Below are 140,367 nucleotides of genomic sequence, written 5' to 3'. Positions count from 1 at the left end.
AGATTAGATAATTTGCCTTTTTTTTTGTTTGCTGCTGGTGGTTCAAGCTTAGGAAACACTTGTAGGAACAGTTATGAGAGGAAGGAACGGAGGCCCTCCCTTTGTTTTCCTCCCTGTTTTTATCGGATCAGATCTTGGCTCAAAGTTCAAGTTCAACTCTGTGGGTGTTTTAGCATGTAACGCTTTTGCCTTGGGCTCCCTGAATCACTGCCGCCTCTGCTTTTTTCTCCTTGGAATTCTAGAATGTTTGGAGCTGAGATGATGTGTGTTTTTTAAAATGATTTTTTTATATATAAATATATTAAAATAATATTTTTTAGATTTTTTATTTTCAATATTAACATATTAAAAATATTAAAAAAATATTAATTTGATATTTTAAAATAAAACGTACTCTTACAATTAATTAAAAAACAAAAATTACAGCAATTCCAAATACTCTTTCATCAACAACACAAAATATCCGATTCTAACTTTTGTTTTAGTTTCGTTTTTCTTTTTTAATAACCCTAAACCTTCTATATTTTTTCATTTTACTTTTATTTTTTCACAAATTATACTTTATATTTTAGATCAACTTAATTTTTTAATTTTGATATATATATATATATATATATATATATATATATATATATATATATATTACAAACACCCACAAATGAGTAAAACAAAAATGTTCTCTCTTGAATTATTTTTTTCAAGTACGATCAAAACCTACGTTGATGACAAATAAATTAGACTTATTGCATTTCACAAACATGGACAAGTACACGGTGGTGATTGCAAAGATCGAAGGGAACTTGGGATATTTGCTATCTCGCTTGATGAATTGATATTTATTTTTGTAGTTTGAGAGTGTTTTTGTAAAATGAATAAAAATTTTTATATATATTTTTAGATATTTTGATGTATTGATAGAAAAAGTAAATTTTTTTAAAAATATTATTTCAATATATTTTCAAATAAAAATTACTATTAAAAAAAAACAATTACAGAATCAAACTAAAGCTTATCAAGCATATTTATGTCTATCGTTTGTCAGGTCACCCAAAAATCCACATATATCCTCTCATCCATTTGTTCATCCCCAATTACCTCTCTCTCCTTCAAATCCCACGAAAAACCCATTTCATCACCCCCAAAAAGGTGCGAACTTCGGTGCCAAAGGCCCAAAAGGAGAAAAATCCTTCACATTCGAGAGGGGTAAATATGGAAACCAAATTGGGGCCAAGTTTTGAGAGGTGATTTGTGATGAACATGAGATTAATAATCATACATGCCAAGTGTTGCTTTTATTTATCTTCTTCAGTCTTATATGGTAATTAACTTTTCAATATACTATACAAGGTTTCTTGTACAATAATGTTTGAAATAGTTGTTCATAATATTTTTTTAATTTTTGATATTAGTATATTAAAATTATAAAAAAAAACACTGAAAATCATTATTTTTTAAAGCCAAAAATATTTTTTAAAAAAACTAAAAGCAAAAATAAAAGTTATATCAGACACCCATAGAAATGTATCCTGTTTTAAAATGTACAATTCTTTTTTGGGTTTTTATTTGATTCCTCTCTCTTTTCTTTTAGCTTTGAAGAAAGCAGATGTGAAATGAACAGGAGAGGTTTTTCTTGGACAGGAATTGTGGCTCAGTACGACGCTAATTAAAGAATTGTTTCATCTTTTTACCATTAATAAGGTTTTTAATATTTTAATAATAATTTTTTTAAAATTATTTTTTATTTAAAAAAATTATTTTTAATATTAACACATTAAAAATTAAAATGATTCAAAAATATTAAAAAAATAATTTTTAAAAAATTCAATTTTTTTTTTTATAAAAACAGGTTAAACTATAGCCGAAACCATCACTAAAAAACTGCTACTTTACAAGCAGGGTTAGGTTATTAGGTGGCTTGAGTTTTTTTTTTAATTTGATGGTAAAGTTTTAATATTTAATAAAATAACATTTTAGTTATGAATTAAAATATAATTGTAATCTTGTAAATAATCCAAACTTTTTTGTTGATTTTTTTATTAGAATGTAAAATGTTATTCAACTTTAAAAATTTTTGACTTGATGCTAATCGTAATTTCTGAAAAAATTAAGTAAAGTGAAAAAATAATTAAAAGTAATTTTTCTTTACATGGATTAATATTTGATCACCTTGTGCTTAACATCTTTTAATAGTGTTTTTCTCTAGTATCTTTGTCTACTTTAATATAAAAAGATTAAAAACTATTACCTTTATTTTGTTGGAGATCTTTGACCGTTTGATATTGTTATATTATGCTTCGATTATTGGCTTTTTATATAGTTCTTAAGTAGGCAATTTGGGACAAATATTAAATTAAAATATTATCATTACATGTCATATAAACCTGCCCTATTGTGAATTGTGTAAAAAATTTTAAAGGAATAAAAAAAATAAACATACTAATAAAAGAGAAAAAAAAAAGCACTAAAATTATCTACAAGCAGGTAACGTAAAAACATGAAAATTTTTTATTATTAATATATATATTTGGGTTAGTTTATATATATCTCGATTAATTCTACGAATTCTAAAATTAATAATTATATAAATTTTCAGTAACAGTGATAACTTGTGCTACTGGGAAAGGAGGGAGAAAAAGGTAGCTGTTTAGATTTTTTTTTTGAAAAAAAATTAATTAGTTTAGTAATTTATTAATAATTAAATAGGTTTAAAATCTAATGTAAATAATTATCTTGTCCAAATCTATTGGGTTTAAGAACCTGAGTTCTTTTATTCAGGACCGTAGAATGACCCACCCTTGATTATTATTGAATTATTATTACTTTGTATATATAAATAAAAACATGTTTAGTTAAAAATATAAAAACAAAAATATTAAATAAATATATTTTAAAAAAAAGTTTTGAAATAATTTTTTATGTTTTTAAAATAATTTTTTTTTCTCGTTATCATTGTCTGTTCTATTAGCTGAGAGACACTAAACACTAATTAACTAACGGAGGATGAGAATGACATCCGTGTTAACATTAACAAAAAAATATATATATAACGGAGGATGAGTTTTTACTGTACATTTTCTTATATAGCGGAATACTCCTCCTTCTTTTTTGCAATTAATGTTTTTATATATATAATTTAATATATAATTTATTTTTTATTGAGTTATCTCAGTATCATTATCTAGATTGTAACTTTGTTAAGTTAACATGGTTAATTAATTTTTTTTTTCAATTTCATCCTTTAATATTAGATTAATTGGAAATTAACTTTCATAATTTGTTTTGTTTGTTTTTTATTAGGTTATTCTTGCCTCAATACCCGAGAATAGTGCTTAACGAGTTAACTCGAGTTGACTTGCGGTATTTTTTGTGTCCTTATTTTATTTTATTTATTTTCAATTTCATTACTCAACATTGAGTCGGTTAAGAATTAAACTTCATAATATATTTTGATTTGCTTTATATTGGGATATCTTAGTTTCATGATTAGGTTTGTGGGTTTTGATATTTTAACCCCTATTAAATCGGATTGTTTTTTATTTTATTTTATTTTATTTTATTTCTAAGAGGTTATCTCAATTTCATGACCCGGGTCACGGGTCCTTAAATACTAGATTTGTTTTTTATTGGGTTGTCCTCATTTGATGACCCGAGTCGCGGGTTTGACAAGTTAACCCAATTGACTTGGTTTCTTTTATTTTTTTAGTTGATTTTTTTTTTCAATTTCATCTTTTAATATTGTGTTTGATTGAGAATTAGAATTTATGATTTATTTTGGTTTGATTTTTATTAGGTTATTATAGTCTCATGACTCAGAAATAATACTTCATAAGCTATCCAGAGTTGACGTGGCTTATTTGTTTTTATCATTTTTTTAATTGAAACTTTTACAAATTTTATCGTTCAATATAAAGTCTGACAAGGTCGATTGAGGATTGAGCTTCATAATTTATTTTGATTTATTTTTTATAGGGTTATCTTATTCTCATGACTAGAATCGTATATTTTGTAGATTAACCCGAATTAAATCAAGTCATTTTTTAATTTTCTTCACATGAGATTTAGCAAATTGACTTGGATTCATTTTTATGGTATTTTTTAAATTTTATCCTTCAAAATTAGACTGGTTAAAAAGTAGACTTTATAATTCGTTTTGATTTGCTTTCTATGGGACTATCTTGGTTTTATGACCTAAATCACAGGTTTAGTAAGTTAACTCAGGTTGCTTTTTTAGATTTTTTTTAAAATTTTATCCTTTAATATTAGGTTGATTAGGAATAAAGTTTCATAACTTATTTTGATTTGTTTTTAATGTGGCTATCACAGTCTCGTAACTTGGATCGTAAATTTAACATGTTAACTCAGGTTGATCCAAGTCAATCCACTATATTGTTATATTAATATTAAAAGAAATAATTTTGAATTTTTTCGAGTCAAATTATGTTTTTACGAGTCATTTTTGAATTCACAAAGTCAATTAAATCATATCGGATGAACCCATCCCGTACAAGTTTTTTTTCTACTAGAAAAAAATTTAAAAAAAAATTATATTAATTTTTTTTAACCCGACCGTATATTTCGTGTCAATAATGTAGTAACATGCTATAGCAGGATGCATTAAAGCCCTATTTCTTCTTTGACTAGTCATAAATAAGCCCAACGCTCTATTGCAACGTCTTCCAATTGAGCGTTCCAGATTAAAATTCTTAAATAAATAATTTTTAAAAGATTTGTTTCTGAAATATTATTTTAATTTCTTTTTTCTCTCTGAGCCACTCTCTCAATCTTCATCCTCAGTTGGCTTTGAATGAATACATGGTTTTTTTTTTTAATGGATAAATGATTATTTTACTAACCATATATTTTCATATACAAGATTTAATTTACTAACCATGTATTTTCATGCTTGCTTGCAAAGCTTTATTATTATTATTATTATGGATGTCCGGATCATTTTGTGTGCACCTCAATTAATCTTACGGGTCCTGAAGTTAATGATCATATAAGCTTCTAGTGACTATCATATTAGCAATCACATAGTTCAAACTTGAGACCACAAAAAAAAAATAAACTCCTTGATTTCAAACTCTTACTATTGAATTACCTATTAAATAGTTAAAAAACTCATGAAATTAGTCAAGACATGTATTTTCATGTCTTCTTACGAAGCATTTGAAGTTTGATCACTTGACCTAACTCCATGAGAATACTCAAACTTTTCATTAAAGCTTGCCACCAAATAGGAAGTGAAGCTTAACATGACAAGGATAGGGAATACTGGAGGGGAAAAAAAGAAAAAAACAAGAGGAAAATAAGAGGAAATACACAAAATAGTGAAATGCCATATCAATATTTTATTATTTTTTATTTAGTATTGTTAAATTAGTATATTGGGTATTGACGTGTCCTACTATCTCATCCTAAAAAAATATTCCCAAGAAAAAAACAGTGAAAATAGGGAAAAGAAAAAAAATAAAGTAAAAATTGCACTTCAAACCCAAGTTCTACCAAATCTTAATTATAGTTTAACATTGATTCTATTTATAATATTTATCATCAAAATTCCTTAATCACCTCCTAAAAAAATATCTTTCTATTAATGAGTTAAAATAGTGATAATAAATCCCACAATTATATGTAGTCTCAATTTTACCATTAAATAATAATTTATATCAATCTTACACTCAAACTTCCAGAAATTAAAGGTTTTCATCGCATTTTAATTTTTTTTCCATCCATATTATATTATTTCTTAGAAAACAAAATTAATTGCAGGGAACTTAAATTCAAAGATAAAATGAGCAAGGAGGAAAGTTGACTCGTGACAGACAATTAATATAAAATCAGTTATGGATATGGTGGATTCAAATGAGTGGAGGACAGCAGTCTATATAATTGACCGCAATTAAATTAAACCACGGAATATTAGATATAGACTTTGACTCAATTAAATTGAGTTGCGTAGTTATCTTTATATGTATAGGTGGTTCCCGCTCCCCCGCGGATTACACTGATTTTTTTTTAAAACTTATCGTTTAGTTATTTATCTAACTTTAATTTTTAATTAAATTACATAGAAATTTGTTTAAATTAAATTAATTATTTTTGTAGATTTAAATACAATTATGATTCACAGTAAATACAAGACTTAGCTTTAAAAAAAATAACCAAATGATATGTTTTTCAAAAAATTATTAAGACAATGATCAAGACTCGATTTCAGTAGTCCCAGACAACTCTTGTCATGGGCTCCATTAAATTTAATGATGCTCTTATTTTTTAAATTAGTATTTTTAATTATATTTGTAATTTATTTCTTAATCAATCTAATATTTAATGATAAAATTGAAAAAAAAATTAAAGGACTAACAACAAAAAAACATATCCTGTCAGTGGGTGAACTCGTCACACCTATGAACCGAGTAATCCGGGCTAACACGTCAAACCTATGAACCGAGTAATCCGGGCTAACATGTCAAACCTATGAATCGAGTTATTAACTTCAATGAGATTATAATTTGTTTCTGAAAAACTATTTTTATTTAACTATATGATAACAAAAATAGATAATTGTAAAATCAAACACTAATCTAATACTACAATGTTGGAAACAATAATGAAAAAAAAAACTAGCTGGAACTTTTCTATGAAAATATTTTTTTTAGAATATAAAAAAAAACAGACAAAAATAAAAATCAAGTTCAATAAATAAAAAAAAAAGAAAAAAAACACTTCAACAACCCTTTTTAAAAAATGCAAGGTTCGGTCACCTAAAATTTAAATGTACCATCTATGTTATTCGTGCATTACATTTTAGTCATTTGCAATTCAACTCTCAATCATGAAAAAAAAAATATGCAATTGAATTTTACTTTGAGCTCAATTGTGCAAAAAAATAAATTTAAAAATTAAATTGAAATTGTTTAAAAATTATACTATCATAACTCATAATAAAATATATAAAGGTGAACAGTGGCGTAGCTACAGTAAAAATATCACCCTACTGAGCTTTATAGATACATAATAATAATAATAATAATAATAATAATAATAGATAATTGACTGCCATCACAATAAACCATGAAAAATCAATGTAGTACTGACTTTTTTTTTCTTTTGATTATATTTCTCTTGACCATATAACATACGCATCTCATGGTATTGATCACATCTATCATTAATATTCACGTAAATGTGTTAATATATGCATGAAATTCTGTAAGATAAAAAAAAAATCTAATGTCTTATGATATGATTGTGGGAAATTGTCGAGGCCAAGCGTTAATTTCTTCACTCAGGACCAATTTGTTTTTTACCTAATTGTTTTTTTTAATAAATTGGTCAACACATCGTCTCCCTATCTGAGTAGAAAACATATTATTTCATTGGAATATTTTCCAGACACCTATGATGAAATTTAACTTTAAAAATCCAAAATTTAACTTATTTTTACTTTAAAAAACCACATAAACATTCTAGAAATCCTAACAAGCCATCTATTGATTTTTTTTAAGACAAACCTATTGAAATCAAGTGCGGATTAATTTTTTTTATGGTCAGTCGGATCCTTTTTTTTTAATATCTAAAGACTAAAAAAAAAAAATTGAGGATCAAAACATAAAAACCTAAAAAAATAAAGCTAGTTATTAAAAAAATAAAACTTAAGGAATCAAAATAATTTTACACGTCTTTTTAGTCGTGCAAATAAAAAAAAAGTGTTATATTTGTTATGTTAATTATGGTTCTTCTTCCGTATTTTTTTTAATAATAATCTAAAATTTTATTTTATAAAATCAATATTTCATTTAAAATCAAAATATTCTCAAACATCTCACCTATATGAGAGCATGCACACCAAAAGAAATTCAAAAATATAAAACCATGCAAACATAACTTCCGATAACAAATTACAAAAAAAAATAAAATTTCAATGATAAAAGTAGAAAGAAATGAAAACTTATATGAGAGTCTGCAAAAAAAAAAAAAACTATATCAACATAACTTCTTCCTGAGCTCCTGACCTCCAAACATGGGCTGCTGGGTACTTGGAATAAGGGTTTTCGAAGGATCTTGTGCAGCTCAGATTCTATGGAGGTTTTACGACTTGCTCGGGAGGATATATAATATTCAGTATTATCAGTTTGGAGATATTATCTTGGATATTAGGAGTTATTGAGTCGAGTGGGAGAGGTTATTCTTCAACATACCCTAAAAAAAAGCTAATTCCTGTTCAGATTATTAAGAATGAGTTTGTTTTTAAAGTAGTTTTTGTAATTATAATAAAAAAATAAATTTTTAAAAAATATGGTTATGTGTGGTTAGTTGGATTTACATACGTATTTGTTAAAAATTATGGTGGAGGTTTATGTGCAATAAAAAACACGTATAAAATATGTTGGTTGTGATTACTTTTCAAAAGTGATTTTTACCTGGAAATGCATTAAAATAATTTTTTTATTTTTAAAAAATTATTTTTGATACCAATGCATTAAAATGATTTGAAAATAAAAAAAATTAATTTAAAGTAAAGAAAAAAATTAAAAAATTTTTAAATTTTGAAAAAAATGCTTTTGAAAAAAAAACAAAATTTTACGAAATTCAATTGAAAAAATATATAAAAACCACTTCATAAAAACTACATTTCAAACTTAATTTTTTAATAAGTCTCACAGTATAAAACATAATTTAATATATTATCAAAAGTTCTACTATATTTTTTACACCGCAAATACAAAAACTAAAACTAAACAAACGGTAGTTAAATTTGATATTTCAGAGAATACCCTGCTGGAAATGTCCCATCTTCTTTTAGCTGATTCGATGTGCTTTGTTTGTCTATCGTAGGAGTTGCTAGTCTCTCTTTGATAGTTGAAGGACAAATATTGGACGTCATTCTCTCCTCATTGCTAGTTGCTTGCTAATTTTAGATGGATCAATATTCTCTCTTAATTATTTATTAAAACTAATAGAAAAAAGTTTTTTATTCCTTGAATATTTAAATTTTGATCAAACAGAATCCTCTTCAGATTGGTTTTAATGAGATAAAATCTTCTATATATTTACTGATAATATATTCGATAGAATCAATTAATGCTGACACTAAAAATATGATGCAACACTTGACTCATCAAATTAAAAAAAAAACCATAAAATTAACAGTTTATATTTTTTTTTAATGAGCCCCACAATTCATGATAACACTAAAGTTAAAATAAAAAATATTACAATAGTCTAAATGATGAATATTGTGAATATTATGTGGAAATAATACATGATAAATTCATATATAATACTAAATAAATTAATAAAACACTCCCTTGGTATGAGATTAAATACTTAATTTAATATGGGTGTCATAATTAATACATTCTTTACATTATCTTTATACAGATTTATTTACCTTAACTTACTAACATCTAAAAGCTCTAAATTAAAAAAAATATATGAAAGAAAAGCTTGTAGAAAATTTATTTGAGGGAATTAAAGGATGAAATATCATTTTTTAAAAATATATAACTTTATTTATATCTTCATTTGATTTTTAGCACAAGATTATTCAAAAACATTTTTCCTGAAGAAGATTTATTTTGTGTGATGCAAAGATTATTTTACGCTGGTAGTTATAGAGGGATAACGAGTTGACCTAGAGCAGTATAGATAAATAAGTAAGGATGATGATTTACCAATTAATAAAAAACTGTTCAATAAAAAAAATTTCAAGAAAGAAAAGAATTAGGTGCATTGGTTTTACATCAACCCCGGAATATTCATGTTTATGACAACAACCTCTGACCTGTTGTTACTTGCTTTCTGGAGAAGGCTACATTCAGGCATTGAAAATTCAACAACCGCTTAATAAATTCTCCATGTTTTCTTCAAATTCTTAGGAGTAGCTAGGTTCTTTGAATAGGACTCAAATGTGTTGATGATGGCATGATCTCAGATTGGCTTATGTGTGAATGTAGTTACACGTCATAACTTGTCAAAGGGACTGTTGATTTTCTTTGTATAAACTTAGACTAAGTCCGTTAAGAAAATTCCACCTCGTAGTCAGGACGAAAATTTTCCACTGGCGTTTAGACAATGAGATCGACGTGACTTGATGCGAGCTTGAAGTTATGACCAGGTGGAAATGTGTGTCCATGCTTTAAGGAAGGCTCAAGGTCTCTTTGATAAATCTAGGCCACTGAGAGAAATGGTGCGCGTTAAGATAGAATGGACAATGGAGAGAATGGAGGAGGTGCAAAGAAAGCTTCTAGATGCGGCTGTTGAAGGAAATGTAACTTCCTTGCTTATATTGCTTCAGGAAGATAAACTTTTTCTTGATAGATGTGCTGTTACATGTCCAGCAGAGACGCCTCTGCACATAGCTGCCATGCTTGGACACTTGGAATTCACGAGAGAAATTCTTTGTCGAAAGCCTGATTTGGTCAAAGAGCTAGACTTGCATGGATCATCTCCGCTTCATTTGGCTACAGCAAACGGTCACCTTGAAGTAGTAAGAGTATTGTTATTGGTGGACGCGGATCTATGCCTTGTTAAAGATCGAAATGGATGGAACCCTCTTCATGTTGCAGTGATCAAAGGCCGAATTGATGTCTTGAAAGAGCTGGTTCAAGCCAAACCTGATGCCATTCGAACCAGAGGTCAGCGAGGCGAAACCATCCTGCATCTCTGTGTCAAACACTACCAATTGGAGGCATTGAAATTCTTGGTAGGGATCACAATTGCTGACAATGAATTTGTAAATTCAGAGGATGATGATGGCTTCACTATCCTACACCTAGCAGTAGCTGATAGAGAAATTGAGGTATGAGAAAGAATAACTTTTCGAACTGCCGTAGCCTTTAGGCTCAAATGCTTTGACCTCTTATTTTCTCAGCACCTTGAATCATGACCCATTATAGTTTCACCTGCAATTAGCAATTAGTCATTTTGTTTAAGATTACTTGTCTTCCAGTCCTGTTCTGTTTGCCAAATTGGAAAGCACGGTGATCCGCAATCGGCATCATAGGCGAACAAAGGTTTTGTACCAGAAAACTGTTTGGCATTTTTTTTTAATTAAACCAGCTCTAATAACAGGAGCTTGATTAAGAAACAATGTAATCTTTCCCGATCCTCTTCTGGTGTGCTAAAACTTGTTTATCTGCTCCTTCTGACTTGGTAGCAAAATCAATTTTCAGCTCATAAATTATCTCATCTCCGAAAGTCCGATACAAGTAAACGCACTGAACGCAAATGGCTTCACAGCTTTGGACATTGTGTTAGCACCAGGCAGAAGAAACATCAAAGATATAGACATTCAAAACACTCTTAGAGAAGGTGGAGCTATAAGTTCCAAGGATATGCCATCAACAATGCACGGATTGGATGCCATCAGGCCCAATAACTCCACAACTCTAAATGAGAGGAATTGTTGGAGGAAGAAAAACTGGCTGGAAGAAAGGAGAAATGCATTAATGGTGGTTGCATCACTAATTGCAACCATGGCTTTCCAAGCTGCAATTAGTCCACCCAATGGTAATTGGCAAGAAGACCGACAACAACCACCATCACAATCACATGAAGCTGGTCGGTCCATAATGGCTGATAAAATGCCAGATGATTTTGCTTTTTTTGTGGGGTACAACACTACAAGTTTTCTAGCATCCATTAGTGTGATCATATTGTTGATTAGTGGGCTACCATTCAAATGGAGGATTTTCACGTGGATTTTGATGATTATCATGTGGATCGCAGTTGTAGCAACAATCTGGACATACTACATCTCTATATCTTGTTTGTCTAGCCGTCGGGGTGAAAGTACTACAGCCAAAGCTGGCGCCGGTGTTGTATTTTATGGAGTGATGGGCATTGTTCTTATAGGACATTCCATCCGTCTAATACGCAAAATTGTCACGTTTGCAAGAAGGTCAAGAGCAAGGAGATTTTCACGATCAACAACCATAACTCACGCCAACATTTAATTGTATATGCAGTTTTGTATCAGGGAATTAATCTATTATTTTTCTTGGCCAACATGGAGACTGAGTCATAGAAATATTTTCTTGATTCTGGCCTAAATATTAGTATGTAAGTAAGACCTAGATACTACTATCTGCTCCATATAAATTAGTTCTATGTATCAATGAAAAGATAAGCCCTTACACATATTTATAACATGGTATCAAAGCAGAGATACTAGATTCTACAAAAATCTCGCTGGTGACTTGAGTCTTCTGAAGGGGAGTGCACCTGTAGCTCACGCGCAATTTAAATAACCTGCAAAAACCTAAAGACACAACATCAATCCGTAGCCCACATTTTTCCATTTCACTTGGGTCTCTCTCCCTGTTGGTGTTATGGGCAAAATCGAGAGGGTGATAGTGATTGTTGTGGTAGGCTTAGAGAGATCGATGGTGAGAGGATGAGCTGGGTTTGGGCGGTTTTCGATGACGGGGATGAGAGGATCGCTTGGGTTTGTGGGGGTTTGATGGTGGCAGCGTGAAGGGGGCCCTGCCTACTGATTCCAACGGTGGTTCCTAAGGTTTTTGAGAGGGAGGTTCACACGGTGGTTGATGGTTGTAGAATGCATATGGTGGCTCAGGGCTGTGGGATTTGGAGACTGAGAGTCACTGTGGTGTTTGAACTGGGCTTTTAGTGGGTCTGCTAGATTTTGGGTTAATTGGGTCTGGTTTTTCTGGGTAGATCTGGCTAGGAATATGCTGCAATGAGTTGTTGCTTGGATTAAGGCCTGGAATTTATAGGTGTTTGCTGGGTTTTGGATGTTTGAAGGCAATTAAGGTTTGGCTGAATTTGTGTGAGAGAGATGGTAGTAGCTGTGTTTCTACTGGTATGAATTGATTTGGGACTAAATTGAATTAAATCAGTTTAATTAGACTTAATTGGTATGAATTGACTAGATTGAAACAAATAGGACCGAAATGAAGCTATATGAATAGATTTAACTGGTCCTCGAGATATTCTTCCTTTTCATTACAGTTCCTTGCTTTATTCAATTAAGGTTTTAAATCTTGAATTTTCTTTCAATTTAATCTATAAATCAAATCTTTTTAATTTAGTCTATTTAATTTAGTCATTGTTTTTAAATTCTTGCGATTTCAATTAAATTTATCCTGAATCCTTCTTTTCTTTTCAATTGCATCATTAATTGGATCAATTTAGATCTTTAGATTTAATTAGTTGTTACAAATTCATCATTGATTCTTAAAATTGTGTAATTATGATCAATCTAACTTTCAATTTTAAAACTTTCAATCTAACTTCAATTCCTTGGTCGTTTAACTTTTAACATGTAAAACTTTTAAACCATACCGAACAAAAAAAACCTGTAGGGGTGAGCAAAAAAATAATAAAAAAAGATTAAACCGAGAAAAAAATAACTGAAAAAATCGAATCGTGAAAAAAACCGATTAAAATTTTAAAATAAAACCAAAAAAATCGAATTGAACCGAACCCAAATCGAAAAAAAACCGTAAAAAAAATTGAGTCAAATCGGAAAAAACCGAGTCAAACTGTAAAAACCGAGCCAAATAAAAAAACCGAGCCAAACTAGTTTGAACCAGTTTTTGTCCTAAAAAACCGAACCGAACCGAAACCGGTTGGTTTAAACTAGTTTTGGTTTTTTTTTTTAAATTCGGTTTGGTTATTTTTTTTTGATAAAAACCAAACCGTATAAAAGTGGTAGTTTTTGCATGGAGAACACCAAATGTTTAATTATAACTTTTTTTTTAATATATAGTTTTTTATTATATCGATTTGGAATCCAAACAATTTGTATCTCTCGACTGGGTCCCTCTTTAAAACTTTTTAACTTAAAACATAAAATTAACTACAAAATGAAATCGTTTCTTGCTAAAAAGAAATATACAATTTGGATAGAATAATATATGATTAACAGACTAAATAAGAACTTCTGAGATTTTGAAGGACAAGATACAATTAGCATTTTTTATAGGAAGATTGTGTGCACATACAGCATCGGCGTGACTCACTCAAACAAAATTCGACGATCCCTTGGCGCCATTAACCTTCTTCCAAGCTTGACAATCTTGGGAATCAAGCGGACAGAGTGCCCCACGAGAAGAACGCTCAACAATCCAAGCATCACCACACTGAGTACAACCACGGTCACAATGTAAGTCCTACGCTGATGAAGGCTAGACAGACAGTATATGGAAATCAAGTAAGTAAATGTTGATTCAGTGATTGCAACCCACATGATTGCCGTCAGAATCCACATTGAAAACCTCCACCTAAATGGTAAGCCACTTATCAGTAGCAAGATCACACTGAGAGATGCTAGAAAAGCTATGGAGTTGTGCATCACAAATTTATTGTAAGCAGCTGGGAACTTATCAGCCATTATGGACCGGCCAGCTTCATGTTCATTTGATGTTGCCCCCTGTGAATCCTCTTGCCAAAGACCACCTGGTGGACTAATCCCAGCTTGGAAAGCCATGGTTGCGATGAGGGATGCCACTATCATTAACGCATTTCGCTTTTCTCCCAACCCATAGCTCTGTCTCCTTTGACACTTCCTTTTCAACCGCGAATGTAAGCTTCTAAAATGATCTTCTGATCGTAAGTTCATGGCCTCAACAGCTTCCAATCTGTGCATTGTTGAAGAGAGGTTTTTTGCACTCGAAGCCCCTACTTGATGCAGGGAATCCTGGACGTCTACATCTTTCCAATTTCTTCGACCCTGTGCTAAGGCAATGTCTAGCGCTGTGAAACCACTAGCATTTATCTCGTTTACCTCAATCTCGGTTTTCATGATCAGAAAACTTATGATCTGAAAATTTGTTTTTTCAAGTTATTATGGGCACCAAAAAACTTTCGATTAACATTTTCAATCGTGTCAGATACTCCTCTAATTAATCTTCCTTAATCTAGTTATATGCAAGTTCTTTGTGGAGTGTGAAACACCGAATTCTTCTTACTCCTGAGTCTAACAAGTTCTCGTTAATTTTTTAATTCAAAATCTACACTCTTCATGTCACGCTAAAGCCATAAAGGGATTGTAGTGTTTCGTAGTGGGGGAAATCTGTTCTCATACCTCAATTTCTTTATCGGCTACCGCCAAGTGCAGGACAGTTGAGCCATCCTCGTCCTTAGAATTTATAAATCCATAGTCTGTGATTGTCTCGACCAGGAGCTTCAGTGCCTCCAATTGGAAGTATTTGACACAGAGATGTAAGATGGTCTCACCTCGTGCAGTCGGATGAAGAACAGCTTCGGGTTTGTTTTGAACCAATTCTTTCAAGACATCAACTCGGCCTTTGATCACAGCAATATGAAGTGGGTTCCGGCCATCTCGATTCTGAGCAAAGCACATGTCAGGGTTGACCGACAGCAGTGCTCTCACCACTTCAAGGTGCCCATTTGCTGTTGCCAAGTGAAGTGGAGATGATCCAAGGAAATCGAGTTCTTTTGCGAATTCAGGTTTTCGACATAAGATTTTTCTTGTAAATTCCAAGTGTCCAAGCATGGCAGATATGTGCAGAGGTGTCTCTGTAAAACAATCTGTAGCACATCCATCAAGGACAAGCTTATCTTCTTCAAGCAATTTCAGCAAGGCAATTACATTCCCTTCCACCGCTGCTTCTTTAAGTCTTCTTTGCATCTCCTCCATAGTTCCCTCCAATCCTATCTTTATGAGTAGCATTTGCTTCAGTTCCCCCGATTTACGAGGATGATTAGTCTTACGACTATACTTCAATAACAGGAGAGCAAATTATTTCTTGTATGAACAGAAATTTCTACGAAGTCAAGACTCAAAACTTCAAAGCGTAATATTCAGCATAAAATATAAAATAAGTCTTAGACGACATGTTTGAATATATCAATAAAAAATGTGTATCAGAATTTGAAATCCCCATCTATTCTTGTTGACTACTAAACCAACCCAGGAAAGAGGTAGCTTGACTCCAACTTTATTAAGCGGATCTAGCTATAAAAATTCTTAAGAAGTATATTGAAATAGAAAATTTTTCAGGTATGTTATTAAGTCATTTACATAGTGTTTTGTTTTTTTTAGAATAATGATAGTATTTATTAATTTGTTAAATTTATAATTAAAATAAAATTCTTAATAAAAAAAAAATTAAAAGTCATCAATCTTTCACTAAGCCATATGAGAGGAATCACTTTCAAGGTTTTTCTTCTTCTCTTTTTCATTTTTTTTCTTACTTTGATTGTTGAATATGTTTTTTTTTTTTAATTTTATCATTCAATGTTGTGTTGATTGAAAATTAGGATTGATAATTTATCTCGATTTGATTTTTATCTAGTTATCGTGGTCTTGGAAAAACATTTCAGCAGCAAAAATCAATTTTTTTATTTGCAAAAAAATAAAAAATAAGAGGACCAAAATTGAGAAAAAAATAAAAAATAATAGTCCTTTTGTTTTTTTTAAATATTATCAACTTTGGTCCTTTTTTTGTCTTGCTTCCGATCATCTAATTTGTTTTATTGTCAAATTGTTTCTGTGATATTGTTTTTATTGAGATTTAAGATTTATAATTTGTTTTGATTATCTTAATCTAAAAAAAGTCTTGTAATTGGATTAAGGCTTGGTTTCACAATAAATCCAATTTTAGTAGTTGAGAAAAATATAAAATGAGCGGACCAAAACTGAAATGGAGAAATAATGGAAGGACTTTAAAAAATTGTTTCCGCCTCAATGCTTTGAGATTTTGTTAAAAAAACATTTGGTCCTTTTAGTTTGGAAATTAAATATTTTGATTTAAAATTTTATTTTTCTTGCATTTGAGTCTCTAATTTTGAGAGAGGTAAGAAAGAGTTGTCATAAAATAGTGAAGCAGAGAGAAAACTTATGAAAAACTACTTCTCCACAACAAAACTAGTTATTCTTAGTGTCAACATGTTTTATTTGATGACTAAAGTTCCATTTAGGTCATTTGTTTTCTTCATCTTGCCAAAAAAAAAAATAGATCGGGCTTGAGAATATTTTGATTCGAGTTGATTATTTTTAAAATGATTGAATGTTACTTAAAAATCATAAACGGGTTTATTGAGGTTCCTATTGTGTTTTTAGGTGTTTTCAATTGAAAAAATTGATGAAAATTGTTTTTTAGCCGTTGAAGTTGGGTGCCTAAATTTCCGAGCACCAATGATGGCTAGAATTTGAAACAACAAGCGACATGTCACCTACTGTACTTTTTTTTAAAGAACCGTCGAGGGGTGGGGGGTGAATGACATTAAAGAGAAAAAATTGAAAAAAAGGGTCAAGCATATTTTGTTATTTGCAAAAAATAAAAAATGAGAGGATCAAAACTGAAAAAAAATAAAAAATAGCAGTCCTTTTGTTTTTTTAAAAAAACAATATTGTCAACCCTGGTCCTTTTTTTTGTTTTTCTTTTGATAATCAAATTCTTTTTATTGTCGATTTGTTCCTTCAATGTTGTTTTCATTGGATTTAGTGTTTATAATTTTTTTTTATCTATTTTTTATATAATTATTTCAATCTAAAAAAAATATTTGTTATTGGATTGAGTCACGAAAAAGAAACTAATTTTATTATTTGAGAGAAATAAAAAATGAGGGAACAAAACTAAAACAAAGAGACAATGAAAGGCCTTATTAAAAACAAAAGTGTTTGCGCCTCATTGCATAGAAGCAGAAACCATCTAAATGAGACAATGCAAATAACTAGAGCTGTATTTGCAAAGTGACATGATAAAAAAAACAAAGAACAAAAATCACCATCAGGATACGACCACACCACCTTATTAGTCTTGCCCTTGCCCTAATATTTTTAAAGGGTAAATTGGGATATATTTTTACTTGTCATGCTTGTCTACATCAATTAAATATCATGATTCAGAACAACAGCATCAATTATTTTATAAATGGAACCAATCAAATTGTACCAAGAACAAAAGCTGTGAGAACCTAGCTAACAATTTAAACCTGAATGTCATGTAACATGTAACCTTAGAAAATAGAGTATTACTATTTGAGACAATATACCTATTGATTTTAAAAGAAAAGAAACAAGACTCTGGAAAGCAGCAAAGGTAGCAATGATGGGCCTCTCCTTTTAGATTCGAAGGAGGTCATCTAGGCTATGATTTGGGAAAGATTTAGTGTATTTTGGTGGGAATATCATGTTGATCCAAGATGTTTAGGTGGCGACAATGTATGGTATAAGATAATAAGTCGTTTGATTTTTCCTTTTTCCTTTTTTATTTGAACACATAGAAATAACGTTATTTCTTCATAATACACATAACTTTGCCCCAAAACACACTTTTCATTAAAGATAAAACTACTTTGTTTCTTCAACTTATGTTAATTAGGTTTTTTTACCTTTTTTTTTCAAGTCAATTTTGCTCCTTATTTTTCTTGTAATTTTGCAATCACATCCTCAATTGGTTCCAATCTTAGGGAAGCTTTTCAATTGTGTAACTGGCATTCCTCAACTGAGCCTTCATACTTCGACACATTTTACATCACGATCCTTAGTCTTAAAATTCTTTAATTTCATCTTTAATTAGCTCTTTAAACTTTTAATTCTTTTGATTTTACCCTGATTAAATCAAGTAGCTCCGGATAACTTCAACACCCATTCATTTTAGTCCTTTAATCTTTAACTCTTGTAGTATTGACCTAAATTGACTTCCAAACTTATATTTTTCTTCAATTAAGTTCTTAGGCTTAATGATTCTTCTAATTTTGGTTAAGTAAACTTCCAAACTTTATTTTTCTTTCATTTTAACCTTTGATTAAGCCAATTAATCCCTTTTAAAGTTCAATTGGGCTCTTGGCTTTTCTAATTTTTCCAATTTTACCCTATCTTTTATCTTTGTTCTTAATTAAGTCTTGATCTATCAAAATTGGACTGCAAAAATTTGCAATCATGTTCATGCTGGTCCTCAAACTTTTAATTTATTCAGTTTTAACCAATTTTCAATCCATCTTAAAAAATTTCTTTAGCAAGATCCCAAATTGTCCATCCACCTGATGTTCTAACCAACTATAAATTATATGTTTGTTTGATTGTGATCTGAAGTATTATTATCATTATTATTTTTTCTTTTCTTTTCCTTTTTTCTTCAAAGAAAAATATTTTCTACATGAAAAATATTAAGTTTTTGAAGAACTCAAAATTAGGTTATGATATTTTTTTTCTCTTAATATCACCACTGACAAAAAAAGTCCAGTATTGAAATAACTTGTCCATAGAGACACCAGGGGGTTGTGAAAAATAAGATTTGTGTTGTTAAGGATATTTTTGAAATATTGTTCTTGATATCAATTCTAAGAGAAGTTGTTGTGGCAAATCATATGGTCCAGTAATAATTATTTAAACCAAGTTTCCATGTAAGTTAGGAATTAATGTCTTAGAAGAAAAAGGATTTAGAATCCTTAGTAAACTAGTATTTAGTAGGGGTGAGCAAAAAAACCGATAAACCGATTAAACCGAGAAAACCAGAAAAAAATAACCGAAAAAATCGAACCGAAAAAAACCCGAATTAACCGATTAAAAAATCACAAAAAAATTCCGGTTCGGTTCGGTTTCGGTTTCTAAAGTCTGAAACTGATTGAACCGAACCGAACCGGTTCAATCAACCAGCATTTAAAAAAAAACAAGTATAAATACAAACATTTCCTAACCCTAGTCGCCCCCCCTCCCCCTTCTCTGTCTCTCACTTCACCCCCCCATTTTACCCTCTGCCTACTCGCCCCCCACCCTCTCCCTTCTCTGTCTCTCACTTTACCCTCTCCCCCCCCCCCCCCGCCCTCTCCCTTCTCTATCTCACTTTACCCTCTCCCCCCTACCCTCTCCCTTCTTTACATCTCTCTCACTTCACCCTCTGCTTTTGATTTTCCTCCCCTCCCTTATGGATTTGGTTTCTTTGGGTTTTAATTTTCTTGTTGAGTCTGTGTCACAAATAGAATTGGAATAGTAGATCCATTCCTTTTCTTTTGTTTTTCATATCCATGGATTTCTACAACCCCTCTGCCATTTGATTAATTACAATGAAATGGATGAACTTTTCCTTGAACAATCAACGCTATGTGCAGTTGAACGTTGTTGTGGTCAAGGTTGTAGGAGAAGCAGAGACGACCATTGGGTTTGAACCGGTTTGGAAAGGAAAAAAACCAAACCGAACCGAACCGAACCAAAATTAATCGGTTTGAACCGGTTTTCGGTTCGGTTCGGTTCGGTTCAAAAAATTAAAAAAAAAAGTTCGGTTTGGTTGTTTATTTTGATTTAAAACCGGACCGAACCGGAAATGCTCAGCCCTAGTATTTAGAGTCCTTATTGGATTAGGATAGTTTGAGTCTTATAATTTTTTTAAAAATATAAAGGGCCTTGTATGTAGAAAAATAAAGTGTGTATTAAGAGTTGAATATGAATCAATAAAGTTTGGGAGGTTCCAAATACTTATGTGTGTTTTGTTTCTAATAGGATCTGCCTTCTAATTTATTTTTACTTAATTTTTACAAATTCAAATCTATTTGTAATTCAAATCCATACCCTTAAAAAAAATCCAAACACAAGAATTGATTTCACTATATGAATTGAATTCAATTCATAAAGTTATAAACAACTTGTAAGTGTCTAGTTATGAAAGTTTAACTTTCTTGTGTGATAATGTCAATTTTTTATAAGAGTTTCTTCTGGTCTTATTTAAATTTAAAGATGGCTTTGTAAAAAAATTCATAGTAAGTGATTGGTGTGTGATTAAGTATTTTGAAATGAACATATCAATAAAGTAATGAGTCCCTTTTCAAATTCTTAATTAGCAAGTTCTAGCTAGATCATGTATTTTCATCCTTCTTAATCCTACCCTAAACCCAAAAACAGGAGAAAGAAAATAGAAGTAATAGTAGAAGACTAGATTTTTATGCTTGTACTATGTCGCAGGCCAAGTCAATTTTTTTTAATATAAAAAAATATATTTAGTTGATAATAACCTAAGTTAACTTAACCATCATGTGGTCTGATATATGAGATTGAGATACCCTTGTAGAAAAACAAATCACAAAGTTCAAGGTTCAATAGCCTAATGTTAAAGGATGAAATTAAAAACAACAATCAATTTTAAAAAAAGAAATGTCAAAGATAAAAAAAAAAACTCAAGTCAACCTAAGTTCACTCTATTAACCCGCCACCTCTGATATGAAATTAAGATATAAAAAAAAACGACCTAGAAAAAAGGATTGAAGTTAAACAGAAAAAAAAATTGAATAAAACCTAGGTTAACTTGACTGACCTAAGACCCGAGATAACCATATAAAAAGAAAAGCAGAAAAAATCAGAAAGCTCAAGGCTAGATAGCCTAATTTCAAAAGATGAAATTGAAAATAATACATTGAAAAAAGAAACTAAGTCAACTTAGGTTGATTTGACTACCCAGCGACTAGGGATAAACTTATAGAACAAAAAAATAAAAAAATAGAAAGTTCATGACCCAATAGTCTAATGTCAAAATAGATAATTAAAAAAAAAACATTAAAAAACCTTAGTCAACTCAGGTGATCTTTACTAACCTGCGACATATGATAACCCCAATAGAAGGAAAGTAGAAAAAACTAGAAATCTCAAGGCTCAATAATTTGATGTTAAAAGATAAAATTAAAAAAAAAACTAAAACATACCAAAGTTAAATCGAGCTAATTCTTAAAATCAATGACCCTGGTCATAAGACCTGGAAGACCCTGTAGAAGGAAAAAAAAACTTACGAACAAAACTCTCAATAAAAAAAAATAGTAATTAAAACAATAAGAATCAAATCTCATACAAAAACCAATGAAAAAAATAATGAGAGGTTAAATTGAAAAATAAATCAAATTAAGAAAATAAAAAAAGAACAATTAAAAAAATAAAAACTAAAATTAGATAAAAGAATTAAATGAAATAAAATATTGAGGGATAAAAGTGAAAAAAAAATCAAGAAAAGAATAGAAAAAAAAATCAAAAGAATAAAGATGATTTTTTTATATAAAAATAAAATAAAACCAAATGGTAAGGGATGAAATTTAAAAAAAATATCAATAAAAAAAAGAATTCAAAACAAATGAGGACTAATCAAAGAAATAAAAATCACAATAGAAAGAAAGATAAATATGAGGAAAACTCTGAATTTTGGTCGACCTTGCACGATTCCCAAGAAAATGAGAGAAAAGAGGGGAGGTGAGAGAAAAGAATCCCATCATTGTCGAGAATTTCACAACATGTGCCACACTATTAGCCTCGTTGTTACTAGATGTTTCGAAAGACATGATGGTTGGGTCTTTTTGACTGCTAGAAGTTACTGCAAGCACCGTCTAAAAAGCGCGGACGACATCCACTTGTTGGCGTGTGTTACAACTACCAATAATTTTTTTATTAATATTTTTATTTGTTAAAAAAATTATTTGCCCCTAATTGAGTATATTATAACAAAATAACCATGATGAAAATACCAAAATACCTATGGACTTCTTCTTTAAGTTTTTTATTTTATTTCAAGGACAATGAATTAATTTTGTTAAAAAAAAAACATAAAAACCTTACTTTTTTATTTATTTTTAACTGAAATTATGTTATTTAACTATATAAAAAAAGTTGATAGACAATTCCATCCCAATCAATTCATAATAATAAATGGATGATATTTAAAAGATTATTTTGCCTTGAAAAACAACTTTTTTTATTATAAAGAAAAAAAATTATTATTACACTATAGTAACCCATGGTAAGCTAAATCTAGTTCTATAGTAATACATGGGTTTTAAATTTAAAAAAAAATTAATTCTATGTTAAAAATTACGCAATGTGCAATAGAGCACACCGCCCTTGACGAATGGTATTGCGGAGTGCGACCCTTTTAATTTAATCAAAATTTCCTGGTCTTCTTGGATATTATTGTCGTTTTAACCTATCCTAAATAATCCTTGCTTTTTTTTTTTTTCCTCCCTCTCTCTCGCTCTTTTTTCTTGAGGAAGGAATCCTTGCTAAGGGAATGACTTGACTTTTCTTCCGTAGAGGAACAGAGAGAGAGTGGGACTTCAAATAGTAAGTCTTGGCAATTACTTTTCGGGCTCCTCGTAAAGACTGGGCACTATTGCTTCTTCTATGAACATTCTAGACCCAACTCGTATACCCAGCAGAAACCCCTGGAAAGTCCCTTCAGTTTCTACATCTCTCCAGAAACTCCCATTTCTCCACCACCAATATCCCTCTATAAATGACCACCCTCCCCTCGCCGAGTTAAAACACCAGCAAGAGAAGAAACACTAAAAAAATCACACAAGCGAAATCTCCAGCGAGAAGAGAAAGATGGATTTCAGAATCATGGGTCTTGACGCGCCACTCTTCAACACCCTCCAGCACATGATGGATGCAACTGATCATGAGGCAGACAAGTCCTTCAATGCGCCGACACGCACTTACGTACGTGATGCCAAGGCAATGGCATCAACACCAGCTGATGTGAAAGAGTATCCAAACTCTTATGCGTTCGTCATTGACATGCCGGGACTGAAATCAGGGGACATCAAGGTTCAAGTGGAGGATGACAATGTGCTGGTTATCAGTGGAGAGAGGAAGCGCGGAGAGGAGAAAGAAGGGGCCAAGTATGTAAGAATGGAAAGGAGGGTTGGTAAGTTTATGAGGAAGTTTGTGTTGCCTGAGAATGCTAACACTGACGCTATTTCTGCTGTTTGTCAAGATGGGGTTCTGACTGTTACTGTTGAGAAATTACCACCTCCTGAGCCTAAGAAGCCTAAGACTATCGAGGTCAAGATTGCTTGAAGAAGAATGCTTGATTACATATATAATGTGGCTTGTTCTGTGTGCTAAGGCGATGATGAATAACGAGGGTTTTGCTGGGTGCTTTGCTTGGGGGTGTGGGATAATTTTGGGTGTGTTTGCGTTTGAATGAGTTCATTATTAGTTTTCTCTTTAGGAAACTAGTGATTGTTTGTTCAAAACGTGGTATGAAATATATGAATGTAGTAGTGGCGTTATATATTACTTTTTCTTTCTACTTGGTTGCTTTACTCTAGTTCATATGTATTTTTAGGTTTCTGCCAATTTTCTTCCCCTGAACATCTTCATCTCTGATATTTTCGAGGTTTATTTGGAATTCTCGACGATCATTGCATGATAGAGCAACATTAATTAATCACCGCAGCCATATACCATTGACATAACAATTCACATTAATCCTACTAGCTTAGAAACGGAGCAGGCATACCTTGCGGTTCTTGAAACTCAATCCTAAAACTAATAAACTTGAAACCCTATTTGCTCGCCATATTGATTTGCCCGATAGTAGCAGGAGCCTGAAAGTCTATCGAGCAAGGGTAAATTTATCTGCAAAAGCTTTCGAACTTCTCATCAATCATGTAATGGGTTTCGTCAGTGTTTAAACTGAAAACAAAAGGCAATTATCTAAAAGGAAAGGACGATGAGCGAAACTATTTTAAAGTATGCCAATCAAATGGAGAGGTCTTTGAACTTCTTTCAGGTTTTTCTTGTCAGCGAGCTCTTGGTGTGCAACCATGGTTTAAAAATACCTCTGTAGAATACAGGCAGCGCCAGATTTTTCTTGTTCACATGGCAAAATCTTTTTAACCGGCCTTTACCATTTGAAAGAGATCCAGCAAGTTTCCGGCTTCCACTTCGTTCCTCTGAGTTCTTTTCAGAGCCCTTCTTGACGAAAAGGGCAATGAAGAAGCCTTCTTTGTCCTCAACTGGATCAGTTCGAAGCAGATGTTCGGCTGCAAGGGAAAAAACAGGAAATAGTTACAAAGGTTTGAACTTCATACTGCACAATTCATTCAGTAACACGCGATTGCATTCAATTGAGTCAAATCAGGAGTTTTACACAAAGCAATACAATAATGATTCACAGAAGCACTTACAGCCTTCAAAAACTGGGAGACCGCGGCGTTGCCATTGAGGAAAGGGAGTTGCAAGCTGGAAACCATTGGATGTGGCCAAAGGTAGGATTGAATTAACAACGTCTTCATTTTCAATTTGATTGATGGAGCATGTACTGTAGACAATTCTTTTAACGGCTGGAACTGCAACAGTTTTTGTTTCACACTATGCTAGTTAGAACGTTTTGAAGTGCACAACAGTAAACAACTAATAGCAGCCAATAATTTTCATATCCCACACTTTTTCGATACCCTTCAGCACTCTCTCATTTTGGCTGGTATATGGTTCTGGTGATATGAGCAATTTTAAGTTGCAGGAAGGATACCATGAAAATAACTGTAGAATTAGCGTGTTTGAATCAATTAAAAAGGAGAACATACAAGACAAAGCATGGGCCAGGGCCTTCTTCTGAAAAGCTGCAAGCTTGTTCAATCTCTCTGTGTCAACAACATCAGTGGTACGAGACGGGAGTAAATGGTCTAATCTTTGAGCAGCAGTCCCAGATCCAGAGCAAGAAGGGTCTAGAAGAATAGCAGAGACCTGTGGTAAAGTATTGCTCGTAAGTAAGAGCACATGATATGCCAAGTAGATGGATCCCTCATAGTAAGGCTACAATAAACAATATTTCCCTACCTATTAAAGTGAACCAAAATTAAAAAAACGAGGGCATTTTTTAAGGGTTAGCTGGCTAAATAATTTTTGGAAACAACTTGCTAATTACAAGGAAAAAGCAACTCGATGTTCATTAAAAAAGAGCAGAAATACTAGGTATCAGTCACCACAGTTGCAGAAGCGGTGGCATGTGGGGATGCTGCAGTTCAAGAAAGAGCTTAGCGAATTCCAATATATTATGTTTCAAGCTTAAATTATTCTTTCAATGTGATAAAAATTTGAGCACTGAAAAGCCAAACAGTGTGCAAACAGTTCGGCATCACGAATCTTAAATAACATCTTCCATTTATTTACCTTGGAAAATGGACCTTTTGGGTCAATGTTTAGAAAATCACCATGCAGAACTTCAATGTCTAGAAGCCAGTTAAGGCTAAATGGGATGTTAAGTAAGATGAAAACTAGGAAGCTAAGAATAAAAGCAATAATAAATTAAATAATTGACCACGAAAGAGAATTTAGTATGAACAAAACTGGGAGCCAAGTGAGAGAGAGATCTCATGCAAAAGGGAAAAAATCAGAAAACTGCAGACAGGATACTAGCAGCACCAGAGAGTCTGACAGTGTCTTCTAAACGTTTAGCCCTGTCCTTATTCAGCTCACAGGCAATAATTTTCCCTTTTCCTTTCATAAGGGCAGCAAGGTGAACGGTTTTGTTCCCTGGAGCTGAACATGCATCAAGAACCTTTACAGAAAATGAAACATTAACCACAGTGAGCATGAGGGAAACTACAGAAGAAATGCAATCGACTGGGGCCCCACTGCCAACATGAAGCAAAAAAATATATCCATGGTAAGGTAAAGGAATTGTTGTAAGGGATTTTTTAACATTATTTTGTACTTCATGCGTCATGTTTCAGAAAGAAAGAAGGCATATCAAAGTAAAAATTCTCAATTGTTATGGTTCAAGAATTAATAATTTTGATGAACATTATAAAATAGCCCAAAAAAAAGAGATTATACACCATACATTGAAAATAACTTGTCAGCAAATAATTAGTTGCTAAAAGGGTACTATGCTGAGCACCAAAATTTATTTCTTCAAGAAACAGGTTAAACACATGCTACCAAACTATTTTAAATTATCAAATCAAATGGGAATGGGTATACCCCAGGTTCTGGAGGGGAAAAGAGAAGGCACATCTAAAACTGACTAGTAAAAGATCTTAACAAGTTACCAATACAAGAAGCAGAGAAAGAATGTAGAAAGTAGCTAGCATTTACCAAAACTCACCTCCCATCCTGGTTTGGGATCAAGAACTGCTGCCACCATTGAACTTGCCTTTCCCTATGAAAATAGAGGATTCCATTATAAGTCATATAGAAAGACCTAAATAAGAATTTATCAGCAAACCTTAGTCAACAAATTTTTTATCAAGAAAAAAAAATGCTTCAGTGGGAACAATATGGGTCTCAAGAATCAAAGAAGACTCCTATATTGGTAAAAGATGCAGTGTGGTCTTATCTCTATGGTGTTTTATATCTGTATTTTAGTTGCATTAATTCTCAATTTCATGTTTCCATAATTCAGTATGTTGCTAATTTCCATACTTCAGTATGTTCTTATTTTCCTTAATTAAGTTGATTTTTTAGGAGTCAAGGGATGTATTAATAATTTCTTGTTCTTCTACAATAGGTGGGTCTTCCTTCTAGTATGTGTGTTTTGTTGGTTTTGATAAGTAATTTTCCTTTGTTTTTTCCTGGTCAAAGTCAGGATTCATGTTTGACTCTCAATTTTATGTCTCAGTATGCAGCCACTTTCCTTGCAAAGTGATTCAGAATCATTAGAATTTTCAACTGTGGATGGAAATCTAACACTGGGTATGAAGCAGATGGAAACTTAGGTGATACGCCTTCCAGAATTCGTAAATGCATATGGTAGAATGTTCCACATCTCTTAGATTCCAAAACAATTAAAAAAAATTCAGATTGGTTTCTAATTCCAAAAGAACAAGAAAGAACCACAATATAACTTCATGCATTTGATTTGCAGTACCAGGAAAACACCAATATTGGCTCCCAAATTTTGATTTTTGATTCTTGAATTGATTCCATATTTATTAATCACTCTGTCCATGAACATTTATTGGCCTTAAAAAATACACATAAAAGTTGCCTTTTCACTGCAAACCTTTTTGGTTAAATTAAACCCCTGCACCTTTCCAATCTCGTGCTTATTTAAAAGAACCCTATAGAAACTGGACTTGACATGTTTTCTGAGTGTAAATTTGAATATCAAAAGCTTTAGTTACAGCATCAATGTAAAATTCAAAAAACTTCTTACTTGCACAAAGATGCTTCCATTCAAGACCAGAGAGTGATTATGCAAATCAGTATGTGGTGGGAGCACCAACAAGTGAGGTATCATGTCGTCCTTCTGAACCTGTTTAACAAAAGAACAAAAAACATAAAAAAATTATTTCCAGTTCATGACATTCAACATTCCTTTCACGTGAAAGGATAACAGCTACTTTGCTCAAATATTTCAAACTCCCTCACTAAAGCTTCAGAGAAATCTCAGAAAGTACCTTGAATTGTTTTCCTAATTCATGCAAGGCAGAATCAACATCCAATTTCAAGGTATTTACGCGAACGTAACAGGGTTTTGTAATATCTGCACCATAATTAGCACCCAAATGTTCGCAAAATTGTGAGAAAGCAGACAACTAAACTTTAAAAAATTCAAAGAAGGTCAAGGTCAAGGAAAAACAAAATCCAAAATCTAACAATAATAGAGTCTCAACTTAGATCAATTATAGCAAAGGAATGTAGAACTTAAAACTAAACCTATCCTCAAGTAACCCTTCTCACTCTAACAGCTTTACCACGGAGCGCAACTAAAATTCAAAATTAACAAGAATATGTACCCGGAGGCTGATAAAGAGCAATAAAGTCATCAATGTTCTTCGCTTTTTTTCTCACTACAAGCTTAGCTAAAGCTGACTGCATAGCATCTTTTCGACATGCAAGGAACTTCTCCGCATCACCGCCAACCAATGAAATCTCCTACGAAAAATTAACACTCCACATCAAACCACCACCAAAAATATCAAATATCACTCCACGCATAACAGAATTGTATTTTTTTTTATTAAATTAGCATAAATTACCTTTCCAAATAAAACGTCATAAGCTATAATATAAATCAATTCCTCTTGTCTCTGCAATAACATAACAATAAACACAAATTTAATCCAAAAAAATAATCTTAATAAAATGAAAAAATGTAAAAATATTTTATTTTTCTTTACCTTCCACTTGCTGTTAAGTATATTCGCAATCTCCAAAACATCCTTGATTATTATTAGATCTGAAAATTAAAAAAAAAGAAGAACAAATTTAGCTTGAATTATAAACATTTCACTCTCTTCGGCACTGCTCGGTTAGCATTGGAAAAATACTATTATAAATTTGATAAAGCTGACTTACGTTTGAGAGTTTGGCAAACAAGAGCGAAAGTTGCTTTTTTGTTTCTAATGGAAGGGCTGTAGACAAGTGATTTAATGGAGGCAACGGCTTGGCGATTAGCGTCTCCTTGAAGAACCGTGTGTAAGACCTTGGCTGCTTCTCTTCTAGCGAAGTAAGCAGACCGTTCGGCGTTGTTCAGCCGTGGCTTTGCGGATTTATCGGTGGTTTGTTTTGGTTTCGGTTTGGGTTTGACGGAAGGCGCCTTGTCTCGAGCCATAGTGTGGTGGCTCTGAGTAACTGTGAGGGAGCGAAAGTGATGTCTTAATTGCGCTAAGTTAAAAGTGCAACTAGACGACGAGGCGTTCTTTTCTTTTGTAATCTCAATATTACCACCATAATTTTGGTCCGGTAATTAACCCTGGTTAAAACTCACCCGGGCTAATTTATTTATAAATTAAGAATAAAAATAAGAATCTTTCAATAAAAATTATATTCACCCACCATCCACCCCTCCAAACAATCAAATCTCCATAATTCATTCTTTCTTTGCTTTAAATATACATATTTGACATTCACTAAAGTAAATCACTGCAAATCCTTCTTTGTCTAGCCTCTCTTATGGAAGAAAGAAAGAAGCTAGCTCACAGGATTGGTGAAAGAAACTGGCTCGTTAACCTGCCGTCTCCCCTCGAAAACTTGCTCCCTCCCTGTCTTAGACTCTAGGAGACTGGGTTGGAGAGTTCGCTTGCCCACCGACTCAATCAATCGTAGGAAACTCTATATCTCTCATGTGGTTATCTGTAGCCTAATAATCTAACCATCTGTATGTTAAATCTTATGAGAAAAGTCTGAATCTTTACAGCCCTTTTAGTTTCTTGATCTTGATTTTGCTTCTGGGTGCTTACTATTTTTCTAAAAGACTCAATCTTTATAGTATTCTTAAATTTCTGATCTAGATTGAATCTTCACATTGTTTCTAGCTTTTTTACCTTGATTTTGCATCTAGATATAGATTCAATCATGGATTCTTGATTTTGATTCTGGGTACTTGTTATTTTTGGGTCTGAGGTTGACCTGGCGAGTCATCTGAGCTTGACCGGGTCAATTGTGACTCTGGTTTTTGCTTTGTAAGACTCGGTTAAAGTCCTGAGTCAACTGGATTCCAGTCAACCCGTCAGTCGAGCCGGTTTGGAGTTTTAAAACTATGCTCACCACTAAACAATTATTTTATATCTATTTTATCATTTTATTTTCTAAAAAATTCAATTAAGAACTTTCATTTTATTTTAAAGCTTTCTTTTTCATAATTTTATTCAATATCAAAATGAAATCATTTTATATTAAAATTAATACTTTTTGTTAAGCGATTCTAACAATAAATTCTTAATTCATAAATAAAAATGATTTAATAGTAAAATCAATATGAAAAATATTTTGAAAGTAAAATTAATGTTTTTACTTTCCTTCTTTTGCTTTTTTAACAAAATCATCATACATATTAACCATTGATTTATTTATTTATTTTGAACTTGATAGGTCAATTTGAGATTTAATTAATTTTAAATTAAAAAAACAAAAAAACACTCAAATAATCTAATTAAAATATTATTTTGACTGGTTGATCTAGATATTAACCATTGATTTTTTTAACTTATTTTTTTTAAAACAACATATTTTTTATCATTTTAAAAAAATAAAAATTGATTTTCATGATTTGTAACTTGGCCTTGTCTCCAGTCAAATTTTACAATTGTAGTACATATTTTCTATTTCTTTTAGTGTTTATATTTACCTTTCCAATTAAGCTTGAGTTTTCAAATATTTTTTAATTAATTATTTTTTTTTAGACTCGTTTTGATATATGTTAACAAGATAGTTATATTTCAAATCCATTTTTATTTTAAAAAATCTAATATTTTTAAACAATTAACAATTTTAAACAAAAACCAAAATCATCAACACCACACTCATCCCATTAGTTACTTTCTCTCCCATGCATCATCAAACACAACTCAGAATAGTTCGAAAATACCCTTTATTATATATATATATATAATCACAATCATCAAAACCCAATAAAAACATTATTTTCAACCAAACTCATAGCTAGTTATTTTTAACCAAAATTATTTTTATTGTTTTTACCTTTTTATCTTGTTAAGTATAGCTCTTTTATGATTTCAGTTGGATATTGAAGTGAAGGTCAACAATGTTAAAGCATTATGTTTGTAATTTATATTAATTTTTAATGTTTTTTAAATAAAAGTTTTTTTAATTTAAAATTTACACAAACTCATCATTATTTATACTTAATTTTATCAAATATAACATAAATAATAATATTTGAACTTGTGACCAGCTAATTAACAAAACTTTAGTACCATAACAAAAAGTCATTTGAATCTAAAAACTTAAGTTATTGATGATATTCTAAATAAAATTTATATTATTCTCTATCATAATAAAATATTATTTTTTAAAAGCTCAAAAACTTAAATAAAAAAAATTGAATAAAAAAAAAATAGAAATAAATTAAAAAGTTGATGCATATTTAGTGAACATGTTAATTTAATAACTCCGTCAATACATATTTTAGGTGAAATATAATTGAAGCACTTGACTAAATAAAACTTGAAAGTTTGCGCAACTTAAATAAAGAGAAAACAAATGCTTATATGAAAAAAAAAATAAAATTTAAGATACTAATAATTATTATGTTGATCTTCAAGTCTTGAATTCTTAATGAAGATATAATACATAAGAAAAAAAAAATTGTTGGAATGTAAATGCAAATCATACCTGTAGACTTATGGAAGCACACATTTTTATTTACGGACAAGAATACTCGGTTCCATTAGATATCCAGAAGTAATAAAATTTGAAAATAAGTCAAAGATAAACTGAAGTCAACCGGGATTATGATTTTTTATTTTGAGTTATAATCTAAAATTTATCTTTCATAAATAACCTGTAATAAAAGGAGTTCAAATCATTTTAAATTAGAAATATATTTGACTGACAAAAATGACCCAAAGTATTTTTTTAAAGATAAAAAATGTTATATAAGCTATAATTAATAAGTTAAAAGTTAAAAATTTCAAGTTTTAATTAAATAAAAAAATTAACTCAATTTTATAACAAGATTTTTATTTAAGTTCGAGGTTATTAATTATAACCAAATCGTCTTATAAAATCTTTTTTTTTAAATCAAAGTAAAAAAGACAACTTAAATTATTATTATTATTATTTAAACCATTCCAAACATAACCTAAATATACTTCAACCTGCTTCTTTAACACTTTTTTAACGTTGGTGCGGTCTAGCAAGTGGCTTCCTGGAAGAAAGGCGTTTTTGAAAGAATTGGCAGACCATGAAAAAGATAGACTTGGTGGCGTAAAGTTTTGGACTCATTTTAGTTCGGCTGCTTGCCAATGAAACTGGTCGGCGTGCTTGCTCTGTAGACACTATCGAAAGGGAAGACTCAAGATCGGATCGGTGGGCGGCACAGAAGAAAACAGCTCTAAGTAATTAAGCTGGAAGTTACTCATAAGCTTCCGAGTGAGTCAAAGAGTCTGATTTCCTCTCGATGCATTGAATTGAAGAAGATTAAACGTGGTTAAAATGGCGATGCCCTTCCTTCCACCGTCGAAAGACTCCAAATGTTCGCCTTGGTTGGCGAATGGGCTTGACTTTTTAACACGACCTTTTTTAAGTTTGAATTTTACGTTACACTGTGGCTAATTGGCTATAATCAGCAGGTAAGTGTAGGAATGCCTTTGAGAGATTCCCCCTACTTCTGTCTATAATCATGCAGCTCGGAGAGGTTGCGGTTGCGGTTGCGTTTGCTGTTCTGCACGGTTATGAATACAGACAATAAAAAATATTTATACTGTGTTTTCTACAAGACCCCGCGCAAAAAGCTGCCGTAGCCACTCCATGAAATGGTGTGGTATGGATTCGAAAGATGATAGTTGGATGCTCTTTGACAACTGTCTCCGTACAATTTATTACTTGTCTAGCCCATGCCTTTCGAGAGATCAAGACTACCATTTGACCTTTCAATATGAAAAAAAAAAAAAAAATTGCCCATGAAATGTGTTTTTCCCCCCGGAAATAACATAGAAAAATATTTCCGAATCCCTTTTCCCAAAAAAAAAAAAAAACCGGGAATATTCTTGGAATTTTGAAGATTTTACAATCCGGTCAAATTCAAGGTGTCACCATCGAAAGAACATAATTCAACACCAAAAAGCCTTATGTACTTTTTTTTTTTTACATCAAGTTATAAAATAAAATTACGTCAAAAGCTATTATATACGTATATTTTAAAAAAAAATTAAAAATAAAAACAATAATTATTTATTTATTTTTATTGTGTAGAGTTTAAAAATACTGTTGGAGTTGTTTTTTTAAATATTTTTACTCAGAAATGTATTAAAATAATATTTTTTTTTATTTTTTAAAAATTATTTTGATATCAGTACATTAAAATAATTTAAAAACATCAAAAATAAAATATTAATTTAAAATAAAAAATAAAAAAATTAAATTTTTTAAAAATATTTTTAAAATATAAAAACAAACATCACCTTAGCTAAATGTGAAACTTTGTTGACAAGGCTTTATGCATTCTTCGCTGACTGTCATCCATCTATGATTTTGAAAGCTTTAGCTCATCTCTCACAGGACAGGTGGCAAATTTGGGAGAAAATAAATGAGGCGGCAAACTTAGTACTCAACTAGTTACATGCCCCGCTCGATGCCGCGGGTCAATTATTTTTTGCATTTTAAAAATAGTTAAGATCTAAAAGTATTAGGTTTTTTTACAAAGTTATACCCAAAAATCTCAGGTTTGGTTGCAATACTTAATCCAAGAGTAATATTTATAATATTAATAATAACATTAAACTTGGGTTAACCCTTAGCATAAAAGTGTCTGGATTGCAATACCAGACCCAATAACATTGAACATGGGTCTGGCTGCAAGGTTGTGTCATAAAAGTGTGATAATTTAATAAATTAGTTAAAAAAAAAACCAACATGAAGAAAAAAACTAATGAAAAAAAGAAAAAAAATATGAACTAATTGGGTTAACCCTTCAAACCAGGTTAACTCGTCATACCTTGAATTTGCATCGTGAAAGCTTGATAGTTAAAAAGAAAAAAAACAAATTAATGGGTTAACCCAAAATTAACTGGGCTAACTCGTCAAATCATGTTAACCTGTCAAACCCAGAATCCGTGTAATGAAAGTGTGATAACTAAATAGAAAAAAATTTAACATTAAAAATTTAAATTAAACAAAAAAAATTATTTAAAAAAAAAAGCATCAGCCTTTTCACAGTGGACTGCACTGTGCAGTTCACAGTCAAAGGCATAAAAAAAACTAAAGGCATCAGTCGAGAACTACTTAGAAAAAAATTTAATATTAATAAACTAAATTAATTAAAAAGAAAAAAGAAAAGAAAAAAAAACCTCTAAGAAGAAAAAACACTAAATAGAAAGAAATTTAACATTAACAAACTAAACTAAACTAAACGAAAAAAATAATTAAAAAGAAAAAAAAACGCAAAAAATAAAATAAAATTCATGTTAACTCGTCAAACCAAGTTAACCCGTTAAACCCGGGATCTGTGTCATGAATGTATGGTAAATAAATAAAAAAAAAGTGAATATTAACAAACTGAACTAAACAAAAAAATTAATTAAAAAGAAAAAAAATCCGGGTTAACTCGTCAAACCATGTTAATATGTTAAACCCAGTATTTGTGTCATAAAATTCTGATAACTAAATAAAAAAAATTTAACATTAACAAACTAAATTAAACAAAAATATTTATGAAAATAATAATAATAAAAAATTGACGGGTCAACCCGGAATTAACTGGGTTCACCCGTGAAACCAGGTTAACCCGCGAAACTCGGGATATGTGTCATGAAAGTCTAATAACTAAATAGAAAGAAATTTAACATTAACAAACTAAACTAAACGAAAAAAATTAATTAAAAAAAATAAAGAAAAAAACAAAAAAAAATCTCAAAAAACATAAAAAAACAGCTAAAAAAACTTAGATAACCTAAAAAAAAAACATGCCTAAAGAAGGAATCAGTGTAACCTCTAAGAAGAAAAAACACTAAATAGAAAGAAATTTAACATTAACAAACTAAACTAAACTAAACGAAAAAAATAATTAAAAAGAAAAAAAAACGCAAAAAATAAAATAAAATTCATGTTAACTCGTCAAACCAAGTTAACCCGTTAAACCCGGGATCTGTGTCATGAATGTATGGTAAATAAATAAAAAAAAAGTGAATATTAACAAACTGAACTAAACAAAAAAATTAATTAAAAAGAAAAAAAATCCGGGTTAACTCGTCAAACCATGTTAATATGTTAAACCCAGTATTTGTGTCATGAAAGTCTGATAACTAAATAAAAAAAAATTTAACATTAACAAACTAAATTGAACAAAAATATTTATGAAAATAATAATAATAAAAAATTGACGGGTCAACCCGGAATTAACTGGGTTCACCCGTGAAACCAGGTTAACCCGTGAAACTCGGGATACGTGTCATAAAAGTCTAATAACTAAATAGAAAGAAATTTAACATTAACAAACTAAACTAAACGAAAAAAATTAATTAAAAAAAATAAAGAAAAAAGCAAAAAAAAAATCCCAAAAAACATAAAAAAACTTAGATGACCTAAAAAAAAAACATGTCTAAAGAAGGAATCAGTGTAACCTCTAAGAAGAAAAAAAAACTAAATAGAAAGAAATTTAACATTAACAAACTAAAGTAAACGAAACGAAAAAAATAAGTAAAAAGAAAAAAAAAGCAAAAAATAAAATAAAATTCATGTTAACTCGTTAAATCAAGTTAACCTGTTAAACCCAGGATCTGTGTCATGAATGTTTGGTAACTAAATAAAAAAAAAGTGAATATTAATAAACTGAACTAAACAAAAAAAATTAATTAAAAAGAAAAAAAATCGGGTTAACTCGTCAAACCATGCTAATCTGTTAAACCCAGTATTGTGTCATGAAAGTCTGATAACTAAATAAAAAAAAATTTAACATTAACAAACTAAATTAAACAAAAATATTTATGAAAATAATAATAAAAAAAATTGACAGGTCAACCCGGAATTAACTGGGTTCATCCGTGAAACCAGGTTAACCCGTGAAACTCGAGATATGTATCGTGAAAGTCTAATAACTAAATAGAAAAAAATTTAACATTAACAAACTAAAATAAACGAAAAAAATTAATTAAAAAAAATAAAGAAAAAAACAAAAAAAAATCCCAAAAAACACAAAAAAAACAGCTAAAAAAACTTAGATAAAAAAAAAAGGCCTAAAGAAGAAGTCAGTATTTTACTATGGACTGCACAGTACAGTTCACAGTAAAACACTGATTTCTTTTAGTTAGTTATAGTTTAATAAATGAATTCAGACCTTCTAATATTCATATTGGATGAACACATAAGATGTATCTCTGAAATGAAAAACCGGTCGTCCTTTCATATTTTGTACGTGCTTGTCACTGCCCAATAGGATTCCAGTTTTACCTAGACCAATGGATACTCACATGAATATACAAGAAGTTTTCAGACCTGTTTCGGATTGGGTTCGGGTAAAAACTAAATGTAAATCGTCATGTTTTGGGTTGGATATAGGTATTGGTCTACCAAAACCCGACCCAACTCAAAATAAATAAATAATTTTAAAATTTTAAATATTTACATGTATATAAAGCTAATTATACACTGAATAGTTGTAAATTATAAGTATTCAGGTTTTGGTTTCAAGTTTAAGAGTATTCAAGACCTTATTAAGATAGGTTTGGATATAAAAAATTTATATATGTTCGGTCCTATAAGTTAACTTGAGATTCAATTGAATTGCTTCTAGCTCAACATGAGTATAAAAAAATCAATTAGTAATTTATCTTATTTAATCCGGTCAACTTTATCAAAAATCAACTGTTATTATTATTTTTTCAAAACAATATTAATTTAATCTTAAAAAAAATCTAATTCAAGGAGAATCCAAAGTTAACTTATCTACTCTGTAACTCAAGTTTTAACAATCCAACCTCGAGGTTTAATAACTATTATCTTAATAAAAAAAAGGCTTGTGCTTCGAGAAATAATCTACTACACCCTCTTTTTTCTTTTAGAACTGTCACACTCAAATGACCCCATTATCATTTTTTTTTATACTTATAGCAATCTTCACCGTTGTGAAGGGGTTGGTCTAACCACGAGACCTAAAACCAAATTCACAAATATCAAGCCCAAGTCTTCCTCGAAGTCACCTTTGGTATGCCCCACCACCTTTAAATGTCAAGAAGCTAAAATGCTATGACTGACCATCAAACTTCCCGGTCACTTGGCATTAGCATTGAAGTTTCCTGCAACGTCACAGGAAGGTCGAAACGAAGCAGCCAACACTGGTTGCCATAAATAGAGACACTTAGATATATAATTCTATAATACTGAACATTCAGGTTGATTGCTTTGGTGATCAAGAGAATTATGATCTGATTTTTTTATACTAAGATGTCCAGTCCTAAGTTTAGCACACAGCAGGATACACCCGAGCTGAGTGACTACGCTCACGACCAGCTGTCCAATTTTGAGCTCTCAGAGTTCTTGACCTTCGATGAATGGATAGCGCTAGAAGAGGCTCCATCGTCCATAGCTTCCAGTTATGCCTGCAACCCGGTTTATAGAGCACATGTCGTTGGCGAGTCAGGTGGAAGTAGCAGCCCTCGTGAAGAGCTAAGTGGTGGTAAGCAAATTAAGTCATGAATTAATAAGCATGTACGTGCACATACATATTAAGAAGCCATGATAATTCTGGCAGCTTAGCCATTGCTGTAAGGATGTTGATAATTAGCAACCTGATATCTTTGTTTTCATTATATATTAATTCCATATATGTTTGTCGCACCCTCGTGTTTGTGGTAGTAATTAATTGCTCGTGTCTTATTTAGGAGAGGGTGAAGAAGGGCGAGAGAAGAAGGAAGCCAAAGAAAGGGTTGCTTTCAAAACAAAATCAGAGATTGAAATACTAGATGATGGGTACAAGTGGAGGAAATATGGGAAAAAGATGGTGAAGAATAGTCCAAACCCGAGGTAGATATTCATACAATGCTTCGTTACATATTTGTGCTTTGGATCATAGGCTAGATGAACGAGATTTATACTAAATATTTTACCAGTACTGTTAAGAAATTGCGAGCCATAACTTGATCAATGAGAGCTGCAGCTAAGATCAGTACTAATCTGCAATGCATATTGTCATAATGACCTTATAATAAAATCATGTGTTTGTTACCAGGAATTACTACAGGTGCTCGGTTGAAGGCTGCCCTGTGAAGAAGAGAGTAGAAAGAGACAGGGATGATCCAAGATATGTAATAACAACTTACGAGGGCATTCACACTCACCAGAGCTTTTCCTAATACTCAAGTACTGAAGTTGCATTGGCTCATGGTTTCAGATCCTCGGGCATGCTTGATATTGATGAACTTGTTAAAGATAACGTATTGCATCGATCTTGGTTTCACTTTGCTGCAATCTTTAAGAGAGTTGGAAAGCTCATGTACGACTTGCAAGAATATCAGACAACAGTCAGCTTTGCCAACTTCTTGACTAGCTATAATATAGGACGTTGAGTGGTTTTTTGGTACTAATTAATCGGGATCCCCTCTGTGCAATATTGTGTCAGATACAATTTCAGCTGTTCTTAATTATGTGCTATGAGCATGCGTTCTCGTTCTTATAAATTAAGTTTGATAATTGATTATTAAATTACTTCGTTCGGCTTCTCTTTCAATAGCTATACTGTATATATTTATCACAGGAGTTCTTGAAATTTAACAATCAGTAAGCAATTTGCACCAATTCGCATTTACATATCGATCGTTAGAAATTGAAATAATATTTTTTAGATCATGTTGTTATAATAAAATTTTAATTATGTCTTTCTGTATATAATAAGAGTGATAGAAAAAGAAAAGTTGTTTTAACCAGAAAAAGAAAAGAAAAAGAAAACAAATTTTATAGTTTAAGTTAGTTAATTTGATATATGATAAAAATAGACATGATCAAATACTGAATTATAAATTAATATGATATGCTAAGAATTATATATCTTAGTCATGTCTCATATATATATATATATATATATATATATATATATATATATATAGCATTAATAAATATTATAAGCATCCTCGATCGTGTATAAATTTCTTCATGAATATACCTTTTCATCAAATACTGTAATAACTAAAGTTATAATAAAGTTAGTTTGGTAAGTTAGTAATCAGAAATCGAAACTCAAATTTGATAATAAAATTAAAATATATTCTTGAAATTTGGTTTTGATTACAAACGTTTAATAAATATTTTTATAGTTAAAAAATATCTTGTAAATGTTTGAGAGAAAATAAAACTTGATATAGATCATTTGATGTCAAATAATAATATTTAATTTTAAATATTATGAAATTGCAGTGTATTTTTCCACTACAATGACTATTATATATAACAATATTTCTAATTAAACTCAATTATTCAAAGGATTCCTTTATTTTGAACGAAATCTATTTATATCAAAAGTAAGAACTCCCTATAAGAAAAAAGTAAAATCAGACAATAACTAAGAATTCCCTATAAGAAAAAAGGTAAGAAAGTATCCAAAATAATAATTTTATGGATTTAATTTGATGTAATTTTAATATGATTGTTTTTTATTGACTTGTTTTAAGTATTTTTAAAGTTTTAATTGTCAAAGCATTTAACCAAAGAATTTTAGGTTTAGCATTAGTTAAAAAAAGAAAAACTTCAATTGGGAAAGAAATCATGGTTTTTTAAGGCTAATCGCAAAAAGGACATCTGACCTAATTTTGAGGTCAATCCCCGCGGCGACTGATGAGTGATGACATATAAAACAAGAAAAGATTTGTGCCTGGTTCAAATTTTGGCAAGTTTGGAGAGGGGACAGAGAGAGTAGCAATAGAATGGGAACGGAGGAGAAGAGACGGGGACAAAAGTGTTTTGGATAAACTTAAAAGGAGATGCTTTTGATATTTTATAAATAAAAAAAACAAAATATTTTAATGGTATTGCCGGTGGTGTAAAGTGAAAATTTTCTGAAAGGATATGGAAAATGTAATTTATATATGATGATGCTTCTAAAATCCAGAATGCTAGGGAAATTATTTTTTAAAGTGTTTGGATGATGAATGATCACGTGTTCATGTTAATCTTTCATTCTTCATAACTGAGGATTCCAAGGGTTAGTGACAAAGACTAAATTTCATGCAAAACAATCTATATTTTAGGATTTTAGAGACTCTCCGATAATAAAGTCAGTGACTTTATTATGAGAAGTTGCAGTAAATGAGCATTAGATTTTAAGAACAATAAAGTTTATTCTTAGTTAATAACGATAAATATTGAGAATAAGTTGTAAGAGAGTGAATCCTTAGACCTAACGCGTAGTCGAGCCTAGAGAAATTAGATCTGACATCTTGTCAAACCCTCTTGCCATGAGCCTTGGTCTTTATTGAGCTTCTATAATGGATCTTCTTTCTCTTGATCCTTTCTAGGCTTTATGAGGAAAAAAAAGGATTTTAGTATGAAATACATCGATCTATTTGGAGCCTCCAAGTCTTGGCGTATTTAATGCACAAAAATCTTGAAAAGGCCATCATCTTTAATTGAGAAATCTTCTTAACTTCCTCCTGCATTTTGTCTTCTCAATGTAGAACTGTTGAGATTCTTGAGGCTAGACATCACATTCTTATTAAAAGGGATCTTTCTCGAGAATTAAAACGGCAGCTCACCATTAATGCAGCAATTTAGTAGACTTATAGGGATTTGTGATTACATGATGGGTCACTTATCCAATGATGGGGATGATAAATCATTTTCTTTATAATTCTAGCCGCTTACCCTTTTTTTTTCTTTATCTTTTCCCAGTCTTTTGTCAGTTTTTTCTTTGAAGATTTTCTTTAAGTTTATCTCTTCCTCTTCGTCTTGCATTCCTTTGTTACTCCTTTTCTTAAAAAAAAAAAAGACTTCTATAAGGATAAATTTGATTCTAGAGGTGTAAACATCGTTTCACCAAGTGTTTCAAGAGGTTTTTATGGAAGAGAAAAGTCACCCCAAACCCTTGTAGATAAGGCTCCCAACAATTTGAGTGGAAGGGAGGTGGCTTTTCAATAGTCAACAACCTGAAGCCTACGTGGCTTTATTGCCTTTTAGAAGAGAGAAAAATCAATAAGGAGACCTTATCTTCTACTCAGAGGTGCTTTGAAATTACAGCCCCCTTATGCATGGATGAATTGGGATATTCATTCCCTCTTTAAAGGTTTATTAATGATGTTTTTAGATATTATAGGTTAGGCTTGGGACAACGACACCCTAGCAAGTGAGTGATATTATCAACATTTGACAAGTTTCTTGGGTTTATCTGTATAGAGCCTATCATAAATCTCTTCAAGGTTTATTACCAATTGGTCAAGAGTACCTGTGATGGTAGCAATATTTAGTGGTTATTTACTTTTGCTAATAGGCCTAGCTAAGTCATGAGAAAAGCTATAAAAGATAAGCTCGTGCACCTAAAGAAATATAGAGGGAGGTGGCTAATCATAAGGTACAGTGGGGTAGTAAGTTATTGGGGAGATATTTATCAAATCTAGGGTTGCTCATTTCAATGGAAGGTACCTCCTCATGATATGAACAACAAGCCTTGTTTGATTCTTGGTGAGGAGGAAACTCTTGTAGTATTGACTTCTACTTTAACTAAATACATAGTCTTCAATGCTGCTTTTTATCTTGTTTTCATGCCTAATTTTGATGATATATTTTCTATCAGAGCTGATGCTGCCTATAAGAAAAAATATTTGGCTAAAAAGCTTGTGCTGAATATATATATATATATATATATATATATATATATATATATATATATATATATATATATAAAAGCATCCTCCTGCCTAATTTCATGCCTAATTTTAATGATATATTTTCTATTAGAGCTGATGCTGCCTACAAGGAAAAATATTTGGCTAAAAAACTTGTGCTTAAAATATATATAAAAGCATCCTCCTGTACAATTTTTTTCTTGAATATACCTTTTCAAATAAATAATAACAATTTAAAATAAAATTAGTTTGATAAGTTGATTACAATGTATGCTCAAAAATTTAATAATAAATTAACAATATATTTCTTGAAGTTTGGATTCGATTAAAAATATTAGTAAATATTTACAGTTTTAAAATCCTTGTAAATGTTTAAGAGAAAATAAAACTTGATAGATGATTAGATCTTAGATAATAATATTTAGATGATGTTTGACTATGCGGGTGCAGCTGCATTTTAATTAAAATGTATTTTGCAGCAGTTTGGTAATGAAAAAAAAGTAAGTTACTGTTCATGGATTCCACATGTTTTTTACGTTTGGAATGCAGGTAATGAAAAGCAATGAATTCATGCTTTTCACGCACTATACATGCTAATTGCACTGTTCACTGAACAGTGAAATTAGCATGAACAGTGTACACTAATACACTGTTCATGTGAACAGTGCAAGAGAATTGCACTGTTCACTTTTTTTTTTTTCAGTGTGTTAAATTTTTTAACTTTTTTTTTTAAAAAAAACACTAGTTTAAAGTGAATTAAATTCACTCGTATTGTGATGTGAACAATATTTTTTTTCTAAAAAACTAGTATAGAGTGAATTAAATTCACTTGTACTGTAATATCAATTTTATATCTGATAATATTTTATTTACGCTCAAAAAATTATGAAAACTATAGTTCTTATCGGATGAATTTTAGATGTAATAGAATTATAAATAGTTTAATGGAATAATAAAAAATATTTTATATAAAGTATTTTTTATTTCATGATGTAATAGGAGTAATTAATTTTACAATATTTAAATTTAAAACCATCAATATTAATATATATTTTTTAAAATTATTTTATAACCTCAATTTCAAAAGCATTTTAAACCAAACACATTAAACTACTTTTTCTTCAACCTCAATTTCAACTACAATTTTAACCAAACACCTATTTTTTTTAATCAACCTCAACTAAAATTACTTTTTATAAAACAATTTTTTTTAAACCACAACCACAATAATTACCGCAATACCAAACACACCCTTAATTTTAGATATTACGAAATTGTGGTGTGTTTTTCTGCTACAATTACTATTATATTACAATATTTGTAAAAGCTACCCGTTTTTGCCATGACCCATTTTAACTCCTCCAGACCGCAATTATGAATCAGAAACCACAAAAACACAACTGGCAGTCCAGCCGGCGAGAATATAGAAGCAACCTGTATTTGAAATATATGAAATATCATTTCAGAAATTCTCCAATGAATCAAGAATTAGTAGAAATCCTAGGAAAAAAAATAGTTAGTCAGCCGTTGACATCACTGTTGTTAGAAATTTGTTTTAAAAACATTTAAATATTATCCATTTATTTTTATTTTTAAAGTTAAGATTTTATGGGCTCTGAAAATAATATAAAACATTAACTTATTTAAAATATATTAGGGATGAATGACAATCTAAAATTCTTTGTTAATATGTTTTGTAAACTCAAAAATATTTAATTTCACTTTGAAAAAATATAATATTTTCTTGTAACTTGTATAGTAGGAAGTTAAAGAATTAAAATTAATTTTTAAGTCACCAAAACTTTTAAATATCTATGCTAAGTGGGTTTTGGGTTTAAATTATTCTTGCTCGACACAAGCTAAGAGCCTCGGTTTGGGTTTAATTTTGAGACCAATAAAGAATTATTTTTTTTGTTAATCTAAGAATAAACAATCTAAATAATAACTTTTCTCTTTCTAAAAAAATCTATTTTCTAAGAAAAAAGTCTGATTTTTAGGACAAAAACTGTTAAGTTTTTTTTTTTTTTTAATGGCAGGTAATTAAGGTAATGGCTATTCTGCCTTCCTTTGTTTTTTTTACAACATTGGCTCTTCTGCCTTCCTCTCTTTTATTTTTTTCCCAACATTTTCTATCTTTTTTTTCCTTGGATCATTCTAGATTTTAAGTTCAAATTTTTCAAAGACAGATTTTTGAATCAGTTTTTCTAGTTTATTTTCTTTTATAATTAGTATTGTTAAAATTTTAATTAATTCGTTTTCATCAAGTGACAACCAATAATATTTTAAAGATAAATATATATTTTTTGACAACAACATAATCTATATATATATATTAGGTGCTTCGACAAGTATATAATTCATTTAATATATTTTATATTTTCATGCATGCTTTGTCCATTCGGGTGTAGTTTTGTTCTTAAACTTGTAAAGCTATTTCAATTTGTTGTTTTATGTTTGTGCTAATATATTTTTAAATAATTATATAACTTTGTTAAATTTATTAATATTAAACTTGTATTTAGTCTTGTATTGTGCAAACTACATCTACAAAATCCAAACATCAACATGCCAGCATAATCTTTAGAAAATAACTAGAAATTAAGTGACTAACAAGAGACCTACATGTATAATAGCAGATCACGTTCAACCTCACAAATCAATGACAAACGAGCTACCGAATTGCCTTAGAAAAAGAAACTACGTTCATAAACAATGATAAGGAAAACAAATCCATCTCTTCTCCGCCTGTCAAGCATAGGGTTCTGCCGGCCACAGTAGTTCATGAGACTGGAGAGGGTTTAGTTCATTTATGCCTAAGATAAGCTTACCGACCCCATGTAACTTATTCAAGTGCATAGGTTTTTTTGAGATCAAAACCCGCTGAAGACTTGCATAAATATTAGGATTCAAACTCCTTGCCACGCCCAAAAAACCATTGCAATCCAAGATAGTTCAACGAATTTTATATGAATAAATACAATATCAAGAGTACTGTAATATTCAACTCTCAGGTCATTTACTTCATCCATCTATTCATTAAAATTCATTCGTTATATTCATCTCTATTCCCTCAAAAAAATAGTTTTGTATCTCTCTCTTAACATATATAAATATAGAGGCTGTATATATATCCTATGGTTTTCCAATAGCAATTGATTACAGTATTGTTACTGACAGGAATATGACTGTTGCGAATGCAACAAAGCAAAGCATTAAAAACATTTGATTTTACAAAAAGAATTGAAGGAATTCAGCAATGTATTCTTGTTCGACAATTCTGTAGCATCAACAAACAATATGCAACTGCAGGTTTTATATATCTCACCATTTTCACAGGGTCCGTTAGACCGATCAAGTATATTTGTTCGCTAAATCTATTCTGAGCATGCTATCCAGTCTTGCTATGTTCAAAAACTCAATAGACCAAGTAGCAAGGTTAAATGTGCTCAGTTCATGCTAAATACCTTGTAAGAGCAATACTCAAATTTTCACAGTTTCATCCAGGAAAGATGACATTAGGGTTCCGTACGTGTGGAACAAATCCTGCCAGCTCTTTCCAACTAGTTACTGTGTCCTTAGCTTGAGAGCTTATGCTCCACAAGATATCACCTGCCTCCACCTTTCTGATTAGTTGTGGGTATGCTAATACAATGGCCTTCGACTTCGAAAATGGTTGCTTGTACGACTTAGACATGCCACTTGCCACCAGCCAGCGTGTCCCAGATTGTTGCTGTGTTTTGGTAGCCCAATGTTGTGTCTTGCCAGGTTCAGCATTCAACCCTGAAACATGGACTTCAGTGATTTTAAACCAAAGACAACCATTCTTTTCATACTGGATCCATTCATGATCATCTTCTTCATTTCTACTTCTTTCTAACACCGAACCATACACTTTTGACATGGGATGGATAGAAGTCCTCTCCACTTGGATTAGAGCAAGCATCGGAGCACCAACTGGCTCAAAATTTCGAAGAGGATCCCTAAGCAGTATCTTGAGAGCTATCGTGAGGTTGTTCCCCAACAAACCATGCTTTCCACCAGATGCTGTACCCCAATTAATGTCTCCTGTAAACCTTCCATTAAAATCTATGCACTTAGCACGATGGGCTGCAAGGATCCTTATTGTGTGCTCATCAACTTCATCTTCCTCGCTGATGATTCCAGCATCAAGTCTCAACCACTCCTCCAATGTTATAGAGAGAGACAATAATCCGTCAGCACCACTGTCAGCATCTTCGGCATCAAGATGGTGCAATTCTGCACCTCCCAAACTGAGAAACCCAACAAGATTGACATCCTTCCCTTCAAAAGCCAGCATCTTTCCAGGAGACTGGGGACTGATGCTTGATGGTGCCGCTTCCTCAGACATGCCGGACTGGATTCTCAACCCTTCAATGGACATGGCATCAATCTTTTTCATTGCCAAAGGTGCAAGATCTTCAAGACTAACATATTCCCAGTCTACCTCACTGCCGATAAGGCTGGACTTTATGTTATTAAAGAACTGATGAGAACAAACTCCTTCAATTTCCTTTCTCCGATTAAACAGATCTTTCCCAAACAATGATTCACGACACAAAGGAGCCTTCCTGTGACAGCAATGAGAAAATAAGATCCAATAAGGAAACATGTAAAATGACTTTTTCAATGATAAGAAATTAGGCAAACATGCTTCAATGCAATTCATATGCTCACCAACCTTTCAGTAATATCCTCTGCTATTTGTTGCAATATCTTCCCGGTGATATCCTCCAAAGGCATTAATTTGTTTGTCAGCAGAGATAGTTTTGTGATGCCAACCGATGCCAGATACTGTAATATCTCCATAATATCAGAACCTAATTCTGCGGGTAGCACTACAGGACAAGAAACTTGCATAACTAAGCTCCCTGCATTTTTAGAATTTCTGAAAAGAGAAGGATTCATAGACCGCAGACAACCTCCATCATTGGTATGGATAAAGGGTCCAAAGCCATCTCCAAGTGGAGGTAATTCAACTTGTTTCTCAGGAAGAAGCTCAATTGGACTCCCAAATCCATCAGAGCAATAACGTGGAGAATTCTGAAAGGCCCCCTCATCTAAGCCCCATTCTCTCATTAAAGCTTCTGTCTCCAAGTCTTCAAGCACCTTCACCTTCCTTCTTCCACTTAGCAACTGACTTGCTCTCCAATGCTCCTGCTCAGCAGCCTGAATAACCAGAGATAAATCAAGATCATCAGAAAGGTCCTCATAACTAGACCCAGCCTGAGCAATGCAACCCAATTCTTCATGCTCTCTGTTTCCATCAAAATCTATGATGAAGCTGCCGGAAGCTATGGCTTCTTTTTCAAACTCTCTTAACAAGCGCTCTCTAGGAGACTCAGGTTCACTATCTGAACTCAGACCAAATGGACTATGCTCAATTCCCAGCATATTTAAAAAATCACTTGCAACAGATGTGGTAAATTCATCCAGGCTCGGCGATTTCTTTGCCAATTTATTAGCCTTGTAATTTGATTTAGTTTCCATGAAGTTTTCATTCTCTAGAAACTTGTTCATAGCAAGCTGGGATTCCAACTTCTCAGATTCTGAAATGAGCTGGTTATTAAAAGCTGATTCCAGATCTTCCATAATTGATCCTTTCCTACTTGCACTATTCTCTTCATGTTTGCAGTCATCCATTAAAACCTCATCTACATGTCCATGGAAAATATTTCCCTCCGAATGGAACTTTGTCTCTTCATCAGGGGCTATATCATCATCCTTGATTATTTCATCCAAGTCAATGGTTTCAATTGCAGAACCATCAGTAGTCTGAACATCATCTTGTTCTGGTTCCATTTGTTCCATTTGTTCCATTTCAGATGTTTCTATCCCCTGCTCAACAACAGTAAACTCAATATCACACTCATTTCCACGGTCAGCTTCATCAAGCTCAAAATCCAAGTGAAACTTTGGTTTGAGTTGCTGCATCTGGCCAGATAATGCGTCAAGTTTTTCTGAATTCTGCCAGTTCACCTCATCGAGTTTTTCATATAGAAAATTTATTGACTTGGAGAGTTCCAATCCCAAATTTGATGAAACATCATGGTAACTCTTCGCATCAACAGATTGAGAAGAGAGAGGAGGCCGACGATTTAAATCACTAGGAACACTTTCAAGTCGCCGAAGCATTCCATTACTGTTAGTGTGCCCAATACCTGTTTCGGGATCCACTGCAGGCCTATCATGCACTAAATTTAGAAGGTCAGAGACACTCATATTACTTCTTGATTCAACAAAATTGTCTCTCAATACCGAGAAACCAAAGCTAACATTTAGAGTAGCACCCTTAGCCTTGCCCTCAAGCTTATAGCTTGTAGTCCATTTATCAGTACTTTTCTCCCCCTCCAGTTCCTCCGAATTCAATGGCAACAACAGTGTCAGATCTACCCACTGTTTCCCCATGTCAATGCCTGGAGCCCCAATTATGGATGCATAAATCAAGAAAAGCTTCATTTCATACTTTGCTGCATGATAGGGCCCACTTCTTGAACCATATACGGAACATTTATGCATCAAAGTCTCATCAAATTCAGCAATTCCCTTCAAAACCTTTGCTGCACATGTCTGCAAAACCACATCCTTCCTCTTCCAATGCACAGACAAATTCATACCATTAAAACTCGGGGGTAACCCTTCAATAGAATGCACGTGGAGAAAGAAACAAATATTGAACTTTTGACGACCAATGTGGGCTAAAGCTTTCAAGGGCTTCTTCCAATTCCATGCTGATGATGATTTCTTGTCCTTATATGACACAGTTTCATTAAAACTTTGTGGGTTCAGACTCGATTTTGATTCTGATAAGCGGGGTTTCTCAACTGATTTAGATCGAGCACTGGATGGGGAAATCAAAGCCTTTTGTGGGGTTTTATGCAAGTATAGGGCTTTGCTTATTGCCTCAATGTCTCTCAGCAGTTGACCACTATTCGAACTTCCATCACCATCACCATTTCTAGACTCAGCTTTCGAAAGCATCATTTTGGCATCATCAAAACAAAGAACCTCTCACATACAACCCAATTCTCAATAGAACATCTTGCCAATTCAGTTTTCACTGTTTAATGATTCACAAAAGATAAATAAGTATCCACAATTTAATCAATCAGAGATTACTGGATGCATCAAATAACAAACAAAGAAACAACCCCTTCAGATAAGCGAAACCCAGATCACTTTAGCCAAAGGGAAATCACATGAAACCCCAAAAATGCAAAATGAAAAAAAAAATAACATACCAGTCAATCTTGAACTTCTCATTCAATTCAAATAAATAAATAAGCACTTACATCGTACAAAAAGAACCAATCTTTTTAACTTCTAAGAAATCAAATCAAATGAGCACTAAAAATTAACAAAAGATAGAATAGTTAACTTACAGTGATTAAAGTCAGTTCCCAATGATCAAATTTTGTTTCAATAGCTAAGCTCTGGATGGGTCCAAAACAGGGAAAAGAAAGGTCGAAGGAAATGGGGATAAAAATATGATAATTGAAGTTGGTTATACCGGTAATTTATCGGGGATCGTGTCTTGTCTTCTGAAAAGTTTTCACGAGATTTGAGTGAGAAAATCAATGTTTTGTCTGCGTTAGTGTTAGATAACGCAGTTGACATTATGCCTTTTTTTAATATTTTGTTTTATTTTTATTTAAAATTATTTTTTGATTTTTTAAAATTGTTTTAATTGGTTGGTGATAAAAACGATACAAACAAATCCACATTAATGATTTTGCATTTGATCTGCCATTGTACTTCGTACTGAGAACTTTTGAATTACAAAAGAACCTATATTATTATCCGTGCAACGGTAAATTTCAAATCAAATTTGTTTTGGATGTAAAAATTTTTGTTAAAATGTTTTTTAATTAAAAAATCAAACAATCTGATTAATTCAGAAAGTTAAAAAAACAATAGGATAACCAATAAAACTATAGTTTAACTTGAAAGAAAAACAAGATAATATTTTTTAAAAAAATAATAAAATAATAGTATATTAAATCGATTCAGGTTAATCTTTTAAATTTGTTATCCAAGTCATGAGACTATAATAACATTATAGTAAAAAATTCAAAAAATTTATCAAACCTAATTTCCCAATCAACTCAAAATTTAATGATGAAATTAAAAATAAAATTCAACTAAAAAAAAGTCGAGTCAACTCAGGTTAACCGTGGTTATGAGATTATGATAATCTCATAGAAAGTAAATCGAAACAACTTATGAAGCTCAATTCTCAATTAACATAATGTTTAAGGGTGAAATTTTTTTAAAAAAAAACTCAATTAAAAAAAGAACATAAAAAACCACCCGAGTCAACCGATCAAACTCATCTGAATCATGAGATCAGGATAACCTAATGTAAATTAAAACAAATTATAAAGCCTAATTCCTGATAAACATAATATTGAAAGATAAAATTAAAAAAATAATTAACTAAAAATCATCATAACTCGCGACTCGAACTATAAAACCATCGTAACCTCATAAAAACTAAAAAGAAAATAAATCTTAATACTCAATTAATTTCATGCTAAAAAATAAATTAAAAAAATAATTCAAGTTAGTTTATCAAATCCAAATTAGAATATCAATAAGCACTTGAATTAGAAAAAAAATGTTTTGTGTAAATGTTTGTCCATGCAATAAACAAGATATTGCACTTTGATCTAATTAAGATGAGGATTTAACCCAAACGGTCCAATGATTCTAGTTATTACATTGGTTTGGTAAGTTTGGGATGCATTATTTTTTAAAAAAATTCAGGTTGCGTTGAATGAAGTATATAATTAATTTTGATCATAAAATATTGAATTTGAATCAATCCTCAAATTAAGCTTTCAATTGTCACAATAAAATATATTGAATTTTATATTGTTTTAAATGAGAAAGGAATAGAAAATAAATTAATTAATGAACTTCTAAATTCTTTACAATTGGAAGAGGATACGGATTTTTAAAATATTTGAACTTAAAAATTGCCTCGTGGCCAATTCAATCTCATCAACACAACTGTTATAAATGTCCAACATATATATATATATATATATATATATATATATATATATATATATATATATATATATATATATTTTCCATTTCGTCACCTCAATTTTTTTAAAAAAACCATATTTATTAAGAACCCACATCTCTTTTCTCTCTGTTTACAATCAAGATCCCTCGTGCTTAACCTTTCAATTCCCCAATCAAAACCCATCAACATCCTAAGGCTTACAAAACCAAATCTACCTAGCTGTCTTGTTGAAGACTTCTCACATCTTTTGCAACCATGCAAGTAAACAGTAGAAGATCTCTTGAATAATCATATCTTCTATAAAACAAGCTAAACAGTATCTATACTTCCACCCTACTCATTGTCTCTAATCTGACATGGAACCTTCAACGCAATCAAGTTTTCAGCATTTCTACCTTTAATTATGTCAAAGTAGTGAGTAAATGCCATCAATGTTACTGTTTTGTGAGCTGATATGGTTTATACATGAAATGGTGCAGCTGTTGTTGTTTTTCTTATGAACCGAACACCTTGTCAGATGCCGAGGAAGCATTGTTGGAGCTGTATTGCTAGAGGTCACAGTTAAGAGATGGACACACTATCCTCGACGTTGGATGTGGCTGGGGATCACTCTCTTTATAAATTGCTCAAAAGTACAGTAACTGTGAAATTACTGGGATTTGTAACTCAACAACACAGAATGCATACGTTGACGAGCAGTGGCAGCATGCTACCTCTTATATTGGCATGTACTTTGTAGGGTTCTGTCTTTCCATTCAGACGTCGAGTGTTGACTGTCTTATTGATAACTATATTCTCATTTTATATTCAAAAGTTGTTCTCTTGGTTTCGTTTCTTTAGAGATCTTCAGCTGCAGATTGTGGAGATCATTGTTGCAGACATCAGCACATTTGAAAAGGATGCGTCCTATGACCGTATACACTACATTGGAATGTTTGAGGTCGGTGAATTTCATGCCACATTAGGGATGTGATGACCATAGTTGACTTGGTTTAAGATCGAATTTGTTCTATCCCAGCATATGAAGAATTATAGCGATCTTCTTAACAAGATATCCAAGTGGATGAAACAAGATAGCCTTCTTTTTGTTCAATATTTCTGCCACGGGGCATTTGCTTTTACAACTTTCAGGTAAAGCTTGTCAGAATTTGTTACCTGGAATTCAATTCATATTATTGCTCTAAATAAGCTATATCTGAAGCATCTATTCATTGAGCACCTGAAATTTTGAATAAACTTACATTCCTGCCTCTGTTTCTAATATATTCAGGATGTAAATGAAGATGACTGGAGATTACTAGGTATTTCTTCATCGGAGGTGCAATGCCTTCTGCAAATCTGTTACTTTATTTCCAGGTCTGCGCTTGCATATCGCATTCTCAAATACATGCTTACTTTCCGAGCATACTAGGCTCTAGATTCAATCTCAATGAATGTATGGTGATGTGCCAAAGGATTAGAATTACAAAATTAAATCATGAAATCATATGTAGAAGCATACTCAAACAAGAAAGGATTCCAACCGCGGCATGAATTTCACTTCCTCACTTGTCGAAAGCTTCCCTCTAAAAACTCTCTGTACAGAATGGTGTTTCCGTTGCAGATCATTGGCTTGTGAATGGGAAACATTATTCATAGACAAGGTGAAGACGAATAACTCTGCAATTGTGCTAATAAAAATAGACTTGGTTAAGGGACTGTACTTCCTGGGAAAAAGTGCAGAACTTGCCAAATCAACTACTCTGTTTGTGGTGTCCATGGATCATCTCATTCGTCAAGATACATTGAAATCTCGCGGTGAGGAGCGGCTCAAAAGAATGGACCAGTACTTGGCTTCCATTAAGCCAATAAAGGAGTCCACCTATGGTAAAGATCAAGCTGTTAAATGGACCGTCTACAGGAGAACATTCTTCATTGCTGTTGCAGAACTCTTTGCATAGAACAATGGAGAAGGGTGGATGGTTGCACATTTCCAATATAAGAAAAAATGAAGGATTCCTAGCTCCTTTTCAGCAGAAAATACTATGGTGGAAGAGGTGGTGCTGTGAATCTCGTTGTCTAAGTCAATAAAGCCTTCATGATATGGTCTAAGCGAATCTGTCGATTGAATAAGGAGGATGTATTTTAGCATTTCGAAAGTGTAACCCATCATCAGGTGAATAACAGTATTCTTATATCACAAGTACAGTTGCAATTGGGCTCCCAGAATCAATGTCAGGAACTGCTTTATGGCCAGCTATGGTCCAAGTTTCTCAGTTCAATTAAAATTTCCTTCTTTGATTTCAGTTTTCAATGCTATATTAGGAATTGCTTGCTATATGCTATCTGGTGGAATAAAAGCATATGTATAGTGCAGGTGGTGGAACCGGACAAGGGTGAAGTCATGTTCAGTCACCATGTAACTTTGAGCTTAGTATGCGCACCGTGATAAAAAAAAATAGCTTTTGCAAGCATTGTAATGCAAGCAGATATATTCTGTCAAATAGATTCAAAATCCTCTTGCAGTGTAATAAATGGGTTTGCCATCAAGCTTGAGCATTAGTATCAAGTACTGATCATTTAAGAGCAGTGCCCTGTACAAAAGAAGATAGGAAACAAGAAACCTGGCTGTATTTCATCATCAATGAGTACAAGCAACTGAACAAGATCTCCAAATCAAAATCTGTTGTTGTAAATAACTAATATTTAACTTGAAATTCTCAACATTAGCATGTCAGAACAAGTTTCCTGAGCCATGCCCTCAAATTCACATCGTACAACCAATAAAATAATTCAACAGCAGGCTTCTCTCCATCTATTCTACAGAACGACCCTCTCCTACATCAGAAATTACAAAACAAAAGGAGGAACCTGGGATAGATAAATTTCAGATTCAATGGATATGCATCTCCAGCAATTTAGCGCATGGTAATAGTCTGCATCCAGATGCCATCATTATACATTTTATCAGTTTTGCTTGCTAGAAGGTTCTGCAGATTTATTACCTGAAGAAAACAACAATTATCACCAGTCAACGAAAATCAATAACTAGTATGTTCATCCTATATTTGCCTTGCTAAAAAACTGCAAAAACACAAAATGCAAGGAAGAGATTTTGTCAAAGTAAAATACGCACATTCTTGGTTTGCCAGAGATGTTGATTTAACCCATCATTTCAATAGAATCGCAAACACAAAAAAATGAGCTGATATTTCACAAAGAACAATTACCGATTCTTGTTTTGTAATTGAAGCACGATAATCTTTTAGGCTGAACATGTACCCTAGCATGAACAGAATTTAAACCATGCGAAGAGCTACAGAATGGAGATATCACAGATACATAAATAGAGACAGATAGACAGTCTACTGTCCAAGAGCAAGGTTACGGGTTCTAGTTCATTTTCATCAAAATATTTTGCAATCAATTTCTTTATAGAATCACACCACTCAAACAACCCAGTAAACCATTTGATCGAATTAATCCAACACCACATCTTACAAAAAATATAACCAATCAAGCAGCAAACCCACAAAAGCTACAGCAATCACCTTCTAACTTGTTCTCTAGCGTGTTAAATAAAGATTATAGTATAAAATTCACTGAGAAACACCGTCAACTGGCTTTCCTAAATCAGATGGAACTATTTCAGCTTCCAAGAAACGACTCAAATGCTTATCATCCAAATGTTCCTATAACAAAAACATAAACGAATAAAATTATAAACTTTGAACGATGGGATTCAGGATTTTTAAAGAGAAAATATGAAAAAGAAAGTAAGGGAAATGGAAGATACAGAAAGGCAAGCTCTGTATTTTTGCCACTCAGAAACACACTCCTCTTTGCCCCACTGTCCTTTGACAAACTTCTCTGAATACCACCTATGCAAAAAGTATGCAGAGGATAATAGTTAGGGTTTAAGAGGGATTTTAGTGAAGAAAACAGCCAAGAAAAAGAAAAGGAAACGAGACCCGTTATTGTTGAGGGAGCGAAGAAGAAGGACCTGTTGAAACAATTGTGGTAAGCAGCTCTGAGATGAGCACAAGGAGATGTTGAAGATTGATCTCTTTTGTCCTTCTTTGTAATCCTCATCTTGCTTCCCTAATGATTTTGCCCCTTTTTCTGCAACAACAAATAAAGGCTGCGTCTTATACTGGATGTTCCAATATCATAGTTACTGCTTTTTATTTTTTATTTAAAAATATATTAAAATAATTTTTTTTATTTTTAAAATTAATATATCAAAACGAAATAAAAATATTAAAATATAATTTTAAACAAAAAAATAAATTTTAACTATTTTTTCTTTAGTTTACATTCTCAAATAAGAGCTTAATAAAAAAACAAATTGCTTAATTTTGAGTTTGGGGATACTTGTATAATTAGAAATGATTTTTTAAAATATTAAAAAATAATTTTAAACAAAAAAATAAATTTTAATCAATTTTTGTTTAGATCACACTTTAAAATAGGAGCTTAATACAAAAACAAATTGCTTAATTTTGAGTTTGGGGATACGTGTATAATTAGAAATGATTTTTATTTATTCCTAAGTAGCCTTGCTTCTATCCTTCTAGGTTTTATAAAACTGGAAGAATTACTATAAAATTATAAAAGAAAATAAAATGTTTTGTATTTTTGTGTTTGCAATATTTATTAAGATACACAATATTGTGGATTATACTTAAGAAACATTGTGATTGTTTACGAAACGTGGAAAAATTCAATTTACATTATTTGGTTTAAGTAGTTTAAGGTATTTACATTTCAATACTAAAACTTTATTTTTATTATATTTTAATTCATATCTTTTAAGAAAAGAAAGAGAAAATTATTGAAAAGAAAGAGGAGATAGAAAGATTTTAATTAGCCATATTCTAGCAATAAAAAAAATATCAATTATGATGTTAATAGATTCATTTTAGAAATAAAACTAGTTAGATGACCCGCGCGAAGCCGCATGTCAATTTTTTTTTGCATAAAAAATAAAAAAAAAACTAAGATTTAAAAGTGTTAGGTATTTTTGCAAAACTATACTCAAGAGTCTTAAGTTTGACTGCAACATCTGACTCAAGAGTAATATTTATAATATTAATAATAACATTAAACTTGCATGACCCAAGTTTAAATGGGTTTGACTGCAATACCAGACCCAATAACCTTGGATGTGAGTCTGACTGCAACGTCGTATCATAAAAGTGTAATAATTAAATAGATTAAGTAAAAAGAAAAAAACATAGAAAAAAACCAACATGAAGAAAATAACTAATAAAGAAAAAAAATCTGAATTAACTGGGTTAACTCTTCAAATTAGGTTAACCCGTCAAACATTAGATTTATGTCGTAAAAGTTTGATAACTAAATAGAAAAAAAAATTGACGGGTTACCCCAGAATTAAATGGGCAAACCCGTCAAACCCGGGATCTGTGTCATAAAATTCTGATAATTAAATAGAAAAAATTTAATATTAAGAAAGTAAATTAAAAAAATAATTAACAAAGAAAAAAAAAGCCAGAAAAAAACTAAGGCATTAGCTTTTTCATTGTGGATTGCACTGTGCAGTCCACAATAAAAGGCTTAAAAAAGGGGGGGAAGGCATACCCACAGGTTAAAATTTTTTTCTTGCATAAAAAATATAAAAAAGGTTAAGATCTAAGAGTGTTAGGTCTTTCTATAAAGATATACCCAAAATTCTTGGGTCTAACTGCAACGCTTGACCCAAGAGTAATATTTATAATATTAATAATAATATTAAACTTACATGACTCAAGTTTAAGTGGGTCTGACTGCAATACTATATCCAAGAGCCTTAGATGTGGGTCTGGCTGCAAGATCGTGTTATAAAAGTATGATAATTAAAAAGAAAAAAAACTAACATGAAGAAAAAAATTAATGAAGAAAAAGAAAAAAAATCTAAATTAACTGGGTTAACCCTTCAAACCAGGTTAACTCATCAAACTTGGGATTCATGTCATGAAAATTTGATAACTAAATAGAAAAAAAAAAAAGTTGATGGGTTAACCAAGAATTAACTCAGTTAACCCGTGAAACCAGGTTAACCAGTCAAACCCGGGATATGTGTCATGAAAGTCTGATAATTAAATAGAAAGAAATTTAACATTAACAAACTAAATTAAAAAGAAAAAAAATTAATTAAAAAGAAAAAAAAATCGGGTTACCTTGTCGAACTAGGTTAACCCGTTAAACCCGAGATCCATGTCATAAAAGTCTGATAACTAAATAAAAAAATTTAACATTAACAAAAAAAAAATGGACGGGTTAACCCAGAATTAACTGGGTTAACCCGTAAAACCAGGTTAACCCGTCAGACCTGGGATATGTGTCATGAAATTCTGATAACTAAATAAAAAGAAATTTAACATTAACAAACTAAAGTAAACGAAAAAAATTAATTAAAAAGAAAAAAAACAAAAAACAATTCGGGTTAACTCGTCAAACCAGATTAACCTGTTAAACCTGGAATCCTTGTCATGAAAGTCTAATAACTAAATAAAAAAAATTTAACATTAACAAAAAAAAAACAAAAAAAAATGGACGGGTTAATCCAGAATTAACTGAGTTAACCCGTGAAACCTGAGATATGTGTCATGAAAATCTGATAACTAAATAGAAAAAAAAAAATTAACATTAACAAACTAAAGTAAACAAAAAAAAAATTAATTAAAAAGAAAAAAAAATTCAGGTTCACTCGTGAAACTAAGTTAACCTATTAAACCTGGAATCAATGTTATAAAAGTCTGATAACTAAATTAAAAAAATATTAATATTAACAAACTAAATTAAACAAAACAAAATTTATTAAAAGAAAAAAAACAAAGAATAAAAAAATAGCTAAAGGCATCAAAAAAGAAAAACTGAAAAAAATAGCTTAAACAAAATTAAACAAAACAAAATTTATTAAAAGAAAAAAACAAAGAAAAAAAAACTAAAGGCATCAAAAAAGAAAAAATTAAAAAAATAGCTTAAAAAAAAACTTAAAAAAAAAGAAGAAGAAACAACTCAACCTTTCATTGTGGATTGCTACAGTGAAAGGCTGAGTAGTTTTAGTATATTTCTAATGCAATGAAGGTTGATTTGTTCGTTAATCATGAAAATAGATAAGAGCCCATAAAGCTTTTTAATTCAATTTGATTTTCAAATTTTAAAATAATCAAAGGGTGTGTTAAGGTTGAAATTATTAAGGTTTTTAGGATATTTAAGAAGGTGTTATTAGGTGAAAATATGTTGAAATTTGGTTTCCGGATCCAAAATTTAAGACTAATTTTTTGATCAGTAGAGATGACCAAAATATATTATAGTAATGATACATTTTATTTTAATGTAACATTCCTAAATACCGTTCAACACAAACATAATTATACTTGTTAAAACATGAGATATTTTTTTATTTATCGAATTTTAGTGGAGTCTCCTTTAAAACTGGAGATCCCAAGTTATCGAAAAAACCTGCTACACTTTTAATTCATATTTTCTATTTAAGATCCATCTTGGATCTTACCTCAGTAATGGTTACTCATTATTTCACCCAAATTCTCAAGAAAATATTCATATATAATCATGTATCATAAGGAAATTATAAATCAAACATATGCATAAAATTATGAAAACATCTTAATTTAAATAGCTTGCTTACATTCATTCATCAAAAGTAAAGGTCTAACATAGTTATTATATAATTAAGTACATCACATGTGAACCCTGAGCGGTGTAGCTCAACTGGTTAGGCCTTGAGTTTGCTCTCCAATGATCATAAGTTTGAGTCCTCTTAGAGCCACTAGAGACTTACATGATCGTTAACTTCAGGACCCGTGAGATTAGTCGAGGTGTGTATTGGAAAGTTTATATTAGCCTTGTTTTGTACTAAAAAAGCATATGCATATTCTAAAATGATGTCGATTTTATGTTATTCATATAATGTCTTTAAGCTGCATTAAAAAATATGGTAAAGTAACATAGTTTAAAATATTGTTAGTGAAATAGAAAAGTTTTGTACATGTTATAAGTAGAAAATGCAATATTTTAAGATGTCGGATGAAACAAAACTTTTCAAATAAATTATTAAAAAAGCTGACATAAATTATAATGAGAAAAAATGAGAGAGAGAAAAAAAGATCTTAAAGATATATTGAAACTTTAATAACAATATTATCAATACCAATGCGACATGAAAGAGAATATTATATTGAAACCTAATTTTTTTTTTAAAGAAATTAATAAACATTGGATGAAAATTAAAATCAAAAGAAGCAATTACCTCCTAAGGAATGTCATTCCAACCGCTTAAACCTCTAATTACGAATAACTAATCAAGGTCCACACCAATGCCAATATCAATATAACCCGTTGACATCATCGGTTATTCCACCCCGAATTAGCTAATCAAATTCTATGTAAATGTTGACATCAATGTAATTCATTGATATCATTAGCTATCCAAACTCGGAATAGATAATAATTTTTTTTAAAATATAATTCATCATTTGTTAATATCAATATCAAAGGTCATTTGATATCATTAGCCTTTTATTAGGAATACCAAATCAAGTTTTTTCATCCATATATTTCTTTTTTTCCATTATTCATTTATTTACTTATTTTTCATAATAATATCGAGACTGAGAGAATGAAATTCAACAATAATAACAATAACATAACTTGAAAATTTTATTGGCATTAGGTACCTATTTAATGTATATGAAGTCCCTTCTTTAGCTCAAGTGAGTGGCCCAACTGTCAAGGTAACCCCAGCGAATCAATTTATCCATTGATCAATATTACTCTTTGAAATTCAGAAACAACCATTTCTCTTTTTTTTAATTCTTACTTTCAACATGTTCAATGATAATTTTCTGTATCAATTCAAATATATCATTTACATATTTAACCATTAAGATCTTTCATTATTAATTTTTTAAAAAATACATCTGCACATAAGCATATGTCATATATTATTTTTGACTCGCCTCTCACACTCTTTACACTCTTTGACTTTCTGTCTCTCTTTTAAACCCAAACAAACAAATAGAAAAATGGATTAGTTCAAAGGACAAGCACGCCTCTAAAAATTCACCATCCCTAAACACTATAACACTTGTCTTAAACCGACTTAAATGCCTGCATTTTTGCTTGCTTCATCGCGATCGATCTGGATATCGTTGAAAACACCAACTTCATCGTCCTCAACATTGTTGACCTCTCCATTAACTATGCTTGTCTCCTACTCCTCCTCCAAGGTAACCAACCTCACCAGATGTCATTTTTATAAATAATAATAATGTAATTGTTAATTAATTAATTAGAAAAATTAAAGCAAGTTTTGCAACCAATGAAAGTTGAATTGGTTGGAGCAAATGAGATATTGGTGTTGGAATTTGCAAAAACGCTTTTAATTGGGATTGAAGTTCTTGACATTGTATTTGATGCTGTTTTGAATGACAAAATAAAAGGTTTTTACATAAGATAAACAAAGGTTAATAAATCTAAAGTTTTTTTCTAACACATTTTATTCTTGGAAGAGTAGACATAAAACTCAAGGCGAGGAGAGAGAAGAGAGAGAGGAGAAGAAAAATAGTCTGCCAAAGTCCCATTATTGATCTTCCACCAACACGCGCCCTACCATCTAGAAAAACTCGATGCGATGCTCCCAACACCACCGTGAAAGCTATGCTTAGTTGTCAGGAGATGACTCACATGTCGTCTAAAGACAACAGAGGCTCTCTACACGCTAACACGTGTATCACACACACTAATCACTTTTTTTTTACTTATATTTTATATTTATTAAAATATCAAATTGTCTCTCGGTTGACTTAAGTACAACTAAAAAAACCAGGGTGAGAGTACAAAAAAACTCTTGGATGCTAGTTCTTATTACTTTGAAAGGTGTCATAACCTATTTTTGGGTTTCCCCCAAAAATTTTTTTACCTTTTTTCTTTTAAAATAAAAATCAATGATAATAATAATAATAATAACAACAATAAAAAGACCAGAAATTTAGCAAAAGAAAGCTGAGAAAGGTTTCAAATGTATAGAAGAACCAAGCTAGAGTTTTAGACAAAATTGAAAGCCTAATCATACCACATTATATCTAAGACTAAAGAAACAATACAAAGTCAAGGTTAAAAATGATTATCAGATGAATCTACATAAAAATTAAGTCAAAGGACTTAATTAGATTTTTAATAGGCCAGTTTAATTTAATCATTAGCAAATTAAAATTTTAGTTATGTTTAAGAATTAATTTGAGTCAAAATAAAAGATTTAATTAGGTGTCATGACTTAATTATACTTTTAATGGGTCAAATAAATTTTTATTAAAGACTTAATTAGTGAATAATTAAGTTTGGGAGCTCAATTTAGGCTTAATCAAGAATATTGGAATTTTAGATGACCATACTTAATTTTTACAAAGTCAATTGATTGAAATCATGGATAAAATTACAAGAAAATCAAAATTTAGATTCAATTAAGGGTTAAATTGGAGAAATTCACAACCAAAGATCTTTTTGAAAAAGATGTTAAACTTCAATGACTCAATTTGGTTGAAAATATGGGTGAAATTGAAGCAAATTGAAAGTTAAATGGTCAATTGATGATCAATTTGCATAAATCTAAAATCAAGGATCAAAATGAAAAGGAGTTGAACTTCAAGGTTGATATTTGATTTTTACATTGGTAAAATCACATAAAATTAAAACTTTAAAGTCAATTAGGGATGCAATTAAAAAAAATCAAAAGAAAAGGGACTAAATGAAATTTTAGTCAAATCCCTAAGGATATCAAAACAACATCGCTTCATTTAAATGAAACGATGCATTTTAACCAAAACAATTTGTTTTGGTACAAAACGATGTCGTTTTGAGCAACACAAAAACAAAAAAAAAGGTGTCAGGCGACTTGTCGTCCGACTACTGTTCATCATCTTTAACCTTTTGTACCTGAAAAGCTGATCGGGTGGCTACTTTTCAAGGGCATTTAATGCCTAATCTTTACATCAAATAAGACAAATAAGACACCACTCTCATGGTTTGACATCATACTACACCCCAGTGTAATTCTTATTGGTTGTTTGCCTATGTAGCCACTACGACGCTGCCCAAAAAGGGCTGACCTGATCAACCTTTGCAGCCAAATTTTACAACTTGTGATGATGATTTTTTCCCAATGATTGAGATCGTTTCTATTTGAATTAAAAGCCAAGATTTATTCTCAATAAAGATCAAATATCCATCTTTCATTTCTTATAAATAAGGGTGAATCTCGTGCATCAGGGGAGGAGAAATCAGAGTGAAAAGAGAGTTTAAAAATCATTATTTACACCATTTTTTTCTTCTCCCTCTCAAATCAACCTCCCCACATCTCCTTTTCACCACCAAAAATCTCCCTACCATTTTTTCTTTCACCAACACCAACCTCTTATACCAACAGTCATGCTTTTCCTTCAATAGCAACCCCTTTCACTGTGAGTGACTGCACCTTAACCAAGTCCAGCGCCGCAAGCTTCCCTTTTGCAATTCTAACCTTTACATCATAACCTCCTAGATTGACGCTCAGAGCAATTCTAGCAGCGTCTCAGCCACGTCAATAGACCAATAATGGTAGTAACATCTCTCTCTTATGCCAGGTAATTATCCTTAGCTCCTGCATCTTCTCTTTTATTGCATGCATGACATGAATTAATTCACATCTTGCATCTGTTGGCTTTTGCCAACGAAGGTTAAGATGGGCTCAACCCGACCCATATGATGGGGCTGGGTCCAGGGCATCTTTTTTGTTTAAGAAAAGAAATTGTTGTGCCTTCGGTCGGCCTAACCCAACTGGACTGGCCTCAGGCCTAAGGTCTAACTGACCCATTTCTTAGACTAAAAGCGTGTTTGCCTAACATATCCTAATGTTTTTTTCTTAATTTTTAATCTACCTTTGTTTTTATATTTAGCCAAACAAGTTTAATAAAAATCCAAAAAAAAATCTAAAAGATTTCAAGTACCATTTTAAAAGCCTTCAATTTGTCTGAATTATAAGGGCATTTTAGAATAAAATTTCTGTGGTTTTGAAGTGAAAATCTTGTCAAAATGATATTTTAGAAAGTTAACACACACACACACACATATATATATAAAGAAAAAAATTGACTTCGTTAGAAATATTGTCAAAATGATATATACATGATTAATAATTTTTTGAAAGCACAAACATTTAAATAAAAAAAATACATAAACATACACAGGTTTGCTCGAATAAAAAAAATTAAAGTGCAAAAACCCGATCAGAAAAATAAATATTTGATGTGCAAGTCAATGTAACATATGTAATTTAATAGGCATGTTGACATATATTTAAAGAAATCTAATAGAAGCGTTTGAATAGAAAAAATTGAAAATTCTCACAGTGAAATAACAAAAATAAAAGATTTGCCCAATGAACATATAAAAATCTTCATCTCCATTCCACACTTTCTATTTACATAGTTAGTGTTATCAAAGGAACTTGTAAATGTGATTGGAACTGATTTTTTTACATGGTGAAGTTTTTGGAAAGACAAATCTTCATGAATCATAAGCCATGAACATGGGCAGAGACACAACGAACCAAATCACTATCATCTCCAGCCTCAATAACAGCTATAAAATACTAAATTTTTCAGTCCCAATTACAACTTTTTTTCCACATAAATCCACATGAAAGCAACCCGAAAATTAACTAAAGAAAAACCCAACCCAAAAAAGGTCTTTTTTATGGTCCCTAGTTATAAAAAAAAGTAGTGCCATTAAAATGGTGGTACCAAATCATGAAAATCAATGGTGTAAGACTTATGCCTAATTATTTTAAAGCTATGTTGGGTTGTTAAGAGATGTCTCACGTGTTGCATCGTGTTTTCAAACGATGCTATATTCTATCTATGCTGCAAAACTATAAAGTACGGGTTAATATATCATCATTGATAATAAGAATTATTAATATTGAGAGGTATAGCTCAACTAGTCATGTTTTAAGTTTGCTCCTCAGGAATCACCAGTTCAAATCTCATTAACCTTACAACCATTTAAAACTTAAATAGTTATTAATTTTAGGATCCGTTGAATTAATTAACTAAATAATAATAATAATAATAATAATAATAATAGAAAAAGGATTCCTCTCCCGTGAAGCAATAACTTATTCCAATTTCGAGGTAACACGCGTAGCCTCTCTCTTTTTAAAATTCCAATACGATGCTGTTTTTGGGCAGTAATAATGTAGTTAGGGTACAAATATTCCTCCTTTTTAAAGTGACATTTTTTCCCTTTCACTAGTGAGAATGGAATAAGGAAGGGTAAATTTCACGTGATTAGCCGACGGGGTGAGATTTCAATCCAGCAAAGCCTGCACGCCCAAAATGGACTGCTCGCTGGCAGACTGCCATCGATATCCCCATAGCAGTACAAATATGAAGGATAATGGCGTGTTTAGTAATGCGGTTAATATATAATTCGTCCAAAATATTTTTTAAAAAATGTTTAAAATTAGTTTATTTTTATTTTTTAAATTATTTTAATGTGTTGATGTAAATAAAATTAAAAAATAAAATAAATATTATTTTAATATATTTTTAAATAACAAACACTTTAAAACGCAACTTTTACCATGCCCCTAAAAAACACCGTGCCCAAACACCAAAAGAGTTAACTATATAATTTACTACATTTTAGTCATTATAGTTTATTGATAGTTTTATTTTCTCATAAAATGCATCAATTTCTAATCAAAATCTTCCATCTAACCTCCTTCTCTTTTCTTTATAATTAAACATTGAGCCCCTCGTAGCTTGCTTTTCTATATATATATATATATAAAATATCCTATAACCTGATGATAATAAAAATTATTCCTCTCCCGGGAAGCAAGAACTTATTCCAATTTCAAGGAAACACACGTCGCTTTCACTTTTTAAAATTTCAAAACGATGCTGTTTTCGGCTAGTAATAATGTAGTTATGGGTACAAATATTCTACCTTTAATAAAGTGACTTTTTATCCCTCTCAGTACTGAGAATGGAATAAGTAAAAGTAAATTTCATATAATAGCTGTGTTATTATTATTTTTTTTTTTTTGATTATCGTGGGTGTCCGGGCCAGCTTGCGTACACCTCGACTAATCCCACGGGCCCTGAAGTTAACGACCATGTAAGCCTCCAGTGGCCATCATATGAGCAGCCATAGGGTTTGAACCTGAGACCTAAGAGGGAGCAAACCCCTTAGTCCCAAGCTCTTACCACTAGGCCACCACCTAGATGGTTATAATAGCTGTGTTATTATAATAAAAGGACAGGGTAGGAGTTTTTTTATATATATAGTTTTGATGTGTTAATATCAAAAATTTATATTATATTTTATTAAGTATTATATTGATATTAGCTGTTATTATATATTTAATGTGTTAATTTTCAGTTTTTTATTTGAATTTTTATATTTTATTTATATTATTTGAGTGTGTAGTTTTTATTAATTAGATGCTTATATTATATTCTATTGATTATTATACTGATATTATCATTAAATTGATATGTAGTAAGCTAGTGTGTACGTCAAATGTTCATAAGCATTTTAATTTTTTTTATAATCTTTTTTTATTTAAGTATGTGCACTTTTATTTTTTTATTTAACTGTTTTATAAATTCAAAAACTTTGTTGGTTGACTGCTTTTAATTATAGAAACTATCAAGTGTATGCAACCTTATGTAGGTCATATTTGACCAAGTAAAATAAAATTAAAATTCGAAAACAAAATTGTAAATTTATTCAAATAATAAAAGGCGACTTGCCAAAAAATGTGAACCGTAATTTACTACGTTAAAGAAAATAAGAAAGCAACAAACGAAAGGAAAAAACGTAGGATTTCGACGAAGCTTGCATAATTTATATTTTTTTTGTTTATTTGTAAATAAGATAGAATACCTTTATTTAGAAATAAAACATAAATAAAATTGTATAAAAAACCCATCTTTGTTGTATAATGAATCTATATTTAAAATTTAAAATTTTATAAAAATAATTAATTTCTCATCTTTTAAAATTGGAGGCGGAAATTTATGTAGTGTGCGAGAAAGCAAAGGAAATTATATCAATCTATAATATTTTCACCACATAATTTTAACTATAAGATAATTAAAAAAAATCAAACTATATTTATTAACTGCTTAAAAATCTTGCAACTTCAAATACAACTAATCATAACGAGCTTAAAAAAATATAGTAAACATTTAGTAGTTATATCTTTCTTTTAGATTTTACTGCATAACAAAATGATATTTTATTATGAGATATTCAACTTTTAATCATTTAGGGATGGTAACGAATGAAAACTATTGTTTTTGTGCGATCCTGCAAGACTATGTTATTTTCTTCTTTGATGGTCTCTTAAAGATTCATAGCTTCTAAATAAATCTCAGCATCAAGGATTTATGATAAAAAATTATTCTCAGATATATCAAGAGCGGTAGATTCAAGTTTCGTCATATTCGATATTATCTAAAAAATAAAAGAAAACAACTTATTAAATAAAATTATGAATATAAAAAAATCAAACTTTTAAGATTGCTATTTATTTAGTTATTTAGAAATGCTAGTTCTTCAAGAACTATATTTGATTTATTTAATTCTTCAAGAACTTACCATACTAGTTTTTCAAAGAACTTAAAATCTTGAAGAATAAAAAGAAAATAAAATTTGTCAAGATAAGTTACAAAACTAAATATATCTCATAAAATATAAACAATAATGAAAAGAAAAACAATAAAATTAATATAAGCCCCGTAATATAGGAGTTAATGCATGCTAAGATTTCAATATAAATTATATAAAGTGATCGTACTGATAATATGCTAAAAAATAAAAAAATAATAAGTAAAAACATGCATATTTAGAATAAAATTTTTAAAAAATTCTTACATTTTCTTATATATATATTTTTTAATCTTTAAATACAAGACAAATAATTTATTTATATATAAAAAAAACATTAAAAGGTATTAGCAAATTTAAGTTTCATGAAAAATTAAGAGACTATACTCGAAAGTTATGAAGTCTAAATTTTTGTAATGGTTATCCAATATATATATAACTTTTTTATTTATTTATCTCAAAATAATTATTTGATTAAAGCATGATATTATATATTTTCTCTTACAGTACCTTTAATGAAACCTCGATCTGTAAGATCTCTATAATTGGAAAAGGGTATTCTTAAAAATGTGTGCATAAATAATAGTAACATGAGATGTTAATTATCAATAAATTTCTTAATTTATATGAAAAATCAAGTATGAAAATTTAATTTATTATCAGTATATTTTTTTACATTGAAAAATATTTTAAATAAATTTTATTTTATTATATTTTCTTTAATAAATTTAACCAGGCCAACTCAATCAATCATTTTTATCCAGAACAAAAATTAAAAATTCCTCATAATAATAATATATGAATTGGATGTTTGAGAGTGTGGTAGTAGTTGTTTTTTTAAAGTATTTTTTTTATTTAAAAATATATCAAATAATATTTTATATTTATTTTTGAAAAATTATTTTTGATATCAATATATTAAAATGATCTAAAAATATTAAAAAAATATTGTTTGGAATGTAATCTCAAATGGCCTGAATGTGTTTGTTTTGCATTTAAAAAGTTTTTAAAATTTATGAATTTATTTTATGTTTAAATTATTTTTTATGATTTTGGATTGTTTTGATATATTAATTTTAAAAATAAAATTTAAAAAAATACATAAATAATATAATTTTAATATACTTCAAGTAAAAAATAAAAACAAATACAAAAATTCCAAAACGTCGTCATCTAAAAAATGATGTTGTCTTTAGTACTGAACGCTTTATATAATATGTGGCTGTTTGGGAGTGTGACTGCGGGTGAGGTTCACTGGCAGCCACACATGACAGCGTTTGGTTAAGGAAAATAAAATAAATCTTGCTGGTAGGACCCACTAAAATCAGAGATTAAACTACAGGTTTTGCGAAGCAGCATTTTGTTGCTTCTCATGGTGGGAAAGGAACTTCAATAGTGGAGCATGGCTCCACTGCACATTGTTCATTAAGTGAACAATTTTTTTTTTTTGGCTAGCACTCAAAGTTTTTTTTTTTGAAAAACTAGTGCAGTTAATTAATTGCAATCGCATTGTTCACGTGAACAATATTTTTTTTTGTATTTTTTAAAAATTAGTTTAAGGTGAATTAAATTTACTCGTACTGTAATCTCAATTTTATTCATGATAATATTTTACTTAATTTTATTGCACACAAGATAAATCATGGAAACTGTAGTTATTGCCGAATGAATTTTGTACGTAATGAAATTGTTGATTTTTTTTAAAAAAATTATGTTTTACTTGAAAACTAGTATTTAATATTATTCAATAACACTACATAAATTAGAAGGATATCGCATGATGACATAGTATTTGTGAAATTTGATCGCAATTCCAATTATGTTCTTGCTGGGTCCGGCCTAGTTAAAAAAAATTCAGTTTTTATTTTTATTTTTATTATGTTCTATTCAAAAAAGTAGAAGGAGATCACTTGATGACGTAACAAAAAATTCAGTCTTTGTTATTGCGCGCTTAAGAAACCATGAAAAATATAGTCATTGTTGGATAGATTTCGTATGTGATGACATTGCATATAGTTTAATGGAATAATAAAAAAATATTTGATATTAATATTATTTATTTCATGATGTAATAACAGTAGTTAAATCTATAATATTTAAATTAAAAATCATTAATATTAATATATATATATATATATATATATATATATATATTTAATTATTTTATAACCTCAATTTGAAAGTATTTTTTTAATCAAACACATTAAACTATTTTTTTTAATTTTAATTTCAACCACAGTTTTAACCAAATATTTATTTTTTTAAATCAATCTTAATTAAAAATATTTTTTATAAAATATTTTTTTTTAAATCACAACCACTGCAGCTACCACACTACCAAACCGGCTCTATAAATTCCCACCGTTCCGCCGGTTATCTTCACTTACTCATCTCGCACCCTGACTCTCTATCTCTCTCTCTCAAACCCAAACAAACAAACAAACAGAAAAATGGATCAGTTCAAAGGACACGCACGCCTCCCAAAGTTCGCCATCCCTAAACGCTACGACATCCACCTCAAACCCGACTTAACCGCCTGCACTTTCGCTGGCTCCGTCGCGATCGATCTCGATATCGTTGAAAATACCAACTTCATCGTCCTCAACGCTGCTGACCTCTCCATCAACTCTGCTTCCGTCTCCTACTCCTCCTCCTCCAAGGTAACCGACCTCATACGATGTCGTTTTTATAAATAATAATATTAATGCGATTGATAATTAATCAATTAAAAAAATTAAAGCAGGTTTTGCAACCAGTGAAAGTTGAGTTGGTTGAAGCAGATGAGATATTGGTGTTGGAATTTGCGGAAACGCTTCCGATTGGGATTGGGGTTCTTGACATTGTATTTGATGGTGTTTTGAATGACAAAATGAAAGGTTTTTACAGAAGGTAAAAAAAAGGTTAATAAATCGTAGTTTTTTTTAGTTATGTTATGATTTTTTGTTCTGGTTGTGTTTAGTACTTATGAGATTAATGGAGAGAAGAAGAACATGGCCGTCACGCAGTTTGAGCCTGCTGATGCTAGAAGATGTTTTCCGTGTTGGGATGAGCCTGCTTGCAAGGTTTGTCAATTTAAAACCCAAAAATTGGAGTGAGTGTGTTATTTTTTCTTTATTAATGGTTGTTTTCTGGTGTTTTGTAGGCTACATTCAAGATCACATTGGAAGTGCCAGTTGAACTTGTGGCTCTTTCTAATATGCCGATTATCGAGGAGAAAGTGAATGGAGATTTGAAGAAGGTTTCATATCAAGAAACGCCTATCATGTCTACTTATTTGGTTGCAATTGTCGTTGGCCTGTTTGATTATGTGGAAGATCATACATCTGATGGTGCTGTTTTTCTCTGATTTGAATTGATTTTTATGGTTGTTAATGTTTCTGTTTTGATGATGGGATGTTATAAAAATTTTCACAGGGGTGAAAGTTCGTGTATATTGTCAAGTTGGGAAAACAAAACAAGGGAACTTTGCATTGCATGTTGCTGTGAAGACGCTTGAGTTATTTAAAGGGTATGTTTTATTACCCTCATTAGTAACCTTTTTCAATTAATTGATCATTAGCCGTGTATGGCAGTCCAGTAGAGTGATTAGATTCAAGTTACGGGGGTAAAGACGTGGCGGGGTAGTCTAAATAGGTGTGGGGCCAGCGAGGTAAGATTGCAATAGCTCACTGAAAATTCGATTCTAAACAGAATTGGATGGATAAAAAAGGAAATCACTAACGTTCATGCCTCTACTAGTTTGAAACTATGTCTTAGCCGATTTGTTTTGACCACTAGCTGTAGGTGTCTGCTGTCAACAGATGGATACAGATCAATAGTAACTGAAAACTATAACACCTATGGCATAAAGTTCTTGCCCTATTTGTTGTTTATAGTGTTCTTTTTGATTGTCAAAGCTAAACCAACTCTTCTGATTGGCACAGGTATTTTGCTGTGCCATATGCCCTTCCGAAGTTGGATATGATTGCAATCCCTGATTTTGCTGCTGGGGCAATGGAGAATTATGGCTTAGTTACATACCGTGAAACAGCCTTGCTTTATGATGATCAGCATTCTGCTGCTGCCAACAAGCAGAGGGTAGGTCCATTGACTAAAATTGGTTTTGGATGTCAGACTTCTATTGACATAATGTATGATTGCTTTGGGTGAGACGTTTAATTATTTTCAATTTGGTTGCTGTCCAGGTTGCTACTGTTGTGGCACACGAGCTAGCACACCAGTGGTTTGGCAATCTTGTAACAATGGAGTGGTGGACACATTTATGGCTAAACGAGGGTTTTGCTACATGGGTATATTTCTTGCTCTATTCTTACACCAGTTGCAGCAGATGCTAGTTAATGCATCATGTATAAATGATTTGCATGTGTTCAGGTGAGCTATCTAGCTACTGATAGCTTGTTCCCAGATTGGAAAATATGGACCCAGTTTCTTGATGAATGTACGGAGGGTCTTAAGCTGGATGGCCTCGCAGAATCCCACCCAATTGAGGTAAATGGACATTTTTTTTCCACACTATCACTTCATTCTAGCATTTCTCATCTCAACCAAAATTTTGTCTCCAGGTGGACATAAATCATGCTTCTGAGATTGATGAAATTTTTGATGCAATAAGCTACAGAAAGGGCGCGTCTGTTATCCGGATGCTACAAAGCTATCTTGGTGCCGAGAGCTTTCAGGTTCATATTTTGATATGACATAATTCAAGATTTATCTTTACCATTGAAGCAGCCTTTTATATCTTTATTCTTATATCTATTTTCATCAATATAACAGAGACATAGAGAAGCATAGCATGTGTTGCTCATTTGATAAATGTCTGTCATAACATGCCTCTTGATCCTTTTTAGTCAACCTTTTTATTTTCAATTACTGTAGCTTATTGTTGTTGTAGTAATGCATATGCATGCTCGCACTTACTTGCATATGTTATAGGTGAACATGATTTAAATAATTAATTATGCCCTGTCTATATAAATCAGAGGTCACTTGCTTCATACATAAAAAAGCATGCGTACTCAAATGCAAAGACAGAAGACTTATGGGCTGCTCTTGAGGAGGGATCTGGTGAACCTGTGAACAAGCTAATGAATTCATGGACGAGGCAGCAAGGATATCCAGTTGTATCTGTCAAATTCAAGGATCAGAAATTGGAATTTGAACAGGTTTTCTTTTCTGATTTTCAACACATTTATTTTATTGTTCTCTCTTTTAAAGCTTGAATTTACTTCAATTCAAATGCTTTGTCTTCTAGAAGACTCATTCTCTAACAAGCAAATGTAACAATTGGCAGTCACAATTCCTGTCAAGTGGTGCCCCTGGAGATGGACAATGGATTGTCCCAATAACTTTATGCTGCTGTTCATACGATGCACTCAAGAGTTTCTTATTGCAAACAAAGTCAGAAACTCAAGATGTCAAGGAACTCCTGGGTTCCTGCCAGGTGGGGAGTGGAAGTTCTTGGATTAAAGTTAATGTGGAACAGACTGGTTTCTATAGGGTTAAGTATGATGAGGAGCTCAGAGCTAGACTTGGATGTGCTATAGAGAAGAAGAACCTCACTGAAACAGACAGATTTGGTAATTTGGATTACAAATTGCTTCTCATTGACAAGTGAAGAAAAAGAGAAAAATAACTCCCAGTTATTCTTTTAACAGGCATTTTGGATGATTCGTTTGCCCTTTGTATGGCTCGTCAGCAATCTTTGACCTCTTTGCTTACACTGATGGGTGCTTACAGAGAGGAACTTGAGTATATTGTGCTATCTAACTTGATTAATGTAATTTTTACCTCAACATATATCTTTCATCTCAATTTATTTCAATACTTTATTAGTCCTGATCAAGATCCCTTCTCGTCACAGATAAGTTCTAAAGTTGGAAGGATTGCCGCAGATGCAACCCCTGATCTAAAGGATGACATTAACCAATTTTTTATCAATCTTCTCCAGTTTTCTGCAGAGTAAGTTTTACCGACTAGAAATTATAGCATGTACACCGTATCAACTGGAACATGTATTTGCAATAAGTGGCGCAAAAGCAAAATGTGGATCCAAGATCATGCTCACCATATTCATTAAAACATTACCATATTCATTAAAACATCAAACCTGCACTTTTAAGGTTCTTGTGATGATGTATTGTGAATAAAAACATAACTAAAAAGATTCAAAGTCACTTCCCATAATCTGCAAGAAATTAGGTACAGAAGCTTGTATAAGACTACCAAGAGGTTTGGTTCTGGAGGGATTCTCCAACACATAGGGAACAAAATATCAAGCTATATAAATAAATATGTCAAGCACAATATGCATGTGTGTATATATGGGTCTAAATATCTAGCATTATCAATTCCAGAAAGCATAATTTTTCTTTAATTCTTATGCTTTTAGCTCCCATTTTTTCCAATGTTCAATTTGTCTTTGCAGGAAGCTTGGTTGGGATCCTAAGCAAGGCGAAAGCCATTTGGATGCAATGTTAAGAGGAGAAGTTTTGACTGCCCTTGCTTATTTTCGACATGATCTGACACTGGATGAAGCAAGTAGGCGCTTTCATGCATTTTTAGAGGACAGAAATACGCCACTCCTCCCACCTGATATAAGAAAGGTTTGTAAGCTTTTTGCAGTTTATTATTAAATTCAAGTGTTCCTCCATTTATAGTGCCTAATGGCCAATGACTATGGTTTCAGGCAGCATATGTGGCTGTAATGCAGAGAGTCAGCACTTCAAACAGATCAGATTATGATTCTCTTCTACAGGTTTATAGAGAGACTGATCTAAGCCAGGAGAAAACGCGCATTCTTGGTATTTACTGTCTTTTGCTAAAGTAATGCTTGATATATGAACCATTAAATTTCTGGTAAATTTATGTTTTAATGCTTTGCAGGTTCCATAGCATCTTGTCCAGATCCAAACATAATTCTTGAAGCTCTCAACTTTTTGTTGACATCAGAGGTTTTGTTTTTTTTTTTTTTGAACAATTATTGAGGTCAGCATTTCACATCTAGAAGTAAAATCTCTTGAAGCTTAACGACCACGAGTGCATTTTTTATTTATATAGGTTCGTAGTCAAGATGCTGTTTTTGGACTTGCTGTTAGCAAGGAAGGACGTGAAACAGCTTGGGCTTGGCTGAAGGTAATACTTACTAAGCTAGTCATCCTAGAAGCATCGGGAAGCTTTATGGTAAAGTTGTTTGGTGAGCATGAACATCTGCAACATTGGGTAGTTTTCCAAGACAGCGCACGAGTTGTTCACAGAATTACCATCTTTGCAACTCTTACTTGGAAGAACAATATGAAACCTGCTTTTCATCTAATTGGTTTTGTTTCCTCTTATTCCCTTTTTAAAAAATAAAATAAAATTTGTTATATTATTTGTACGCAGGATAAATGGGATCACATTACAAAAACTTGGGGTTCAGGATTTTTATTAACTCGCTTTGTCAGCATGATTGTCTCACCGGTTCGCCCCGCACTCTCATACTATTGATTTCTCTAGCTTTATTTTCTTTTGGTTTTTTCTAGTGTAAATATTTTATATCTGGACAATATTTTTCTGAAATATGTTCTTATGTTGTTCTCTCTTCTACAGTTTGCTTCATTTGAGAAGGCCAAGGAGGTAGAGGAGTTCTTTGCAAGCCGCACGAAGCCTGCCATTTCTAGAACCTTGAAGCAGAGCATTGAGCGGGTGCACATCAATGCAAATTGGGTTCAAAGCATTCAGAAGGAAACAAAACTTGGCGAGGCTGTGAAAGAATTGGCTTTCAGGAAATACTAGGGATGAATTCCCCATGCTTGCGTCGTGGCTTTATGTTTTGAGGAAGAAAAATAATGGACTGTGTCAAAATAAGAACTTGATATTGAAAAATAAGCCTGTAAAGAGACTTGAGTATCGCAAGCATTTATGTTTTTCTCATCAACTACTCGATATATTTGATCATTAGCTATGAAGTAGTTGGCAGTGTATCATCAAGCTTGCAAAACACAGGTTCACAGAAACGAAAGTGTTGTCTTTTTTTTCTGAATTTGTTTGTTACTTGGACATCGAGAACTCATTAACTGAAACCTGACAACATGGCTGGCTGGCTGGCATGAGACATTCATCTTAACTCGATACATTTGGGTATAAGATGACTGAAAAAGAGAATAGCATCAAGCTGCTGAGCTGCCCTAAACCACTGCCAATGACCTGAAACTTCGTTGTCGCCCACTTTACACACATTCCTTGCCTTCAACCAGAGCCTTCTCTGCTATTTTTGCATCAGTAGAACTAATTAGGATGATCATAAACTCCATAATAGCTAGGTGAAAAAACTCCAGACAGAAAGTGAGATGACGGGCATCATCAAAACTCGCAACTACCTCCAAAGTTTATCTAATTCCTTTTTAAGAAGCACATGCTTAAAATAATAGGAAGTTAATACCTCACAGAGCAATTTGTTTTCTTTTCCAACTCGGAGGCATAACAAATACATTTGCCCATAATGTCATAAGACGAACTGTTGCGATCTCCTATCCTACAACAAGCAGCTAAGATTTACATAGCCAGAACTAGCCAGTAGATGGCAACTCTTCAGTTTAAAGAAGAGTTCTAGGATGCTGCGAGTTCTACAGATACATACAGGCATCTAATTCCATTTAGCAATAAAGCCCAGGTGAAAAACAGACGGGCAACACTATCTCGTACCAGATGAGAGGTATACAAAATGAGCTGCCAAAAGAAACTGTCATGTTTTGGTTTTGAACTTCCTTTGCGCTTTCAGATCCACCACGATTACAGTGATGTTATCCTTGCTTCCTTTTTGAAGGGCACGGTTTGAGAGGAACTCAGCTGCTGCTTGAGCTGCAGGATCAATTCCCTCGCTCCTTGAGGAGGAGAGCGCAACGCCATTCTTTTTGTGCCAGACAAGTATTCGTTTGCGTGCCAGATCACATGCTTCTTCATTTGACATGACATCCCACAAACCATCACTTGCCAGAATGAGACATTCATCTTCTTTTGCCCTAGGAATAAACATAACTTCGGGTTCTGGAATAATCCATGGTTTCAAATATCTATCACCTGCAATCCAAAAGCAAGAATGATTCATAACGTTTTAGGCTATATGATCCATTTATTTTCATAAAGAGAGACTAACAAATTTATATGCCCATAATCATCAAGTCCTTGAACTGGCCAAAAAATACCTCAACATCAAAGAACTCACTATCCAAGAAAATAAACAAAGTAGGAAAAAGAGAAATTTAACATGTAAAAATTATTAGCAGGCATTGATGGATCACTTGCTTATCCTACCAAGTATTTCTATTTACTTGTCTTTGATGACATGGACAAGGAAATTCTTTCAGACTTGGACATATTCTCCAGAGGTTCCAACACCTAAAATTAATCCAATATTTGTTTCTGATCACCAAGAATGTCCAAGCATCTCATTGATAGTAAGTACGAACTTGCCATGTCTTATGATTATGAACATGCATCCCCTAAATTGTTACCAGAGACAATCAACGATGAGGGAAAAGACAGCTATGGTTGAATAGTCATTGGATGCCATGGAGTCCTTTTTGAAAGTGAATGTGGTCATTTTATGCTTGCCTTCAAAATTAGCCATTTGGAGCACAATACTAACTTAGATGCAAAAGAAACCAGATAAGGATATTGCTGACAGATGCCATGGCTTAATTAGAGAAGGAAGAAACAGAAAAAAATCAGGGTAGAAAAACATACCAATAGACCTTGACATTGCTAGAACACCAAAGACACGATGCCCATTCCACTGTATGACCTTGCCTCCAGCTGCTTCTATCCTTGCATACTCATCTTCTCGGTTTGGCTAAGATAAGATTTAACAAGAGAATCAATTGAACAAGATCACCTTTCCTGTCTATTACTACCATTAAAACTTAAAATATCCAAGCTTACAGTTGTAAAAGGCTCTTACTTTATGATCCACTGATAATGCCATTGGTTCTTTCCCGCGACAAAGAACTGCTCGTGAGTCTCCACAGTTTGCTACTATGATGTGGGATGAACAAATAATGGCCACAACAGCAGTAGAACCAACAGTTTCTGGGGCAACTGGTTCGGCACCAGCCTTTCCTCCGACTTCAGCATCAACCTTGAGAAAACAATTGGTGAAAGCATTTTTCCACTGCTCCTGGCAACTATCCTTAATACTTCCATCACTCAGGCCATTCTTAACAAATTCTATCTCCTCGGACAAAGCCGAATGGATACGATCATGACAATAATTTGCCACCTAAACAAAGAAAGCCAGCAGAAAGTAAACTAATCACTTCTAGAAAGGAAGCAACAACATGATTTGAAAGTAGGAAGAAAATCAAAGCAGCATAGAAAAAAAGGATAAGTTACTTGCGAGCCTCCATGACCATCATAAACTCCAAAGAAATGAGCAGTCTGGTGAGGCAAATACTTGCTCATTCCATCAAGTAATCGGTCGCCAATCAGCATTTGAATAGGAAATTTTAAAAAATAAGGCACAGTAGCAACTGCATCTTCCATCTCCGGTCTCCTTCCACAAATAGATGTAAATCCCCAAAGGGGTACATAGTCCACTTCAAAAACACTTCTTGATACTGTTCCACTGGTCCCTCTTTCCAGAGTCAACTGAAGAACCACAGAAGATGTCTTTGCATCAGATCCATCCCCAGCCTCTTCCTCAACACTTCCTGCCACCGAAGGGAGATCGCTCACAACAGTGTCAACGTTTGAATCCCCCAAATCTGCTGTCTTGGCAACAATATCAACACCACCAATGCTCTTTTTTATTTCTACAGAATTCAGTGTTCCTACCTCAGAGGTGGTCTCCAAACTCAAGAGATCCTCTCCACATAAGCTACTTGTCTCACTAGCCACTGAAAGAGAACAAGAACTATCAAGAATTGGATCACCCTCCAACGACAAAGAATCATCTTCCTCACTTTCCCGTGTTATCCCATCATCGCCAACAACCCAGTTTCTTTCAGTTTCAGAGATCATATCCAACAAAGGGGCTCCTCTTCCTCCCCTGTCCTCTTTTGAAGCTGGAGCCGCTGTATCTTTAACTTCATTGTCTAAATCACCACAATTACAATCCTTATCCCCAGCAGTAGGAACCTTAGTTACAGTATCAGATAATAAGCTAGCCGTGTCTGCCATTAAAAGTCTTGTGATATCCATGTGGGTATCTATGGATGGACTTTCACAGGCTGAATTACCTACTCTAAATGGCACTGCAACCGCCGGATACATCTCCTCCATCAAAATCACTATCTGGGCAGTACAAAAAGTTACCCTCTAACCCCTCCAAGATCACACAGCCTGTCATTATTCAACTAAAATCATCAACCCTTCACTTATCAAGAATGATTTTGGAATGTGAGCAAGAGGTTTTGACAGACCATTTTCCATGCCTTTTAGGAAAAGGTAAAACAAAGTTCAATACTTTAACTAAATCAGGCGGCAAATCCAGAGGATGCAAAGATATGGGTGAGTTAAAAGTTAATGAAAGTGAAATGGTTAGTCAGATCTGGTCAACAGCAACGGATCCAAATTTCCATTAGTGGAAATTAGAGACTCTAGGTAGATGGGCTAGACCTGTTAATGGTCTCATTAACTTCTTCTCTGGAGTCTTCTCTATCTACCACCATCAACTACAATGAGAGAGAAACAACCACGAAAGTAACCTTAAATCCACAAAAAAAAGGAACAAAATCTCATAAAAAGAAGAAAAATAGAGCGAGCAACTAAATTGGAAGCCAACCCCTTGTCTTTAAACACAAGAAAGAGAAAAAAAAAAGGTCATGAGAAAGAACCCAAGAAAACTTAAAGTCCCAATAATCACAAGAAAACCCTAAAAAAGATATTACCCTTTCTCACATCCCTGGATCTAAGGCAACCCATCTCAGCCTCTTGTAAATTAGCACTCTTTCTCTCTCTAATAATTGCAAAAATTAATCTTGAAAGCAAGAAGGAAAGTGAAGGTACAAGGAAGAAAAAAACAAAGACACTGCACTACGTAATTGTGTCAACTGTAAATGAGGCTTTCGCTTTTCACAACTTCTCTTCAGAACCAAGAACCATAAAAAGAGATCAAGAAACAAGATATGGAGAGTAGTGCTTGCTCACCTTACCATCTAAAAAAACACTGTCAGCTAAAATAAAAAGACTTGGCTTGCTTGATTCTTTACCAAGCCCTTGGGCATATCTCTATTTAATAATATCTGGGAGATGCTCAAGTCTTGGAAGCTGAAAGAGCAAGAAAGAGGGTGGACATGAGATGGGAAATCAAGAAAAATAAAGTTAACAACAGAGAGAAATGGACAGGTGTCAAATCTTGAAGAGCATAATAAAGCATCTCCACCCGTCCAAAGCTCTCCTTTTCCTTTTTATCTCTCTAATCCAATCCATTTGTCAGCTTGTTTCTTCACTTTAATACATAGACATTCTTTCTTGCTGCCATTTAAATTTCTTTAATTGAACTGCAGAATCAAGTTTAAAGTTGAGATCATGATTAATGCTTTTGTTCTTTTTGCGGAAAAGAGGAAATTGCCATGCTGTATTTTAAGATGATTGTGGCTTGCTTTTTACGTGAAGTGCAAGTGATAATCGGCCGTTTCCCTTCACATTTGCTACTTGTTTTTCTCGGAAAAATATCAACATGGTGTTTTTTTTCGAGTTTTTCGTGTTAATACGTTGATACTAAAATTAAATATAAATTTAAAAAAATATTTTTAATAAACAAGATTAGAAGACAATAATACCATCCATGCTCCAGATGATCTGCTCGAGCTCATTCATGATTCATGGCAATTTCAAGACCTTTACATTCTAAATCAATTCTCAAAATTCCAGATAAATAAATAAAATAAATAATCAAAAGACTACTTTTCGAGGCATCTTCTATCATGAAGACATTAATGAGTTTTTGTCAGCTTATGTGATGATTTTTTCACATGAAATAATACTGTATTGTAGCAACTCGTGAGCCTGGAGATGCTTAGATTTACAGGAAGCTTTCTTTTCCGGTTATTTTTGTTTATTAGCATGGTTTTTTAAAAATATTGGTAAAATAATGTATTATATATGTGGAAGTTGAAAATCATGACTTTTAAATCTGTGACTTCCAGTAACACAACAACAATAAATAAAAAAAATTGAAATGGAATGCGAGAGTTGAAAAAAATAATAAGCAAAAGATCTCAAAAATATTCTGATTATTATATTACCAATTTAATAAAAAAATATCAATAAAAAAAATCTAATTTTACATTATGAAAGATCATCAACAATGATTCGAGTGAGCTACCTGTCATACAGAGACGACATGTTTGACACACTCAAGTTATTACTAATAATCTTTTTTGATGTTATTAAATTTATCTTTTAAATATTTTTTTTTGATAGTATAAGTAATATTGTAATCAAAGTTTCAATGTATTTTTGATATTTTAATTATTATTTTTAACCATGTCACAGTTGTTTTTTGAAATTTATGTATTTCTAAATAGCAAAAAGAATTATGTTATTTTTTAATATTTAAAAAAAATACTAATTTTTTTTTATTCAAAAAAATTCCTTTTCCAATATTCTTATTTCTGTCGGGACAAGACATATTCATCTCCCGTGACCGCTAATAATTTGACAACAAACAACCTTCAAATATGACTTCTCTTGTGAATGTATTATTCCACCGCCGCAAACAAAGTAATAATAATAATTAATTTTAATAGATTTTACTTAACTAATTAGATTTTAAATTTATTTTTTAAATATTTTTAGTTTAAATCTACAAATCTCAGGATTATTAAAGACTTATATAGTCATTAATTTTAGAATTTATAAAATTAGTCGAAATGATAAAAACTGATATAAACTTCTAAATAAATAATAATAATAATTAAAAAAAAAACCTTCCACATTGCACATTTTGACGTGTTAATACCATGTCTAACTCCTCCAATCTTATTTTTTAATAGATTTATGTACAAACTTTTTGATCCCTTATTTTCTTTTACCATAAGTTTCATCAAAGGGTTCAGCTTTGTTATATTTAATATCACGTATCATTAATTTTTGTGTCGAGACATAGGAAAATTATGCATTGAAATCTAGCAAATGATTAAAAAAAAGGGCCCAATTTTGATAATCAAAGAACTAAATTAAAATTATAGGAACAAAGGGTGTATACTTTACCCAATTTTTTTAATTCAATTTCTAATTTTAAAATATTCGAATCTTTTTTAATTAGAGGAAGAAACTTTATCGAGTAATGCTTGGTATATAGAATTAAACAAGAACTTCATTTATATATTATAGTTTCATGCACCTATAAGATGCTAGGAGAAACTTATTCCATATCCACATTTCTACCTTACCTTTTCTAATTAAAAATTTAGTTTTGTATGTCTAAATCTATTGCATTCCATCAGTTCATCGAATGCATAAGGATATAATAATAATAATAATAATAGATGTCAAAAAAAACACAGAAGTATCTAGGGGGTGAGAAAAAAACTGAAAAACCAATTAAATCGAGAAAATAAAAAAAATAACCAAAAAATCAAACCGTGAAAAAAAATCTATTAAACCGATTAAAATTTTGAAAAAACCAACCGGTTCAGTTTTGGTTTTATAAGCCCGAAATAAAAAAACAGAACCCAAACCCAAAAAAACTGGAAAAAAACCGAGCCAAACAAGAAACAAACTGAGCCAAATTAGAAAAACCAAGCCAAACCGATTTGAACCAGTTTTTATCCTAAAAAACTGAACAAAAACTGGTCGGTTTGAACTGGTTTTGGTTTTATATTTTAAAAAATTCAGTTTAATTACTTTTTTAATAAAAACCAAATTAAATAAAAAATAATCACCCCATTAGCTACGTCCTCTAAATAATATGAGGAAAGATTCTATCATTCAACAATCTTGGGAAGAAAAAGGAAGAGAAGAAATATTGACATCCGACACCTGTAATTCCCAAAAATGAAAAGAAGGAGAAGAAGGACGTGAAGACAACAAATTAAAATTAAAAGTAATAATTTGCATCAGGGTTTCACTGTAGCACTAAATTTATTTTTATGTGCATTGAAACAATGCAATGATGAATTTGCTATTTCCAAATAAAATCCTCAACCGTCTATTGGGGTTAATATAAACTTTTTGGTTCATTAATTATTATTAAATTAATTAGGAACAATTATTTTTTTATATAATAAAATGGCTAGATTACTCTAAAAAATAAAGAATATTTAACCATTATCCTGGGTTTTTCTTATAACTTTTCACATGATTCATTAATTATTATTAAATTAATTGGGAACAACTAGTTTTTTTATATAGTAAAATGACTAAATTGTTCTTAAAAACAAGAAATATCTAATCATTGTCCCAGTTTTTTTTATTTCTACTTTTTAAAAACATAATAAGATGATTAAATTATCCTTATAAGCAAGAATTCTTTAACTGATTTCCAAGGGTTTTTTTTGTATTTTCATTGTTTTTAGTTATAATCAAGTTGACGGGAAAAAATTTAATATTTTAACAAATATATAATATAACTTAAAACAAAAAATTTAATTGGTGTGTGCAAAGTACGAGCTAGCATGGGTGGGAGACATCAATATTCTTCAGGCGGTGCATGTAACGTCTCTTGGAGGCCAAACACCGCCTTCCACAATAACTTTAACATAGCCACTGATTTCCAGTTTAGTGTTGGTGACTCTTTTTTTTTCCTCTTTCCTCCTTTCGCGCATAACCCTTTGCCCTTCAATTTGTTTTTCTTTTAGATTTGGTTTTTGTTTTTTTATTAATATTTATTTTATTTAAAATAATTTATAAATTTAGAATTTTGCTTTTCAATTCCATCTTCATTCATCAATTCTTTTATCTGTCAAATTCGGTTCTCATTTTCTTATTGCTATTGTTTTATTTAAATAACTTTTAAAATCAATTTTTTTTTAACAATTTCATCATCTTTTAGTTTTTTTCCTATTAAATTTAATTATCATTATTTTGATTATCATGCTTTTACCCTGGGATTTTTTTAATTGATATTTTTTTTATGATTTCATCATTCAATATCAAATTAATTGGAAATTGATTTTCTTAATTGAATTTGAATCTATGATTTCATGATTTGCGAGTTTGGAAGATTAACCTAGTTTTATGAGATTTGCCCAAGTTTTCTTGATTTTTTTCCTTTTGTTAAGCTCATATTTTTTTTTCAGTTTCATCTTTCAGCATATATTTAATTGGATATTGAGCTCAATTATTTTTTATTTGCTATTTATAGGATTTCTCGCTAATTTAAAAGACAACTTGAGTTATCTCAGGTCTTTTTGTTTGTCGTTCTTTATTAAATTTAGCTTTTTTTTTATAATTTGTTTTTGAATTAAATTAAATTAATGGATTACATATAAGCATGAAATACAAACTTCATGATATTTTATTTGGTTTGCTTTTCAGTGATAGTTTGTGCGATCTCTTTCGGTGTTGTCATCTAGCCTTTTGCAATGATATTAGAACCATTTCGATGAGTTTTTTTTTCCGGTGGTGGTGCGGATTTTATAACAGAGCAACGATGAGTCTTCAACAAACTTTTTTTCTTTTCTTTCTTAATATGATATTAACAACTCATTTTTTATAGTTAATATTTACCAAGGTTTTGCTCACTTTATCTACTATCTATGCCTTTTATTTAATTATATTAATGACTCAGGTTTTATATTTTTCTTGTTTTTTTTTAAATATTAATATTTATATTAAAAAAATTTAAATTGACAAAAACATAGCGTGGAACGCCCACCAGTGACTATCTATTAGGTTAATTTCACATGCAATCGCTGACCTGCACTCATAGTAAATTTTAACGGAGTTGATTTAGACAAGCTTAGATATTAATTAACCTGGATTTGGTAGACCAGCAAGGTCAGATCAATTTTTTAAAGCTTTTGAGTGTTATGATAGATGTACAACTCCATCTTGAGTGCGACATAATCTTTGATTTGGTGCCTAATCTTTACCTAAATTGATTAATCTAAGCTAATCATGTAAAGCAATATGTATCAAATTTGACCTACTTTTAGTCCTATAATCTTCTTTTTTTCTTGGTGGGGTTAAGGGAACGTCGCTGTACAAAACCCATTTTTCACATAAAATTTGGTAGACGTGTGTGAAATCAAGCTCGATTTTCTTGATTTCTTTAGTTAAGGGCCATATGATGACTCTTTTTTTTTTTTTTTGAACATAACAAAGTGGACAATTGAGTGTGATTCAACAAAGAGGGCCGAAGGAGTAAACAGAACACCGAGTCCATGGAGATTGACCCAGCAGAGCATTAGTGTCTATTTGAGTGGTTTTCCATGTATCAGTTTTACACTTTCTATTTCTATTGTTTTGTGTGTGTGTGTGGATGTTACGCTACAATGACAGGACTTTTGTAGCGAGGAGTGCGAAACATGTTTCTGATGAGGGAATTTGAATATGGTGAAGATATTCTGTGCTTTAGGTAGACGAGGGAAATCACCGAGAAACAGAACTAGCTTGTGCCTCCATGACTTGGGAGGCAAGTTCATGCTGACAGATGAAAAGAACATTCTTTCAAGAACAATGAAATGTCGATTTACGGGGAGGGATGGCCACTTTATAGCTCACCATTGAAATGAAATTGCAGAAAAGAACAATAGTTACTTGTAGTTTCTGTATTTAATTAAAAGGGTGTTGATTTCAAAGAGAGTTTAAACTTTAAACCATAAAAAGGAAAGGCAAAACAGATGATGGTTCAAATTACTAATCTAGAACCTTCAAAAACTATATCACACAAGCCGGAATAATAATGCAGAACAGAAGCCGCCATTATCCAACACCTCAGTAGTTAATAAAAGCCTAAAAGACAGCATCTTTCAGCCACTCAGTGCTGCTTCTCAATCAGTTTCTCCACTGCTAATATTTCATTTTTTTGCATAAAATCTTACACAACACAAACACGATAATAAGGGGCGGTTCATTAAACCAGCTATTGAGTTTCTTGGTAGTCTGTTTTCAATTAAAATTTGACCAGAAACTGCCACTAGAGAAGGCAAGTGTTACAGCAGCCTACCTGGGCAGCCAAGGCATCAGTTTCTGCTCTAAATCTATTACAGAGCCTTTTTGGCAATAATCACTTGTCCTGCCAGTTAACCCACCAGCGGGCTTTATAAGTTTCTCAATTACTGCTGTACACTAAAGCAGTGATTCTGGAAGTTGTGTGGCAGCCGACCCATGGGAGATCCAGATTTTGGAGGAAAAACTAACTTGAAGTAGGCATACTTGACATCCACATTGCAGGTTTTCCATGTTTTCTTATTATGGTAACATTAGATCACCTGATGATGCAAGCATTTCCACCTCTGTTCCTTCGGCTGGCTGTTTGGTAGTATAATCTGCCCCAGAATCACCTACAGAAATTAATGATCAAGATTAATGCATTTTAGAGTACTAAAAATCCAATAGTCATATGGACAACCACTACTAAAAAGTAGGCAAAAAGTAAGATCTAATACTGAATATAGAATTGATGGATGGCCGTTGTGGTGACATACTACCTCTGGGATCTGCAAGCATCAAAATAGTTTAAAGCAAGATTAGTTTCTTCCCATTCAAGAGAGTACACAAGCATTAGCACTGAAAAATCAACACCAAAGAGCTTGGACAGTGCATCAAATGAAATCAAAACACAACTCTAAAGCCTTTAAAGATCATACAAACCAATTTCACCGTTTTCTTTTTCATGTGCTCATTTATGATTCCACTGCTTTAATATTAGCAGTACTATGTTTTCAAACCTGGAAAATTTGAGTCTGTTTCTTATTTGGATTTGACATCCTAGTTTCCTAGCAAATATTCATTTTTGTTGCATCCTGTTGGTGTCCACTTCATGCATTTTCACCAGAATTTACCCATAAAGTCAAGTCGTTACCTAGAAAACTTCACTTCTGATCACTGCTAGATTGGTTGTCATGTTTTAGTTTTTTTTCCAGTTTTGGACTTACATTAATGGTAAAACCTCTGGTTGAAAAGGATGAAATATTTAGCACAGAATAAAAGGACACGATCATTTGAAGACCAATTTTCTGAGACTTTTATCAAATATGCATGATATATGAGCCTGCCATTCAACTACCAATCTGCAATGAATGGACAGTCTTACAAGGATTTCTCCATAAAAAGAGCTAGTGCCTAAAGCTGAGAAATGGATTCAAAGGTGGTCCTAAAACACTAAAATTTGTATTGTTTGCTTACAAAGTCAACCTCTCACTGAATATCTTTTAGTCAACAGGTCCTGGGAAGGATACTTGGGGTTATATACTAATTCAATGGGTGAATTCCACAATACCTTGCTTCAGTTGCGAAGGCCTCTAACTTAAAATGTCTTTCAAGAATTGTGCTAAACAGATTTTAAATGCATTTTCAAACACCCCACAATCTATACCAGATAGAAACATATCTGGTGAACAATTTACCACATCTGCTGGTACTTGACCGGATATTGGGTGATATCCAGTCAAGTATTACCAGATATGACAAAACCTCGCTGCTGAATATGAAGGTAGTGCCTTTGCTTTAAAGCAAAGATACTGTAGACAGCACACAACTATGCCTTCTCTATTTTCACCACACAAATAATATGGAATCCAGAACTGTTTGACCCATCACTACCCAATCTTCCTATCATACCTCCCACATACATAACGAGATTGTTGGATTGACTATTTATTTCCATTCCAAACTAAAATTTTAAGATGCATTCCCATCCATTGCAAGAAAGCATAGGGACTGTAGGCCAGGGACAGACCAATTCAAATCAAAATTGACACAAATTTTGTTCAGATACAAGGCCACCCACCAGCCCAAAATAAAGATGGTAGGCTGGCATTCCATCATCTACATGCTATTCAGATAAAATTTAATCATGGTTCAGAGACACTGGCAACATGATAAAAAGGATACTCCTATCCTCAATGATCCCAGATAAGTGGGTGTGCATGGATGTGTGTACAAGTTACTGTTGCATATGCCTGTCAAAAGAGAAGTACTTGCATTCAACTAGCAAAGCATAAAATTTTTCACCGATGGAAGAGAGGAATAAGATAGCATGGACAAGTCATAGTCAAATTACACACCGAAATGATGTCGTCCTTTAACAGCATCAAAATTCTTGTATGTATAGCCAACGAAACTTAGATCTTTGGGAGTCAAAAGCATCTGCATGGAAATGGATAGATTTTGAATTCACAGTAAGTAGATGACGCATTGCAATCTTATATTGGGATGGGCAGGTAACATTAGTTAGAAGACACATGGGAAACAAGATAGAAATTTCAGAAACAATATAATCCATAGGAAAACCATGTTCAATGGCAGTAGATATTTTTTTTTATCTCCAGCATATTCTGTACAAAAAAAGAACAAAGAAAGAAAGAGAGTGGGGTATCCAACACACCACCAAAAGAAATGAAAAAAAATCTTCTTTTCCTTGATCAATCATCCTATGGTGAAAACAATTGAACGTTTAAGTATCTCATGTGACAGAAGAGGGAAAGCAATATTTGTATCTCTTTTTTTTTTTTTTTGCATTCAAGTATCCTATAATAAAAGTTAGACGGCACCAGGCACATTTGCAGAAAGAAAAGATTGAGGGATGAAAATTCTACAGCAAGAATCGCTTTAATATTTCCATTTTACTATATTTAGAAGAATCAGTGGAAATAATTGCATGCATGGTGCCATTCAAGTCAATTCCACAAACAACTAAATGATATTGGGCTCATGGCACAATGTTCCCTTTATCTTCATGCTGGGACAGCAAACAATCTACTTTGCAGATGCAGATATCCAATCGTAAAGTTTACAGGTGGAATTATCACAGCTCAATGGTGATGATATGATAATACCAACTGTAGTGCAGGTTAATGCATTACATGGGCTAGCCAGCATGAAAAACAAACCTTCCGTGAGCCTGAGCTAGTTCTTGCTGCTGCTGGAGGATCTGACTGATAAAAATTGAAAAATCTTAGTACATAAATAATAAAATATATGGAAGGCATAATCATAAACAAAATTATAACAAGGAAATCAGGAAATCTCTTATGACTAAGCAGCAGCAGGAAAGCCTAACAACATTGAACTTTAGTGGACCTTTTTTTTCTTTTCTGGTCATGCTTAAGTGGACCTTCATTTCCATTATTTTATAAAGATTTTGCTTAGTAAGAAACAACAAGGTGCCTCACCTGCATGCTCTTCCTCTACATTGTCAACTTTTCAAAGTATGTTTATTTGCAGATATGCCAAAGAGAATACAGATTGCATAAATTATTTGTTGTCTAACATTTTTTATAATGTAACCAAAATTTCATACAAGGAAACGCTAAGAATCAATAGGAGGAACCCAGAATTTAAAAAAATGTCTTTTTCATCATAAATATCTCATCAATGGATAAAGTTTTGATTACATGCATTACTGCACTGCACCCTGAAATTGTTTACAAATATCACTGTGCAAAGCAGCATGACATAATAACACACATCATAAATCTACATATTTATGAATCAGAACTATTGTTGATTTATTAAAATATGCAGTCATTCTTGTTTGGAACTAAATGAGTAGAAGTGGGTCTAATGAAAATTTGATGATTTGAAGAGAGAAAACATAACAATGATGATTTGGTATATTAACAGTTTGTTCAAGAAATATTAAAAATTGGCTAACTGTTTCATACTTCATCAAACTTCATAAAGTTCCGAGTGTCTAGTTCTCCATTGACTTCTGGTTTAAATGCTGCCTCCATCTCATAGAGTTTATCCCATGCAACATCATTGAACCAAGGATGAGCCTGATACAGGGAAATTATAATAGCTGTAAGGGAAGAACGTACAGTTTAAATGAAGGAAAATATTTAAGATAATTCAAATTTCTTACTTTAATTTGATTTGCTCCCCCAGTACCTAGTCTATGCTCAACATCACACAAGAGCCTACAAATGAGATCCTTTGCTTCAAGTGACAACCTTGCATCTTCTGGAAATTTAAGGTGATTTCTCCAATGAACAATCTGAAAGCAATTAATGAACCAACCATCAGTTAAGAGTAGTGAATCCATACAACACCAAGAGAATAAGGGGTGAAAGGAGGGAAGAAATCCAAAGAAAGATGAATGGATTGAAACCGCAAGAGAAAGCAAAGGAGCAGTTTTATAACGATCTATGAAGTGAAAACAGTTTGGTATGGCACAATCACCATGATGTAATTACAGTATAATATTTCTCCCAAAAATGCTAAAGAATAGCTAAACAAGAAGTGGCTTGGACACGTGCTTAAAACACAAAATAAAGAAAATTCTAGCTTAGTGCATATATGGCTTAAGAGCTATGCCCTGTAAGATGAAATTTGAACTTACTGGAATGAATGTTTGCATGGAAATTTACAAGTAGAGAAAAAAGAAAGCTGACAAAGATCAATTGAAGCTGAGAAAGAAACACTAAACAGAAGCATATAACAAGTTACCTTTCTGCAGGTAGTTATTGGATCATCTGAGTAAAAAGGAGGGTAGCCAACAAGCATTTCATACAGTATTGCTCCTAGTGACCACCTAAAAGGAGATGAGATAAAGAGCAAATGACTGCCATTTAGACAACTTGATACCAAATGCATTTCTAAGAACAGTAAAAAAGATTTTCTAAATTCATGGTAAGCATCAAGAAAGGTCTATGACATTCCTTATTATAAAACATATAGGAAGTGAGAAGACTATGAGCCATGAAAAAGGAATAGAAACTAAAATCAACAACAAATTACAACTTGTAACTGTAAGAGAATTTTAAAAATAAATGAACTAATAAAGTCAACTAACCAGTCACACTCCATGCCATAGCCTTTCTTGAGTAAAACTTCAGGAGCAATGTAATCTGGCGTTCCCACAGTTGAAAATGCCTTTTGGAGAGGATACATCGATTTTAGCCATAATGGTTGGGGAAAAAAAGCATTGTAAAATCTCAACAGTTATGGGGATGTAAGAAAGTGCACAACTTATAATAAGGCTTGCTGATGGAAAATATATTGTGCATTTATGTTCCTTTCTAAGTTATAGAGTTTCTAAAAGTAGTGGTATCAATTAAGTTACTACTTTGCATGTACTTGTGTGTCCGTGCACCATTAGATGCCATGTGGCGCTCTTAATCCACAATCAATACCACTAACATTTTTTGAGAGCCTGGAAGCAGAGTGACTTTAATTTCTTTTAGGGGGGGGAGGGGACCCTTCAATGGGTGAAATGCATTCTGAAATTTTTCAAGTTCACAACAACTTCAAAGCACTCAAGAATGGGAAATGAAGAGTTATTAGAGATCAAAGCAAATAACAAATGCTGCATCCAAATTTGAATATCTGACAGAATAATCTGGATAAAATTCTCTAACATTTCTCAATGGCTTTAGATGTCTCTTCACAAAAACAAGGATGAAATGTTGCATCATCTAAAAATTATGCTCCAAAACTTCACTCATACTTTCACAAAAAATTTTAAGCATGCCCATATTTATGCTTGTGGAATGATTTTTTCAGCACCTCGAGAAATATATTAATAGAAGTATGTTCCTTACCAACTTCCTTCTGTTCATCTGCCAATGCTGAAGCTGTTCATGGGGGCTTCTCCAACTACTTTTGTTGTCCGCATCGGCAATACCTCCATCGATATCCATTGGTTCGGTCATATTTTCATCATCAATTGTTTTATTTTCATGGATCACGGATAAAGTTGCACAATCAAGAGGCTTACACAGGCCAAAATCTGATAGCTTCATGTGGCCATTTTTGTCCAGAAGAAGGTTATCAGGTTTAATATCTCTGGAAGAAAAGCGAAAGTAATTTAATAAGAAAGAGAAAAATACTTAAACGAAAGCTGATAGTGATAAAAATCTCCACAAAAACCCAGTCAAAAGCATTAGTTTAAGGATGTAGCTGGAATAATATTTAACCTGTGAATGTAATTATGTTTGTGAATCGACTCGATGGCAAGGATACTTTGAGCAATGTAAAACTTAGCGACATTTTCAGTTAAGGTATCCTCCCTTATCAGCAGAGTCATCATATCACCACCAGGCAGATATTCCATAATCAGATATAGATACTCAGCATCCTGAAATGAGTAATACAGTTTGACAATGCAGTGGCTTGCAACTTCTGCCAGCAAGTTCCGTTCAGCTCTAACATGTTCCACCTATGTTGCAAAAACATATTTTTTCAGAATATTAAAGAAGCAATGTACAAAGTAATATGAGATAACACCACAGAATTTCTCTGGAAAAACACATAAAGAAAGGTGCCAAAACAAGCCATTGTAACCAGAGTAAAAAATAAAAAAGACCAGCCATCTCCACTTAAACATGCACACGGGCAAGACAGATAAAAAGGGACTGTGCAACCCTTGCTGCAATAAAAAGTGATGACTAGGCAGTATATTGTGCAAATAGTGGGACTGATGAAACAAGTCATTCCTCAGAATAGGCTTGGGGACACAGAATAGATCAGTGATAGTAGTTCTCATTTCACCTGTCCTCTCTTTAGCATTTCAGATTTCTTCAACTTTTTCATGGCATAAATATTGCCAGATTTCTTCTCCCGACACAATCGAACCTGTAGTTTGAGAAAACATGAGAAACAAATATATTCAAAGCTGCAAAAGGTGACAAAATATAATGCCTAACATGAGAATTTAATGAATGATGAATTGTTCAGTGCACTGCCCATGTATCATGCACATTTCTAACCTCACCAAAGGCTCCCCTTCCAATGATGGTCAGAAGCTCAAAATCATCAACACATATCTTGTGCCTTTTAAGTCGCATGAACTCTGTCTCTTTTCTTTCTAAGTCTTTAATCAGGTTCATCTGCTCCTCCTTGGGAACGTCAGAAGAAGCTAGCTTTCTTTCTAACACCCATCGTCTGCAATGAAAGCAAATCATGACTGTAAAGTCCAGAACTATATCTTTGAACAAAGCATGTCAATGACTGAGAAACAGCATCATCAAATTAAGGTTTCAAGCCAGTTCAGGATAAACTGATGGGAACATGTCAATTTACAGAATTAAGGTTTTAAAGAGTGGATAACTAAAATCTGTCTTAAGTTAAATCTTGTATCATCTAGTAAGTCATCTTCAAGAAACAACCATTCACAACTTGATGATGGAAACTCATCTTTTGCAGTATATCCATTAACAGAACAAAGCTCCAGGTAGCAGGGAAAAAATAACAAGAAGAAACAAAAGATTTAGTGTTATTCATCCACAATGGAGAATCTATAGAAGCCTAGTCAGGATAGTCATACAAATCGCAAGTCCATCAGATAGGACATGACAGTCTCAAGAGGAAGAATTTGGAAAGAAATCCTAATCTTCAACAAAATTGTTGCTATCGGAATTTGAACCTGCACCTTTATAAATGCAAGCAGGAGACTTTAGCTCTTACACCAAGCAATAGATCCTAGATGAAAGTAATAAGTAAAATTACAAAATAAGTGCCTTGTATATGAGCCATATAATTTAATGCCAAGAGTAATTGACTTAACTGGAGAAAATGTTCGCTGTTAATTGCAGAATACATATGCCAAAGATTTCGAACTATTATAACAAAATCCAGATGGTAGAGATCCTAAGGTTTTCAATAAATCAGGTATTTAGACATCGTAGTCAAAAACAAAATGAAGACACTTCCCTTCATTGTCATGATCAAATGCACACTGAATAGATAGAAATAATCCATATTATGAGAAATTACCCAGAAAAGGAAAAAAAAAACAGCGGCTGCCTCAATCACAAAACAACAAATGAACAAGTTTTAAATGGGTAGGGTATGAAAAAACTCTACTGGAATTTCTTGAAACAACCTATTTAAACCAATCCAGCAAAGGAGTCTCATGTCAAACGTTGCGAAAGGAGGCCTAGTTTATTGTACTTAAAAGTATATTTTTGCTGGTAATTGTTTTTTTTTTTCAAGAGAGAAATGCAGCTCTTTTCAGGACAGGCTCTTCATCAACTACTAAACTACAATTTTCAGCAGCCACTCAGATGTTGGAGTTGACTCTTCTAGACAATCTGCATGGGTTTTCAAAATTGTGAACTCTGAAGAAAATTTTCGATGATCTAAGAAACTCAATTCATCCAGGGAGAAATACATTGACAATCTGCACTAGACTACCTTACACCATTTCGGTTGATAAAAGGTACATTTCAACCTACTAGGGTTGAATAATAGCGATGCATCGGTATCTTAGTCCTGCTAGATCAGCTTCGCAAAACACCCTACATATTTAATAACCAAAGAAAAAAGAAAAGATCTTCTTCCCTTAATCATTTCCTACATTTTCTCATTTCCAAAACAAAACAAACTGATATCAAGAAGACACATAAATCATGCTTAGCCATAACACAATCCAATAATGTATATTCACTATTTAATCTAATTAAAACTTAACATAAAATCCCTAGGCATCCAATTTATTAAATACAATTAGTAGAAAACAAATCACTAAATCAATTTAACTACTACATCCAATGATGCACAATGTAAGATTCAAGACTTTTCTTCATAATAAGAGCAATCAAGCACGGCATAGCACGGCTGCTCAACTAAATCACCAAGCTTATTCAGAATCTAATTAACTAATCAATGAATTTGTAGCAGTAATGTAAAGAGAGAGACCTTTCTTTTCGCTCTTTAATATTCTTCATTTGAGCTCTATAGTGATTCTCTATAAACTGCTTTGCTGCCGCCACTTTCTCCATCGTCAAGCTCGATCCCAGCACCTCCTCCACTTCTTCCTCTATATCTTCCATTCCTACTTTCTTTCTCTGAAACCCCTCCTCTCTCTCTCTCTCTCTCTCTCTCTCTCTCTCTCTCTCTCTCTCTTAAATCTCTCTCTGTATCTATCTCTGTATCTAACTAAGCATATAGCAGAACAACTCTTTTAATTAAAATTCCTCTCTCTCTCTTCGAGCGCTCGCTCGCTTTCTCTCTCTAAAAATACTCGCTCGCTTTCTCTCTCTAAAGCTCAGTGAGTCGCTGAAACTCATTCACTCTCTCCTTCATTTATCTAAGACACCCAAACGCTCAGTGCCACGTGATTCCCTGAACTAATTATCACACAAACACAAACTCTACAGCCAATGAAAACTTGAAAGGTGGATTGAAGGGTTTAATCATTCTCGTACTTGAATGACGTGTAATCAGTCTCGTAGTTAGTGAAAAGTAGAGGATAAAAGCTCTGTGTCTTTAATCAAGTGAGCTTAACAATTGTTGTCAAAAAGGGTGAATGATGGTACTCACGCGCTATAAATATTGCGTGAGATGCAATAAAGGTGTCAGTGTCAGGTAATAAATGACGTTTCAACACTTCTTAGTACAGCACAAGAATACAAGGAGGGACCACGTTGCTTGGCTGTGATTGGGGCGTGTCGTCTAATCTCTGACATGGTGATGTTGATGCGTTAATTCCTTGGTCAGTGATTGGGTGTCTCTGCTTGAAGGGTTGTGAGTTGGTCTGTTATACATTCATACATTAAATGGCTGTATTAGTTTCACTGTACTTTTGAGTTGTACGAGGGGGGAAAAAGAAAGCACACTTGCGAGTTGTTATTATTATTATTATTATGGAAATTCCCATTTATTTACTAGTCCTTTTAGAAATGGCAATATAACCCGAACATCATGTAACTGATTTTAACTTGTGGATTTTTTTTTAATAGTTACTTTATTGATAAAGTAGTAAATAAAATATGTATATCGATTTAAAAATTGAAATCAAATATATATATATATATATATTAAATATATATATATATTAAATAATAATAAAATTATAAATGTTATATACATGTGATATTAATATAAATGTGCCACAATATTAATAAATTCATGCCTTGATATTAATATTATACATTATTATATTAATATTGAGGCCCATATATATCTCGAATATACTTATTACTCCTTTATTTTATGTTAATTCATAGATAATGCTTGAATAATGATTTTTCAAGAACATGAATATCTAAATTTTATTTGATAATTAATATGTAAAATTAAGAATATAGAAAAATATATATATTCATATCTACTCACTATCATCACAAAGTCTTTGTTCGTAGCTATTCACCATCATCTCACAAACTCTCTTGCCATAACTATGTCCTAATCCTAAAATTGTTGTCGAGAAAATTTTATTTTTAAAAAGGAACATAGTTTTAAAACATTTTGGTTAGACTTATTTCATGATTCATTACTTGTAATTGTAATATGTTGTAATAAATTGTTATTGTGTAAAAAAAAGGGTGTCGAGTTGAGTGCATGAATTTAAATTCTCAAAGGCAAATGAGATGTGAAAAAAATTAACTAGTGTTATAAAGCTCCTTTTAAAATTTAAGAGTATATTTTTATGAATATTGAAATATTTATTAACAATGTTCTTTGTCATCAGCATTTTTTTCCCTTTTACTTCTTTTTATTTTTATCATCTAGGCATATAACAATTTATATTGGGACAGGCTCATCACTTACTTGGTGTAGTACTAGAAGTGAGTAAAAAAACTGAAAAACCAATTAAACTGAGAAAATAAAAAAAATAACCGAAAAAACCGAACTGTAAAAAAAAACCAATAAAAATTTTGAAAAAACCAGCCAGTTCGATTCGGTTTCGGTTTTATAAGCAAAAAACTGAAAAAATCAAACCGAATTGAATCAAAATAGAAAAAAACCAAGTCAAACTAGAAAAACCGAGCCAAACTGAAAAAACCGAGTCAAACCGGAAAAACTGAGTCAAACCGGTTTGAACTGGTTTTTGTTCTAAAAAACTGAACTGAATTGAAACCGGTCGGTTTGACCTGGTTTCGGTTAGGTTTCGATTTTTTTTAAAAAAAGAATTTGGTTTAATTACTTTTTTTTTATAAAAACCGAACCGAACAGAAAATGATCACCCCTATATGATACCAAGTAATTGAAGGGCACGTGGAAGCAAAGATTAAGAGCGTGATTAATAATGTAATAGTTTTTATGAGTATAATTTGAGATAATTTTATGAATATTTTTTTTATAACCCAACAACTTGTGTTTAAAGTAAAATCAATCAACTGTGGAAATAAATTGATTAATTAATGTAGTTTCTCATAATTAATCTTAAGCAACAAAGAATTAGTTTTGGTGGTTCAAGGCTCCACGAAAGCCCGATTTCCTTTTAAATCTTAAATAATAATAAAATTCTAATAATGGCTATTATGTTAAATAGTAGGGGATATTAATGGGGTTGTTTTTTCACATGCTTCTATATTTCTAGTTTTTAAGTTTTAGCACTCCTTCCTATATATAAAAAAAAAAAAAAACGAGGTGAAAAATAGCCCAGGTTGCTTGAACAGGTGTGTATAACACACGTATTAAAGTGAAATTAAAAAAAAGAGAGAGCCAAATTAAATTTTAAAATAGGTGTAATTAAAAAAATAGCAACAAGTAACATGCTAGTGGATCTACTACATGTAAAGGATAGACATACGGACACACATGTGTATTAAAAAAAGGAAGTGGCAGCAAGACATTAGCAAAATCTAGCTGTGCAACGGCAACCCTGCCATCACCATGTCACCTTGTGGTCTGCGCTGTGCCATATCTAAGACCGTGTAAAATCCCTGACGTGGCAGATTAAATGGCTGTCATGGTAACACAAGGCAACTTTTTTTATTGTTAACTGCTGTCCTTTTTGGACGAGAGGGAAAGGGCTATTATAATTTAACAAGGAGCAAGTCATGGGTGTGGAAACAGAACCAGTTCTTAGATTTGGAGAGATCTGTCCTAAAGAGGACAGGCCAAAATATATATAAATAAATAAATAAACGGGTGCAAGCATAAATAAACTTAGAGAGTTAGAGAAGGACTCTTGATCCTTTTAGAGACATGAAGATCTCGCCATGAAGACAGTTTGGATATTTGAAGATATGAAATGAAGATTTTCATATACCCCGTTTGTTTGCAGTAAAGTAGTTTCCTTTTGGAAAGTGAATTCTGGGAAAGTGAATTCCGAGAAAGTATTTTCCGATGTTTGGTAGTGTAATGGAAAATAAGTTGGAAAACACTTTCCAGTGTTTGGTTATGTTATGGAAAATGAGCTGGAAAATAACTTATTAATGTTTTATTTTTTCAAGTTTATTAAAATAATGAGGAACAAATCTTACAAATTAAAAAGTTGAATAAGAATGAAATTGAAAAAAAATATAATTTCATAAATTATCTCAAATAAAATAAATAATAATCAAAATAATAGAGATCAAATCTAAAAAATTAAAAAAAAATGAAAGGTGAAGAAATTAAAATAATAATAATTAACATTTTATAAATTATTTCAAATAAAATAAGTAAAAATCAAAAAAATGAGGACCAAATTTGATAGATAAAAAATTTCAATAAAAAAATGATAAGAAAAAAAGCAAATAGCAATTATAAAAATAAAGACCAAAATTAATATAAAAATTAAATTTTAAGAGATGAAATTAAAAAATAAATATTCAAAACAAATTATATATAACAATCAAAAGTTTGAGGATCAAATTTGATATAATTAGCAAATAATGACATTTTTAAATTTTTCACAACTTCCGGAAAGTGTTTTCCGCCCAAATTTTTCAGGAAAACACTTTCCTGAAAACCAAGCCAAATTTTCCTTTGACTGGAAAGTGTTTTCCGTTGACCAATTTTTCCAATAGCAAACAAACACAAGAAAGTTTGGAAAGTGGTTTCCCGGAAACCACTTTCCGGAAAACAAACACAGTCAAAAGGGAAAACACTTTCCTAGAAATCAAACCAAATTTTTCTTTGACTGGAAAGTGTTTTCCGTTGACCGAAAAGTGTTTCCGTTGACCAGAAAGTGTTTTCCGTTGACCGGAAAGTGTTTTCCGTTGACCAACTTTTCTAATGGCAAACAAACACAGGAAATTTTGGAAAGTGGTTTTCCGGAAAATGAATTTCAGAAAACAAACATGGCCTAAGTACATTTAGAGATACGAGGATCTCACACTGAATATTTTCCATGGAGACGCACCATGAAGATTTTAATGGAGACGTTTAGAAATATTATTTTCTTTTGAAAAAAAAACTCAAAAGATGGAAGTACAATTCTTAAAGCTGATTTGGTTATTATTTGATCACGTATAAATCACAAGTGTATGGAATTAATTTCATGCTCAGGTTTTGTTTTTTTTTTTTCACAAATTAGTAAAGATAACATTTGATGACCAATCTTTACATATTATTTTTTGACATTCTTCGATATCATTCCCATAATCATGATGAAAAGGACAAAATATGTTAGGGTTCCTCGTGTTCGAGTCACTTTTTATAAAAAGTAAATACTGCACAAATGTTCTTTTTTTAATGAGCTTGATGAATGTTAAACTATCATAAATATTCCTCTTGATGACATATTTCAATGCTCTTTTAGGAGACCGATAGTATTATAAAGACTCTGCTTGTGAATGAATACAAGGGTGTTTTTGTATATGATCATGCTGGCTTCTTTCATCCTTATATAATTTTCTTATGTGTGTTTGATGTTGAGAAGATTTTATTCAGAAAAATTATACAATCTTTTTCATAAGTAATAGTCATGGACTTTATTAATCAAACCTTTTATGACAATAAACTTAAAGAGTATTTCCACATCGAGTATCTCTTTATCAAACCTTTAAAGATAAATTTTACTACTCTCCCTTTCTTTATGTATGATGAAAAAGAGCTTTGTTGTATTTTTGTAGCTGAAATGCTTATGATGAAGTGAGATATAAGTTCGGGGTTAAGATCATAAAAGTGAAGAATAAAGTCAAATTTTAGATTGTTGTATAATGCTCATGTATATCCAAAAAGATTTTTTCTTGTTTAATTTTGTGTTTCTTAACCAATCTAGGGGAATTTTGAATTGAAAAATTAGTCCATTAAGGTTAAAAGAGTATTTATTAGGTTTTTTTATATGAAAATTGGCTGAAAATGGTTTTTTAAATCCAAAAAACCCCAATTTAATTTTTCAAAAAATCCAAGCAATCAAACAACATAGTTCCGAGGATCTTATGCGGTGAAGCGAGCTTAAAATCTTTACTAAACTATGATCGGCCATAACATTAGCAAATAAACGTATTCCAGAGCTTATTGCGTGAAAACGACATGTTGTTTGCCTTCAGGCAAAAACAAAACAAGAAGAAGAAAAGGGTCTGGCACGGTGGCTTTCTTTCTATTAGGACTAGCATGTGAGCCCCATCTTCATGGCTTAAGTGCCTAGCCCTTTTCCACGGTTCTTTTTGCAAGAGATTTTTCTAAAAATTATTATTCAAGTTTTCTTTGGTTCTTAAATAATATTATAGGTTTTTAATGGGAATGATAATAATTACTTTTTTAATCATCATGTGCCTAGTATAAGAAAAATAAAAAAAAATCTCTCAGAAATATTCAATGAAATTGATTTTTTTAAAAAAGTTTTTTTTACATGATTTAAACACATTTATTAATTTTTTCCTTCAATCGTATAGAAAATATTTTAATATTTTTTAAAAACTTTCTTTTAAGATCATGATAGGTTTTTATTTTAAAAAAATACTTACAATAAAGCATGTTTTCATTAAAAAAAAATTAAAGAGATGCAATAATTAAAAATAGATTTTAAATATTGTGCATTAATAAAAAAAATATTACGCAAGGCCAAATATATCAGAAATATTATTTAAAAAATGAATATTTTTATTAGACTATAGATAAATTAAAATAATATCTTGAAAAATCAAACATGAACAACAATCATTTGTATATATAAAAAAGTTATAGATGAATAAAAATAATATCTTGAAAAATCAAACACGAACAAAACAATTCAAAAAAACATATATTAAAACAAAACATGCAAAACCTATGACATGGATTATTAGACTGAGATAAACCTATAGAAAAGATATTGAAGATAATCACAAAACTAATATTAAAAAAAAAATTAATGCATAATGATAAGATCGTATAAAGCTGAATCCCCAATAAATAAAATATCAAAAGACAAAATTAGAAAAAAATCAATCATATAAAATGATCTAAAAAACAAGGGTGAAAATAAAAAAAAAATAATTAGATGTTGGAGGGATAAATTGAATTGAAAAATAGTTTTAACAAAAAAAATTAAAAAAATGAAGGTCAAATTGAATAAACAAAACTTTGATTGAAAGATGAAATTAAAAGCAAAATTTTTTTTAGCAAAAAGGCCAATGAAAAAAATTACAAATCAAAAGAATAATGACCAAAATAAAAAAAATGAAAAATTGTAATTGAATAAATAAATTGAAAAAAAACTTTTATAAAAATAATAAGAATGAAATAAGAAATAAAAAGAGTAAAGATTGAAATTGAAAAACAAAAAACAAAGAAGATAATCGTACACTTTATTTGACAGGAAAAAAAAAAAAGAAAAAAAACAATCACTAACGATAATCCGACCGCCATATATTATCACACACCATAACTTGTGGAAGAGAACACAATGATACATTCAAAGAGACAATAAAAGGTTGGTTTTGGCTACCGAATGATGTCAAACGCACAGTTTAAATAGCACATATACCACCCACTCGCTAGCACGTACCCAACGCTCACCAACAATTATAAGGCAGAATTAACTTCATGAATCCTGCGATTCCTTTGACAGTTCAAGGACGCCTCATATGGCTATGGGATGCAGTCTACCACAAGAAATAAGAACGAACTTCTGACTCTGTGTCTTCTGTTGGACGAGCAGGTTTGAACAAGTATCCACGATTTTCCAACTTTGTCTACAAAAACTACTCTTGGATTTTAGCGCTTGAAGAAAAAATGAACTAATTGTGCTTCTCACAAATCACATTGATGAAGATGGATAGGGGTGAGAAAAAACCGAGAAAACTGATTAAACTTGGATTGTAAATATTATATTTTTAAAATACAATAATATTAAATCGAGTTATTTTATCAAATATTTTTCAAACATTATTATTTCACTATTTATTTTATTTCTGTATATTAATTGCCTAGTTTGTCCTCATTGCTTGTAGAAAGAAAGATCTGCATATTAACAATACAAGTTACTTACAACACCATGGATATCCAGAGACCCTCTCCTTGTTAAATTAAATGTGTGTTTAATAATGTGGCGCAAATGTTTTTAAATTAAAAACATATTAAAATAATAATTTTTAAAATTTATTTATTTATTTTTAATATACATATATATTAAAATCATTCAAAAACATTTAAAAATTATTAATTTAATATTTTTTCAAGTGAAAAATTCTTTTAAAAACGGCTGAAAATAAAAATCAAACACACTTTCAAGGACGCAATTCCAAGTAGCAGCAGCCATATTTATAGTTTAACAAACCAGGAAAAAAAAATCTTTTTACAAATAAACACATGCTTATTCATTAAATAGATTCCTTGCATAAAAAAAACAATGGACTCCAAAATTATTCTGTACAAATAGCCTAATTTGATACCACAAAACAAAAAAGGAAAATAATTATCATCATCATGGTATCCTATAACCAACTTAAAGGAAGAAGACATTTCAATTAAAAAAAATATTGCAGTGAAATAACTAAGAAGACTAAATCAATATCACAGAGAAAATAAAATAAAATAAAATCCCAGTACCCTGCCTTTAATTTTTGTTATGTTCGAGTTTCTAACCTTTATTTTACCTATGTGGGTGACTGAATTTTTATTTATTTATTTTTATTTCAGTGATTTCTGTTACATGAAGCTATTAAATGCTAGCGGGTGTTTACTAGCACGACAAAAAATGGGTTTTTATTCTGTTTGGATGACCTTTTATTTTACCTATTTTAATGATTAATTTATGATTTTTTTTTCATTCAAGTTTCTTTGTCATTCATGAGCTTTTGAGAACGAGTTTGGAAAAATATTTAAAGATTTTTTTATTTAAAATTATTTTTTTATATGCTTTTTGATTATTTACTAATATTTTTAAAAATTATTAAAATCTTTATTTTTTAATAATTTCAAGCAGAATTTAATTGTGCTGTGTCGGTAGACTCGGTTTTTAAAGTGCATTTAATAAACAAAATCCATAGATTAATTACTCAGATAATTAAAATAAAAAGTTATACATTCTAATAGAACAAAAATCAAAGATTGGATACTAGAATTGCTTTTTTTCTCATGAAGAGGCAACAACTCTGCCACAAATACAATGTTTTCATAAAACAATTATTTTATAACAACTACAAGTTTTAATTATTGTTTATTAAAATAAAAACTAAAAGATCTAGGCATTCTGATGTTTCTTCCACTCTACACGTGGAAGTATATGTGGATTTATACAATGCTTTTTTTTCTTTATTTTTTCATATTTTTTTCCAGACATTTTTTTCTTTGATTTGATCTTTAACATTACTTTTATTTGACCTTGATCTCAATAATTTGTTTGAATGATGTGTGTTTTTCATTAAATCAAATAGATATCCTGATATTTAGTTGACGCTTGATTAAGTAAAAAAATATTTTAATTTTTTATTTTTTAAAAAATTAAAATTGAAGGGATTAAAATTAAGTTTTAGAAAGAAAAGCACCCATTTACAAATCAGAAAACAAAAAAAAGGCACCTCTTTTTTTATTTTTAATATTTTTTTCCATACATTTTTTTCTTTGATTTGATCTTTAACATTACTTTTATTTGACCTTGACCTCAATAATTTGTTTCAATAAGCTTGATGTGTGTTTTTCATAAAATCAAATAAATATCTTGATATTTAGTTGATGCTTAATTAATCAAAAGATTGTTTAAATTTTTTGCTTTCTAAATAATTAAAATTGAAGGGACTAAAATTAAATTTTAGGGAAAAAGGCACCCCTTTACAAATCATAAAACAAATAAAAAAAGAAAAAAAAAATTAAAGCTCAGAGCAACATCAGAGCTCAAACAATGATATACTCAATATTAAAAGAAAGACTCCTTTAAGATGATTTCAAAGACATCAAAGAAAGCTATAAATAGAGAGTGGAGGGGGTTGCATATGCCACTCTAAGTTAGCAACTCCATCACACGCTAACATGTGTGTTGTACAAACCAGACACTTTTTTCTTCCCTTTCATTCATATTCAAAATCGCATCCCACCCGAGCCCAATACCTTCTCTTTCAATTTAGTTATTTATTCTCCAATAACTTTTTCATTTAGTTCCAAATCTCACTCGATCCAAGACCAATAAAGGTCTAATCAAGAGAGAATAAGAAAAGAGGAAAGAAAGAGATATTTTATCGTATGTGTTAACACATTGTGGTTGTGTCCATGACCTGAGTCGTAAATTTAACGATTAATTTGGGTTGAATAGGAGTAATCCAACACATTGTTGTCTCAATATTAAACCATAAAAAATATAACGTCTTATCTTTGAAAAAGCCGGCCCATATTTTTATCGGTAATCTATATTATTTTTGAATTTATCAAATTAAATAAATTATTTTATAACAACTTTTATATGATTTAATTTATATTTAAACTAAACAAACAATCAAGTTGAAAATTTCAAGATTAACCTGCTAAGATGAGTTTAGGGACAGGCCCATGATCTGCCCATCTTTTAAAATTCTTCAAAAACAATGTTGCATGGCAAATTTTTTTTCTGTATCAAATCAATGGCATTGACTTATGTTTTTTTGTAGTTAAATCAGGTTTTGACGGTATATTATTAGTCTACATCAGTTGTTTAAAGAAACTACTCCCAAGGAATTAGTAAACACCTCATATTCATACCCGCAACTGAGCTCTGGAAACGTAGCTAGTGCTATTGTATGATGTTTATATTATACCGACGACAGTAATGGAGAGTACCAAACCGCCTGTGCAGGAAACTAATTTATTTGTCATACTCATAGTGTTGTGTTGGGATTCTATTTGCTTTCGCATAATTTAAAATATAAATACTTTATTTTTACTCTATAAAAACTGAATATTATTTTGATGACAATCAAAGAAAAAATTATTAGTAAACTTGTTTGCAGATAAATCAATCAATTTTTCTGGTTTTATCAAATTCCTATTCCATAAAAATATAAAAGCAGTATTTATTTGATTATGTAATTACATATTCAACCCGGGAGGTCCATGGATGTTTTCAGGAGCTGGTCTAAGCTAGAGCAGAAAGGATCACCATTATAACAGAAACCTCGAATCCATTAGTAATGGCGGAACCGTACAACACATACGATGCTCTTCAAGACAGAGGTGCTTAATTTCCTTCTTTCTCTTAACTCCTAGCCCTAAATTTAATTTCCTGCTATAAAATCCTAAAGTGCCCCAAACCCTAAAGTATTAATGTATTGCTTAGAATCATAAATTTGAGCAATGAGTATGGATTTTTGCAACCTTAATTGAACTAATCAGTGCTTGAGTTCTTCTTAGGATACTATCAGTTTGTAAAAGCTCTTGTGTTTCTTAGTGGGTACTTATGTTTTGTTGTTAGCAATTGTTTTTTTTAACAAGACATATGCTTGTGGTTTTGGTCTGTGCTATTTCAGGGTCTGTTTCAAGGCTTTCTTTTCCAGGTTATGTATCAACTGAAGCACCACCACTGGCATCTCATAGTTTTCCGGTTTCTACTGAATTTCCGGGTGCTTCTTCGGATTTTCTACAAAGAGATGTAAGAAGTTTACTTGATGGTGACTTTGTTCTGAGAAAGAAATCTTTATTACTTAATATTTATTTTCGATGCTGTAAGTTTATAGTTTTTGGCTGTAGATAAATCCATTGCAGCTGGGATCATATGGTTTGAATGGTTATTCTGGTGTTGGGTTTCGTCCTGAACCTGTTATTGGTGGAGTAATGCCAGGAGCTAGTGGGAAGGGGTATTCCTCTCCTCTAGAAGATCCGAGTTTATTAGCCCAAAGAGGGGATGCTTCAATGCATGCTATTGGTGGAGCAATTCCAGGATCTACCGGAAAGGGGTACCCATCTCCACTAGAAGATCCAAGTTTATTAAGCCAAAGAGGGGATGCTTCAGTCCGTGTTACTGCAGCGATTCCTGACATGATAAATGACAGGCCTGGTTCATTGAGAAGTGCAGATGGTCCTCCAGTGCCAAAAGGGGAATCAAACATTCTTTTTGTTGATGGACTCCCTACTGATTGTACCAGAAGAGAAGTAGGCCGTATCCTTATTGGATATTATCCAGGTGCATGTAGCACATTTTTCATAGGAAATATCTATAACATATGAATGCATAACATAATTTCTGGTTTACCTGTTTGCTGTCATCTTTGAGCAACGGTTTCAAATTTTCTCGAGAGGAAGGACAGCTACTGGCTAACGTTATGCAGAAGTAGCAGGAAATGTGTCTGCAAATCTATTGGTTACACTGCTATGTTATGTGATTTCAATGTTTTGTCCTTGATTTATATTCAAAGATCTCTTTCGTCCATTTATCGGCTACAAGGAAATCAGAGTTGTTCACAAGGAGGCCAGGAAAGTAAGCTTGTTGCTGCAATACTTGTGTGTTAAAGATTCATCATTGCCGAGCTTAAAGTAGGAGCTGTCTTGTGTGGTGCCATTTTCCTTTAATCCCAGTTTCAATGTATTTAAAGTTTACAAACAGAAAGATGCTTACAAATTTCCATCGGTGTTGGAGACTGGTATAATCAAGCAATTTAGTCTATACCTTTCATGCTGGTGGTCCTGTCTAGGAAGCATTTAGTCCCCCACCTTATATAATGCTATTGCCTTTGAATGGCTTATCCTTTTCTTTGGTTTATGTTTCTATATTTGGTGATCTTTTTTCTACTTTAAGTAAATTGCAGAGTGGAGATAGGGCTACTGTCTTGTGCTTTGTGGAATTCACTGATGCAAATTGTGCTGCGACTGCCATGGAAGCTCTTCAAGGTAAAGTGCACAAAGAATAAACATTACTTGGTTTTATCAGTTTACTTTATGATTCGGATTTCAATTGAAAAACATTTATCACATTAAAGCAACCTTTTATACAAATTTATGTCATGTATCGTTTAACATAATACTTTATCGCAATAAACTGATTGGAAACTATGAAAAGCATGAAATGTTCAATCAATTAAAAGTTAAGCAGGGAAACTTTCATTTAATCAGGCAGTGTAATGCGGATGTTCCTGCAGGTTACAAGTTTGATGATAAGAAATCTGACTCTCCTACCTTGAAAATCCAATTTGCTCGCTTTCCTTTCCGACCTGCATCTGATCGTGATGGGAAACGGCTTGGGACCCACGCTAGCTGTTAGCTCATGGCTGGAATGAAGTTAAACTATTGCCTTGGATTTGCTATGGTTCAGAGAGAGACGTCTCTGCATTCTGGATTACATGGGTGAACCGCTAGCACTGCCAATTCACTTCTATAGATCAGAGGAGTCTAGGAAATGGCTTGTTTCTCAATTGGCGTTGTGGGTCGTTTACATGTTATTTATGCTTGAAGCCCCACCCTTGTGATGATATGGAAATTTTATTGTGTATTTTTGCGCAACGAGTTTCTTGACTGATACAATTATTTGATGTAAAAGTCATGTTCAAATATAATACTATAATCTGATGTTCTAATTATAAAGGGCAAGCTGCCTTCTTGATCCAAGGATTTAACCATAAAAATTATAATCTTGATTACAATTTAAATTATTTTGGTGATCTGTGGTCAGATGTTTTGCGAAGCAATGGTAATCAAGCAAACCTCAACCTCTTGCTGTCCGGTTGGAGTAAGTTCAAGCTAGAGTTAGTTTAACCACTCAATGGGAATACACTGCCAGAAAATCCTCCTCTGGTACCCTAGACCATGGGCCATGTTCAATGCTGGCATGAGCCCATTGCATGTTCTCTACTCTGGAGTTGTTTTATTATTATTAACAATTAACAAAAAAAAAAACTAATAGGCAGGGTGATTTTACTGGGGAACACTGTGCACATACACTGTAATCACTGTGGAGTGGATTACAACAGTATTCCTTTGATTCTCTTCTAGGCGATTCTGTGTGCGTTGGTTGGGGTGGCTTAGGGTGTTTGGTTTTGGCTTGGGTTCTGCTGTTGCTGTCCATTGGAGTGGTTTCCTGGCTTGTGGATGTGGATGTGGCACGCCTGGGAGATAACTTTCACTGGTTTTTTGTTTTCGAGTGTCATGTATTTCATGTTGACCGGGCTCTTGCAAAGTTTGTTGATTGGCTTTTATGGGGCTGCTGGCCTGCATATTGCCATCATTGTGCATTAAATGCACAGACAGCTTCGCACGGTGTTTAGTCATTCCTGGGCATTGGGAGAGCTGCTCCTCTTTGGGTGGGATTTGACATTCCTTTTGCAAGTTGTACCTGGATCCTTCCTGGTTGGTGCTTTTCTCTCTATTTTATTGTTGCTCAGTTTCAGTGGAACTAGATTACCTTTTGTTTCTTTTCATGTTTTGTTCCCGTGTTTTTATTCACCCGACAGCCTTTTTTTTTCCACTCCTGTCATTCGGCCTCCTGATTTATTTTCTTTTTAGCCAGCGTTTTCATATTTCTTCCCCAGGACTTTATTGTGCACGTTAAATTTTGCTATATAAACTATTTTTCCTTGGATTTTTATCTCGGGTGAACATCTATCTTTGTCTCAGGTTTTTGTTCTTCTTTTCGTTTTCTATTTTTCTTATTTTGATTGCCTTAGCTGTTGGTGTAGGTTTTGATTATGTTGTTTGCGTTTTCTGGTCACCTTTTCTCTACTTTGTGCCTCTAATCATTCTCATCTTTTCTTCTATTTGCTGGACTGTGCAGGCTTTTCTGGGGTTCTTGGTTTGTTTCTGTGGTGTCTGTGAGAGAGTTCTCCAGCTGTGGTTTGCTCTCAGCTTGATTGGTTTCTTCACCAGGTTTGTTTTCCTTCTTTCTTTCTTTGGTTGCCATCTTGTGTTTGCTTTTTTTCCTCTTTGAATCTGTAATCTTGCTGAAATGCTAAATTGCTTAACTGTGTAAAATGGAGGTACAAAACAGATTACCAGAACTGCTAAACTGCAGGGAAGAAAAGCCTGCTCCTTTTGAGTTGGAATTAACAAAAGGCTCACTGGATATGTGTGTGCTGAATCAGTGTGTTCTGGATTCTATATTCTGCGTAACAATCAAAGCTGCCAGGTTATATGAAATATAGTGCTGTGTGCATTCAAATGATCTTTTTATGTTTAGGCTTTACATTAACTATGTGATGTTGAAATTTGTGGTTCGACGGAAGATGCTTATTTTCTTTGGAATATATAATGGATCAGGTCTTTTTTAGTTGTTCTTTTTAATCTGTCTAAGTTTGGATGGAGCAATTGATGATCCGCATGCGTCCATCCATGATGAAAAACTATAGTTTATCCTTTTCCCTTTCTCCTTTTGCAGATGTTACTTTCCTTTTATCCCTTTTTCCTATTTGGAATGAACAAAAGTGCTATTGATTAGTTACAGCAAGCAATGATAACCTGTTCCTTTGATTTCCATTCAAAGAAATAAAAAAAAAAGTGGTGTGGAGGAGTATAGTGAAGCTGGTCTGCAGAAGTTTGGCAGTAACATCACAGTAGAGGATATCATGAACATGCTGTGTTTTTTCAGGCTGAGTTGGTTCAGTGGTTAATGGTTTTGCATCTGGTTTTGTGGCTTTCATGGGTGCAAGTCCAGTAATTCTGGAATCCAATTGTCTTTTCCTTTCATTATAAGAGCCAGTTTTTCTTCTTATTTCATTATCTCTGCTCTTGAACACCCATCAGACCATTTCTTTGCTCACTGTGCTTCATTATCAGTTATCAGCTTCAATGACATATTAACATTTAAACAGTGGCATGCACTTTCTAATTGGGTGCAAGATGAGCTTCTTAGTCATTTAAATTTCTAACTAACAATTTAAAATTCAACGTTTTCAGCAATTGCTGCTGTTTTCCATCCGTGTTTGGGAGCCTTCAGATCAGTGATAAATCGATGTGGCATCGTTGTCACAAACGTATCTGATGATGACTCGAACGAGGGGCTGGACAGCACCCCTGTTGATGCATAGACACATCTCACAGTGGCTTCAACAAGCATAACAGCTGATGCATCGAGCTCTAGCACTCCCCCTCCATTGAGCCAATAACCTGAGCAATCCTCGGTCCACCTCATGCTAATCCAGAATCTTCTTTGCAGCAGCAGCAAAAGTCCTCTCAGCTCCAGGGCAACCTCCAACTCATCTGCCTGCCACAAACAAGAAGGCTTCAGTTTGACGATACAGTGGTAGAAGACCTCGCTTCAGTTACTCAATATTAAATTAGAATATCAGTAACTTTTGTTATTACCTGCTTTTCACTGAGTAAGGAGACAACATACACAGCGTTATACATCTTCCTACCAATCGTTAAACAATGCCTAGAAATTGCCTTGTATCCTCTTTAATCTTCACAATATTTTTTTTGTGCTTGGACCACAGAAACTAATGGTATCTTTATCAATCTCTGAATTTTTTGAAACAGTCTTACCAAAATTGAAGGAGCCATCTTTGCAGAACATGTTGAAGTAGAGGGAAGCCCTCCTCTGTTAACCCATGATGACTTAGAAAACAACACCCAAGAAAATGTGATCCTCAAAGGTACCTTCACTCACCAAAATAAAATGTTTCCCTTTCATAGGTTTTTGACAAATGCAATTGCTTGCTTCAACACTAAACATCTTTGTCATTCCTGCCCTTTATACCAAAATCAAACATTCAATGCCTATGTAGTTTCTTTTCGACAACTTTGTCTTTTTTTCATCGCACTTTTCTGCATCAACCTTTACTGCACCTTTTGAATCATTTAATGAAAGAAGAACATCTACTTTACACCGTCATAAACAATCAAATGGATTAATAATACCGTTGCAACCTTTGCAGTCACTCTCCATGCACACTGACATCATTTTTTTGACAATCATTGCAACCTCAATTGCTTGCTTGCACGTGCTTCATCTGATCTTTCTTTTTCACATGTGCAGGCTCGTTCTTTTACAATGTCCAAAAAATCTTTTCTTTATGTTCAATCATCATCATGCAAAGTTTTTTCACTTTCTTCGTCTGCTTCCATTTATGGCAACAGTTTTTGAATGAATCCAACGTTGTCACTTCCTTTTCCATGCATTTTAGTCTACTTGCTTTCACGCCCTTCTTAGTGGATGATAATTGCAAACAAAACTGCGGGAAAAAAATAATAATTTAAGAACACTGTCATAAGCCTTCCCAACTTTGTTGCCAAAAAAATTCCAAAACAATTTTGCAATTTTCTAGGATTTGGACAGTAAACCCCCCAAAACATTCCCTCCATTTGAGGCTTAAAATTGCAATGTGTTCGTTTGGGTTTTTCAAGTACATCATGCCTAATGATCATAGGCATACTTTTAGTAAAGTGGCACAAGGCGAATAAAAGAGGAATAAAAGACAGATACTTTTAGTTGAAGAATAAGGGTGTGATCCCTTCAAAACTATGAGATTGGGGATGGAGAAGAAAAGTGTTACATTCATGCTTTGCAGCAACAAGGTGGAAAGAGAAACCCAGGTGTGGTTGTTGGTGTCAAATCCAATTTAGTTAAACTAGAGAGACATGGAAAGCAGGGAAGCGAAGGAAAGGCTGCTCCAAATCAACAATAATGGTTTTGTTTTGGTAGCAATAGACTGATAGAAACCTTCACAGATTACTGCAGGTACAATAAACGCATTGATTAATATGTGAAACGGTTTTGATCACTCTTTCGCTGTCAAAGCAGAGGATGGCCATTTCCAGCAATTAATATTTCAGTTTACGGGTTCCAAGATTGTGCACCTGCTTCTTTGCATCCCTTTACGTTTCATCTGCCTTCCCTACAATTAATATTGTCGTTGAAGAAAGAATTTTTCCTAGAACTGCAATGATTTGTGACTGCATGAAATTAGCTCTGCACATGCTGGTGTTAACTCTATTGGATTAACTTTCCTTTCATGTATTTGCATCATTCTTTGTATTTCGGTTCGTTTTGCTCTCTCTTTGCATGATTCTGCATCCAATTACACCCATTTGTTTCTAACGACTTTAATCTTCTTCATTGTATTTAACTTGATTGCTAACATCTCCATTTGACTGCAACAGGACTCGCTGTGAGGATGCTCCACCACCTTTTTGCGAGGGCTCAAGTCAGCTTATAATTTTTTTGACGTTGCTTCCACATAGTAGCTGCTTAACAGCATCAACATTTCCATCTCCAATCATCAACAACTGAGTCTTCAGAGCACACAACTCCCTAGTTCGGCATATGCCTTCGTGCTTTTTGTTAGCAGAGAAAATGCTTACTCAAACTAACACTCTTTTCATGTAAATTTTGGAACTGCAATCTGTTCGTTTCCATAAAACTAACGTTTCGCTTGCCATTCCACCGGTTTTCTATTTGATCTTCGTTGCTTTGTTTCCCATGGCAATCCCTCTCCGAAAACAAACTCGGTTAACAAGTGAAAAGACTGCTCGCAGCAACTTGCCTAGTAGCTGTTCTAATAATTGTGATCATTCCATTAGGGTAAACTATAGCAATATTCGAGTTTGAGCTGCAAATGAATGAAATCTTTCAATCAAGGACCTTGTTTGAAAATTCTCAAAAAAAAAAAAACAGAGAGAGAGAACCATGAGTGGTGTGGCATGAAAAGCTCCAATGAACTAAAATACTTCAAATTTTAAAAAGTTATTAGTCACAAGTTGACTTGAACTAGAGAAGGGTGAGCATTTCCAAACTAAAAATTACAATATTCATTCATTAAAAAAAGGGTAAACTTGGCAATCTCAGTTCATTGCTATTCTTGCAACCTAAGAGGTTGAATCCCACCTGTCACCACGTCATTAATCTTAAAAAAAGGTGGTCATCGCATGAAAATATATGGTGTCATGTAATCTCATAACATTTCTTCCCTAATCCCTGCGGCCAATCCAAGCAAGGAGGAGGATTTTGGCTCACGTTAAAGGAATGGTATAATGACAAAAAATTTAGAAGGAGCGCAAAAATAAGGTTAATTAGCCCCCAAAGTCTGTCCATTTCTTCAAGGATAAGTCAATCAGGTTATCAAATCAGAAAACTAGAATAATGCTGCTGTTACTAATTTCTTAGGTGATCACCGGAATATGTACATAACGTAGCTGTTACTGCTTGCTATAAAACCAGGGGGCAGATCTTTTTGATGTCCCATGTGAATGAGAGACAATAAGTTTTGCCGAGACATGATTTTTGCAAATACACATGGAGCAGTGAAGAAAATCTCAAAAGGAATCCAATCATTATCGCAAGAAAAAGGTAGAATCCACCCACCCACTTACACAAACATTTTTTTCAATATTTTACATTAATACTAGCAACTAGTTAAAATACAAAACAGCTATTCTCTTCCTCCAAATCCAAATATATTTCATGATCTTCCTCTAATTGGAAAGTAATTATAGTCTATTGGTGCAATATGTTATTTTGGGTTGCATTTACTCGAGCAATCTCATCTATATCTGACAATTCATTGTAATGTTGTATAGTAGATTTCAGCTACATTTGACTTGCCATCACAAGTTTCTGATCACACCTTTTTTGCTGCATGCCATATCTCGAGTTCTCCAAAAAGATGAATGTTTGAAGCAAAAATCGAATTTTTTTTCCTGAGAATAAGCTAGTCATTACACACCATATATGCCAAATTGAAAGCAGCCAAAGCACGACTTGGATATTATTAATACATGAACAAGGAGCTTAAATACTCAGCACCACGAGTATGGCATACCTCATGATTTGGAGCAGTGAAAATCACTATAAATCAAAATCAGTTCAATTGTACACCATCCAGCCACTTGAGTGCAGGCAGGACCTTAGCCAGAAATGCCGTAAATTTCTCATCAGCAATTGCATTCCCTGCTATGTCTATTTGAGTCAACTTCAAGCCTCTCAAAATAAAAAAGGCTTCCCAATAGCTCACCAAACTCACACCATCAGTCACAGTTTCACTGCCATCCCATTCACTCCCGACTGAGTGACACAAAGGAGAAGAGCACAGATATCTTGTTGTATCAATAGAGTGTGAGCCTATCTCATTGTATGAAAGATCTAACACTTTCATTGACTTCAAATGTCTCAGAGGCTCAAGAGAAGTAAAACTACCAAATTTATTCTTACTCAAATTCAAGTGTGAGAGAAGTTGCATGGCCTCCAAACCTGCCACAAGTTCCAAAAATCAAAGAATAAATTTATTTTCAATCAAGAAAATGAGGTAGCCTTTTAAGCACTAGAATGAATCAGGCAAACTGAGAAGAGTCAACTAAAACTTCAAACTATTTAATAAATTCACATGTAAAGTGCAAATACCGGTAACTAAGTGCAATAAATTAAATGACAATATATTGGTTGTTTCTTAAGCACCACATAGATAGAAAGATAAAAACTGATAAGAATGCAAGCAGCTCAGATAGGTGAATCAGTTAATGACCTCTCTCATTATGAAAAGTATGTGTGTGTGTGTGATATATATATATATATATATAATTTTTTTTTTTACCTTCAATTGATTGGAGCTCATTGTGGCTGAGGTCTAGCATTTGGACCCATAATAATTTCTCAAAAGACCCCAATCGTGATAATGATAATCCATTGAGCCTTAGGCAAATGGGATTGCTACTGCTTGATGAAGTTAAGATCCTATAGCGAAAGCAATAACTCAGTAAAGACTCCCTACCAGAAATCACCTGCAGAATCATGGGTAAAATAGAATGATTAATTAAAACTCAAAACTGTTTTATCATAACCAGATCCCTGTGGATTACAATTAAAAAACAAAATTCAATAAACTTCGCTCTTTCATAAAAATTTTAAAAGATAAGCTTGTATCTCTAATAGAACACCAATGACGTTCAGCAAGTAATTTTATCTCATTCTTGTAATTAACCATTCATTCAGCTAATCTAACAGCAAGAACAAATACACAGGGTGACTTAAAAATATCACTTTCTCACACTCCAGAATTTAAAATATTTAGTGATACATTATGTGCATTTCAAAACTGAAGCCATGGTTCATGTGCATTACTCCTCCAAAGAGGAAGATTCACCTTTTCTAATAAAACCAAGCTGTGTTCATCCTTGTAGAATCGAGAATGCGGTGGATCCAACTTCATTAATTCACTATAAAGTCTAAGAACTTCTTCAGAATGGACTGGTTTGTCAGAAGACATCAACGCATCACGAGCAGTCAACAGTCTTGCAAGTGTCAGTTTTCCAATTTTACTACAAAAAATAGAAGTTAATAATTAGGCTTAGCAATATAAGCTATTCCAAGCACAGTAGTTACCCATCAAAAAAAGCAGGCTTACCAGTCCAACAATTCACGAAAGTTGCTTATCTCTTCATCTATAATTTTTGCTTGCCATGAGGAATCTGTTGGCTCACGTTCATTCTTAATACTTAGGTGGTTAAAGGGGAGAACTGAATTAGACTCCAGAGAATCTGATTCATAAATATGAAAATTTTCATCTCTCCATGATATTTTCTCTGAACCTAATCCTTCCACTGGTTCTGTTTTGGCAGGTTGTACATGCACCGTAAATGAAAAATGAGAAGGATGGCTATAGTGAAAACCACTGGAAGAAATGATTCCTTGAGAATGTCCAAGGGTAACCTCCATGGTATAAGCTCCTACAGAATCAAGCTCCACCTCAGGAAACTTCAATTGTCCAACCCAAACTCGGGTAGTTTTAGAGTTATTTGATAAAATAGGTTTCCAAATTACATCCATATTCACGTTTAACCCAGATGAAACTGTAACTGTTGATGCATTTACACCCTCAACAGCTTGATTGAAGTAAAGAATGAGTGGAAGCGATCCAGAATCAAATTGGTCGGTGTTGAATGGAGAAGAAGAACCCAGATCTAGGTACCTATCTCCGGATAGAGTGATCTCAGAACCATGAGCAGGCCATGAAGAAGCTAGCAGAGGAGACTCAGCTTTAACAGTTTGATCAAGTAGCCAAAGATGATAAAACCAACCACTCTGATCATCTTCATCTGTAAAAACAGCTTCGCGAACCAATTCATACTCCCTGATCAAGACCTCATCTTTCGGTGAAAATGCTTGAACCTTTTTCTTCATCAAGTTAGACACAAGCACACTGCAAAACTCTCACATTAAGCTAATAACACTTACAAAATTTCCCATATAAAAAAAGACACATCAAATTGTAAGCACACAATCAAACCAACAAGAACAAGGATGTAATGTTGTATATATACCTAGTAAAAAACATCGGCATAGAGCATGGTTTAAGAACAATGGCAAGAAAATTTGAACAATGACATCTCTATATGTTCCACGAACAGTTACTTCAATTAACTAGAAAACAAACTCCTCAAAATACTATTCTTTTTATTTGGCAAGGACTGAATTTCAGTGTTTATTTCATATAAGCAATACAAATAAACATGTTAAAATACCCTGCATTCATAAATAATCGGTATGCAATTCCAGTTTTAACATCTGATGCAATTTCATAATACTTGCAGCTTTTGAAAAAAAAAATACTAATTAGAATACCTTCGATTGTGCCAGGCAGAATAATTACTAAAATTCTTATCAATAAAATCCTGTGTGTGATTCAGTTCATCTTCATCAGATCTATTCAATAATGCCGCTACGAATCTGGGAAAAAAAAGAAAAAAAACTTCAAATAGCATATAACTCAATAAAGAAAATTATAAAACCTAAAAGTCATGTCTTCACCTGCGGTAATTCCATGCATGAAAATTCCGAGGATCTACATTTTGAAGCTTGTCCAAAAGCCTCAACTCATTTTCTGTAGAAGAATGCCCTTTATTTAGCACCCATTTACGATGATACCATGCACCGTATGACTTGAAATTTTGCCTCAACGCATTCTCTACCTAAAAATATGTAATTATAATCTTTAACTTTAATTGAATAGAAAATGAAAAATCAATCTGAGGTTTAAGAGAGAGAAAAATGACCACTCGAAGTTCTTGATCAAGAATTGAGTTAACAGAGTCAGGATCCAAGTTGGACTCAAAAAGACTGTGCTGAACAGCGTGTTTTCTATAGTTCCAAGCAGTGTAACATTCTGGATTGATCTCTAAAAGTTTAGAGCTTAGCTCTAATGCTTCCTTCGTATAACTGTGTACAGAAAAAGAAAAGGAGACAGTAAAAGGGTCACTTAATAGGGGTTTTCAACTTAAGACAAGAGTGAAGAACGAAAAAGGAGAATACATTTTTTGGTGGTGATTCAAAAGGAATTGAGATTGGAGGATTCTTAGTTTCTCGGCTTTGGCAGTGGAGGCAGCTAAATCTTCAGGTTTTGGGGCTTTGCGAGGCCGACCGTGCATTTTCCTTGTCTACATAAGATCACACAAATAGGAATATTGAACATGGGAAAAAAAGTGAAATCAAAATATGATAAGCAAGAAACATACATTGTACAATCTAGGCAAACAAACATAACAAAGAGGTATTCAAAACACAAATTAAAGCATAAGAACACAACTTGATTCTTGAAAAGCAAATAGACAAAGCTTAGCCTTTAACCAGGTCTCCAATGAAGTTGCCATGTTGCTGCTGGGGAAATTTCAGAGAACTAAAATGGTAGCCTCAAAACTCGATGACACTAACATCAAAGTTAAACAAATAGAATAAAAATATGACATGAACTCGTCCAAAATGTCACCATCAGCCATCACCCTCAAGGATTTATTTGACTAGGTACAATGCACGCATACAATTTTAGCAAAAGACATAAAAACAAATGCATGCTGACAAAGTAACAAGCGAACCTAGAAAGAAACAAAAAACGAGTAGAGTATGACAAACAAGTGCGAATAAATTTGGAATAATTTTTGAAATTTCAAACCAAGACAAGCAAAGCTCAAACTTAGATTTCTGAAAAGTTTTATGAAAATGAGAAACCATAGCATGAAATCTCAAACAAACACAACGACAAACTAAATATCAAATTGTTTCATACAACAGCACACATCACACTCAAATGGAATAGGCATATTCATCACAACATTACACCGATAGACCAAACCATTAGACCTCGAATGAGCCATCATATAAATCCACAAACTTGAGGCATCGATCAACAACTTATTTAAGCTCAAGATTCACCCAGAAGCATCATACTCTCAGGTAGCCACTCAATGGCGTGACCCAGCACTTCAATTATTACACAACACACATAAACATGTAGACATCATGTAAATACAACATAGACTTAGGCAAGTAGTCGAAATTGCCAGCGGGAAGCTGCTAGGACATCGGTGGCATGTGGCCTGAAAATGGGTGGATAGGGGACTTCGGAATGTCATCCACCCGTTTATCTAGTATTCATCTATCAGGAGATGTATCCCATATTACAAAAAGATGAATAAGGAGAGTCTACTCCGTCATTTCCAACTTTTTTCTTTTATTCGACGATAAGGGTATTCTCGAATCAGTTTGTGTGTCAATTAAAACTACTTTTTCCCGGCAATCTTAAATGCACACTCCTCCCATCGACCTAGTGCATGTAAATGAACTCAATAAATTCTTCTAAGTGCTAGCCTCAAAGTATTGATTTAGAAAAAATAAAGAAATTGAGCAAACCTCCTTAACCATCAAACTATTATCAATAAATTTGAGATAAATGGAACAAAGTACGGAAAGAGAATAAGAAACATTCAAGACAAAAGACTAGAGAATAAGAAACATTCAAGACAAAAGAATGTCGGACACAATTCATATCAGAAGTCAAATTACATACCTCCGAATTGAAGATTAACAAGAAAATGAAGGATATGACCCCTACCTAGCTAGCCAGCTGTGCCTGAGGATTTCGATTGAAGAAAGTGGGTGTTATAGCAACTCCGTTGAAGAAAGCTTAGATCTTCTCCAAACTGGACAAAAGATAGAAGATTTCGATCTACTGAGCCACTCTCTCTTTCTCAACAACTAAAAGAAAAGGAAAAAAGAGTTTTTAATTTTAGTGAGACGGGGAAAGATTGTGCTTTTATTTAGGGGAGGGAAAGAAATATAATAATAAATTGCTCGTAAATATTCAATTAAAATAAAAGATTAATTTTACAAATTTTAAAAAAACTTTTAACATGTTTTTATTATATTTATTATTTTATTAGCTTTCATCACACATAAAATAAAAACATATTACCTCAATACATATTTTTAAAAATATATATAAAATTAAAAAATATATATTTTCTCTGTATTTCAAATCAAAACAAACTGCTTAATTTTTTTTAATAAAATTTTATTTTAATCATTATTGTTTTTTATTAGAAAAGTGGAATCCTAATTAAAAATAATATCATTGTTTTTAAGAAGATTAAAAAAAATTACTATAATATATTCAATTCATTTATAAATAATCATGTATTATCATGATATATGAAATTTTAATAATAATTTACTTATTAATATTTCAATATTAAATGAGAAATACATATATATATATATATATATATATATATATATATATTCTAATTCATTTTATTTTTTATAAAATTAAGAATCCATGATAAAAAGAAATATTTTTTTTGTTAAAAAAATATATTATTAAAATAAGAAGAAATTATGCTAGAATGGAGTTTAAATTATATATTTTCTAACAATTATTTTTATTATTGTATAATTAAATAAAAATCAAAGAGCTTCTCAATAAATAAAATCTAATATCTGAATATTCATTTTCATCTCAATATTATAATTTAATATTTAATTTTAATAAAAAAAATTATTATTAGTTATTAATATATATATATATAATTATTAATTTATTTTATTTACACACAAATCAATTGTTTAGTTTATAATTAATTTTTTTTAATGGACCCAGCTAACTAAAACAATTCATTGCAATACAAATACCCACTTCTAAATTAGATTTGGGCTTTCTTCAAATTCATCATAAAAGGGCTCTCAATCTCAAATAAAGAAAACGCATCAATTTGCCAGGGTCATAACACAATTTTTGGCCGCTGTCTCCATTCTTCTATTTTTCAAACCACTAATTAATTTATTTTATTATTATTAATATTAGTATTCAGGTCAGCTTGCGTGCACCTTAACTAACCACACGGGTCCTAAAGTTAATGACCATGTAAACCTCCAGTGACCCTGAGGTTTGTAAAACTCGAACTGGTGACCTCTAAGGAGTAAACCTGAAACATGACCAGTTGAGTTGCACCCTCAAGTTTAATTAAATTTTAATTTTTTCATGATCTAATTTTGACTCTTTATTTTTGTGAAAGAATTAGTAAAAATTCAAAAATATATCTTTTTAGTAATTTTATTTTCTAAAAACCGACATCAATTTCTTTTAAATAAAAAAATAAAAAAAATCAAAATAATGAATTTTTTAAAAAAATACATAGTAAAGATGACATTTCATAAAAAAAAAAATATACTGTAAGGGTGATGTTTTTTTTTTTTTCTAAAATTAACTATCTGCTTGAATCTCTGAAACCAATTTTTTTTAAATTAATAGACGGTGATTTTCAATCTTCAACAATAAACTTTTGACTCCCGATACAACATCCACCGAGATGCGAAAATGTTAAAAAATTTCATTCATATTTTTAATTTCAATACAAGTATGGAAACTAAGTTACATAATGTCCCTTTGATCTAATCTTTTTTCTGTGTAGAAATTAAACCTACAAAAGAGGTGGGTATCATCGGCTAAATTTGTGAGAAAGCAAGGCAGTTCCACAACCTGAGATGGATAACAAGCTGCAATGGTGTTGCTGTTGCTGTTGCCGCTGCTGCTGTAGTTGTTCTACAGTACAACTACAACATAACACAGACAAAAAAAATAAAATAATTACAGCATGCGGGAGCAAAATGCACCTCTTTGGCTATAGAAATCTGGTGCCCGCATGGCAATGATGTAGAAGATTATGAGCAATAGCATCCCTAGCTTTCATTGAAGTTGCCGATCTCAAAGCAACCTCAGGAACCATCTCATCATCAACAAGTTCCACCCTCAGCTCTGGATCAATTTCCTCATTTTGCATCTCACAAATATTATGCAGCACACAGCATGCCCCAAGCACCACTGGCAAGTCCTGCAGTTTCACCTCTGTTCTTTTCTGCAAGCAACTCCACCTCCCTTTCAACCTCGCAAAGGCATCCTTTGCAACCAATTGAATCTCCCCAATCTTCTCATTGAAGGCATGCTGAGTCCATGTCAAATTCTGCTGTGCATAAGGCACCAAAACCCAATCCATTAATGGGTACCCCGAAGTCCCAACAATCCAAACATCCTTCAAGAGGCCTCCGTTAGCCCTTTGAAATAAAGCAGACTTCTCCAACACCTGATCATCAGGCATCGAACCAGGCCAGCCAATACACACATCAGTAAATATCCCTTTTGGATCAACAACACCTTGAACAGTAATCGAATAGGATGTCTTCTGATTCCTCTCTGTATGCCTCTTATTAAAATATGCGGCAACGCTAATCTTTGGAGCTATAATAGGTATATGAGTAGTATACATAGATCCCACAGCATTGGGTATCCCAGAAATGGATTCAAATTCATTTTTTATCTTCCTCAAACCATCCTCATCGGGCCACTGCAAATACTTGGGCATTAAAACACTCCTTATAGCTGAACATACTTCAAGAACTAATTTATGGCAAGTAGAAATGCCCAAACCAAACCTCTTGGATACAAGTCTAAGTGGTTCGCCAGTAGCCAATCTCCAAATACAAACAGCAACTCTTTGCCTAACAGGAATAGCATTACGCAAAGTAGTATCTTCTTTAGCTATAACTGAATTTAACTCCTCACAGATCATATCAAAAGTAGACTTACTCATTCGAAAAGCCTTCTTGAAGTCTTCCTCTGGATAATCTGGTCTATTACAATCATCCCACCATTCTTTATCTCTATCTTTCACCCATAACCGTCTTTGTTGACCACCGCCACCGTGCTTTGTATCTTTAAATATTCCTTCCCTGGCAGCCACGCCATTAGAGACGGTTGAAACAGCCAAAGCACCAGCTATTGCCCTTGAATTCTTGCGCTTTCTTCGTTCTGTTTCTTGAACTTCGACGTGGTAATCTTGGAATTTGTCGTAGTATTCAACCATCGTTTTAATCCTTTTATTGTGGTTAGCCTCTAATAATACCTTCTCTTCGTTTGAAGCCTTGCTCTGCTCTTCTTGATCACTCTTTTCTTGTTGTTCTAGCAATATCAATGATGTGATGATACCCTTCAAGTTTTTCTTCTTCTTCTCTCTGCCATCTTGCTCAAAAGAATCGTTGCCATCGCTATCATTTCCTTGCCTGTCCTCCTTTCTTTGCCTTTTCTTTGAGTTGCTGATCATGCTATTGGGTTCATTCATTTGGCGGAGTGAGGATGGAAGAAAGGTGAACATGAGGGGGGAGTTTCGAGCGAGGTTGTTGGTTTGGTAAAGAAGGGAGTTTTCATACATATAAAAAAGGAAAAGAGTTGAAACAAAAGACAGAGAAACTGGACAGTCTTCGACTGCTGGCTTTCAAAAAATGTGTGGACAAAGTGTGAACACACTGACAATACTAGGTTTAGATCCCTTTCACTTGCATGATTGAAATTTACATGCCCTGACTGGGCAAGGCTATATAGCTGTGTTTCACTGTTAATCATAGCCTCCCCCTTTAGATATTTGCAAGACACCTAATAAACGACTACTGGTTTTCATCAAATGGAACAAGAATTCTTTAAAATTTAATCCTTTTGACCACCCATAAAACTAGATTAGGGCTTCTCCTTCTTCCTCGTTTAATATAGTTTTTCGGGCGTTAAAACCCTAATTTTATATATATATATATATATATATATATATAAAAGGATAAAAATAACCAAATGATTCTAGATTAGGTCATTTATAATACAAACCCACTTTGTCTTAGTCTTTAGACCCATATTTTTCTTTTCTTTTAAGGGCTACATGATGATCTCACCAACAAATTATTCAACTTCATAGCAGCACCCATTCATTCCCATTGTTTATTAACGAATTGTTTGTCAAAATAATGATGGTGCTGTGAATAGAAGGAATAAAGCGTGCTTGTGAGACGGCAAGACCTCGGTAAAGCCATGAATTGTGCGCCCTAGATCTTTCACGAGATTATAATAGCTAACAAAAAAACGTGGGCTAGGTGTGGACACAGCTTTGGGAAGGCGCTACACGTTAGACTTTGTGGCCTGTTGGGGGCGGGGGTGGTGCGCGCCTGTGACTTCAGGTTTCACACGGTTTCTTGTGGATTCCGGCTGCTTTACTGGAATGTTGCTGATGTGGTTGGTCCTTTATCAATCTGCATTTACAAAGAGCTATTTTTTAAAAATAAAAATTTTAAAAAAACATTTAATGTGTAGTTTAATTAATTAGGTTTTGTATTTATTTTTTAGATATTACTAGTTCGAATGCTGCAAATCTAATCAGGGTCATTATTGATCGTTAATTTCAAGATTTTAGGAGATTAATCAAGTGTGTGCAAGCTAATTTCAAGATTAAAAATAAAATTGCATTTCAGTTGTCGGTGGTGGACCAATTAAATTTGAATTTGTGTGCAAGCAGCAGCAACTCCAAATGGATGGGGCCTTTCTTTGAACAGGGCCAGGGTAGATGAATGACAGGGACAGAGGCGAATACAAATTTGTCAAGTACTTTGGTGAATTCTTTGACCACGATGTCTAGATGCCCTTAAAGCCAAGGTGCTTGTGTAGCCCTAGGAGGGATTTTCTTCTCTCCTTTGCCACGGTTAGAACACCTTATTTGTGGAAAAAAAACAGATATCAAAAGTAATGGCGGAAGAAAACATAAAAAAGGAAAAGAACTTGGTAGAATCTTGAGTACTTCACCCGGAAGTAAGAAAATAAAGACCACTAGGTAGGTAGATATCATACTCCGGAGGAAAATAAAAAAATCAATAAAAAATCTATCGATATTTTATCATGAACACTGCTCAACTAATAATAAAAGCTTATCAAGATAGATCAAAAAACATTACGAAAGACTCCATGATGATACCAAGAGAGACTGAATGTAATGTCATATCAACAAACCAAAAAACAAACTATATAAAATATCATGAGATGAATATTTTTTACTTATATTTAATCACTTAACTTAATTTAATTGAAAAACAAAAATCCTATTGAAAAAGCTAAATTTAACCCAGAACGATAAATAAAAAGACTCGGGATAACTTAAATCATCACCAAGATTAATGAAAAATCATACATAAAGCAAATAAAAAAATAACAGCGTCAAATCTCCAATTAAATAAATATGGAGAGATTAAACTAAAAAAAATATTAGCTTAAAAAAAGAAAAAAAAACAAACAAGCAAACTCAGGTGAATTTTCTAAACCCGAGTTAATCTTTTAAATTCACAATCTGTGAAATCCTAGACCCAGACTCAATTAAGATGTTCAATCTCCAACAAATTTAATGTTGAAACATGAAATAAAAAAAATCAATTTAAACAAATTGCTTAGGCAAAAAAATAGCAATTAAAATAATGAAGATCAAATTGGTAGAACAAAAAGTTAAGGAGAATGAAATTGCAAAAAAAACTTTTTAAAAGCATCTCGAATAAACACAAATAACATTTAAAAGAACGAGTATTAAATTTAAAATATAAAAAAATTAAAAGGGGATGAAAGTGAAAAATATTTAATTTCTTAAATCATCTCAAATAAAACAAATAGTATTTAGGGACAAAATGTAAAGAAATAACAAATTAAAGGGCTTCTTTTACATTAGGTTAGTACAAAAATCAAGGAGAAGAGAGGGACGAAAAAAAAAAAAGGGCTGCACATGCCGAACTAGAGATCCATTTGAAACACGCGCTGCACCGAAACAGAGGAGAAATCGAGATGATTTGAATATCATATTGAAAACCATATTTTGACCATCTCACGATGTCTCACACGCCACCCAAAAAGTGCAAAGACAATTTACATACCAACAAGTTTTTTTTAATAATATCTATATTAAGTCAATTGCCAAAGATCCCTTCAATCAACTGGTTTATTACAAAAAAAAAAAATAATAATGCAAAAAAACACCAATGCCCTTGGATATAAGTTATATATTTTTTTATTTTTTAATATAAAATGAGTTATTTTAAAACGAAATAGATGATAAAGCCCGTAGCTCTGGATTTAGAATTTTCTGCTTATTAAATAATCTCACCGTATAAAAAAATATATAAAAACCTTACCCCTTCCCATTCATAAATAACTTTTTGATTAATAGAAAAGGACTATTCTATCCAATGCAGATCCAATATAGTGTTTTGTGTTTTGATCTACCGTGAAAACATGATATCTTATAGTTTATTTTTAATTTAATAAAAGACAATAAAGAAATCCAAAAATCAAGCATCTGAAAATGCAATGGCTTTGGATCTCTCACCAAGAAGTCATTTCTAGTGAGCTGTAAGAATCATGCTCGGGATGGATGAGACGATGAAATAAAAACAAATAGAATGAGGCCTTGCACAGTCCTATAAGCTACGCGGATTTCATAAATTATTCCAGCCTGTCCATGTGAAGAACGGGAAGTAAGTCATCACCCACAACCTAATAATCAATTTAGTATTCAAGAGTCGCACATGTGTTCGATGCTAATTGCTAATTCCTAACAAAATAAAAACGGTGGCAAAGGCGGAGACCAAGTCAGGATTCTTGAGATTTGAAAATGGATATAATATTTTCGTGACCATGGAAGCACTAGATAAAACATGCTTGCCCAATTCAACATTACACACCATTTTTGACCAGACCACTAGCAATGTGCTAACAGTTGGGGGAGGAATACAGAGGACGGTGTCATTTTTTCTTGTAGTAAAGCTGCCATGTTCGAGACGAGAAAGTTAACACCAGCTGATCGCCTTTCGCTGTTTTGCCAAAATTACACTAAGTTGAATGGCTATATGAAATTGACTCGAGAGACTTCTAGAGAGTTACCAGGTCCAACTTCCAACGAGATTCCAGTACATGTTTTACGTGGTGGTCGCCAGTTTGAATCTGATGGAATGAGCAATATCGATTTTGGCCGGTCCTCTACAGATGAAAATTAAAACTCGAGGTCAGGCCTAGCAAAGTGATTTGTTGAACATCAACAACAACATGTGCATTTCGCTGTTCAACTAGTCTAAACTAGAAAGACTTTGCATTCCTGTTCCCAGAGGTAAAACAGAAGATGCCTCGTCCACTATCATTCCAACGTCAAACATTTGAAAAGTTCATGGGTTTTATTAGTGGGGTTGGTTCATATCAAAAAACATTGCATCAATTGACCAAATCACTGATTGTTCATACAAGTAATTGTTTTCAAATCCAATCTAATTATCACATATTTAACAGATGTACAACAGTTAGTGCTGTTACCTCTAAGGTGTAAGTTAAAAAAAGAGAGGCGAGAAACAGCAATTAAGAAGACTAATTACCGAAGATTATAGCACGAGGTGGCTTCCTTGAAGCATTGTTTCCAGGTAAAGAAGTTGGCCCATCCAGTGAACCTAGACTTCTGAGAACAAATGTAGGTCAACAATGCACCTCCAGCAACCAGCTTCCACAATTTACTGCGACTCTGGTCAGCATCAGTGAATTATCTGATGTCAACTATAAGCAAAGACAGGAGGCAAGTTAACCAACTCGTCAATCACATCATGCCTGAGAAAACGATAAGCTTGCATATTTCATAGACGAGTCTAAGCAAGGGGTTTGCCAGCCCATTCCTGTTCTCGTCTCTTTTGCTTGGCGCATCTGGTTAAATTTCTCTTTCCCCTTCTCCAGAAGAGGGTCATGCACAACATAGTCATTTGATCCTCTTTGCGAGACATACCATCCTGTTATAATCACAATAAAGAACTTCCCTACATGTTGTGAATAAATTGATAAGGTTTTTAAAAAGAAGAGCGGTTCTATTTCAATAATTACTAACATGATCATGGTTTTTGCCTTCGAATATAAACCTACATGTTGCATGTGCTGAGGACTTCAAGGTTCTTGTTTACAGAAGATACAAATATCAACTATTTAATGTTTTTAGGATGATTTGCATTGTTTTGTAACTCAACTAGTAGGTCTAAGAATACATTGACAGGAATTTTGTCATCTTTAATTTCACTCTGGGTATTTTTACCAATTTGAAAACATAAAATAATATCAGGTCATGTGGTTTCCATAACTGTTCAAAGAAATGAATAGAATTCACACTGAAGCTTACCTTGCCACGTTCAGGTGCAAATGTTAGCCAGATAGTGCCACAGTCAGACAAATCCTCATTTTCAGCAACTCCAGATTCGCTGTTTGAGGCATCTGCCTTCGTAGAGAGGGCCTTTCTAAGCTTTTCAAGTTTAGCTTAAACCAAATAAACCAGAAGAAAAGGATTAAAAGAAGCAACTACACTGTATATGTAGAAGAAAAAACAGGTCAACTTGTACAAGTACACAAACAGAAGATAAAAGTGAAACAAATAATTGTAGAAAGTTTTTGCTTCATCCTTCAACGCATCCTTGTTTTAACTAATCGGTCATCATCGTTCATTTGATGGCTCCTTTCCCTTTTGAAATCTAGACAAAAGAAATATATTGTTTTGAAAAACAAAGAAAATAGACATGTTAATGTTGTGAAAATTCATCATATGAAAATGTACTGTAAAGTGTCACGGTACCATTTTGCTTTAGCTTAGGTGGAAGATCACCAAGCTCCTTTCCCTTTTGAATTATTTGCTGGCGCATTCCTGAATAAAAAAGGGCATCATCTTCATTGTCATCATCACTGTTAGAAAAAGGGCTGAATCTCTCCTTGGTGCTTCTTTCTTTGAGCCTGGAGCTTCTTTCACAGATAAAGTGCCTTTCTTTGAGCTTAGAGCTTCTTTCACAGATAATTGAACATCCCTCGTTGTTTCACCTTCAGAAGAGTTCTGCATTGATTCAAACACATCCCAAATGAAAACTAATAGACCACTCTCACATGTATAGTGCATAAATTTAACTGCTAACTTGTGAGGATATCATTCTAAAGTAGAACTATTAGAATCACAACAGTGAACTCAGAACCTACAAATTTTAAAATGTCTGACTTGCAGGAGAGCTTTGCAACTGAAAACTTGGAAAATTTGACACTTGAGGACTAGACAGATCCACCTTAATCCAACAAAAACCAGAGCATAAATAATGGTTCAAAATCCAAATTATGCAGTATTGCCAACGCACTGCACATTTTTGTAATAAACTTAAACATAACTATAATTCTTGCAAAAAAATGCAGTATTTAAAGATATTTGAACACTAAATCACTGCTACAACACTAAATCACAGCTATATCTAAGTGTTCAATAGCTGAATGCCACTAGCACGTGCTTTTTCCCTATGCCCTTTTGTCTAGATTTTTAGTTATTGTAGTATTTCTTCCCTTTAATCATGGGTCAGACTGTAACTTTATTTGATCATAAACAGCGTAACAGTAAGAATGGCAAAATTACCAATTCTTTACTTGGATTTTCTTCTTTTAGGAGATGAGGATCATTTAGTACATCATGACTACTCTTGGTCTTTTGCTTAGTGGCTGCCAACTGCTTCTCCTCTTCTTCAGCTTCTCTCCAAAAGAAAGCAAGTTCAGCTTTCTGCATTAAGCAAAGCCTTAACATGGTAACAGGGACAACAATAAATGTCTTTGCATTCTCAAATTATGACATTCTGTCAGGTTGGAGGAACTTACTTCTCTGCTTTTTTCTTTGAATCTTTATTTTCAGTTTCAGGTTCGATTGAGGACTTGGAAGGTACCTTTGGAATGATATCTTCAAAAGGGTTCCACAGTACCTAAATAAGGATTTCAATATATATTGTGACCTCGGATTATTGAGAGTATGAAGATTCAAAGTTGATACAAATGCAAAAGTATATTATATTGATATGTCATGTACCAGATGCAGTAAGAACAAGATGAATAGGCACAATATACCAGCAATATATCATACACCTAAAAGACCATACTACACACATGTTTTTACATAATCATCTATCTCAATTGCCAAAACTATTGAACCTTTAACAGCTCCAGAAATTGCTATGCATTTATAATAAAAGATACCCATTTCACAGCACAAACAAGCCTACCTCAACTGATGTCATTCTTGGAGGTGGATCTAATGGCCGATCATCATCCTTATTAGTTTCAGCCTCGCCAAGTGACAGAAGATTAAATACTGAATCCCCAGTAATCTGAAAATGAAAAATATTAGTTCCAAACAACACTCAATTTAGCCCAAAGAATTTCAAATCAAAAAAGCAAAACCTACATTACCTTTCCGGAAATAGTATTCTTCTTATCAAGCCAATCACACCTTTCCAACGTGATAAAAAATTGACTCCCGTTTGAATGTGGCCTACCCGCATTTGCACATGCAACTAAGAACTAACCGTCTATAGTTAAATCTCAGACGTGAAGCACTCATCCGCAAACACAGTTCGATATATACTTTCACCACCTACAAATATCGACAAGCATCAATATTCCAATTAACAATATCACAACAATAAAATCACTTAAAGACAATGATTCCTTCTAATATTACAAAAAAGAATAAAAAATACAACATTTAACCAAGGGAAAAAAATCCACTTAAATTGTTAAATGAAGGGACAAACTTTAAACAAAATTTTACTTTCTTATCCAAAAATTAGCCAAAAAAAGTCACCAGCATGTAAATATATCCCAATTTAACCAAATAACTGATAATTACACTTTAGTCGCATTAACAAACACATAAAATCATCAATCTATACTAAACTACATGAAACCCTGAAAACCCTATGACAAGCCCTATATTAATAAAAAAATTGCAGCTATCAAATTAAACAGAAGAGAAATTACAGAATCACCTACCTGTGCCAGCGCCAGTAGGGTCACCGCCTTGAACAAGAAAGATTTTAATAATACGATGAAAGATGTTATTATCACAGTAACCTTCGAGGCAGAGCTGAACGAAGTTTCTAACAGCTTTTGGTGCTTCTTTAGGCCAGAGCTTGATGTCTAAAGGACCGTAGGTTGTGTTTAGTATTACTTTGCCTTTTGTTGGTGGCTCCGACACGTAAATTGATGGCATTATTCTGTGCTAACCAGGATCAGGGGCAGTGAGTGTGGGTGAGGTTTAGGAGTTTTTAATGAGCGATAGGTGTTTGTGTTTTTGCCTCCGTGAATTGGTTCCCTTCGAGCGTGTAATAATTTTGAGCTGGCATCAAAGACGTGTTAGTGAAAAACGTTTTCGGAGAAATTTGTCGGCTTAACTATGCTCTTTTGATTAATTTAGTATCCCTACTGTTAAATTTGATGAATTAAGTCCCTTTACAGTTATTCTTATTTACAATCAGACCTGCAATTGAGTTTGATGTGTGGAGGATGATATTAGTTATTTTTTAAAATAGTTTTTTTTAAAATATATTAAAATAATATTTTTTTAAAATAATTATTTTAATATTAACATGATCTAAAAATATAAAAAATTAATTTAAAAAAAATCAATTTTTTTTTTTGTTATATTTGGTAAATTAGACAATAAATATCCCTATCCAATGTCAAGTCAATTTTTCATGAATTTTGACTTTTACAAAAAAGAATAATAAATGTCCAATATCTATTACTTCTAATTTCAGAAAAAAGAAAAATTGATTATAAAACAATATTTTAAAATAAATTCTGCTAATATTTAATTTATTTACAGTTAGAAATTTTCTTTCCATTTTTTTTATTACACGGAATTTCTTTTAATTTATTTTAAAATGTCAAAAAAATGATTAAAAAATTAACAAAAAAATGTATAATCATGAGATTTTGTGTTTTATGAATATATTATGGATGGATATTCATTTATTTTTTTAAAATGTGATTTTAAGTGAGTCTAGAGAGAGAGAGAAAAATCAATATCGGGTTGGGGTAACCAGCCTTGACCTGTCCGGGTTGGGAGATAGGGCCGGATGGTGCATATGGATATTCCGGGTCGAGGACAGGTGGAGCAAAATCCGCTCAGACCCGAGCCATTGCCATCATCCCTAGTACTCAGCAATTTGGTGGCCTTTTGCAGCTAAGGATGGGAGGCCGAGGAGTTATTGGTGATAAATGGACCTCAAGGATTCTTTGGGCTTATGCTAGCTATAGGAAGAGCAATCAGTGTATTTTCTTGATCCAACTCCAGATTTATTGCTAAGTTTTTTCTTTACTGGCTCGAATGGTTGCATCGCAAGCTTTGTCTTTCCTCAAGGTTATCTTCTTTCTGATAGCCTCTGGTTATTTCTTTTCTAGGCCTGCATATGGTTGTTGTTGAAAGACAATTACAAAACAGGGAACGAATGATGGCTGAAGGTTTGAAGAATACTGTTGCAGAAGTAGGCACCGGTACTGACAATGCTTAAATGCGCGACTATAAATGCCGATAAACTCTCAGCAGTACTTTTGAAGAGCTATCTCGATATGCTAACTTGAGTCAACTGTTCATGTAAGAGATTAGAGATCTCCTCTTGTTTTGTTTTGGCATTTGGAGCTTGAGGGTTTTTCTCTCATGACAATTCATCTACTTCTGATAGATGTTAGTGTTTCATCTGTCGGAGTAAACAGTTCATACTGAGGAATATAAAAGAATAGCCTTCAAATTTTGCTGTAATCTAAAATCTTTTGAATTGCCTCGTCAATTTGGAAATGCTACGCTGTTGGTGTATAACCATTCAGGTGATATGTCTTCTGTTTTGCTTACACAGCCGACGTAAAGAGTCAAATATTGTCCTGGCAATCTTGCTCGAGGCATCTCGCTAGATCTTCTGGCAATTAAACGGTATCCATCTTAAGAAAAGGATTGCCAGCATCCTTTCCTTTCTGCCCTTTTGCTTCGGAAATGGTTCTTTTCTGAAGGACAGAAGAATTCGATGTCTAATCAAAATGCTGACCAGGGATTTATAAGAGTCGAACTCCCAGTTTCTGAATATGATCAGTGTTTTACTATAACTGTATGCCTTGTTAGGCATGTCTCATCTGAATCTGCCCCCGTCGTTCTAAACCGAAGCCTGCCATTTACGTCCCTGTATGTTTCATCTCGTAATAACACCACTATAAATGCTTAGCTTTGAAGCTCTTTGTCAAAGGCACACGTTTTTCCAACTTTATTAAGATCCAGGAGATAAAGACGTCGAAATCAGTTAAGACTAGAGAAGAAGATTTGGAAAAACAAGGTCAAACATCTTATATGAACCACTACAGCACTGTTACTATATGGAACCGTAGGTTTCAATGCTATTGCAGCCGTAATGACCTATCTATCATGTCTGCTGGGTTATATAGGTTTGGTGTTGCTGCTAACAATAAGTAAATTTTCGCACAGGCATCATCCGGATTGCGAGAACAAACCAATGCAGACATTTTCCTCTCTTTTATTACACCACCAATGCCAATTTAAGAAATAGGATTTTGCTTATATATATATATATATATATATATATATATTAACATATAATATGCTAATATATGATATGTCAATATATTATTTTTCATCTTTTTTGTAAAAGTCACACGCAGTTGATTGATTCCATTTATTTCTTTATCTATATATATTTTGATTGTTAAAAAGTAAAATATATATATATATATATATATATATTATTTTGATATATTTTTGAGTAAAGAATATTTTAATAAACAACTGTTATTATATTTTCAAATACTTCTAGAGTCAGGTGAGACTCACGAGTCCTTTTATGTGGTTTATTCTACTTTTAACCCTGTAAACTCTTGTATGTTTAATTTTTTTAAGTTGCTCTTTTTTTAACTATTATTTTTCTTTGTTATATTATTTTTGTGTTTTTAAATTATTTTAATATATGAATATCAAAAATAAATATTAAAAAACATTATTTTAAAATATTTCGAAACAAAAAGTTGTTATCTCCAATATTAAGATCTATAAAAATACTTTTCTTAATTAAGTATTATCTAGCAAGAAAAAAAAAAAAAAAGAGAAGGGTTGTTTGTCCCTGTAGGTTTGGTTTGACTAGCAAGTCAAATTTCCAAGATATCCAAACAAAGTATTTACTATTCAAAGCATAAAGAGGTTTATCACAAGCGAAGTCTCAACATATATCGTTGTATAAACAAGTACAGAGAGAATTTCCTGGCCAAATTTGCCTAAAAGAAGCGAGGGAGGTGGGAGGGAGAGGCACAAGACTTGGAAAGGAATGAAAAGAAGTTAAGCATTAGTTTCTTTCTACCTTTTTTCTCTCTCTCTCTGTCTTTTTTCCCCCTTTAGCCAGACCTGTGGTGGTTTCGGAGATCCTGACGCCAATTTTTGTAGCATCGAAAACTTGAATTTAATTATCCATATATCTTATTTGAGGGGCATCATCAGCAATATTCCTAAATGCCTTCCAATGCCACAGCTGATGACAATGGTGATTCACTCTTCAATGCCACTGCTGTAGCCATTGACAAAGACAAGAACAGCCAGCATGCTTTTCGTTGGGCTGTTGACAATTTCGCGAGAAATAACCCGGTTATTGTCCTAATTCATGTCAAGCACAAAAACCATCAATATAGTAGGTACCCTCTTCTCTTTTCTCGTTCTATAAATTAATGAGTTGAGGTAATTTTGTCTGATTGTTTTGTTTTATCTGTTGAGATTCATTCAGAAGTTGCTGATGGTCAGGCTGACGAGGCTGAGGAGGTGCAGCAGCTTTTCACTTCCTCCCGTGGATATTGTGCCCGTAAAGGGGTAAGCAAAGCTGATGCAATGCATGTAGAATCTAGCCTTATAAGGTTATATTATTATAGCTGCATTAAAATTAATGGGATTCATGTATATATTGCCAAATTCAGGTTCGTTTAAAGCAGGTAGCACTAGATCACATTGATGTTGCCCAGGCGGTTGCGGACTACATCAACAGCAGTTTAATTGGAAATATTGTTTTGGGTGCATCAGGAAGAAATGTTTTTACAAGGTCTCTCTCTCAAAAAATAGTACTGAACTAGGAAAATCTTTGGTTTACAGAAATTACAATATTGTGCAGTACTAAGCTATCTCATGTTATGGGTGCACAGGAAATTCAAAAACCAAGATGTGCCAACTAGCTTAATGAAAATTGCCCCGGATTTTTGTTCTGTTTATGTAATCACTAAAGGAAAGATCCTCTCTTCCAAAAAAGCACAACGAATGCCTCCTTCTAGTGCACCGCAAAAGACACCATCCATGCCAGCAGTTTCATCTCGAAGTCAGCAGGATAATGCTGAACTAGATTCAGATGGAGTTAGGTAGGAGTTTTTTCTGCACATTTCACTCCTTATTAATGGAAAAGATCCACTGATAGATAAGCAGAGGCTTAACCATCAAAATCTAATACTGCATTGTGTGTGAAGATGCGTTCCTTAGTATACATGATTGAAAAGGAAGCATGCATGTTTATTTTGATAGTCTATCTAGAATGCTCTCTTAATCATATGCCTTGTGTAATGTTACTTTTTTTCTTCTTAAACCAGAGCACAGACAAGGAAGAGAGAGTGTAGAAGTACAGAACCAGGTGGATTTCCTTCGGACAAGGTCCGTGATCTCATTAGAGAACCACAACATGAGGGAGGAAGAAAGTCCATTTCTAATTTCTCGATGGAAAGCACTGACCCTCCCTTCTCTGCCGGAAGACTCTCAACTTTCCGTTATTCTACATCTAATGCATCTCAAAATACAGGGACATTCGAGTTGGCAATCATGGACAGCTCGGCCCAAGGTTTAGATATGTCTATTGCTTCAGCCTCCTCTCTGAACGAGTCAAACGCAGTAAGTGCAAAGTGTTCTTCAGTCAACACCAGTAGGTTTCTTTAGGTTGAACGTTTTGTAAATTGTATTCATACAATAAGAATTACTGCATTGTAAAAAATGGATATTGATAACCGTAGCATTTTTGGATTATGCTTTGCAGGACTTCTTAGAAGCTGAGATGAGAAGACTGAGGCTTGAGCTGAAGCAGACCATGGCAATGTACAGCACAGCTTGCAAAGAAGCACTTTCAGCCAAAAAAAAGGTAGTTTTATACCATCATCGAATGCATCAAAAATTTGAAAGAACATTGCTGTCATTGAACTCAATCCTGCATTTGAACACATTGCAGTTTCCATACTCAGTTGGCTGCTGATACCCAGAAGAAACTTAATTGATAGGTTATAAAGAAAATCTTATGAGACGCCACAGCTTAAAGCACCATTAACAAATGTTATGTTTTTTAAATTGGTTCAAAAGGTTTAAAGCTGAATGTTCTTGTTCCAGGCTACTGAACTTAATCAATGGAAGGTTGACGAGGTTCGTAAGTTTGAGGAAACCAAGCTCGCAGGAGAGGCAGCTCTTGCCATGGCAGAGCTGGAGAAGGCCAAGTGCAGAGTTGCCATTGAAGCAGCTGAGAAATCACAGAAACTAGCAGAGATGGAAGCTCGGAAAAGAAAGCAGGCGGAGATGAAAGCTGAGCGAGAGACAGGGGAGAAGAATCGTGCTTTGAATGCTTTGGCACACAATGATGTGCGGTACAGAAGATACACTATTGAAGAGATTGAAGAAGCCACGGATAAATTCTCACCATCAAATAAAATTGGTGAAGGAGGATATGGACCTGTGTATAAAGGCAAACTTGATCATACCCCGGTTGCCATCAAGGCTTTAAGACCTGGTGCTGCTCAAGGGAAGAAGCAGTTCCAACAGGAGGTAAGGTAGCAAAATAATCTTCTCAGGATTACAAGTGTGATTGTCTGCACAATCTAATTGAGTCATTCATCTTTAAATAGTGCGCATGTTTTTCCTCTAAATCATTAAATATTGGTCAGAAGCCTAATTATTTTTGGAGTTGTTTAAATTCATGACTGATTTAGCATTCTCGGTAATGTGAGTAGGTTGAGGTTCTCAGCACCATTAGACACCCACACATGGTCCTTCTTCTTGGTGCCTGCCCTGAGTATGGAGTCTTGATATATGAATGCATGGACAACGGAAGCTTGGAAGACAGGCTGCTTCAAAAGGACAACACCCCTCCAATTCCATGGAGCACACGATTCAAAATAGCTGCTGAGATTGCCACAGCCCTTCTGTTCCTCCACCAAACAAAGCCAGAGCCCCTTGTCCACCGGGACCTTAAGCCAGCAAATATTCTTTTAGACCGTAACTATGTGAGCAAAATTAGTGATGTTGGCCTTGCTCGTTTAGTCCCTCCTTCTATAGCTGATAGTGTCACACAATACCACATGACCTCAGCTGCAGGTACATTTTGTTATATAGATCCCGAGTATCAACAAACAGGAATGTTAACTACAAGATCAGACATTTACTCAATGGGAATAATGTTACTCCAAATCATCACGGCCAAGCCTCCGATGGGTCTTGCTCATCAGGTGGGGAGGGCCATTGAAAGAGGAGGATTTTCAGACATGCTTGACCAAGCAGTATCGGACTGGCCTGTGGAAGAGGCGTTAAGAATTGCAGTACTGGCGTTGAAGTGTGCTGAACTAAGGAAGAGAGACAGGCCGAGTCTTGCCACAGTTATAGTGCCAGAACTTAACCGGTTGAGAGACTTCGGAATGAATTCAGAACAGCAGCACAGCCGTGGAGTAAGCAGCAGAGGTCGTAGTTGCAGTCCTCTTCCACATCCTACGTCAACTTCACAGGCAAGGATGTCAAATGCAACTCAGGTTGGTCAACATTGACTCATCATATAGACACCAAGATTCAACTTGTTTAAACTCGGTTGTTTGGTATTAAGGTGCTGGGATGGAAGATATATAGCTGCAAAATTTGTAGGAATCAGGAGGACAAAATAAGGGACCTTTTGATGCTAAACAAAACTACAGGTCATGACACTTGAGAAGTTCAATTAGATCACCCCAAAATTACCTAATCAGCTACAAGGATTCTTTTCACTGTTCATTCTCCATATTGGGCCATAGCATGCGTTGGTTTCTGAATGCATCTATTTTCTAATGTGCTGTTTTGATGCTAATTTCCCAGGAGAAAGCACGTGCGTCCTGTAGAGGGAGAACTGAACTAGGTTCTAATCATGGAGAGGCCGACGGCCAAGAAAGTTAAGGGCCAACCTACATGAACCAACACCAGAAAGCTACTAGCTGAGAGAAAAGAACGAAGTGTTTATAAACCAAAGAGACATGGAAGTTCAAGGATGTTTGTAATGTGAGTTCTGATATTTTTGTAAGAAAACAAGATGAAACAAAGAGGCATATATCAGAAATGATGGGAAATAAAAAATGTGAATCTTCACTCTCTTGCGAAAGTGGCTTCTGAATTCCATTACTTTTGTTCTTCCAGCACAATAGACAGTTATTTTGTTATCTTCTAATACTAGGCGGAGGTTGAAAGTACCTTTGAGACAGTGAATAGAGGAACAAAAAGGCTAAAAGGTCAAAGGAAATTGTATCTTTCCTCTAACTTGGATATCAGTTTTCTGTAATCACTGCCAATAATTTTTCTTTGTTTTTTTTTTTTTTTCAAAACTACGACTGAGACATTAACTGGAAAATAGGGTTCCTTTTAGTAATATTGAACACAAGCACAAAGGAGTATGATTACCGCATCCTCATCTGAACTTTGTAAGATCAAGAAGACTGAACAAAGCCACAAAAGAACATAAAGAACCATCTCATAATTAATAGAGCAAAAGGTTGTTAATTAGCATGGAAAATAAGTCCATGATAGTGGGGATAGTCCACATAATCAATTTTGTCCCAAGGACGGAAGTATTCAAGATGGGACAGCACCAATTAATTCATAATTAACGTTGGTGCTACATGGGAGATGGAAGTCACTAGAACCTGGAGTGGGAGAGAAGATTCAGAAGCCTTATCCTGAAAGAAAAGAACAAATAAAGAAGAAAGGCATAAAAAGTAATAAAGTGAGGAGAGAATTAGTGCCCTCAAAACTGGATTATGATCAGAGAAAGGTATAGGAGAAAGTACGAATGGGATTGTCAAACAAGTTTTGCTTAGGATTCCTTCTCCCACGAGAATGAAAGAATACAAAAATACAAGCTCCAAGCTCCAAAGAGATGATAAAGTACTGATCACAGTGCTTTAGCTTGATACTTAATTATCATGCCAAAATACTGCATTATAAAATAATGCAGGAACAGTTATGCTCAGCTAAATCTTTGAATTAAGAGCTTTTAGCTAAGTGGGAAACAATGTTGCAATGTCAAATGAAAAGTCTTGATGATTTCATCATGTCTGAGCCATGTAGGTCCAACAATGCGTGTTCTGTCTATTCGCATATGCATCCATTTCAGACCAAAAGAAGAAAAATCTGTACCTTCAATGATCTTGAAACTAGCTAAAGCTCTCTGTACAGCACTCTGATATATTCTGAAGGCATCAAATTCCGGCACTTGACTTTAAGGTCCCTTCAATTAAGGGCAAGTTTGGCTCCATTTACTCCATTCTGGTTTATTAAATTATTACCCCATTCATTGGTGAATCCAGCCCTCTGCAGACCAAAGACTAATAAAGGTGTAGAAGTGAGGGCGTCTCCTTTACAGCAATACACCCCTCGACCAATAAAGAAGCATCTAAAAAAAAATGTTTTTTAAAGGAGCCATATACACGCTTGTAGAGCTAAAAAGGAGCTTATGCTGGCTGCATTTTGGTTCTTTATTAGGTCACAAGGTAGATAAGAACAACAAGTTCGTGAGTCAGGATTGACAAAGCCACTAACATCATAACCTGCAGGTTCCTTGATTCAAGGTTGTCCAATGCAACTACAAGAGATGGGCTATCTCAATGGTCCGCTAACATCTCCAAGAGGAAGATGGTTTACCTTGTTTTTCAAGATAGTGATTGTGTTGGAGATGGTCATGTTTGCTAGAGCAAACTCTGATGCTGATCCAATGGGAGAACCTGCGGCGGGTTTACTTTGCATAAGTGATTGTGTTACATGTCCAGTCATATGTTCACCACCTCCTCCACCACTCCTCGACTATCCATCACCACCATCCCGCCACTCTCCATCTCCTCAACATTCCTACCACTCCCCACCACCGCAGCCGCCGCCACCTACATCACCACCCCCATCACCACCATCTTATCATTCACCACCGCGGTCCCCACAAGCACCGTCATGGTATCCTATATGGGGCACTCCTCCACCCCCTGTTTATCATTTCAACACTCCTAACGGCCAAGCACCCCCTGCAAAGGGACTGTACCCCTATCCTTACTACTACTACTATTCCTCAAAGGCCTCTTCTTTTTCTCTCCATGCTTCCCATTTCTTTTTATTGGGAGTCATCCATGTTGTCTACTTCCTGTTCTAGTTGCAAAAGGGATGGTGAGAAGTTTGCTAGTAAATTATTTTATAAGGGGAAATTTGAGGGATCCCATGGTGGTAGAATTGTGAAAAACTAATTACTACTAATTATGCTGTTTATTAATTAAATATTTATTTTAAAGTTTGTAGTAATGCTGTTGATTTTGTCAAGAATGATGTTACTCTTTCCTTTCGTTTCTGCATTGCTCAATTCTAATTTTATGATGCAAGAGAAAGCACATATTGCAAGTTAGCATCAATGAAATTTCTTTACCATCAATGAAGCCTTTTTTTGGGTCTAATCTGATGGGTTGATTTGATAATCTAAAACCTAATTTTAATTATATATTTTATTTTAAATTAATTTACATCAAGTCTGATAATTATGCTCTAAAACATAAAAAAAAAAAAAAAATTGGTTTGATCTAATACATTGCTCGTCTTCTTTTCCTTCTCAACCTTACCAAGCACTTTTATGTTTTTGGGCCAACCTTATTAGGTACATGCTTCAATATAATTTTAGTTTTGGTAATGCTAGCACTGCTCCTCACCCAGGTGTCTATATAATTCTATGCCGAGTAGAGGTGCCTCCTTTGCAAATAGTTCTTTTTTTTGGTTAACATGTCACCTCAAAAAACATGATCAATTATCAACCCACTCACTAGCAAATGACACAATAAGTATTACAATCAATGATGAGTATCAATTTTTTTATATTAATATTATTGTCGGGTTCCTAAAATTTATTTATACATAATAAAAATAATAATTTTTTTAAAAAAAATAGAAGTATCAAAGATCTTATTAGATAGATCTTGAGTTATTTATAGGTTTATACAAAGATTACTTAAATATCAAATGTTCTTTTCAGCTTTGAATAATTACTTTAAAGATTGAGTTGTTGCAAACCATAAGTCATCTAAGTATCGGGTCTCTAATGGTAATTTACACGAATAACTAATGAGAAATCTCTTAAACCCTTTTAAGATAAAGGAATTGTTTTGTCTTTGAGTAATATCTTTTTTTTTTCAAGTGTTATGTATAGTACTATACAAACGAAATAAGAGGTATAACCATTTTATTTATAAAAAAACCTAAAAATCCTAAAAATAAATAAAATACCAATTTACCCCCTGAATGATATCACATATATTATTTCATGATAATTTTAAAAATTTATTTAATCAAGTCCTTACTTGATTTTTCTAAGTCTAGAATTGTAATTCTCTATATAAATTATATTATATTCTTTAATTTCTAAAACTTATTTACAATCATTGATTAACCATCACATTTTAATTTCTAACAAATATTTTATATGTGTGTAACCCGTTAGGTTTCCTAATAAGTTGGCCCAAATATAAATTAAAAATTCTAAATAAAATAGGATTAAATTAATTACATTAATTAATTTATTATCTAAATTGATTGATTTATATTTGAAAATTAAGTACAATGTCTAGCAATTTGTCATGATTTTCAAATATTAGAAAAGTCATAAGTGGTTTGACTTAACATTTCAATGATCAAAATATTTCTCAGTATAATCATTATCTCTTCATCAATAATATTCTGATTTAAATATTATAGCATGAAGTATGTCTACTCTATCAAATCATGTTTGTTCTCAACACCATAGTCATTGATTCTTTAAATAAAATTTGAAACTATTTTCATATCTCATTCCACCTTGCACAAAGATTTACAATAAATACTATTTAAGAACATATGAAATGTTTTTTTTCTAATTCACCTGAGATGATGAATCCTCTCTTGATCACTTATATATTTTCATGTAATTCATGTTATACTCAATATCTACTCGTTTGTTGCTCTTAGTTAGGATAACGTATAACAGGATTAGGACATGATAATTTTTTTACATAAGATAACTTAGTAATCTCAAGTATAAAGATCACTCACATAACCGTCATGTGAACCTTTCCATGGACACAAGTGATTTCTTCATATGGAATTCTTATACGGGTCAATTTAGTGTGTATGTCATCTGACAATCATCTATATATTAGTTCTAGATATTCTTTATACATCAATTTATAAGAACAATTGCTTCTTTTTATTAAAGAAAAAAATAATATGTATCAGTCTCAACAACTCTAATTAATATCCAATCTTAATAAATAATTAACTAGGAACAATATTTTAATGCAATAAAAATCTCATAATTATAACAACTTTATAATTTTCTTCGCAAAGCATTTTTGTCCCTAAAACTATATCTTTACTATAGATTCATATGCCTTTATTAATAATTAAATATGTTTTAATAAATAAAATTAATGTCACGTGTAATCATC

The 140,367-nt window shown here is 32.5% G+C and overlaps 17 protein-coding genes, 2 long non-coding RNA genes and 2 pseudogenes across 25 annotated transcripts in view; 10 read left to right on the top strand and 11 right to left on the bottom strand.

Annotated features, from left to right (window-relative positions):
• Nucleotides 1-206, bottom strand: part of LOC133688452 (uncharacterized) — a 2,252-nt gene extending 2,046 nt beyond the window's left edge. Inside the window, exon 1 of one of the 2 annotated variants that reach the window (XM_062107935.1) lies at nt 1-206. This exon is cut by the window's left edge and continues 2,046 nt beyond it. The gene's annotated coding sequence lies outside the window, so the exon portion shown is untranslated. The other variant, XM_062107936.1, reaches the window with a different exon arrangement.
• A 9,711-nt stretch (nt 207-9,917) lies between these two features.
• On the top strand, nt 9,918-12,156 carry LOC133689185 (ankyrin repeat-containing protein BDA1-like). Its single transcript, XM_062108965.1, has 2 exons — nt 9,918-10,807; nt 11,181-12,156. The coding sequence occupies exons 1-2, from the start codon at nt 10,130-10,132 to the stop codon at nt 11,961-11,963; spliced, it is 1,461 nt and encodes a 486-aa protein (XP_061964949.1). The 5' UTR covers nt 9,918-10,129; the 3' UTR covers nt 11,964-12,156.
• Nucleotides 12,157-13,824: 1,668 nt separating this feature from the next.
• On the bottom strand, nt 13,825-15,782 carry LOC133690385 (ankyrin repeat-containing protein BDA1-like). Its single transcript, XM_062110665.1, has 2 exons — nt 15,056-15,782; nt 13,825-14,791 (listed from the first exon to the last, which is right to left on the bottom strand). Exons 1-2 carry the CDS (start codon nt 15,662-15,664, stop codon nt 13,988-13,990), a joined length of 1,413 nt encoding a protein of 470 aa, XP_061966649.1. The 5' UTR covers nt 15,665-15,782; the 3' UTR covers nt 13,825-13,987.
• Nucleotides 15,783-23,183: 7,401 nt separating this feature from the next.
• On the top strand, nt 23,184-24,002 carry LOC133689740 (17.1 kDa class II heat shock protein-like). The gene has a single exon (XM_062109742.1). The coding sequence runs from the start codon at nt 23,294-23,296 to the stop codon at nt 23,765-23,767; it is 474 nt and encodes a 157-aa protein (XP_061965726.1). The 5' UTR covers nt 23,184-23,293; the 3' UTR covers nt 23,768-24,002.
• A 324-nt stretch (nt 24,003-24,326) lies between these two features.
• LOC133689739 (25S rRNA (cytosine-C(5))-methyltransferase NSUN5) lies at nt 24,327-29,334 on the bottom strand. The gene is made up of 12 exons (XM_062109741.1): nt 29,000-29,334; nt 28,822-28,880; nt 28,681-28,731; nt 28,438-28,576; nt 28,099-28,184; nt 27,855-27,953; nt 26,805-26,858; nt 26,111-26,255; nt 25,868-25,926; nt 25,282-25,441; nt 24,883-25,044; nt 24,327-24,738 (listed from the first exon to the last, which is right to left on the bottom strand). The coding sequence occupies exons 1-12, from the start codon at nt 29,253-29,255 to the stop codon at nt 24,482-24,484; spliced, it is 1,527 nt and encodes a 508-aa protein (XP_061965725.1). The 5' UTR covers nt 29,256-29,334; the 3' UTR covers nt 24,327-24,481.
• Nucleotides 29,335-37,461: 8,127 nt separating this feature from the next.
• On the top strand, nt 37,462-38,803 carry LOC133690380 (probable WRKY transcription factor 50). Its single transcript, XM_062110658.1, has 3 exons — nt 37,462-37,775; nt 37,981-38,122; nt 38,328-38,803. Exons 1-3 carry the CDS (start codon nt 37,544-37,546, stop codon nt 38,449-38,451), a joined length of 498 nt encoding a protein of 165 aa, XP_061966642.1. The 5' UTR covers nt 37,462-37,543; the 3' UTR covers nt 38,452-38,803.
• Nucleotides 38,804-45,140: 6,337 nt separating this feature from the next.
• LOC133689749 (protein PLASTID MOVEMENT IMPAIRED 1-RELATED 2) lies at nt 45,141-49,541 on the bottom strand. The gene is made up of 3 exons (XM_062109761.1): nt 49,329-49,541; nt 46,628-49,006; nt 45,141-46,517 (listed from the first exon to the last, which is right to left on the bottom strand). The coding sequence occupies exons 2-3, from the start codon at nt 48,928-48,930 to the stop codon at nt 45,425-45,427; spliced, it is 3,396 nt and encodes a 1,131-aa protein (XP_061965745.1). The 5' UTR covers nt 48,931-49,006; nt 49,329-49,541; the 3' UTR covers nt 45,141-45,424.
• A 1,904-nt stretch (nt 49,542-51,445) lies between these two features.
• On the top strand, nt 51,446-53,270 carry LOC133688944 ((S)-coclaurine N-methyltransferase-like; annotated as a pseudogene).
• A 359-nt stretch (nt 53,271-53,629) lies between these two features.
• On the bottom strand, nt 53,630-55,109 carry LOC133688945 (uncharacterized protein At4g33100). Of its 2 annotated transcripts, XM_062108609.1 has the most exons (4): nt 54,963-55,109; nt 54,756-54,840; nt 54,511-54,651; nt 53,630-53,964 (listed from the first exon to the last, which is right to left on the bottom strand). In XM_062108609.1, the coding sequence occupies exons 1-3, from the start codon at nt 55,049-55,051 to the stop codon at nt 54,559-54,561; spliced, it is 267 nt and encodes an 88-aa protein (XP_061964593.1). In that variant the 5' UTR covers nt 55,052-55,109; the 3' UTR covers nt 53,630-53,964; nt 54,511-54,558. The 2 variants fall into 2 exon arrangements, with proteins under 2 accessions (XP_061964593.1, XP_061964594.1); XM_062108610.1 differs by lacking the exon at nt 54,511-54,651.
• Nucleotides 55,110-69,014: 13,905 nt separating this feature from the next.
• LOC133688940 (aminopeptidase M1) lies at nt 69,015-74,660 on the top strand. The gene is made up of 19 exons (XM_062108602.1): nt 69,015-69,300; nt 69,384-69,529; nt 69,600-69,702; nt 69,783-69,969; nt 70,055-70,148; nt 70,564-70,717; nt 70,825-70,929; nt 71,012-71,128; nt 71,203-71,316; nt 71,620-71,802; nt 71,931-72,216; nt 72,295-72,416; nt 72,501-72,598; nt 73,065-73,242; nt 73,326-73,440; nt 73,523-73,590; nt 73,697-73,771; nt 74,021-74,098; nt 74,228-74,660. The coding sequence occupies exons 1-19, from the start codon at nt 69,091-69,093 to the stop codon at nt 74,411-74,413; spliced, it is 2,619 nt and encodes an 872-aa protein (XP_061964586.1). The 5' UTR covers nt 69,015-69,090; the 3' UTR covers nt 74,414-74,660.
• Nucleotides 74,661-74,994: 334 nt separating this feature from the next.
• On the bottom strand, nt 74,995-79,059 carry LOC133688941 (protein phosphatase 2C 53-like). 4 transcript variants are annotated; one of them, XM_062108605.1, is made up of 5 exons: nt 78,764-79,059; nt 77,009-77,956; nt 76,578-76,895; nt 76,364-76,469; nt 74,995-75,697 (listed from the first exon to the last, which is right to left on the bottom strand). In XM_062108605.1, exons 2-5 carry the CDS (start codon nt 77,894-77,896, stop codon nt 75,363-75,365), a joined length of 1,647 nt encoding a protein of 548 aa, XP_061964589.1. In that variant the 5' UTR covers nt 77,897-77,956; nt 78,764-79,059; the 3' UTR covers nt 74,995-75,362. The 4 variants fall into 4 exon arrangements, with proteins under 4 accessions (XP_061964589.1, XP_061964590.1, XP_061964587.1 ...); XM_062108606.1 differs by having other exon boundaries at nt 78,769-79,059; XM_062108603.1 differs by having other exon boundaries at nt 77,009-78,288; nt 78,764-79,057.
• A 5,428-nt stretch (nt 79,060-84,487) lies between these two features.
• On the bottom strand, nt 84,488-93,775 carry LOC133688942 (uncharacterized). 2 transcript variants are annotated; one of them, XM_062108607.1, is made up of 13 exons: nt 93,368-93,767; nt 91,438-91,612; nt 91,220-91,303; nt 90,646-90,887; nt 90,271-90,514; nt 89,523-89,602; nt 89,177-89,261; nt 88,593-88,724; nt 88,393-88,506; nt 87,619-87,663; nt 86,794-86,875; nt 85,174-85,224; nt 84,488-85,068 (listed from the first exon to the last, which is right to left on the bottom strand). In XM_062108607.1, exons 1-13 carry the CDS (start codon nt 93,499-93,501, stop codon nt 84,977-84,979), a joined length of 1,560 nt encoding a protein of 519 aa, XP_061964591.1. In that variant the 5' UTR covers nt 93,502-93,767; the 3' UTR covers nt 84,488-84,976. The 2 variants fall into 2 exon arrangements, with proteins under 2 accessions (XP_061964591.1, XP_061964592.1); XM_062108608.1 differs by lacking the exons at nt 84,488-85,068; nt 85,174-85,224 and adding an exon at nt 85,651-86,688 and having other exon boundaries at nt 93,368-93,775.
• A 9,803-nt stretch (nt 93,776-103,578) lies between these two features.
• LOC133687931 (nuclear speckle RNA-binding protein A-like) lies at nt 103,579-106,291 on the top strand. Its single transcript, XM_062107284.1, has 6 exons — nt 103,579-103,951; nt 104,245-104,366; nt 104,465-104,873; nt 105,130-105,191; nt 105,520-105,601; nt 105,850-106,291. The coding sequence occupies exons 1-6, from the start codon at nt 103,909-103,911 to the stop codon at nt 105,969-105,971; spliced, it is 840 nt and encodes a 279-aa protein (XP_061963268.1). The 5' UTR covers nt 103,579-103,908; the 3' UTR covers nt 105,972-106,291.
• A 792-nt stretch (nt 106,292-107,083) lies between these two features.
• On the top strand, nt 107,084-111,078 carry LOC133687933 (uncharacterized). Its single transcript, XR_009841061.1, has 4 exons — nt 107,084-107,320; nt 107,478-108,941; nt 109,178-109,293; nt 110,801-111,078. It is a non-coding gene; the product is annotated as an uncharacterized LOC133687933 (long non-coding RNA).
• On the bottom strand, nt 108,576-109,801 carry LOC133687932 (uncharacterized). Its single transcript, XM_062107285.1, has 2 exons — nt 109,004-109,801; nt 108,576-108,902 (listed from the first exon to the last, which is right to left on the bottom strand). The coding sequence occupies exons 1-2, from the start codon at nt 109,046-109,048 to the stop codon at nt 108,576-108,578; spliced, it is 372 nt and encodes a 123-aa protein (XP_061963269.1). The 5' UTR covers nt 109,049-109,801.
• Nucleotides 111,079-111,941: 863 nt separating the features above from the next.
• Nucleotides 111,942-117,707, bottom strand: LOC133689669 (geranylgeranyl transferase type-2 subunit alpha 1). The gene is made up of 10 exons (XM_062109634.1): nt 117,472-117,707; nt 115,941-116,065; nt 115,685-115,847; nt 115,440-115,600; nt 115,254-115,358; nt 114,037-114,831; nt 113,776-113,950; nt 113,227-113,413; nt 112,459-112,886; nt 111,942-112,336 (listed from the first exon to the last, which is right to left on the bottom strand). Exons 2-9 carry the CDS (start codon nt 116,054-116,056, stop codon nt 112,498-112,500), a joined length of 2,091 nt encoding a protein of 696 aa, XP_061965618.1. The 5' UTR covers nt 116,057-116,065; nt 117,472-117,707; the 3' UTR covers nt 111,942-112,336; nt 112,459-112,497.
• Nucleotides 117,708-119,270: 1,563 nt separating this feature from the next.
• LOC133688733 (protein ALP1-like) lies at nt 119,271-121,366 on the bottom strand. The gene has a single exon (XM_062108324.1). The coding sequence runs from the start codon at nt 121,163-121,165 to the stop codon at nt 119,582-119,584; it is 1,584 nt and encodes a 527-aa protein (XP_061964308.1). The 5' UTR covers nt 121,166-121,366; the 3' UTR covers nt 119,271-119,581.
• A 2,918-nt stretch (nt 121,367-124,284) lies between these two features.
• LOC133690121 (peptidyl-prolyl cis-trans isomerase CYP57-like) lies at nt 124,285-129,048 on the bottom strand (annotated as a pseudogene).
• A 625-nt stretch (nt 129,049-129,673) lies between these two features.
• Nucleotides 129,674-130,423, top strand: LOC133687921 (uncharacterized). The gene is made up of 2 exons (XR_009841060.1): nt 129,674-129,899; nt 130,030-130,423. It is a non-coding gene; the product is annotated as an uncharacterized LOC133687921 (long non-coding RNA).
• Nucleotides 130,424-132,130: 1,707 nt separating this feature from the next.
• Nucleotides 132,131-135,444, top strand: LOC133688375 (U-box domain-containing protein 35-like). Its single transcript, XM_062107845.1, has 8 exons — nt 132,131-132,305; nt 132,399-132,481; nt 132,586-132,707; nt 132,808-133,017; nt 133,243-133,568; nt 133,657-133,781; nt 134,024-134,452; nt 134,638-135,444. Exons 1-8 carry the CDS (start codon nt 132,131-132,133, stop codon nt 135,442-135,444), a joined length of 2,277 nt encoding a protein of 758 aa, XP_061963829.1.
• Nucleotides 135,445-137,510: 2,066 nt separating this feature from the next.
• Nucleotides 137,511-138,056, top strand: LOC133688371 (pollen-specific leucine-rich repeat extensin-like protein 3). Its single transcript, XM_062107841.1, has one exon. It carries the CDS (start codon nt 137,511-137,513, stop codon nt 138,054-138,056), a length of 546 nt encoding a protein of 181 aa, XP_061963825.1.
• The last annotated feature ends 2,311 nt before the right edge of the window (nt 138,057-140,367 follow it).

The sequence above is a fragment of the Populus nigra genome, chromosome 3 (assembly GCF_951802175.1).
Source record: "Populus nigra chromosome 3, ddPopNigr1.1, whole genome shotgun sequence".
Taxonomy (NCBI): domain Eukaryota; kingdom Viridiplantae; phylum Streptophyta; class Magnoliopsida; order Malpighiales; family Salicaceae; genus Populus; species Populus nigra.
The sequence above is the reverse complement of the archived record's forward strand: the minus strand, read 5'-3'. Positions and strand labels throughout refer to the sequence as shown.

Excerpts from the sequence above, each read along its gene's own strand:
- LOC133689185 (XM_062108965.1), top strand. The coding sequence starts at position 10,130 with ATGTGTGTCCATGCTTTAAGGAAGGCTCAAGGTCTCTTTGATAAATCT. Across the intron at positions 10,808-11,180 it reads TAGCTGATAGAGAAATTGAG|CTCATAAATTATCTCATCTC; the intron begins GTATGAGAAAGA and ends ATCAATTTTCAG.
- LOC133690385 (XM_062110665.1), bottom strand. The coding sequence starts at position 15,664 with ATGCTACTCATAAAGATAGGATTGGAGGGAACTATGGAGGAGATGCAA. Across the intron at positions 14,792-15,055 it reads TAGCCGATAAAGAAATTGAG|ATCATAAGTTTTCTGATCAT; the intron begins GTATGAGAACAG and ends ACAAATTTTCAG.
- LOC133689740 (XM_062109742.1), top strand. The coding sequence starts at position 23,294 with ATGGATTTCAGAATCATGGGTCTTGACGCGCCACTCTTCAACACCCTC.
- LOC133689739 (XM_062109741.1), bottom strand. The coding sequence starts at position 29,255 with ATGGCTCGAGACAAGGCGCCTTCCGTCAAACCCAAACCGAAACCAAAA. Across the intron at positions 27,954-28,098 it reads AATTAGGAAAACAATTCAAG|GTTCAGAAGGACGACATGAT; the intron begins GTACTTTCTGAG and ends TTTGTTAAACAG. Across the intron at positions 25,442-25,867 it reads CAAAAGGTCCATTTTCCAAG|GTCTCTGCTATTCTTCTAGA; the intron begins GTAAATAAATGG and ends ACTTTACCACAG.
- LOC133690380 (XM_062110658.1), top strand. The coding sequence starts at position 37,544 with ATGTCCAGTCCTAAGTTTAGCACACAGCAGGATACACCCGAGCTGAGT. Across the intron at positions 37,776-37,980 it reads TCGTGAAGAGCTAAGTGGTG|GAGAGGGTGAAGAAGGGCGA; the intron begins GTAAGCAAATTA and ends TGTCTTATTTAG. Across the intron at positions 38,123-38,327 it reads AAGAATAGTCCAAACCCGAG|GAATTACTACAGGTGCTCGG; the intron begins GTAGATATTCAT and ends GTTTGTTACCAG.
- LOC133689749 (XM_062109761.1), bottom strand. The coding sequence starts at position 48,930 with ATGATGCTTTCGAAAGCTGAGTCTAGAAATGGTGATGGTGATGGAAGT. Across the intron at positions 46,518-46,627 it reads GCAGAGGATATTACTGAAAG|GAAGGCTCCTTTGTGTCGTG; the intron begins GTTGGTGAGCAT and ends TTGCTGTCACAG.
- LOC133688945 (XM_062108609.1), bottom strand. The coding sequence starts at position 55,051 with ATGAGGATTACAAAGAAGGACAAAAGAGATCAATCTTCAACATCTCCT. Across the intron at positions 54,841-54,962 it reads TACCACAATTGTTTCAACAG|GTGGTATTCAGAGAAGTTTG; the intron begins GTCCTTCTTCTT and ends CTTTTTGCATAG. Across the intron at positions 54,652-54,755 it reads AATACAGAGCTTGCCTTTCT|GAACATTTGGATGATAAGCA; the intron begins GTATCTTCCATT and ends TTTTTGTTATAG.
- LOC133688940 (XM_062108602.1), top strand. The coding sequence starts at position 69,091 with ATGGATCAGTTCAAAGGACACGCACGCCTCCCAAAGTTCGCCATCCCT. Across the intron at positions 69,970-70,054 it reads GGAAGATCATACATCTGATG|GGGTGAAAGTTCGTGTATAT; the intron begins GTGCTGTTTTTC and ends AAATTTTCACAG. Across the intron at positions 73,772-74,020 it reads CAGCTTGGGCTTGGCTGAAG|GATAAATGGGATCACATTAC; the intron begins GTAATACTTACT and ends ATTTGTACGCAG.
- LOC133688941 (XM_062108605.1), bottom strand. The coding sequence starts at position 77,896 with ATGGAGGAGATGTATCCGGCGGTTGCAGTGCCATTTAGAGTAGGTAAT. Across the intron at positions 76,470-76,577 it reads CATTATCAGTGGATCATAAA|CCAAACCGAGAAGATGAGTA; the intron begins GTAAGAGCCTTT and ends ATCTTATCTTAG. Across the intron at positions 75,698-76,363 it reads AGCAATGTCAAGGTCTATTG|GTGATAGATATTTGAAACCA; the intron begins GTATGTTTTTCT and ends TTTGGATTGCAG.
- LOC133688942 (XM_062108607.1), bottom strand. The coding sequence starts at position 93,501 with ATGGAAGATATAGAGGAAGAAGTGGAGGAGGTGCTGGGATCGAGCTTG. Across the intron at positions 89,603-90,270 it reads AGATGAACAGAAGGAAGTTG|GCATTTTCAACTGTGGGAAC; the intron begins GTAAGGAACATA and ends CCTCTCCAAAAG. Across the intron at positions 87,664-88,392 it reads ACTTTATGAAGTTTGATGAA|TCAGATCCTCCAGCAGCAGC; the intron begins GTATGAAACAGT and ends AATTTTTATCAG.
- LOC133687931 (XM_062107284.1), top strand. The coding sequence starts at position 103,909 with ATGGCGGAACCGTACAACACATACGATGCTCTTCAAGACAGAG. Across the intron at positions 104,367-104,464 it reads CGGATTTTCTACAAAGAGAT|ATAAATCCATTGCAGCTGGG; the intron begins GTAAGAAGTTTA and ends TTTTGGCTGTAG. Across the intron at positions 104,874-105,129 it reads TACCAGAAGAGAAGTAGGCC|ATCTCTTTCGTCCATTTATC; the intron begins GTATCCTTATTG and ends TTATATTCAAAG.
- LOC133687932 (XM_062107285.1), bottom strand. The coding sequence starts at position 109,048 with ATGTATAACGCTGTGTATGTTGTCTCCTTACTCAGTGAAAAGCAG. Across the intron at positions 108,903-109,003 it reads CCTTACTCAGTGAAAAGCAG|GCAGATGAGTTGGAGGTTGC; the intron begins GTAATAACAAAA and ends TGTTTGTGGCAG.
- LOC133689669 (XM_062109634.1), bottom strand. The coding sequence starts at position 116,056 with ATGCACGGTCGGCCTCGCAAAGCCCCAAAACCTGAAGATTTAGCTGCC. Across the intron at positions 114,832-115,253 it reads TCTGCCTGGCACAATCGAAG|TGTGCTTGTGTCTAACTTGA; the intron begins GTATTCTAATTA and ends AGAGTTTTGCAG. Across the intron at positions 113,951-114,036 it reads TTTCGTGAATTGTTGGACTG|TAAAATTGGAAAACTGACAC; the intron begins GTAAGCCTGCTT and ends TATTTTTTGTAG.
- LOC133688733 (XM_062108324.1), bottom strand. The coding sequence starts at position 121,165 with ATGTATGAAAACTCCCTTCTTTACCAAACCAACAACCTCGCTCGAAAC.
- LOC133688375 (XM_062107845.1), top strand. The coding sequence starts at position 132,131 with ATGCCTTCCAATGCCACAGCTGATGACAATGGTGATTCACTCTTCAAT. Across the intron at positions 133,569-133,656 it reads GTGTTCTTCAGTCAACACCA|CATTTTTGGATTATGCTTTG; the intron begins GTAGGTTTCTTT and ends TGATAACCGTAG. Across the intron at positions 133,782-134,023 it reads CACTTTCAGCCAAAAAAAAG|GCTACTGAACTTAATCAATG; the intron begins GTAGTTTTATAC and ends TTCTTGTTCCAG.
- LOC133688371 (XM_062107841.1), top strand. The coding sequence starts at position 137,511 with ATGGGCTATCTCAATGGTCCGCTAACATCTCCAAGAGGAAGATGGTTT.